The 133538-nt window shown below is 41.1% G+C and overlaps 2 protein-coding genes across 3 annotated transcripts; one reads left to right on the top strand and one right to left on the bottom strand.

The window, feature by feature from the left end:
• The first annotated feature begins 12684 nt into the window (after positions 1 to 12684).
• capn7 (calpain 7) lies at positions 12685 to 51418 on the top strand. Its single transcript, XM_048550879.2, has 21 exons — positions 12685 to 12901; positions 14078 to 14186; positions 14411 to 14574; positions 14711 to 14778; positions 22922 to 23125; positions 23580 to 23666; positions 25201 to 25327; positions 26227 to 26312; positions 26949 to 27042; positions 29788 to 29934; positions 31350 to 31456; positions 31552 to 31672; positions 33443 to 33587; positions 34052 to 34151; positions 36001 to 36136; positions 40441 to 40516; positions 42922 to 43067; positions 44587 to 44649; positions 46285 to 46415; positions 48230 to 48313; positions 50727 to 51418. The coding sequence occupies exons 1-21, from the start codon at positions 12800 to 12802 to the stop codon at positions 50869 to 50871; spliced, it is 2442 nt and encodes an 813-aa protein (XP_048406836.1). The 5' UTR covers positions 12685 to 12799; the 3' UTR covers positions 50872 to 51418.
• Positions 49730 to 117405, bottom strand: LOC125461751 (SH3 domain-binding protein 5-like). Of its 2 annotated transcripts, none has more exons than XM_048550892.2 (9): positions 116506 to 117405; positions 95455 to 95517; positions 82929 to 83057; positions 72015 to 72179; positions 67370 to 67500; positions 65093 to 65135; positions 62406 to 62625; positions 55444 to 55695; positions 49730 to 54192 (listed from the first exon to the last, which is right to left on the bottom strand). In XM_048550892.2, the coding sequence occupies exons 1-9, from the start codon at positions 116575 to 116577 to the stop codon at positions 54017 to 54019; spliced, it is 1251 nt and encodes a 416-aa protein (XP_048406849.1). In that variant the 5' UTR covers positions 116578 to 117405; the 3' UTR covers positions 49730 to 54016. The 2 variants fall into 2 exon arrangements, with proteins under 2 accessions (XP_048406849.1, XP_048406858.1); XM_048550901.2 differs by having other exon boundaries at positions 49730 to 54189.
• Positions 117406 to 133538: the final 16133 nt, after the last annotated feature.

Genomic DNA, 133538 nt, shown 5'->3' with positions numbered 1-133538 from the left:
TAAACGAGTTAAAATTTTGATATTAAGTGTCAGATGGCCAAGAAATTCTTTGCATCCATTCACATGCCAAGAACACTCATTAACATCCTGTCAGTGCAATTATGTTCACAGGCAACATGGAAAATCAATAAATATGTGCACTCACAAAGCTATCTATCTATGGATGGGATGTGTACCTGATTGGGTAGATGTCTTGCCCAAATTTCCATTGAGTAGAAATTTCATAAACAACTTGGCTCCTTCATAACCAAATTAATTCTGCTGTGCAAATGCTTGCAGTGCTGAAGACTGCCTGGGTCAGTATTCCTGCCCATGCCAGGCAAAGCAACTATATACGCTGATGCCAGCAAACCTGACCAGGGCTTAACTAAAAAAGGGGTCCCCTCAAAAGGTTCAGGAAAAGATGAGTTGGGTAGACAGATATGGTAAGGAATGAATTTTGAAGGACATGGTAGTTAGGGAAACTCAAAGAATGTTGGGGAATAGAGGGAGGAAACTTGGATGCAAACAAGAGAGTCACAGTGATAAGGGCAAGTTGGGAAAGGAAGGGTGAAAACTGCATAGTTAGGGTGGTGAACACAACGGGGTGATTAGGTGCACTGGGGAAGGACAAGGAGCAGGTGAATTGAATAAGGCACGGTGTCAGTATAGGGCTGGGTTTGGGGATCTGGGTGGGAGCAGGATTGGGGGAAGAGCAAGCATTTTAAGGATTATCGCAAAATTATTCTTGTCATTGGGTGATTGAAGGAGGACAGAGGGGTTACCAGATGCAAGAAGAAAGGCTTCTATAGTGATGGAAGGAAAAGTGTACTGCAAGGCGGAGGTTAGAGGTTAAATAAATCCAGTGGAAACTTTACAACTACCATCTGTCTCATTAATCATCCCACAAAAGAGGACCTCACAAAGGATTTACAGTTCAGATGGGCTGCACAGTTGGGCAAATAGGCATTTCCTGCACATGACAAACACCCAACTGAGAGAATTGAAACAGAAGCTGAAGTTTCTGTTATGCTTGCGGTCAGTTAACACCTTAGCACAGGAGGGAGATATGCATGACAGAATAGATGAATAAGCCTACCAACTACTGACACCAACATCCCAACCACATCCTGTGACTCATTTAACTCTGAGAAGGTAACCTAAGACTCATCAACAATGGTAATGTTGGCGGGGGGAAGGGAGGTATTTATTCCACATGCAACCTTGCACAGGGCATGCTTTTAAAAGTTATGAACATTGGCGTGAAACCATTATGCAGGCTGTAAAGCCCAAGGTTGTAAGCCTGGACTGTAGGGCATAATGAAAGAACCAAGAGCCGGATTGGAAAGCAATGTAAAGCTTAAGGCAACAGCGATCATACATATGGCATAATGAAGGAAGAGGAAGCACATCATTGGTCATGAAGGAAACACTTTACCACGTAGAGGTGGCTGTGGAGCAGATTGTCGCCCAATGTTTAACGTCCTAACAAAGTCCTAAGCAATAGCTTGATTGGGTCAAGGTCTCAAATGGGTAAACAAAATCTCATTTTTGAAATGTCTTCACAGGTCAGCATTTCCATGCCAGATGTTTGACCAATTTACCCCAGCATCTGTACTAGCATTGCTAAGGTTTAGAAGGTGGAGGAGCATGAGAAGCAGGAATGCCCAGCACCAACAGAACCAGAGATTCAGGAATCAGGGGCTTACAGCTGTGAATGAACATGCAGGGGCTGAAGAGAGGAACCAGGATCTTCAGTGTTGCAGAGCAGAGAATCAACCGAGGTGATACCGAAGGCATTAGAGCTACGCACAGATGAGTGAAATGTATTACTAGTACGTGTTTGGACATGAGCAGAGATTCCATCACCGACATCAGTCATGTCCTGCATGCAGCTTTGGGCACTGTGGCTGTGCTATTGAAGATCACAGCACGCCAGCTCCCTTCAAACTTCAACTGAAGACATTAATAGTATCTTCTAATTGGCAGCTCACAAGGACCTTCAGCAGTTCGCCATGCACCCAGAGAGTCAAGGCATCCGAGTCATCGGATTTGTTGCCTATTTCTGGGTATCCTCAGGTGCAGGTGGCCATTTACTGCACCAATGTGATATTCAGAGATTCCTAGTATCATCCAGCCAAATTCCTGAACAGAAAGAAGTTTCACGCCTTCAGTATCCATTTCATTTAAGTGGATAAATGTGTGGATTTATCCCAGAGCTGGGCCATCTTTGGAAATGTGCAAAGTCTTTAACAGGAACTGCCAAGCTGTGTTTTCTATAAATTCCATAATATTGTCTCTCACTAAAGCCTTTTTATTACTACCTAGTTTTACATGAAAACATACAAACAAGAAACATACAAACCAGGCCACTTGTCTCTTCAAGCCAGCAAGAATCATGGCTGTTCTGGTATTTTAAACTTCAACTCAACATTCCTAAACATCCCTGATAATCTTTCATCTCCTTAGTAATCAATAATGGATCAACCTCTGTTTCAAACATATTTAAACATACTGAGTGAAAACATGTTTCCTTATTTCTACCTTGAATGGTGATCCTTTATTTTTAAACTATGGCCCCTAGATCTAGATTCTCCCATGAAAGGAAACATCCTTTGCATATCCATCCAGTCGGATCTCCATCCAGTCAAGTCCACTCAAGATCTTACAGGTTTCAATCAGGCCACCTCTGACTCTTCTGAACTCCAAAGGACACAGGCTTAGCCTGTTGAGATTTCCTCATAAGGCACTCCACTCATTCCAGGTATTAGTTCAGCAAACAGTTTCTGAACTGCTTCCAATGCATTAATATCCTTCTGAATCCTGTATTACTGAAATGTAAGTTCCCCACTCTTTCATTCAATCCCCCTCCCGACAGAACATAACATTCTATGAACTTTTCTGATTTATGACTCTACCTGCACACTATCCTTTTGCAATTCATGCACTTGGACATCCAAATCTTTCTGCACTCTCAGAGTTCTGCAACCTCTCACTATTTGGAAAAGTTGCTTCATTTTAATTTTTTCTGCCAAAATGGATAATTTCACATTGTACTCCAGTTGCCAGATTTTTGCCCACTCACTTGACCTATCTCCATCCCCTTGTAGTGTCCTATGTCTTCTTCACAACTCACTTTCCTACTTATCTTCTTGTCATCAGCAAATTTAGCTTTGGTCCCTTTATGCAAATCATTTATATAAATTGTAGAGTTGAGGCCCCACGACTAATCTCTGTGACAAACCACTCATGACATCCTGCCAAACTGAAAAAGATCAAATTATTCCTTTTCTCTGCTCCATGTTAGCCACCCAATCGCCTACCCATGCCAATATTTGATCCATTATTCCATTTCAGTTTGCAATCACCATAGATGTAGCAACTTATCAAACGCCTTTTGGAAATCTAGTACATCTCACTGGTTCCTCTTTATCTATAGCACAAGTTACTTTTTCAGAGAGTTCCAATAAATTAGTTAAATGTGTTTTTTTTCCTTTCGAAAAGGAACATGTTGGCTCTGCTGATTCCCTCAAGTAAATTAGAATTCAGCTGACCTGGACCTTCAATCTATTTACCCATCTTTGCTCCATTTTGCTTAATAGCATTATCCAAGAAGTCACCCCTTTCGATTTTGAAACGTTCAATTCACTCAGCTTCCACAGGCTTCTGAGAAAGAGAGCTCCAACATAGTTGCCTGAGACGGTTAAGAAAATTATGACAAACTCCAAGTTCATGTGGCTGTTAAAAATATGAAGAGTGTAAATTATCAAATATCTTTCGGCATATACCTACTTACTAGAATTGTTGATTATAGATCGTATTTGCTTGGTGCACATAGTGAGAATTTGACAAAGGCATTATTGTAAATAAAGATGTAAGAGTTAGATTTGTCACTGATGAGATGAATTTGATGCTCTTCTTTAAAAAAAAACCAACACAGTCACAGTGTCTAAATGACTTCCCGCTATGTCGTATTTTTCAATAATTCAACAGATAGTCCTCATAATTTGAAAGTGACATTTTCAAAAAATGCAACACAAAAGTAAATAATCAAAAATAAAGTTTTGTAAAGTTAGTGAGCAGTATTCCAGTAGTTGGAACCGTGACTCTTCTTATTAATAAATCACTTTAGTCTCGACATTCCACCACTGCAATCAAACTTAATACGTTGCAGAATACTCAGAAGAGAGTTAAGTCTATTTCCCAACCAGACAAGAATGGAGAAGCATTTGGAATGTAAAGAAATGAATGTAAAAATAATCATTCATCCTTAGTATTCTTTCCATTGTGTCTAATTGTATTTTATATTTGGACTAATACCACTGTTGTTTTATTTGTTACTTCCTTTGGTTTATTATAAACAGTTAGAGCTTTTCCTTGCTTTCTGTTCTGAATTTACCTTTCATTACTTTATAGTCATATCCTCTGGCCTTTTCCTCTCTCACTTTGAAGTTTTAATCTAGATTTTGCTTTCTTTCCTTCTATCATTCCTTGCACATGCTATTCCGCACACACACATGTCCTAGTTTTCCTTTGAACAAGTGGTTTCATAGATTACTAACATATTTCCAATATTCTTATCTTTCTCATATCCTCCTTATATCACGCAACTGGGTAAACACATTACATTATTACCAACTGGACCTCTTGACGTAAATTGTAAATAGCGAGTTTTGAGAAGATTTGTAGCTCAGGTTGAGGTTCTGGATGTGAGTTTGCTCGCTGAGCTGGAAGGTTAGTTTTCAGACGTTTCGTCACCATTTTAGGTAACATCATCAGTGAGCCTCCGATGAAGCGCTGGTGTTGTGTCCCGCTTTCCATTTATCTGTTTAGGTTTCCTTGGGTTGGTGATGTCAATAACACATTGATGTGGAGCCAATCTACCATCCTCTGAGAAAAAGAACAGGAAATGACATCACCAACCCAAGGAAACCTAACTAGATAAATAGAAAGCGGGACATAACACCTGCGCTTCATCGGAGGCTCATTGATATGTTACCTATAATGGTGACGAAACGTCTGAAAACTGAACATTGTGCAATCATCAGTGAACTCCCCACTTCGGACCTTATGATGGAGGGACAGTCACTGATAAAGCAGCTGAAGATAGTTGGGCCTATGTCATTGTCCTGAGGAACACCTGCCAGAGGTGTCCTGGAGCTGAGGTGACTGACCTCCAACAACCATCTTCCCATGCATCAGATATGAGTCTAACCACTGGAGTGTTTGCTCCCTGGTACCCATTGAATCCAGTTTTGCTAGGGCTCCTTGATGTCACACTCGGCCGAAAGCAGCCTCAATTTCAAGCCTTGTCACTCTCACCTCACCTCTGGAATTTAACTCTTTTGTCCATGCTTGAATCAAGGCTGTAATGACGTCAGGAGCTAAGTGGTCCTGGTGGAACCCAAACTGGGCGTCACTGAGCAGGTGCTGCTTGATTGCACTGTTACTGACACCTTCCATTACTTTTCTGATGATCGAGATGGGGCAGCAATTGGCTGGGTTGGATTTGTCCTGCTTTTTGTGGACAGGACATACTGGGGCAATTTTCCACATTGTTGGGCAGATACCTATGTTGTAACTCTATCAGAACAGCTGGCTACGGGAGCGGCAAGTTCTGGAGCACAAGTCTTCAGGACTATTGATGGAATGTTGTCAGGGCCCATAGTCTTTGCCGTATCCAGTACCTCCAACCGTTTCTTGATTTTGCATGGCATGAATTGAATTGGCTGAAGACTGGTATCTGTAATGCTGGGTACCACTGGAGGGGCGGAGATGGATCATGTACTCAGCACTTCTGGCTGAAGATTGCTGTGAAAGTTTCAGCCTAATCTTTTGCACTGAGGTGCTGGGCTCTTCCATCATTTGTGGAGCCTCACCTTCCAGTGAGTTCTTTAATTGTCCACCACTATTCACAACTGGATGTGGCAGGACTGCAGAGCATAGATCTGATCTGTTGGTTGTGGGATTGTTTAGCTCTGACTATCATTTTCTGTTTACGCTGTTTGGTGTAAAAGTAGTCCTGTTTGGTGGCTTCACCAGGTCAATACTCCCATCTTCAGGCATGCCTGGCGGTGGTGCTGTATTGTCTATTGAACCAGGGTTGATCCCCTGAATTGACGGCAATAGTTGAGTGGGGGAGATGCCGGACCAAGAGGTTATTGATCATGCTGGAGTATAATTCTGCTGCTATTGATGGCCCACAGTGCCTCATGGATGTCCAGTCTTGAATTGCTAGATCTGTACGAAATCTTTCTCATTCAGCACAGTGATAGTGCCACACAACACGATGGAGGTTATTCTCAATCTGAATGCGTGACTTTGTCTCCAATATGCAGTGGTTTCTCTCACCGATACTGTCATGGACAGATGCATGTGCAGCTGGCAGATTGGTAAGGATGAGTTTTTCCTTCTTGTTGGTTCCCTCACCACCTGTTGCAGATCCAGTCTAGTAGCTATGTCCTTTGAGTGAGAAAAGCACAACATCTTAGAATCCGTAGCAGGAAGATATATATCCTTATCTTCTCATTGACTTAATTACAATGTCTAACTTACACAATAGCTTGTGCCTGATTGCTGATTGTGCAGTAAACTATATCTTATTTAAGAAAACACTCGCGAATTGTTAAGATTTTCTCGTGGTTCTCATCTCTCACTGTAAACCAAGTAGATCAGAAGATCGGGTCAAGGATATTCGATAGTGACAAAATAACTCAGTAAAAGTGGTAGATACAGTTTCTCAATAATACAAGGTATCAACAGTAACGTGGGAATTCTGGTGGACTCAATAGCAAAGAATTTCAATGGACTTAGGAACATTGACAGCTTTAAATACTTTGCACCTACCAAAGAGACTGCAGCTGCAGCTGAATAATTAAACAAACAGCAGACAAACACATGGAAAGATTGACAAGGGAAAACAAGAGACATTTAATGGCAAAGCTTTCACTTCAGACTTTGCAAAACAAATGCAGAAGCAAGTATGGGCTAGACTTTAGTCAGACCCGACAGATACAGATTCCATTGGGAAGCAAGAACCTGTATAAGCAGTTCAGAGGTTCAGCTCTAAAATAGAAGATGGGACAACAGGTTTTCTTGATGGGCCAAGAAAAAGTATCATAGTCCTTTAGACCACAATCAGCGTTGGAAAGGCACTGACAGATTGATACAGCTAATGTGGCCAATCTTCAACTGCTAGGTTTCCCCCGACAGTTAGTCTGTAGATGTTAATCCTCAATACAGCTAAATTCTGAGGCAGACAGACCTAATAAAAACAATTAAATCTAGATGTGAGATTTTGTAGGCTTTTTACCATTTTAAATTGCACTGCCCATCCAGGAAGCTTATGGTTACCCTCAAGGATTTTCAACATTTGCTGTTGTCTTAGCTCCTCTAAACCTATTGGCCTATGCTTCCTGGTTTATTTACTATGTTTCCTTGGTTTCTAATCTGAGCTGAGATGTAATTGTCCCCAGATATTTGGATACACAACCGACGATACACAGCTGCACTTTCCCATGCAAGTAATGGTATTAGTTGCCATTAATCAAAAAAAAATTACGCTTGATTAATAAACTGAAGACAAGCTGTTGGGGCAACGGCAGACAGCACACTGAGGACTGCCAAGCACACTGTACACATTGTATTCGCTTCCAACCACATTTATTGGGTCAACGCACCATTGCTTGACAACCCAGTCAAAGCTGTATGAAAACAACGCAATTTGTGTGTATAACATGCTGACAAATGTTTTATTATTTTGTCTAGTCAATGGAGCCTCATTAGAATGACTCTGACAAACAGAGGTGCTGAGGGGTGAGTTGCCACAGCAGTTGCTGAAATCCCTTTGGTTGCCATTATTCTTCTATAACATGCCATACTTCTCCAGTAGAGTCAGAGCTTTTTCTCTAGCAGAGGAGCAGGCAGTTTTGGATGTCCGCCAGAAAGTGGCACTTTCTACGCTGTGTTGTTCTGCTGGTTTCTCATTCTTTCAAAGTGTTCTCCTTGTTGCTGGAGAGTCAATGCCCTTTTTGAGTTCAAGTAACAAGATCTCTTCATAAAGTTCATTTATCACAGGTTACAGCAGGAAATCTTCAAGTCTAGACAAAGATACTCACATGAGTATAACCCAAAGTGATGTTCAATCCTTCAGGCCATTTTCTCATTCCTGTCAATGAGTGTTTCCCTATCTGCAAATATCAAAGAAGCAATTGTGGTAATGAGCTGTAGTCAACCTATTCATTGAAAACTGTTGACGTGGCATTTGTTGCCTCAATTTATCAGGTCCCCACAACCCTCATCCTTATCCATTCCAACCCATCTCCCCCGAACTGACTGTTCTGACACCGGGGTCCTAGGTCCAATCTTAACTTTCTCGGCAGGCTTGATCACTGAGTCAGGGTTGAATCTGAGAGCACCGAGTGCAGACAATTCTGAGGGAGATGGTTACAAATGGATAATGGAGGCTGTGAAACTGATGCAACCATTGTCACCCCAACATTATTCAATGAACGGGTCAAGTTCAGGCAAACGTCCAAAGTCGGGGATGCATCCAGGTGGAGGAAGAGTGTTGGAGGTGGGTGAAGGGGGTCTGTGGGACAGGGAGAGAGCTCTTGTCCAAAGAAATGGGCACAGATGTGAAGCCAATGGAAGAAGAGTTCAACAGCATGTTGTGCCAAAGATTTATTGAGGTGGGGATGCAGAGGGATAAAACTAAGACCTTTGCTGAAAACAACACATTTGGCACCTGTGAGCAGAATGCCTGAAAGTGAAAGGAAAAGTTTCTTGTTAGAACACTGAATGAGCCACAGAATGAAGTGGAACTGGGGAATGGGCAGGTCTGAGCTAGCGTGAGGTGGTGCTGATGGAGGAAAAAAAAGAAAGAATGCATATGGAGACACATGGCACTGAGAATCAATCTTCCACTCTTTGGCCCTCACCCTCATATCTTCCCTCTCACAACAGTGGTAAGATCTCCCTCATCCTCACCTACCATCCCATCAGCATCCACATCCAAAGGATCATTAGCTGCCATTTCTGCCACCTCCAGTGGAAGCCACTATCAGACACATATTCCTCTACCCTCCCTTGTCAGCCTTCTGTAGAGACTATACCTTCCGGAATGGTTCCACTCCCAGCATCTCCCCCCATCCCCACTGCACCCTCTTTTGCAACCACAAAAGGTGTAATACTGGCCTATTTACTTGCTCCTTCGTCACTATCGAAGGGTCCAGACACACCTTCCAGATGAAGCAGTGCTTTACTTGCACTCCACTCAATTTAGTCTCTTGTATTCGCTGCCCACAACATGGTCTCTGTACACTGGCCAAATGAAACGCTGACTGGGTGACCACTTTGCAGAACACCTGTGTTCTGTCTGCAGAAGTGACTCTGAGCTTCCAGTTGCCTGCCATTTCAACACACTACCATGTTCCCTGGCTAATATCTTTGTCTCAGGCTTGCTAGCCTTCTAAGCCTCCAAGATATCTACACTATTGTATTTTAGGCATTCCTGTTTTCCATTACTCAGGTTTTAAGAGACCAAGACACCGACGTGTGGAATTCGCTCCCAAAACCTATCTGCCACTCAACCTCTCACTCCTTCTTTCATTCACTACTGAAACTTAACCACTTTGACCCAGGCATTTGGCCATCTGACCTAACATGCCTCTATATAAATCAGTGCCAGGTAAGTTTAATAATACTTCTGATTAACATCTTGATTTTGTTTTACTGCATATAGCTGCAATATAAACATATGTTGTTGGCAAGAAAGGGACTAGAGTTGGAATTTAGTGGCTAAAGAAAGGTGGAGCCAGGCAGTAAAACTTTCTGCAAAACTATGAGTTGCAGAAACAAGTTCAGTGGGAGAAGCACTGAAAGAGGAGCAATCAATGAAAGGATAGGTGAAACCTGGAGATCTTACTGTTGAAGAATGGGTCAGTTTGCTTAGTTTATTCAACTGTTAGTTTGCAATACAGAGAGATGCCAACAGCATGGGTTCAATTCCCATCCCAGCTCAGGTTATCATGAAGGATTCACCTTCTCAACCTGTCCCCTCATCTGAGGTATAATGACTCTCATGTTAAATGTCTCCCTCTCCCTCTAACGAGAGTCTGGCTCTAGTAAGAGAGCAACCCTGTGGTCCATGAGGATTGTGTGCTTTTACCTTGGAAATAGGAAGCAGAATCCAAAGATTCTCAACTGTGAAAACAAGGGGAAGACAGGTGGAAGATTCTTGAACTGTGAGTTATTAAACTGCAACACCTTTCACCACTCGTAGCTAATGCGGTACATAAGAAACAAAAGAAATTGGAGTTCAGCATGTGTTCCATTAGGGCAGGGATTTCAGAATAAATATAAGCAGTTTATTGTTAGACAGAGGGAATTAGGGCTTACACATATTACAAATAGCCTATTGCCAGATTATGGTATTACTGTTGTACATGAGAAGCCTGCATTACAACTGGTTTCAGTCAGTTAACATAAATTAGTCTTGGAGTTAAACATCAGCACATTTCTGGTTTGCCACCCTCACTTGTTTCCATTCTTTTCTGATGACTAGCATATTGCTACTCACAATTACTTAAGCAACAGCTGCTTCAACAAAAGCGCAGCATGGGACCCAACTGCTGTAAGGTAAATACAATAACATCCAAAGAAGTCAATCGTGTGACAAGGTATCACAATCATGCACCACTTGGTCAAAACGTCATAAGAATCAGGATCCAGGAATGACTCATGCCAGAATGCATAGCAGTTGAATGGACAGACAGGCGGTGCTTTCGTTTAAAATCTTACAGAATGGATGGGAGGGCCTTTGTGGGACAGTGATTGTATGCATAGACTTGTGTCCCAGCATCTGAGCCAGAAAACCTGAGAACATAATCATTCCTTTCCTAGGGGTGTGTCATGATATATCTGAACGGATTGTTTTAAACATATCCAAACACTTGGTGGCACCTCGGACTGCGCAGCAATCAGTACTGCACCTGGCTCTGGCACCAACCTCATCCAGGGTCATAGAGTTGTACAGTGCAGAAACAATACTTTTCGGTCCAACTCGTCCATGCTGACCAGATGTCCTAAATAAATCTTGGCCCATTTGTCAGTATTTGGCCCATATCTAAACCCTTCCTTCTCATGTACCCATCCAGATGTTTTTTAAATGTTGTGACTGTACCAGCCTCCACCACTTATTTTAGCATTTCATTCCATACTTGCCTCACCCTCTGTGTAAAAAGACTATCCCTCAGGTCCCTTTTAAATCTTTCCCCTCTCACTTTAAACCTATGCTGTCTAGTTTTGGACTTGCCCACCCTGGGGGGGACACCTTGCATTACATGATTTCTCTGATGTTTAGCCACAAATCCTTTTATTTTGGACAGCTCCATTTCGGCTTTTTCTGATCAGCTAGTTCAGACCTTCACTTCACACCTCTGGAGCAAGTTGGGTTTGAACCTCCTGACCCAGTGGTTGGGGCAGCACGACTGCACCACAAGATCCCCTACTAAGGTGAGATAACAAAGTGTGGAGCTGGATGAACACAGCAGGCCAAGCAGCATCTTAGGAACACAGAAACTGACATTTCGGGCCTAGGCCCTTCATCAGAAAAGAGGGATGGGGAGAGGGTTCTGAAATAAATAGGGAGGGGGGAGGCAGATTGAAAATGGAGAGAGGAGAAGGTAGGTGGAGAGTATAGGAGGGAAGGGAGGAAGGGGATACGTCAGTCGAGGAAGGATGGACAGGTCAAGAGGGCGGGATGAGGTTAGTAGGTAGGAAATGGAGGTCCGGCCTCAGGTGGGAGGAGGGGATAGGTGAGAGGAAGAAATGGCTAGGGAGGCAGGGACGAGCTGGGCTGGTTTGAGATGCAGTGACCAACACCTTCAACCCCAACCTCAAGTTCACCTGGACCATTTCCAACACATCCCTCACCTTCCTGGACCTCTCTGTCCCCATCACAGGCAACCACCTAGAAACAGATGTCCATTTCAAGCCCACCGACTCCCACAGCTACCTAGAATACACCTCCTCCCATCCACTTTCCTGCAAAAATTCCATCCCCTATTCCCAATTTTTTCACCTCTGCCACATCTGCTCTCAGGATGAGGCACTCCACAAAACCAGCCCAGCTCGTCCCCGTCTGCCTAATCTGTTCTTCCTCTCACCTACACCCTCCTACTAACCTCATTCCGCCCCCTTGACCTGTCCATCCTCCCTGGGCTGACCTATCCCCTCCCTACCTCCCCACCTATACTCTCTCCACCTATCTTCTGTTCTCTCCATCTTCGGTCCGCCTCCCCCTCTCTCCCTATTTATTCCAGTTCCCTCTCCCCATCCCCCTTTTCTGATGAAGGGTCTAGGCCCGAAACGTCAGCTTTTGTGCTCCTGAGATGCTGCTGGGCCTGCTGTGTTCATCCAGCTCCACACTTTGTTAGGCATCCCTATCTTGGATTCTCCAGCGTCCGTAGTTCCCATTATCTCTGATCACAAGTTCAACCCCCTACTAATGTGAACCTAGTTGCATTTCACGCCCTAATTTCGGTTTCATTTCGTCGACTGTTCCTTTCATTTAAAATAGTAAATATTTTTCATTCCTAATACGGGGGTAGCCTGGACACATTCCATCAGCCAATGGGGAAAGAGTCTCCGCCCAACTCCTCCCCGTCAGCGGTCAACCGGAACTGGAAGTAGTTGCAGTGACCCCCAGCGGACCGGGGGCGGGTGCTGATGGAGGTTTAGTGTCTGTTTCTCTCACCGTGCTCCCCGGGTTAAAGGGGGTGGCCGAACGACCACCACCACCACCATCGTCGTCGTCACCATGGACCCCAGTGCCTTGGAGCAGGACGCCGTCAAGTTTGCCCAGGTGGCGGTGAGGAACGATCAGAGCGGCCGCTTCAACGAGGCTGTCTTTTACTACAAGGTGATCCTGTGGGTGTGGGATGTCTGTCATCCTTGGGGGGGGGGGGGGTGCGGAAGAGTGTGGGGACGCCTGCCATCGTGGGGGGCGCGGAAGATTGTGGGGATGTCTTGTCACCTCCCCTCATGGGAGGCAAGGGGGTGCCGGGGGGCTTTCTGCTACTTCCCCTCAGTGGAAGGAGGGGATGTCTGTTGCTGCCCTTTTGATGCAAATTTGCTGTTTGACAAAAGGGAAGAGGTTGTAGTGATCATTTTCTGAAATAATTTTATTGCCAGCCTAACTTTTCTGATTGTTTGTACCAGTAGTCAGAAGCTTTATCCCCTTGTAACTAATTTGACAATTGCCTGATGCCAGAAACCAACAATGGTCGTAACAGCTCTGTCACTGATACACATGATATGTTGATACAGATTCCATTTCTACTTTCATGGAAGTAACCTTTTTAGTCTTGACACAGGTACCATTTTAACCTTTGAGTCTGAAATAAGGATTCAAATTCTGTCCAAAGACTTTAAATATACAATTGGATACTACAACATAATGCTGATAAACTAGGGTCATTCGTCTTGAGATACAACCTCACATTTCCAATTTGTGAGTTGGGAAATTTCAATTCAGTCCACAAAATCCATGCCAACCATCCCCTGCGCCGTCAGCATTGACCAAAGATTTTGGACTACCACTGATGTTTGACTTGAAGAATGGGAGCTTGGGAATCTTGGAGCAAGTAGCATACTTCTTGACTCCTAAAAGCTTTTCCTGCCATCTTTTTAGACCAGGATTTGTTACCTATCCCAACTTGCCTTTGAGGTGTGTAGCTTACTTGGCGATTGTAGAGGATTTTTAAGAGTCAACCACATTGATCTGGGTCTGTATTTGTGGCAGTATTCAAGGACAAACAGAAAAGAACACCCAGACTCCCTGCCGGATGTTTAACATGCGTCTACCTTAGCTAACACAATGTATCTTTTCATTACCTTATTCTTTTGTGGGAATAGGTTGTGTAAACAATCACTGCTGCATTTCCTATTAAGGCAAAAGCCTTCGAAAGTACTTTGGGGAATCCCATGGCTGTGGGTGGCATTTTAGAAATACAGTCATTGTTTTAATTCTCTTTGGAAGTTTGCATTGAGAAAGATTCAATTTCTGTGTCTACTAAAACCAGTATGTATTTTGTAGGAAGCTGCTCAAGCATTAATATGCGCTGGCATGGCTGGCTCAAAGTTGGATGGTATTCAGGAGAAAATAACTGAGTACATGGACCGTGTGCAGGCTCTTTACTCTGCAGGTAGGTACAACTTGCATTAAAAGTATGAATGACTGATTACACTTATACCTGTTATATTATGGTATGGCTGACCAAAATAAGTAGAGTCATGCACTATGGAGCTCGATGTGTTTTGGCATTGGTTTTTAACCGCAGGTTTTTGCAATGAGGTTTTGAAGGTGTATGTATTCTAAAATTGGCAAAAAAAAATGCTCAGAACTCTAAACGTTTCCATGTTTGCAAAGTTCAAGCACAGGCCCACAAAGGACACCCTCTGAAATCAAAGCAGCAGATGGATCTGGAACGTGCACACTTCCTGGTCACACAAGCATTTGATGAAGATGAGAAGGGCAATGCTGACGAGGCTGTGGAACTGTACACTGAGGCTGTTGAATTATGCCTGAACACAGTGAGTAAACTATAGAATCATAGACCAAATTGGAACATGAAAGCCCATGTTAAGTTGTGTATGTATGTGACCAAATGTACTTAAAGGATCAAATGTAGTAAAGAGTTAAGCATATATACTGTATCTTTCATCCTAGGCTAATGAGACCTCTGATCAAACACTGCAGGGTAAATTGAAACAATTAGCTCGACAAGCACTTGACAGGTGAGTCACTTTTTGCTCTCTGGCAACTTTTATATGTGTTGGAACAATTCCACTTCAGGCATCTGTGTGAGCTTTGCATACAGTGCCTTAAAGAACACTGAGAGTAGCTGCTGTATAAAATCCTCTTTGATTGTAATACTGCACCTTAATCTCAAGCTGTGTATTTTTTTTTAAAAATCACTATTCTGACTGAATGAGATATTGTCTAATAAAGTATAGCTCCAATTACAGCTGCTGTTTTGCCAGGGACTGGTTTAGACACCTTGGTTTATTTGAGCTAGGACTATACTTTTAGGAATACGAACCATATTGATACTTTAGTTTTGTTCTTTTCTTGAAATAAACTCTGAAGTAAAAGTACATTGCTCTGATCTACTGAGTCCAAGTAGTCCTCCTCTTAACCTTGGCAAAGATCCTTGCTTCTCCTCTTCAATGCATACAGTTATGACCATATTCAGTCTGAAGAACCTCAACTGTGTTTGTTTATCATACTTTGTATGAAAATGTCTTTTGATTATCGGAGATAGTGACTTGAAGTCAGTCGTTGCTTCAACCTATAAGAATAATGCACTTAGATTAAAATAGGGGAGAAATAGCTTCTTGGAATGTTGTCGTATAGGGATTGTGTTTCTTTTGAAGAGACTAATCCTGTTAAGCTGTAATGTTTCATTTTAGTTTTAAGAACTTCTGCCAGAATAATTTGTTTGATTTCTAACTGCTTCATTGCAAATCAAAATTCTCATTATTTTAAAAACAATTTGTGAAAGAAGTTTAAAGGTTTCTGTAAGGGCAAGCTCTAGGTGAGGCCTGTTTTCTTTCTTGCGAGGTGATGTTATCTGAACATTACAGTAAAAATGTTTTACAGCTGTAAGGATGTAGTGCTGTTTGGCAGTGCAAGTCCTTACACAGTAGGTAGGGAAAGCAACATAGTTTTCGAGAATATTTGTAGCTTGGGTTGCGGTGAGGTTGTAGACAAGCTCGCCGAGCTGGTGGGTTTGGTTGCAAATGTTTCATCACCCTGCTAGGTAACATCATCGGTGTTCTATCCCACGTGTTATTTATATGCCTCAGTTTATTGGGGTGTTTGGTACCACTTATGGTTCTGGTTCTCAGTGGTTTAAATTAGACCCTGTGTACAATGTGTTTGTTGAAAGAGTTCCGGATAGAATACCAGGCCTCCAGGAATTCCCTGGCGTGCCTCTGTTTGGCCTGTGCAGTTATGGATGTGTTGTCCTAGTCGAATTTGTGTCCCTCTTTGTGTGTAGTGAGACTTCTGGGCCTTATTGCAATATCAGTAATGCAAAGGTTAGAACGTGCAGTATTCCCAACTGTACAACCAAACTTTGGGTACGATTATGTAGATGACACCTTCATGATTATCAAATGCACAAAACTAGAAGAAACCTGCCAACACAAACAACATTCTCACCGGGATAAAATTCACAAAAGAAGAAGAGAACAACAACCGACTGCTCTTCTTGGACATAGTCATAGAACACAAACAATGGGGAACTCCAGACTAGTGTGTAAAGAAATACCACACATATGAACCAGATACTCCAACACACTAGGAACCACCCCCAGTGCCCAGAAATGGACCTGCATCAGGACACTGTTTAAATGAGCCACAACAACATTGCAGCAACCTGAAACTACACAAAGCAAAACAGGAGCACCTGTATATGGTCTTCAAAAGGAATGGATACCCAAAAAGCACAATCTGCCGTTACTTCTGAGACAGATCACAACAGGAAGACACAACCTGACCAGACTCATCACCCTACCATACATCAAGGACTACTCGGACCCCAACATATCAGGGTAGTCCACAAATCATCATCCACCCTATGACAGTTATTGACGAATGTAGAGGACCCCATACCGAAAGCCACACCAGAAGATGACTGACAATAAGGTTAGACGAACACTTACTAGCTACCAAGATACATGACCAATTCTCACTTGTCTCACTACACACGGACAGTGAGGGACACAAATTCGAGTGGGACAACACCTCCATAATCACACAAGCCAAACAGAGGCATGCCAGGGAATTCCTGGAGGCCTGGTATTCTAACCAGAAAGCTGACAAACTCATTGAATTAGACCCTGCATACATACCACTGAAAAACAACTGTAATTGGTACCAATCACCCCAACAAACTGATGCATATAAATAACAAGCGGGACAGAACTCGAATGCTTTACCAGAGCACACTGATATTACATAGCAGGATGACGGTGTCTGCAATCAAACACACTGGCTTGGCAAGTGTGTCTATAACCTGAAAGAAACATAGTTTGGCTGAATGGAATGTTGTACCATCTCCATTGTTTAAATATTTAGAATGTCTTGAAATGAAAAACTTGCATTTATGTAGCATCTGTCATGGCCACAATCCCATTTGTGCTTTACAGTTTTTGAAATATAGTGACTGTTAGCATCAGCAGCTCATTTGCATGCTGGAAGCTCTAACAAGTAAATGATCTGTTTTTTTGATGTTGATTGTTTAACCCTACTCACTCTATACTTGAACACCAATACTTTCAAAGCATTCACAAAAGTTTTAGATTTAATCCAGTTACTCAAATTCTCCAATTTGCCCACCTGACTAACTTGTGTTAACACAGTACACTGACCAAGTTTCTGTACTTAACGAGACACTACTGTTTTTTACAAGTAAGTCAGTTCTAACCACTGGCAAGCAAAAAATGCCTAGTCAACTGATAGTTCTTAACTTAATCTGTCTTCCTCCTTTAAACCCCAATACACATGCACATAGACTTGGCCAAACAATAAAAATGTTATGGATGGGAAGAAGGTATTGGAGACCAGTCAGAGTTGTACATCATAGAAACTGACCCTTCGGTCCAACTTGTCCATGCCGATCAGATTAACGTAGTCCCATTTGCCAACATTTGGCCTATATCCCTCTAAACTTTTCCCATTCATATGCCCATCCACATGCTTTTCACATGTTGTCATTGTACCAGCCTCCACTACTTCCTCAGGCAACTCCATACCATACACACACCACCCTTTTGTGAAAAAGTTGCACTCCAGTCCCTTTTAAGATGAGAGGGGAAAGGTTTAAATCTATGTCTCCACTCTGCCCTCAGCAATCCTCTTAGTTATTTCAAACAAATTCCTTCAAGTTAATGAGACACTATTTCCCACGCACAAAGCCATGTTGACTGTCCCTAATCCGTCCTAGCCTTTCCAAATACATGTAAATCTGTCCCTCAGAATTCCTTCTGACAACATGCCATCACTGATGTCAGGCTCACTGCTCTATAATCCCCTGGCTTTTCTCTACCACCTATTTATTTTGCCACATTCTCTATCTTCTGTATTCTTCTCCACAGTAAACACTGCAAAACACTTGTTTAGTATCTTTCCCCATTCTCTGCAGTTCCACACGTAGGGGACCTTGCTGATCTTTAAAGGGCCCTATTCTCTCCCTAGTTACCTTTTTGTCCCTAATGTGTTTGTAGAATCCGTTTGGATTCTCCTCAACCTTATTTGCCAAAGCTATCTCCTGTCCCCTTTTTGCCCTCTTGATTTTCCTCTCAAGTATAGTCCTCCCGACTTTGTGTACTTTTCTAGAGATCCACTTGATTTTTGCTATCCATACCTGACACATACTTCCTCCTTATGCTTGACCAAAACCACAATTTTTCTAGTCATCCAGCATTCGCTACACCTTCCAGCGTTGCCCTTCACCCTAACAGTCTCTGGACTCTTGTTATCTCATATTTGAAGGCTTCCCATTTTCCAGCCATTTGACTGCACTACAAAAGCACTTTATTGTTGCTAAGTGTCTTGGGGCATGCTAAGATCACGAAAGCTGTTTCAGAATTGCAAGCCTTCCATCTTTCTCTTCTTTTCTCTTTCGTCATGAGATATTCATTTTCAACATGCTACGTTAAATCATAATGGTTGAATAAAATGCCAATCCTTTGAAAATCAGACTTAGAAAATCTAGGTTTGAAAATACCTAGTGATTCTTGAACCTGCACAACATTCAGCAACTCCATTCCACCTCCCCACCAACCCTGTCTCCCACCACCATTAAAAATTCTTACCTAATACTGTCAAAATTGGCCTCCCTCCAATTTAGAACTTTAACTTTTGGATCCAGTCTATCCTTTTCTATCATATTTTAAAACTAATAGGATTATGGTCACGTCACGGGTCCCTAAAATGCTCCCGCACTGACACTTCCGTTATGTGCTGTGCCTTATTTCCCATGAACAGGTCAAGTTTTACACCTTCTTAAGTAGATACATCCACACACTGCATTTGAAAAGTGTCTTGTACACGCTTAACAAATTCCTCTTCATCCAAGCTCTTCATACTATGGCAGTCCCATCTTTGTTTGGAAAATTTAAAATTCCCTACCATAAAACCACCCTATTGTTCTTCAGATAACTGAGATCTCCTTACAAATTTGTTTTGCAGTTTTCTGCTGACAACGGTGGGGGGGGAGCTGTATTGTGCAATCCCAATAAAATGATCATCCCTTTCTTATTTCTCAGTTCCACCCAAATAACTTTCCTGGACATATTCCCAGGAATATTCTCCCTATGTACAGCTGTAATGTTATCCCTAATGAAAAACACCACTCCCGCCTCCCTTTCTATCCTTCCTATAGCATCTATACACTCCAGCAATCCAAAACTGGAATCCTTCTTTCGCTGCACCAGATTCTCAGTCAAGCATACATCTGCTCTATTCTCCTATTCTGTGCACCCCCTCCAATTTATCCTTGGTTCAGGCACCAGAGCCAGGGCACCATTCTGATGTCTTGCTGTTAGCTTCAGAAACATCTGTCTGTGCCTCTTGACTGGAGAGTTCCCTATCACAATCAATCACTTGGAACCTGGCAAGCCCTTTGTTATATTAGAGCCAGTTTCAGTACCAGAAATCTGGCTGTCAGTGTTACAATCCCTTGAGAGTCCATCACCCCCTACACTTTGCAAAACAGCGTACTTGTTTGAGATGGGGATTGCCACACAAGACTCCTGCACTACCTGCCTCTTTCCTGGAGATAACCTATCTACCTGACTGTATCAAGATGCAGAGCTGGATGAACACAGCAGGCCAAGCAGCATCAGAGGAGCAGGAAGGCTGACGTCCCGGGCCTAGACCCTAGGCCATTTTTGAAGTTCCATTTCTGAAGACGGGTCTAGGCCCGAAACGTCAGCTTTCCTGCTCCTCTGATGCTGCTTGGCCTGCTGTGTTCATCCAGCTCTACACCTTGTTAACTGAGATTCTCCAGCATTTGCAGTTCCTACTATACCTGACTGTACCTTCAGTTTATCTCCCTTCCTGTAACCGCCATCCATCACACCCCCAACTCCTGTAAATTCCTCACTGCCTCTAACTGTCACTCCAACTGATCCATAGGATTTGCAGACAATCATCAGTAACAATGGACATTCTCCCTAATCTCCTACATGTGACAATAAGAACACACTACTCTACTAAAGACCATCTTTACACCTTAACAATCTGCAGATCCAGAAAATAAGTCGTACTGCCCTAAAAACATTGTTCCAGGACAAATTAGTACCTATGTTTTTATATTTTTAAGCTTTAATCAAGAGAGAGATCTCAATAAAAATTTACAAACAAAATAAACCTACTATGCTCATTGTAGGCTTACAAAAAACCGTAAGGTTGCGCTTAAGAACTAGCTGCTTAGTTGTTCCCCTGCTATGACCTCCGCAATACAGGTTCTTCCAAGGTCACTTATGTAATTCGCTGGCTGTTAATCTTTCTTAGACAACCTCTGATGTCCAGAGATGCTTGAAACCAAATAGCAAAGGCAGTTATTTTGGGTGAACATGGCTCAATAGCACCAGTCCACAGAATTCAATGAGATCTCCTTTGTCGTCTTGAATTCTTCAGATGTGATGTTCTTCTTTTCAAGTCCTTTGAGTTATTTACTGCAGACAAGACATTTGACACACTAATTGCATGGTTTCTGTCACTGATTAGAGGCAATGATTTATTGATGAATAGTGAAAGAAAATAGCCAGCTATTTTTCAATTCTTTGCTACCTGTCTGCAAGGGAAGAGAGTTTTCTTTTAAAGAATTGAAAACTTTCTACTCTCTTTTGTTAACAAACAGGCTCAGTTGTTGCCATGCTAATGACTCCTGACACACACTGTGGTCCTGATATTTAAAAAAAAGACTAATCAATATGCTTTATCTGGGCAAAACTGTTGTGAACACACATCCTTAATTCCAGCTTTACTAGTGAGGCATAATAATTGGTTGGAGTAAGAGGAAATTTATGGTACAGAAAGAGGTCATTTAGCTAACTGTGTGCGCGTGTGCATGCCAGCTGAGAAACAAGCTACCCAGCTGACTGATTTTGCAGAATTGGTCCATAGCCCTGTAGGTTATGGCACATAATGTGCATATCTGGATACCTTTTTAAAAGTGTTGAGAATTTCCACCTCTGCAGCCCTGCCAGGCAGTGAGTCCCAGATCCCTGAGTTTTTAAAAAAAAACTCCTCATCCGTGGAAAGACTGGAGGGAAGATAACTTTGAATCGATATCTCCACTTCACCGGCTCTCATCTTTCTTATCTATCCAGGCCCCTTACAATTTTGTGCATTTCAGTTAAGTCAACCTTTAGTCTTTTGTGTACCAAGGATAACAACCTCAACATATCCAGTCTTTCCCATATGGTTATATTTTTCCAGTCCTGATAAAATCCTTGTAAATCTCCTCTGTGCCTTCTTTAGTACACTTGCATACTTTCTTTTAAGGTGACCAGAATGGCACGATACTCAAGTTGTGGCCAAAAAACTAGCTAACACGACCTCCTGGCTGTTGTATTTTACACTCCGCTATTTGAGGAAAGAATTCCATATGCCACCTTATCACTGTCCTACTTTCGGAGATCTGTGGTTGTTTTATGCCAAGGTTCCTCACTTCCTCTATACGTCTCGATTATTGTCATTTATTATGTATCTCCTTGCTCTGTTGAGTGCCCTGCCCTGCCAGGTGCATCACTTCTCCCATCTCCAGGTTGACTTCCATTTGCCCCTTTTCCCACCTTACTGCAGCCTACTGATATCCTCTTCACTATTGACCAAATGGGCAGTTTTTGTGCAATCTGAAAACTTCTCATTTAAGTTCCAATCATTGATAAAAACCTAGTTTTAAACTCTGTAATTACTCACTCAGGATATAATCTTCCGATCAGCAAACATTGCCAATGATCCTTTGTTTCCTGCCACTGCAGTTACTTTGTATTCAAGTTGCTACATTCTCCAGAATCGTAAAGACTATTTAAAAAATCACTGCCATGTGGAACCTCGTCAAATTCCTTGCTAAAGTCCATGTAGACCAGTTCAACTGCACTGTCCTTGTCAATCCTCCTTGTTCCCTCCTCCAAAAGATTCAAACAAGTTCATCAGACATGAACTTGGCCCAAAAATTCTGTGCTGGCTGTCTTGATTAATTTGTACCTTTCTAAGTGATGGTTTATCATGTCTTTCAGATTGATTTCAATAATTTGTCCATTACTGGCCTGAAATGATTTGGCCTATCCTTCATTCCCCTTTGAAACAAAAGTACAACATATTGGCCAGGACCGCGAAATCTTTTTTCTTATTGAGGGTGCAGCTGGGGTTCACAGTTACATGTCCATTCTAGAAGACAGCACCTCTGCCTGTTTACTGCTCCAGCAATACTGGATTGAGGTGTCAGCCTAGATTCGTGGAATGAACCTTGAACTCAAACAAGACTTCTGCGCTATGAGGCGCTGCTGGAGTATTTATTCATGTTGGGGATATAAACATTGTTTGCTCTTATGTCACAGGTAATTTGGACTGGGAAGTAATTGTGATGAGTTGTCTTATGAATAGCTGCAGTCATGTGGTCAAGGTTCCCTGTCAGACCTGCTAATGTGGGAGGTCTAGGATTTTAATCCAGTAATCTTAAAGGAACAACAATATATTTCTAAATTGTGTTATGTGAGAGTTGAAGAGAAAATTGAAGATGCTGTTCCTATTAACTTGTGTCCTTGTGCTAAGAGGTGGGCAACACAAGTTTGGGAGTTGCTTAAGCTTTATTTTTGTAACCTTGCCTTCTGTTTTTTTTTAATTTCATTTCCCATCTAGAGCTGAAGCATTAAAAGACTCTGCACCCAAAATTCCTGCAGAAAAGAAGCACAGTGTGGGGAAGCCAAGTCAGCCAGTTCGAGCCTTCCACCCGCTGGGATCAGATTTTACACTGAATGATAAACCACTTATATCTAGAGTGCAGGGCAGTGAACAGTCATCCCATGGCCAGCTTTACTCACCAGAGGAAATTGAGGTGCTACGGTGAGAACATCTTAAAGTCATCTGTGTACAGTACTGACCTCAGGCAGTATTTTCTGATTCAAATGAAAGTGCATTCATTCTATATAGCATTCTTTATGGCCTCAAGGCATCCCAAAACATGTAAGAAGAATGTTTAAAAGTGTAATCACTTTTGTAGCACTGGAATCACACAACCGATTTGTGCATAACACAGCCCCATATAATTGGTCTTACTTTAAGTCTTCATACTTTCAATGGGTACAGGCACTCGCAATTTTAAATTTCTTGACTGATGCTGTGCAATCAAATGGAGTCATTCTTTTTAGAGTGCGTCAGTCTTCAAGTTTTTTGTTGCAGTAAATTATTTTTTGATGTACTTGTTAGTGTAGCTTTAGGAGAAATGATAATGTTTGAACCTATGTATTATTTAAACATTACCCTTTTTGGTTTTGTTTACCAATTGATTTTCTTTCAGAAAAACTTCTAAGATCAATGGAATTGAATATGTGCCTTTCATGACTGTGGATCTCAAAGAGCGATTTGCATTTCCGATGCCCTTTTCGTAAGTTTATATTTCTGATGTAAAACTTACTTTTGGAAATCCAAGAGCTCTGAATTTTGCAACATTCGGTATATTTAAGTGAATTTTTTTTTAAGTCTTTGCAGTGTGTCATTACAAACTTGGGATGAAGAATGCTGTTTTTATACTTAGTCTGCCCATATGTGATGCCATGTGTAAATGAACCTAGAAAGGCTAATTCCGTTTATTATTATTAGTGAAAATCATGAGACACTTCAACTTTGACATGAAGATTCAACATTGAAAGTTTGGAATCCTCTAAAGATAAAATGAGGAAACTAGTGTATTAATTTACAAATCCAATCATGTAACTGAAGATTTCCTTTGTTTAAGTAAATAATTCTTTAGATGGACTCTAGCTGATGAATGCCAAAAATTTACAATACAGAACTCATCATTTTTGTTTCAATCGCTGCTTCCCTGTAAAAACAGGTTGGAAACCTGGGCTATTGAAAGCCGTTGAGTATTTACTTAGTTTTTTTTCCTGCTGCAGGCAATATGCGTTCTTTCTTAGCAGAAACAATATGCTATAACCTACATGAAAGAAGGAGAGAAAGTAACATTCACTTGGCACTTTTGCAACCAGAGGACCTATTAAATGTTTTTGCAATGTCATCGCTATTGTAAGAAACATTGCAATCAATATGCACACAACAAGATCCTAACCACAGCAGTGAGAATAATAGACAGATAATTTGTTGATGTTGGCTAAGGGAAAAATACTCTTGCAGTTCTTCAATATCTCGTATCGAATCTGTGCTGTCTGATGTTATAGTATTTCTTCAGTATTGTCTTGGAATGTCTGTTTTTAAGGATAATGCAAAATTTCTGAAATCAGCTTGAATTTACAATCTTTACTTAGGCAGGGGTGCTACCATTGTCTCAAGGCTGAATTTTATGGAACTTCTGTGCTTCAAAACAATTTATTATTTGGCTTGCCATGAGTAATATCATGGGAGATTTATATTTATAGAAAATGAGGGAGTGTTTATTCTGTCTCCTCGCAGGTATTAAACACCAGACTTTGTCCTACTGCAAAACAACGGGTTTTATTTTGTAAAGCGATTACTGTCAGTTTGGCAGTCTGAAACCAAGATTTTCCAAACTGTTCACTTTTATCAAGATATTACATTTTTTGACCTGAAGTTCTTTATATTTAGCACCTGTTGTCACCAGATGCTTTCAGTAAGTTATGATGTAAACAGGCCCAGGCCCCGTCAAGGCTTGCGCTCAGTTTAGGAAGTTTACATTCACCTTTGCATGTGCTCTGGTCTCTGGCTAGTCCGTGTTTTAACCTTCTTTGAAATTTTTGATTTCCTCCCATAAGTCGATCCACCATGTTCACATTGAGTCTTTGTCTGCTGAGTCTTAGCTTGACATCAACTTTGTCTGAGCCGTTGTCTTAAATTCCACCCTCAACTTCTGTCCCCAAAAATGACCACCTTTTCAGCCCATTGACTAGCCAGAGAGATCTGCTGGCTTTTTAAAGTCCTCTCCTCTTCTTTTTTTCCCCCAGGGATAAAGCAGGCAAGCTGGTATTATCACCAAAGCAGAAAGCGTTGTTTTCCCGGTGGGTACGACCAGATGACTTCTGCAACAACCCTACAATGATCTATACTGTATCTAGCTTTAGTATAAAACAGGTCAGTATTTTTAAAGGTCAGCTTTGTCTGTTCACTTTTTTAGTTGTTTAAATGTCAATATTAGATTTTGAAAGGGTGTTGTCACCAATTCCACTTAGTCTGATTTCTAACAAATGAATTCCTTCACTAAAAGGGTGGTGAATCCGTGGAAGTCTACCACAGAGGGCTGTGGAGGTTGTCATTGGGTGTATTCAAGACTGAGAATGATAGATTTTTAGATCATAACATTATCAAAGAATGTGGGCGAAAATGGCATTGAAGTAGAAGATCAGCAATGATCTTGTTGAATGATGGAGCAGCCTTGAGGAGCCAAATGTCCTATTTTTGGTGTTACTAACTGAGAAAATCTATCAATGTTGGAAATTCTCTTCTACCTGAGAAAGTTGTGGATGCTGGGCATTTATAGTTTCTAGTTATAGTATAGTTTCTAGTTAAAGTTGCAAACTATAAGCGACAGATGTTTGGCAAATGAACACCTTTTGAGATACCAAACTGAAGCAGGGAAATGAATTTCAGATCGAGATCAGCTGTGGCCTAATCTAATGACACAGCAGACTAGGATGATCTGCTTTGTTTTTATGCTCAGAAAGTCAAAAGTTTTTGAAAATGCCAGTGTAGTTTTGCTTGCTTGCCTTTATGAATGATGTGAGACAGGTTCTCCAGTTGCCCTGTCTTTGTAGTTTTTGTAATAGTTCTGTAATAGTAAATATAAAAATTCAAATTCTGCAGCATGAAACAGCTGCCTTCTGAATGTGGTGCATTGGAAAGCATAATCCACAACTGAGGATTGATCATTCTTGGTTTTGTAATGCGTTCAATGATGGCGCTGCTGGCTGACTGTTTATCAACTCAAAGAATGTAAAAAGATATTGATTAATCTTTAAAACACTCATTTTCAGACTGTGGTATCAGACTGTTCCTTTGTGGCCTCTCTAGCCATCGGAGCTGCATATGAAAGACGTTACAATAAAAAATTGATCACAAGGTATTCAAGTATTTTCTTGCATGATTATATTTTAAAGAAGTGCTTTTAACAGATTTATAGTAATTGGTCACATGTCCAAATTTGTCCTTCTACATCTCAATGTCTTAACATTCCAATGGACAACGTCTGTGCTAATGGGCATTCATGGTGCATGTTGCTGCAAGCATGCAGATAGAAAAGCAGAGATATTTTGAATGTCTTACCCACCATACAGCACCAGTTGTAAATGATGGATCACAGTGGAAGACGCAGCAATTTATAGAATATTAGTGACGTACAGCAGCCAATAGTGCACATTTGTACCTGTACAGTGCAGATTTGTACCTGTTGTTCTGCATTTACTTAGTCCCACGTTTCAGTACTAGAATTGAATAGGGGTGTTGAGTAGAAGTTGGACATATCCTTGATGGAAGCAAAATTCAGGGAATGATTCCAAACTGCTCCCAAATTCCCATTAATAGTTAGTTGCAGAATTAGATTAGGAGATACCTAGGAGACAGTTAGTTACCCTCCTACAGGGATTGTACCTGGTGCCAAAAGACCTTACACAAAGAAAAGATAATGGTGTTGAACACATGCTACCTTAAAAGTTGTACACTCAGCATCTGTGTTTGATTTTTTTATTTTGATTTGCAGCATTATTTATCCTCAGAATAGAAAGGGTGAGCCAGAGTATAATCCCTGTGGGAAATACATGGTGAAACTACACATCAATGGTGTTCCCAGAAAGGTAAGCCTTTCTCCACACTCTTGACTGTTAAACCAAGTCACAAGGAATTGTTTCTCGTTTTCTTTCCCTCACTTTCTTGCATTTGGAATGGATCAACTCTGGATTTGCTTGCACCTTTCTGATTGTTGTACAACACTCTAATCCTTTTTCGTAAAGCTAGACTCACATTGACTCAAAATCATTAGTTAATGATCAGGAGTCAGAAGCCAAGTTTCTAATCTCCGGTCTCATGTCCCACATTCTAATTGCTGGGCAAAGTCATCTACAGCTAAATAACTCAACACATAGTCAGTGATCAAGCCTGAGACCTTTTTCTGTCTGACTTAATTCTCCAGTTTAACGAGGCAATTAGATACTTTGTATATGTGTAGTGGCAATAGACGAAAGTCACCTTGCAAATTTTATGATTGAAGTTGGAGTTTTTTTATTAGCCTGTGTGGTTCCATGATCTCTCTTGTGCAACACTGATTTTCACATGTGTTACTCAGATACTAAGTTGGCCAATTGTTTACTTAATCTATATTAGATTCCTAATAAAAAGATCCATCATTCAGGTTTCTCTAATAAACAACAAAATTATTGATTGTTAAAATGAAATTTTCTAGATTGCTTTTAGTCTGGTATCCTCGTACACAAGTTGTCACTGTTCAAAATAAGCAGTAACTTCAGGAGATGTCACAAACTTTTTTAACAGCCTGGCATGAAGAAAAACTGATTTAGTTATCTTTGGCTGTCATGGGATCCTCATGAGGGTCCTTCACAAAGTTAGTAAAAGCAGTTTTTGTAACCTCTGCCCCAGCTGAACTCACTTCAAGCAACCATAGACTTAAACATGTGGCTTCCAGAAAACAACTTCAAGCTTTTCAATAAATGTCTTCACAATTTGTCTTCCATGACCAACTTAAATGAAATCTGGTCTAGGCATCTATTTACTGCTTCAAATGAGAACATTTTCACAATCCTTAAGACATGATTCCTTAAATACCAACAAATGTAAGTGCTTTTGCAACAAAATTATAGTTTTTAGCAGTTGTGCAAATCAGTTTAAAATTCATTAAAGATTTAAAATCAAATTTAATTAATTTATCAATGATCCACTATTAAAAGACAGTGTGTAAAGAATTTTTAACAGTTTGATTTATTCTTGGCATGTGGACATCACTGGCTAGCTCTGTATTTATTACCCAGACCTAATTGCCCTGGAGAAGTTGGTGCTGACCATTGAATTTCACGGTGCTGTTAAGAAAGGAGTTCTAAGTTTTTGATCCAATTTGACAAATATAACTATTGTTCCTAGTTAATTAGAACAGTTATTCTCTTTTTCTAATTTTACATTTTTTGAGGGGGAGGGGTTCACCCTAATTTTGTTTTCTGTGCATCCATGTTTTTGATTTGATTTTTTTTCTTTCGTCTTTCACATTCCATCATTCACAGCCCTGTAAACGTGCGTTTCTTAGCATAATATTGCATGTTTTGAGAAACTTTCACAGAAAAGAGTGTGGAATCAGCTGGAACCCTTGAGCAATGCACACTTTTCCATGCTAGTGTTTATGCTCTATATTTCTTTTAATTTAATCCTATTGGGATGCTATTCTATTCACCTTTCCCTCAGTATTTGTCCAATGCTCCTTTTGAATGCATTTATGCTTTTCACTTCAAAGTTCACAATGGTCAGTAAGAATCGCCACATTCTGACCACTCCGTAGTCAAAGCGGTTTCTCCTGACATCCCTATTGGATTTATCAGTAATGGTCTTATGTTTATATCCCTAGCTTATAATTCCTACATGAGTGGATACATCTTACCTATGCTTACCCTATTGAATTTCTTCATAATTTTAAAGAACTGTATGAACCACCTTGCAATTTTTCATCTGGAAAAGAAAAGAGCTCAGCCTTTTCAGTCTTGCCCAATAGCTGCATCCTTGTAAGTGATTCCTTCTGCCCAATGTTGGTAGGATATAAATTACGATAATGATACCATATTGTCAATTTCTAACGTAAATGCAAATTTCTAATTCCTTCCCAGTCCATTGTAGATTACTGTTACACAGTTTGCAATCTCACTAGTGGATTTATGGTTGAAGAAATTTGTTACACCGCCACTGCCGATGTTGGTGAATGCTCCCTAAATGCTGGAGAACTTGTGCTATCTTATCTTGATCATGTATTGGCCGTTGTCTCCCTGGATTACATAGATATTTAAACAAACCAGGAGGGGTTCATTGTTACCAGTCCCGACATGCAGTGCTAATCAGAAATGCAGGAACCAGTCTGCAGCAATATGATGCTGTCAATCTTATAGCCTAGTACATAGCTCTACTACACGTCTTTGCAAGTAGATTTACCAACTATATCTTGTGCACCTGGGTTCAGTTTCTAATGGTGGGGTTAAAATTATGTCAGAGATAATAGCGACTGCAGATGCTGGAGAATCCGAGATAACAAGGTGTGGAGCTGGATGAACACAGCAGGCCAAGCTGGAAAGCTGACGTTTCGAGAAGTTTCTAGGCCCAAAACATCAGCTTTCCTGCTCCTAAAATGCTGCTTGGCCTGCTTTGTTCATCTAGTTCCATACCTTGTTGTCTTTAAGTTTCTAATTGATCTGTTTTGCTGGCAAACTGTCTTTCACATGTTTACAGCCATTCACTGCCTGGTAATTGTCTGTGTTTGGGATGATTTGGCCTGCCATAAACCTTGTACTGAAGACCAGTTGTTTCTGTTTTTCAATTTTGCTTCTGAATAGGTGGTCATTGATGACTATTTGCCTGTGGATTACAATGGTGACCTGCTGTGTTCGTACTCCAATAACAAAAATGAGCTTTGGGTTTCTTTGATCGAAAAGGCCTACATGAAGGTTATGGGAGGATATGATTTTCCAGGCTCCAATTCTGTAAGTATGAAATCTTCTAGTAATACTGGTGCTGTGAGAGCCAGTGGTATCTTGATGATGCTGTGAAATTGCTTTGTTATAGACAAACTAATTTCAAACATATCTGCAACTGCATTGAGAAAATAAATTAAATACATTTTTCTGGGATAACTTGCTCGATTTATAGCTGCTGTCAGCTCACTCCATTTCTGTTTTGCTTATTAAGTGATGTGAAGTGCTAGTAATTTGCTTTGTAGAAAAATTCCATTGCATGGTGCCTCCATGATTTCAAAAGTTTTTAAAGCACAGGCACTGTTGTACTGTAGGAAACACAACTTCCTGCATATGTTAAAACTTAGCAGTTGCCGTTTCCACTAAAGGGACTTGAACTCAGACTTTAATGGTGTCAATGAATGGAGCTGCGAATGTGTTAAATGTGGGATTAGTCAGTAACTTTGTTCACACTTGGGCTGTGCAACAGGGGCTTTTTTTAGCTGACAGTCAGTGGAAATGGCGAGTACAAAATACCTGCACAATTTGCATGATGTTATGAAAAGTGTGTGTCAGTTTGGGAGTTGTCTAGAAAGACTGCACAAAGAGCAGAAGAAATGATGACGTCGAACTGAGGAAAAAATTAGAGAGTAATGGCATGAAGAGAGTGTAAAAGCCATAGAAAGAGAGAAGAAATAAATAATAATGACAAATAATTGGATAGTGGGAGTTGAACAGATGTACATTATTAGAAGTGAGAAAAATAGTTTGTTTTATCCAGGACTGAAGGTATATTCTTGAATCAGTGACAGTAGCAAGATGATAGAGATAAAGTAGTAATTTTAACTTTTCTGTGTTATCTATCTGTTGATACTAAAAAGCTGTAATTCGATAAATAATCAAATTATCTAGTCTTTATCTATTGATATTGTTAAACAGTGACTAAACCTGCTTATTATTTCACTTAAAATTGATGGGTATAAATCTGCTTTGCGCTGCCTGTTTGATCTCAATCTCAAATAACTAGTTTTCTCTAGTTTGCTAGAAGAATTCATTGGAGGTACCTTGACTGTGCAATCCAGAATTCTTGAACCTGTAAGCAACTTGTTCCACAATCCTTCCATTGATGGAAGTTGTTTGAAGCAGAACCCCATGATCTATTCTAATAAGTTTGGCAAGAGCCTTGACTGCAATGTGAACGATGACTTTAAGCCAAATGCTTGAGCCTCTATTTTTAAATTGGTTTTGATGTTCTCAAACAACATTATATTTTATTTCATGTTCCAGAGTTGTGCAGTTTAAGAGATCAGATTAAAGCATAATTGTGTTTGGAATTATATGGCCTGACCAATAGCAGCAGGTTTGAAATCCTTAGTGTGTTTGACTGTTTCAGCTTTGGCCTTGACCCTAATCTGTAAAATTGTGCATTTTGCTAAATGCTGCAGAACATCGATCTCCATGCTTTAACTGGCTGGATACCTGAGCGAATTGCGATGCATTCAGACAATCAGAAGTTTGATTATGAGGGCACTTTCAAAATGCTATATCAAAGGTAACCTAAGATAATATCCAAGTCTCACTAAAAGTTTTTGAAGAGTTTCAGTCAGCACATTGAAGATTGTGTTTTTCTGTGTCCAAATCCAACAGATTTCACAAGGGAGATGTTCTGATTACTACAGCAACTGGCATTATGAGTGAGGAAGAAGGAGAGCGATGGGGACTGGTACCAACACACGCATATGCTGTTCTTGACATTCGGGAGTACAAGGTAACAAAATATTCCCCGGGACAGGCTATTTCCTGTTATGATAAAGTCTCTGTTGATGGACCTGTAGCAGACATGGTAACTGATTTAACATGTTATCAGTATCACTACTGAACTTGATGAAGAGTTTAAAAAGCATTTCTTAACCTCTTCTAACTTGGCACATGTTGAGGTTGCAGAAGTGAATCCATTCGTGCTGTCGGAGTTTCTGCTGCTTTTCAACTACATTGTTGCTGAAGACACTGAACGTATTGCTAAATTAGTATGTAAATTAGTTGCCCAAGGTTAAATCTGATGGTGGCAATTTCATACCTGTACTGACTACAGGACTAACTCTATTCATTGAAAATAACAACTTAATTTTATGGTTTCATGCATTGAATTATTAATGAACTGGTATAGCTGCGCTTGGGTTTACTGAAGTATACCAAGTCTGATAACTCTGTGAAATCAACAGTAAAATTGTTGACATCTCTTATTGGTTAACACTTGCCTTTAAGGAGATATTTTAAATGTTGCACAGAAATGAAAGTATTTCGTTCATGGTTTAATGGTGAAGTAAAGCATTGTTGTTTAGTGCCCATTAGATGGTGGAGATGTGTACCTTAGATAATGACAGGAGTGGCCAAAGGAAATGATTCTGGTGAGTGGTATTGGATTCTGCTGCTATAGTAGTCTGATAGAAGAGACTCATGTCTTTAGGTTTTTCCACTTCCATTACTGTAACTGAATGCACATGTGGGTTGGCTTCAATCTCACGTTGTTTTCATAATTAATGTAACATCTGATCTTAATATGTATATTTCTTCTTCAATTATCATCTGGTATTTAAGAATGTTTCCTCATAACTTGATTCTATAATAAAACTAATCATAGGAATTAATAATGTAAACTTGCCACAATACTCTTTCCTTTCTCCCCCAACTTGAAGAGTCTGTTTTTCCAACTGTGGCAGGAATGGCAAGTTTAGGAAGGTGAGTTCCCACCCAGCTATGCTGATAGCAATTTATGATGGAAATATCAAATTAAAGAATATCTTGAATTTATATGGTGCCTGTTATGAGCTCAACTCATCCAGAAGCACTGTACAGCCAATGAAATGCTTTGTGAACAACAGCTGCAATTGTTATTTAGGAAATGCAGCAACCAATTGTGTACAACTGTAAGGCTCTGCCAAGCAGCAGAGCGATAGTTACTAGTTTATTTTGTTTGCTGATGGTGGCACAGTGTTCAACATGGGCACTTCTGTGTCCACCTGTGAGAACAGAAGGGGCCATGGTTTACCATTTAAAAGACAGCACTATTCTGTGTGGTACTCCGTCAGTTCTGTACCGGACTGTGATCGTAGATTCTTGTGCTAAACTTTCTAGGATTGAATTATGTCTGCATTATCTCTTCTGCTTCTAACCCTGTTTAGTCTGAAGATTACATTTGATCTTGATTCTTGTTATGCAGCGTCATAAGGAAACCATGTAGCTATTCTCAGTTTCTATTAAGTTTGCATTTCCAGAAATAAACTTCGAAAAATGTCCATGGGAAGTACCAAACATTGGATGATATATTCTCATCTCAAGCTGAGACCTGTAGACAAAGACTAAGCTGCTGAAGTATTGAAAACACTTCTCGAAAATGAATTAGTTTATTCTTTACATTGTTTCTTCTGTAGCCATTTCTAAGTTTGTTACGCACGTTCATTAGGAAAGTGACATGTACTAAGTGTTGTTCAGAATTTGTACATTGCTTAAGTGATTAGATTGCTTTGCTTTATTTTAGGGTTCTAAATTTCTTCAGCTCAAAAATCCCTGGAGCCATTTACGATGGAAAGGCCGATATAGTGATAAAGATGAGAAAAGCTGGACCCTAGCTCTCCAGAAATATTTGAACTTTGATCCTAAAACAGCACAGAAATTTGACAATGGTACTTCAATCTCCTGTGGTATTGGGAGTATGGCACTGTTGATACGATGGTTTTCCCTTGTTTCTAGTATTAACACAACAGTTTTATTTCTTTATTGTTTATGGGACTCTCCTTATGTCTTACATAGTGCAGATTTTCTTTTGTAGCATTTGAACATTAAGGGTTTCCTGAACGGAAGCTAAAGAAGAAAATCGTAGCAGGACTGCATGTTCTTAAAGAAGCTCGTCCAATTTTCTGCCCATTTATATCAGTGGATAGAAATCTTTAAACAGAATTTATCTGATCCTTCTTGCCTTCCTTTCCTCCTTCTGGAACCCAATACTCAGATAATCTGTCATAAGTAATGATACTAAGTCCAAGAATCTGAAGCATTACAAGTTGCCAACACTGCAGTTTGTTATTTTGTTCAATATGTCAAATTGAAAGTGGCGATGACATTCTTTATGCATTCTTGCACGTTACAGGAATATTTTGGATCAACTGGGAGGACCTTTGCCAACATTATGACGTTATTTACCTAAGCTGGAATCCTGCACTGTTCAAAGAGTCAACCTATATTCACAGGTTAGTCAACAAGGATGCCTTGCAAAGCTTAATGTTTTTTGTATCTGAGGGTAGTGCCTGACCTTCTACGCATGAAGTTGCGCATTGATAGCAAGTACAGTGTTAAATTAAAGTCCTGCCTGCCACTTGAGATTGGCATCAAAAATCTCATGCTGTGGTTTACAGCAGGTCTAGGAATTCTTTCAGCTACCTGGCTAACATTCAGCACAACTCCACCAAATCCAGTGGCCATTTCCCCTCCTTTGCGAATTTTGAAATGTTGCACCTTTTAAGTTTTTGGATACTCCTACCAATGAAGAGAGTAGTAGTGCCTAAAAAATAATTTTGAAGTGCTTTAAGAATTTTTAAAGTTTGGTATGAGAATGTGGGTGGTTCTGGCAAGGCCAGCAAATTTTCACGAGTCTCCAGTTGTGCTGAAAAGGTGGAGAGCCTTCTCAAACTGTTACAGAACAAGGTAGTCATTCTGTGTAACAATCGGATATAATTGAGTGTTTTGCTAGACTATTTCAGGCAGTTACAATGGACTTGAAATGTTAAATTTACTTCCTTCTCCATAGATGCTGCTAGACCTGCTGAGTTTCACCAGCACTTTGTATTTTTTGTTTTAGCTCTCCAGCATCTGCAAGTATTTTGGTTTTAACATTTGTCGTGATTGTTTGAATAGAGCAATCTAAAGTAGTCTCCACCTAAACAATTTGTTTCCCTTTGCTGAGATTCTTCTTGAGAATCTGGCAAATGAATTCCTCCATGACCTTGCGAGACATTTTCTATTGGCAATATTAGTTAATAGTGTGGTGATCTTATTATATTAAAGATCCATCAATCATGTTTTGTGACTAGCATGGACCAATCTGATCCAAAGAATCTTATTTTATTGTCTATTTCTAGTTTTAACTTTTGCAAAAAAAATACTTTATTTCTTTTTTAAATTCTGTACCTGACACAAATTACCTCTCTCTCCGAGCTGACCAGGATCACCCCTTCAGATCACCGCCTCAGATCTCTGCCTTTCAAGTGTACTTTTGAAGTTCTGGCCGTCTTGGCTAACATACTGGTCCATCTGCTTCCTATCAACTACTCCATTTTGCTTGCCTCATTTTTCTGTTTTCATCCAACTGTTCCTCTGCCTAGCTTGCACCCTGCATTACAATGAACAAAGCTATGAAAAGATCAGCTGTTGTTTATGTAATAACCCATAAGTAACTTGCATTTCAACATTGTCCGCCATTTATCACTGGTAGGTTTAAAACGGCTGCCTAATTCTTTTTTTTTCACATTATATCATGATAGTATTGTCTTGATAGCTGAGGCAATGTGAAAGGTATTAGGGATGTGTCAGCTTTGTATGCCATTGCATTAAGATTTGCTGACATTTCTGCAGTGGTGAATTCTTCATCTTCACTGGTCTGGTAATGTGAGACCAGGTTTTCCCAGGTTTTTTTCTTAATTTATTGGGTTATATGCATCACTAATGAAGTCAGCACTTATTGCCCATACCTACCTGCTCCAGAGGAGGAGTGGTAGGATACTACTTTGAGTTGCTGAGTGTATCTTGAGCATGATACAAACTGCAGCCTTGATGCGATTGTGGTGTGAATGTTTTAAGTCTCAAATGAAGAATGAGACTCAATTTAAATCGTTGGAACAGGTGTATGAGCAGGTTTGCAACTTGTTTGCAGCCCTGCCTGAGAATTTTCTCCGGCTAAAGTATTATATATCACATAGAAAAGAACTGGAAGTTGAGCAAATCCACTTGACTGCAAAATCTATGGATGTTGTGAACCCGTAAGACTTTGTTTACGTTACGAGCACGACTCAGAAAAGGGTATTTTTATTCTTATTCCCCCAGTACTTGGGATGCAAAGCAAGGCCCTGTGAAGGATGCGTACAGCCTGGCTAACAATCCGCAATACAAATTGGAGGTGCAGTGTCCACAAGGTGGTGCTGCAGTTTGGGTTCTACTGACTAGACACATTATTGATAAGGTAAGTAGGCAGTAGAGAATGATGAGACATTTGATTACCTGCCTTAGTTTAGTTAAATCCTAATATGGCATCTTAATCCAAATGCTAATTGGAACATCTGAAAGGCATTCCTATCTGTTCTGACTGTAAGTTCTTTATACATTGTATGTATTGCTTTACTGCCACGTTAGAATGTTATTTGCAAAGCTTTATATAAAATTTCAGAATGGTTAGAGCAGGGATTAAGGCTGTTCAGCCCATCAAGTCTGTGCTGATGAAATAATGATTTAATCTGATGGAAGGTTTATAGTGTTTTACACTTTTTGGTCTTTCCATCTCTGTGTGCAGTTTCAGTAGTTTTTCTTGGTTGCTTTGAATCATTTCAGTGCCTTGTGAATATAATTCTTAGTTGTTGTTTGAGAGCTCAGTGTGTAAGTTAGTTGTGATTTAATGAGGTTCCGGAGTTGGCAAGCTGTTTTCTTATCCATTTTAATTTACTTTGTCTTTAAACTGTTCCCTTATGGAAGTTAAATGTTTTGGATTAGTTTGTGTATTTGAAGGTTGAAGAAGGCCACTATGACTTTTGTAAAGTGGACAACTTTCACACACGGAACGTGAGCATCAACAGTTAGTCCACCATTTATTGCCCATTTTTAATTGCATTGGAGGTGACAGTGGTGGACTATTTTTTTTGAATTGCTGCAGTCTGCATAGTTTAGATACTCCCACTATGTTAGGTTGGGAGTTCTAGCATTCTGATCCAGCAGTGATAAGGAAGGATATGTTTCAGAATTGAATGGCGTTACACTTGGATAGGAACTTGCAGGTGGTGATGCTGTCATGTCCCCGCTGCTGTATCTTTCTAGGTGGGGAAAAGAAATTCCACATTTTGGAGAGTGCTGTTCAAGAAGCTTTGGCAAGTTGTGGCACATGTTATTAGTGATGTGTTCTGCATTTTGTAGATGGTCCACATGCAGTTGTGAAATGGGAAGTGGTGATCCTTTGCAACCCCTGCCCTCTTACCACCTCCCACCAGCAGAGGCAGTGGCAGAGTGGTACTATCCCTAGACTAATAAGTCAGAATCCCAGAGCAATACTGTGGGAACTTGGTTTTCTAATCCCACTGCAGTAGATATTAAATTCAAATAGCACTGAAATGTTAGCCTAATGGCAACAATGAAATTGCTGTTGATTGTTGTAAAAACCATCTGGTTCACTGATGTTCTTTAGGAAAGGAAGTCTTTTGTTACCTGGTTTGACATACAAGCTCCAGACCCACACCACTGATTTACTCTTAATCCTCCTCTTGGGCAATTATGGTCTATCAATGCAGACCCAGCCAGTGATGCACACATCCTGCAAACTAAGGAAAAACATAACTGCATGTTGATGATGGGATATTCCAAGATGATAATGCTGTTATGTGTCAAAGAAAGGTGCTTAGATTCTTCTGTCTGGAACCTCTGTGTCACAATAATTGTGTGCCACTTTTCAGCCCCCAAACCTGAATATTATTCAGGCCTTATTGAATATAAGTGTGAACTGCTTTATCCAGGAAATTGCAAATCAATCTGAATATGAACAATTGTCGATGGACATCTCCAGTTTTGATCCATTTACGATTGAAGAATAGTCAGTGTTTGAAGCAGGTGAAAATGGTTGGATGTATGATATTGCCTTGAGGAGCTGAGTCTAGGATGATTGAATTTTCAACAATACAGCTAAATTATTTTGTGCTTTGTATGATTATAAACGTAGGAGAGTTTTCTTCCTGATTTCCAATTGATTTCAAGTTTAGTAAGGCGCCTTGATGCTATATTCAATCAAATGCAACCTACTGTCAAGGGTAATGATACACAACTCAATTTGAATTTCAGCTCTGTTGTCCATGTTTACACCGTGGATGTTTTGAGGTCTGAAATGAAGTCTTCAATGGAACCTAAACTGAGCATTGCTGGCCAGGTTATTGCTGAGCAATCTTTTTTTAAAAAACCTATTTTCCTAATCCATCTCTTCACTGATGTTATTACACGCCCCCTGGAGCAGATGGGACTTGAGCCCAGGCCTTCTGGTCTACGGGTAGACAGATTACCACTGTGCCACAAGATGGATTGATAACTCCATTGACAACACCTTCCATCACTTTCTCGATAATTAAGTTTAGCCTGTGCGACAGTAATTGAGTGGATTGGGTTTGGTCTGCCAAGGACAAGAAAACTCAGCAATTTTTCACTTTGTCAAGTAGATGGCAGTGTTGCAGCTATGCTGGAACAACTTGGCGAAGACCATAGCTAGTGCTGAAGCTTAAGATGTCATCACTATAGCTGGAATTGCTGGGGCCATTAACCTTTGCTATATATTGCACAAAGCATTTCACAATATAATATGGAATTAATTGAATTAACTAGAGTCTAGCTTTTGTGATGACAAGGACATTAAAGAAGGCTGATACAGATCATCAAATTATCACTTCTGGTTTAAGGTTGTTGCAAATGCTTCAGTCTTATCCTGCACAGATGTGCAGGACCTCCCCATCATTGATGGGATGTTTATGTAGCCTTCTCCACCCATTGTTTGTTTAATCGTCTAATGTTTGTGACTGGATGTTACAGAACTGCAAAGCTTTGATTCATCAGTTGGTTTTAGGGCTATAATTGATGTAGCTTGCTTCTTTCAGCATTTATCTTGCATGTAAATCTGTGGTGTAGCTTCGCTGAGTTGATACCTCATTTTTGAATTATGCTTTACTTCTGTTTTTCGATGTTCTTATTCAGCCAGGATTGATACCCTGGTTAGACAGCATTGTTAGAACTGGACGAGAGGACACAGGTCGTGATGGAATATGATTCTGATGCTGATGGCCCGCAGTGTAACATGTTTGTCCAGTTTTGCCTTGTTGCTTCTGTTCTGAATCCATCCCATCTAATACAATGGTAGTGCTATGCAAAACAGACATTCATTTCAGCAGAGAAGGGGGGCCATTTCAGACTATGAACTTCTGTCACCTTTTAATGCAATCCACTTAATCTCATTCTTCTGCTCTGTTTGGTAGCCCTACAAGTTTAGGTTTTTCAAGTACCCATCCAGTTTACTTTTGCGGTCATTCATCGTCGCTTCACCTACTGTTTTTGGCAGTGAGTTGCAAATAAACTAAGAGCAGAGTAGACCATTTGACACCTTGGGTCTGCTCTGCCACTCAAAAAAATGACATTCTTTGAATTGCATGCTGAATTTTCCCCTCTTCCCCTCCAGCATTTATTACCTAAAACTTTAAACTCATGTTCTTTTGTCCTGTCTCATCAGCTAATGAGAAAAACTTTTGTTTGATTATCCTACCTAAACCTATCATAATCCTGTACACCTCAATCTCCAATCACCCCTCGTGTTGCTAGGCAAACAACACCAGCTTCTCCAGCATTAACTTTGTACCTTAAATCCCTTATGTCTTGAGCCCCTCTGGTAAATTCCCTCAGCTTCCTCTTAGAAAACACTTGCATCCTTCCCAAAATGTTTTCTTAGAGAAGTTTGTGAGAGGAGATGGTTGTGTTAAATTCTGTGGCATGCAAAATGTTTTTTGTCTCACTTGACCATTGATCTGATGTTACGGAACTTTGCTTTTGGGCTCAAAAGCTTGCGTGTCATACGTATCATTGTCATTTTCCCAGTTCATGGTTGAGGTCACCTTTTGAAATGTGGTTTCTCCCAAGTCGTGGTCTGAGGCAGCAAAGCTCCTTCACCGGTGTGGTTTTAAATGCTGTGGAGGAAAAGCGATCTTTTTAACGAAAGGTGCAGAATCCTATGAAAGGAGCAGAATCCTTCAGCCTTTCCCTAAGGCTCAATCCCGCCAACTCTGGCAACATCCTTAAATCTTCTCTGCACCCTTTCAAGTTTCACAGCCTTGAAATTCTCTGCCAAAACACTGAGGACGCCAACACATCGAATTCTTTTAAGGACAAGTTAGGCATAGCCTTAAGGCTAAAGCAGTCAAAGGGTATGGGGCAAAAGTGGGACAAGATACTAAGCTGAATTATAAAGAAGATCATATTGAATCGTGGAGCAGGATTGTTTGAAATAGTTTTTGGGATCATGAAATGCTTTACAAGAAGTGATGAGGGAGGCAGAATTGACTGTAGATTTTTAAAAGTCGAGTGAACTTGTACTGAATTTCTTTTAAAGGGTGTAGGAAAGGGTAGGGACATGGGACTAAGCAGATAGCTCCCGGAGATGTGGCACGTGGGCTTTTTTCTATGCTGTAAGGTTTACAAGAATTATGTGTAATCTGTTCATTCTCTAATCTGACTAGTAAATTTGTATTCTCATTCCAGGATGATTTTGCTCACAATAGAGAATTCATAACATTGGTAGTTTATCAGACTGGAGGAAAGAAGGTTTACTATCCAAGTAAGTAGGATATTTATCAAAATGTCAGAATTAGTAAGACTTTAGAGAAGCTCTGGGAAGATTAAAGTGGAACGATTGCATTAAAACTGAAGAATAATGGTGGTTTAGAGCCATGTTATTGCACGTAGGTCATAAATCCTGACAAAAAGTAACATAGCGCGTCCAAGAATAAGGAACGTAAAAGTAATTGAAAGCCAAAGCAAAATAAAAATTAAGGTCCAGCAAGGCAAACTGTCCAAGTAATTTGTGCAGAAGTGGAGCAGTGCAGCACATGATGAACAAGGAAAACTGAGAATAACAGATGCTAAAGTGTGATGGTTTGTTTTAGCTTTCACTTGAAATATAGAATATAGGGCGTGCACACAGAATCAAAAAGCTTCAAGCAGATCTTTTAGAATGACGTCTTCATTCCATGTATCCATGGAAATGTGAATTTAGAATTTTTAAATAAACTATAAAGATGATGGTTCTTTTAACTTTTTTAACTCTTATTTTGATTAGTAATTTCATTGAGATCTGGGAGTAGAAATGGAGGATGATAGAGGCTGAATAGGTAAGTATGTTCAAGGCTGGGATGGACAGTTTTAATCTGTAATGGAATAAAGGATTATGGGAAAGAGGTAGGAAAGTGGCATTGAAGATTATCATGTCAGCCATGATATCACTGAATGGTGGAGCAGATACCGTGGACTGAATGGCCTACTTGTGCTACTATTGTCTTATCATCTTATGGACTTAAAGTTGTTTCACTTTTGTAGATACATTTGACAGGATGCCTGTATAGATCTAGGTTCCACAAACAGCCAGATTAGCATATTTTAAATCTCTACTGCAGCAACCTGCATTTATGTAATACTTTGAGAGATTATACTATGTTAAAGGTATTTCGTAGGAGCATTACTAAACAGTATTTAACAGAAGCAAAGAAGATACAAGGTGATTAAAATCTTGTTCAAAGAGGTAGATTTTAAAGAACGTGTAAAAGAAGATAAAGAAGCAAATCATCTTTAGGGAGGAAATTCTGAGATGTGGCGCCTAAGCAGCTGAAAGCATGACTGCCAATAGTGGAGCGAAGGAAATCCACGATACACAAGATTAGAACTGCAGGAAAACATATTTATCTAATTGTTGTAGAACTGGAGGAAGTTGCAGAGATATACAGGGGTATAAACATGAGTGAGAATTTTGAAATGGCAGCACTGTGGTTCAGAACCCAGTGTATTTTAACAGACAGAGGTTATGGGTGAATGGAACTTGTGCAGCAAAGTTTTGGATGAGTTCAAGTCTTTACAAGGTAAGTAACCAGTCAGGAGAGCATTGGAATACTCAAGTCTATAGAAAGCAAAAGCAGGTTGGAGACAAGCTGCTGCAGTGGAGGGGATATGTGGATTGGCAGCTGTTTCGGAGCAATTGTAAACTTAAGATAATGAGCAGGAAGAGAGATTGAATCAATGACTAGGAAATGGAAGTCTGGACACAACCCAAAAATCTCCACCTCCAGCATTATGTCTCTTTACCATGTTATCTAACAAGCAATTCAGATATAATTAAAATGCTCTCACTTAGTTATTGTAGTTTCCAGAATGCTGCCTGCACCGTGTTTACTAGTGGTCAGTTCAGGATTTGGTAAAATTGGTAGATTTTCATCTACGCAAGACATTTCTTTAGTGTATGTAGACAGGTTGTGCAAGTAAATCTGTAATTCATCAATGATTTTGGAAGGGTTGCAGTCAAAAGATTGTGCAGAGCAGCTTAATTTACAATACTTAGGTCAATTTTTTTTCTCAACGTTGTGCTGTTGATTTTAAAAATCACTTTTAAAGCCACCTCCATGGAGCTGGGAAGAAAATCCCAATGAAATGATTAATAATAGCTCAGAACTACCTGAGAGCCATGCTAGAAATCCAACACTAACAGGACAAGTGCATGTTTGAACAAAAATGCTGGTGTGCGCGAAATTCTCTGTAAATTAATCATTAAAATAAATCTGCATCACAGAGCTTTAAGATTCTGGGCTCACACCAGAAGTGCAGAGAGATAGCGAAAGCTGCCTCCTTATTTTCACCTACTTTTCTGGTTGCACATTTAACTTTGTTGTTTTTCGTTCTAACTCCCAAAATCATCTTCAAGGTGACCACCCCAAAGATGCATATTTCCATTAATAATGTCTTATTTTTAGAGGCAAATTGTCACTTGTTGCAAGCTTGGAGAGTGTAGAGTACTGTATGACTTGCTTTCCCAATGCTTGTACTACATGAAGATTGGTACAGTGTTGTAATTTAATTAATTTAAGTTTAAACTATAATTGCAGTTAGATATCAGGTAATCCTGATTGTTGTATTGCATACATTGAATTTTTAATTTAGTTTGAGAAAATTGCTTTTATATGTCGCATTCAATTACAGGTGATCCTCCACCTTTTATTGATGGAATACGAATAAACAGCCCTCATTATCTTACAAAGATCAAGTTGACAACACCAGGGACAAACACATTTACTTTAGTGGTGTCTCAGTATGAGAAGCAGAACACCATCCATTACACACTGAGGGTATGTAGGTATTGCACCCACCTGTTTTTCTCACTGTTGTTAGAAACTGAACGTTAAATTTCACTTCGATTTGATACTCTGCCTGATGTGTCCAGATTTATTCTTACCTTGCAGTGTACTTCAAAGCTGTTTGTTGTGTGAAGTTTTTTTTTACCCCAGGGTCCTTGGAAGATACGATGTATTAAACAATGCAACTTCTTCTACCTACCTGCCAAACAAGTTTTTATTTTAACCCTGACCATTTAAATGGCCTGCTATAGGCTCTGATGAATGACTTGAGTCAGAAATAGAGGAATATGAATGGATCAGTGGAAGCAGATGGGTGTAATAAGTTTTTGGAAAATAATGAGAGAATTACTTACAACTGGAAGAAGCAGGCAGGGCTGGAGCAGCAGTGTTCGAGAAACCAAGAAAAGAATACTTGCACATGTTTTGTACCATTCACAATCTCAAGATATCCCAACGATTTTGCCACCAGCTGAGTAGAGGTGCAGTCACTGTTGCAGTGCACCAGTCACTGCATCTGAATAGCATATACAATGAAATAGTGACCAGATAATATTTTAGTGAATTTGATGAGAGAATATTTTTCTCTGGACTAAAGGGAAACCTGTCCTGCTTTTCTGCAAACTGTTAAGAACGGCTACATTCCACCTGTGGCACAGTGTGTCCCTGCGTCTGAACCAGCAGTCCTGGGTTCATGCCCCACCTGCAAGAGAGGTGTGATATAGCCATCTCTAAATAGGCTGATTAGAAAATATCGAGAATTGTTGTAGGGTAGTGCTGGTGTTCCTCCCTCTGAGACAGTGTATCCAGGTTCAGTTCCCACCTGTGCAAAGGTCTGTCATCACTTGCCCAAACACGTTGATTAAAAGTTGTTTTAACCTTTAAAGAAACCTATGTTTTTTAATACTGTCAGACAGGGCTTTGGTTAAATGTCTCATCTGAAAGTCAGCAGCTTGGACTGTGCAACTTGCCGTGAAATGTCATTCAGCGAATGCATGGTCAGTTCTCTGAAGTGGTGCCTGAACCCACAACCTTTTCAGTGAGTGGAAACTGCTATCAACCCAGTTACAACTGATAATGCCAGGATAGAGCAGTTGGAGTTTGGAACAACAGCCAGTCGACAATCCCTATTTTGCAAGTATAATGAAAGGAAAGAACTAAGCTTGAGTGAATCACTTGTTTGAGGAGTAGGTTGGATAGGCCATTCCTACTCACTGTTAGGATTTTCGTATCACAATTGTGAGATGACTGGATCTTACAGAGGGATCAGTGCTTTTTAGAGAGTAGGAAAAAAATGGTAACTTTTTGAAAAAGTGTGACTAACAGTGGAAAAATTTACTGTTGAATAGTTTCCTCCTAAACTATGATTCACACATCATTTATGTGGTATTATCTCATTTAACTGGGTGGTAACTTTCTTTTTCTCAATGTCAATCTACTGGCAAAACTTGCTAGATTTTACATGAAAGACAGAATATGTTTTTTCTTATCGTAGTTTTTTTTCTTTTAACAGGTATACTCCATGTGCAAGTATTCATTTTCAAAGATCCCATTTCCATACACTCATTACAAGAGGGTGAGTGTTTCTGTCAACCAGTTGTCACATTTTTTAAAATGTATGTATTTATATAATGATTTCTGGAATTATTAGTAAAGCTTAAATATTTTGGAAGTACAGTTGATGTTTCCAGTGATGTAAGATAGGTGTCAAAAAGTTGCAGTAAATTTACAGTCCACTAAAGGAGGCGTAAGGCATGGCAATAAGAGTCATCAGTCTAACTGTAAGTCACTGATCTGATTAGCCTGTCACTCCATTTCTTGTGCTCGTGAACGTCCTATTAGTTCAAGGGAAAGCTGAGCATTTCGGTATGTCTCCTTAAACAGAGACTGTTTTCCCATCAGCTGCCTTATTCTGTTAGATGACCTTTCCTTCAGAGTTGATGAGTAACCACCACACAGTAAAGCCAGTCAGAACAGTTCTAGATTCTTGGAAGAGAAGACAGTATTTATCATAACTAAGAGAAGGATACTTTTGTGAAAATACTTGAATTCCACAACACAGAATCTTGCCACGTAGAAACAGGCCCACCAGTCCACTGGACCTGTGCAGCTCTGAGGGAACTTTCTAACTCATCCTGACTCCACCTTTTTAAAATATTAGCATTTCAGTAACATTTGGGAAAGGAAGACAGATTGATGTTTTGGGTGTGATGCTTTCTTCAAACTCATCTACTTTCATTAAGCCTGTGTTGAGCCGTCTTGGTCTCTATAGCATCTTGAGCCTTGAAGTGCTGTGGGGGAGTTTGCTAGCCTCGTTGCATTTTCCCAATTATTACAGTGGAAATTACCCAGTGTGCTTGGAAGGAATAATGTGCGAGAAGTCATTGTACAGGCTAGTTGCCATTAAATTTCATGAGGTAAATATTTTCTTCAAACTCTAAAATTATCAACCCACCTATTTTGCGTAATCCAAGTATGTTGACAGCACAACAGACATATCAGGAATTTTATTCTTTATAATTAACAGAAGTCATCTTGAATCTATCAAGTATCACTTCAATCACAGAAAATTGAATGTTGTGCTTAATTATCAAGAGGTTGACTTTATTTTATTGCGATACAGGCTTTGGGAAGTCTGTGAGAGGTGTTTAAAATTGTGAAAGAGTAGGAGAATGTAAATCAATACAAGCAGGTTCCTTCCTGTAAAAGATCATAGATATACAATGTAGAGCAAAGTGCAGGATAAATTTCTTATGAGAAATTAAGGCTCTATAATTAGCTTTTTGCATCAAGTACAAACCTATGTCCGCATTCGGAGTTCAATTGGACAGGTGGATGATGTGAAGGGAGGTGGGCAGGTTAGGGAAAAGGGTAAGTGAATGTGATTAAGACAGTTGGGTTAGATACAAATTACTGAATGTATTTAATTACTGGTGCGTTTCCAAGTTTTTGTAATCCAAGCTGGAGCATTTCAAACTGCTTGTAAATAGCTGCTGTAAATAATTCCAAATCTTGTTTTTGTCTGTTCACCTCGTCCTGCAGTTTCAAAACACGTCCTTGATTCAGCAGAACAACCAGGGATGAAAGGGTTTTTTTTTTAATTTGTTTTCATGACATGTCTGTAAGAGTTGCAAATACTTTGTTGAAATGCCTCTTCGGAAAGTTCTATGATTGCAGCCATAATGTTTTTCGATGTGTATGCTTGTGCCAGGTAAATGGTCAGTGGAAGGGTCCGAGTGCAGGAGGATGTGGAAATTACAGAGACAGCTACAAGAAGAATCCAGTGTACCAAATCAGTGTAGAGAAAATTGGACCATTGCTGATTGAGCTACGTGGCCCGAGGTCAGTAAAGAGTAAAAATAAACTTGGCTTCAAATTGTATTTGGTTTCTTTGTTTATTTTTGATTGCAGTAAGAGCTGCTCATTTTGCTAAAATTTTAAAAAAACTGCTTTTATTTTCAAAGTTAATAATATCAAACACTAATATATGCCATATTAAAATTACAGCCCAGAAACGGCCTGTTTAGAGATCTGTGCAAGTGTTTATGCTCCATGTAATCCTTTTTACCGTCCTAGTTTATGTAATTCTGTTCCTCGTGTGTTGATCAAGCTTTGTCTTAAATGCATCTATACTATTGACCTTAACCATCTCACGTGATAATGGATTTCACATTCTGGCTAACCTTTTTCCACCAGAATGTCTTATTGAATTTATTGGTGACTTTCATTTATTGGCAAGACAGGGAGTCACTGACAATCATTTATTTGTAATGCCTAGTTTTAGATTCCATCTGCAAGTGAAATCATCATCTAATCCTCATCAAACCCTTTCATCATTGCAAGGATCTCTAAGTTGTTTCTCCACTTTCTCTTTTCTCCAAGAGAAAAGATTCTCATTCTGTTAAGTCTTTGAAATGGTTTGTTATCCACATGTAAATATGGAGATTACCTCAGTATCCCTGTTGCTTTTCAGTAAAAAAAAACTTGCTATAATGAAGCATGTTCTCATGCTGTCATTTCAAAACACATCCTGGATGCACTTAATAAATCTTGCTACTTCAGAACAGAAAACATAGGCTTATGTGTGATTTGTTTTCTTCAGACTGTTGTCTTTCTGCTCTCCGTAAATCTCTCTGTCAAAATGACAGTGCTTCTAATTTCAAGATGTGATTAAGTATAAATAATTTCGGGAAATGAGCATGTCTGTCAGCTGCATAGGTGTCTAAACCTGGTATGCTGAATAGCTAAATACCATGTACGTGATTTCACATTGTAGAAACTTCAAAGTTAAATGTTACATGTTAATGAAGATGGCCATTTGGTCCATCTGAATTAATCCACAAAGACCTGACAGTAACAACCCCCACCACCTCCATTCTCCTACATAAGAATTTCTGGTTAATATTAAAATTGCTGTTAATTAATTTGGTCCTTTGTCCTCTTCAAAAGTAGAACGTTATCCTGGCTTAACCTTTTTCTTGACCTGACATGTCTTGTATTCCTCCATGTTACAATGTTATATACTGGTCAACATTTAGTCCTTTCTACCCATGTTTGTGGAAACCCCTCCTTCCGAGTCCAAAGCAGTAATGGCAGGATGGGAAGATTACTGCTGTGGGAAGTTAACTGAGTAATGACATCTTCAAAACAGTAAAAAGTCTAACAGTGCTTTACAAAAATCTTATCCTAATACTTGGTGCCAAGATACATGAGATATTACCACAGATGACATAAAGCTTTATAAAAGTAGATTTAAGGATCATTTTGAAAGGAGGCAGAGGGTTTTAAGAAAGAAATTGCAGAGCTTGGAACTTCGCCAGCTAAAAACACAGCCAGTAGTGCCATAAATAAAGTGACGGATACACAAAAAAAAACTCGGAAACAGTTCTTGGAGAATTTTGTAGGACTTCAGAAGCTTACGGTGATAGGAAGAAGTGAAGCAATGGGTATTTAAAACAGAAGTTAGAGGCTTTTGTAAATCCAAGTGTTACTGGAGCAGGTGTCAGTGTAGTCCAGTGAGCATGGGTGTTGGATGAATAAGATTTGGTGTGAGATAGGTACAAGCTCTAATCGGGCATTGCCATATCAACCACATGAATTTATAAATGATTGAGCATGAACACTTTGTTAGTTACCTACTATTCATCTCTTCACAGGCAATACAGTGTTGGATTTGAAATGGTGACGGTCTCAACAGTGGGAGACACTGAATTCCATAAAAAACCCAGTGGAGATTACAGGTACTTGTTCACTTGTGTGATCCTGTCAATGGAATTTGTTCTCATTGTCTTAGTTGCTACTTCCTGAAATATTTGGGAGTAAAATGAAATTAATTCCAAAGACGACTCAAAGTTAATTTTGTCCTCCATAGATGCTGCCAAACCTGACTTTCTCCAGCAGTTTCTTTTTTCTTGTTTAAATTCTCAGGGCAGCTGCATTCAGTTTTCCCACCTTGCCTGTTATCCATGTCCATCCATCCTTACGAAGAGCTAAGTTCGACCAAGGTCATGTACCCAGCTGGTACCCTCTGCCTTTCCAAGGCCAATTCCCTCCAGGTTCCCTGTCTACTGCTCTGTTCCTTCCCTTTTAGGTTTCCCTCATTTTTTCACTATGCTGTCTCCAACTTAATGTTCACCTCCCTCCAGGCTGAGACTTTTCTTCGTTCACCAGGAGCAACATTTGTCCTTCTCATACTTTGTAATCTTGTATAACATAATTGCTTTCAGTCATTTTCAAGATCTTTAAACTAGAAAAATGTTGAGCTGATTTTTGATGTGTGGGGGATCTGGGTGTTGCAGTGCATGAATCACAAAGTTAGTATACAGGTACAGCAGGAATCATGAAAGCTAATAAAGTTTTTTGGGAGGGAAATTGAATGTAAAAGTATGGTGATTATGTTGCAATCATACTGGGCATTAGTGAGATTTTTGATGTCACTTTTATGTATTTGTGGATATTTCCTAATTGCTCTGTTTGCCTCTGGAGCAAGTGGGACATGAACCTGAGCCTCCAGCCCAGAGGCAAGGACATACCCATTGCAACAGAAGTCCTTTCCAGCCGTTTGTATCTCATTATTGAACAAGGAACTCGCTAAGCCTGCTCTGCTGTTCAATAAGGTCAACTCCGCATTCCTACATATCCCTACCAAGCTTTCATCCTCTTGCTAATCAAGACTCTGCCTTACAAATATTTAAAGATTCTACATCCACTACATTTTGATGAATTCTAAAGACACATGACATTCAGAGAAAAACTGTTTCCCTCTCTCTCTCTAATGGGAGACCCTCATTTTTAAATGATAATCCCTAGTTCTCGATACTCCCAGAAGAGGAAGCATCCTTTTGACAACGAGTTAGTTGAGTTCCCTCAGGATCTTGTGTTTCAATTAAGTGCCTCTGACTCTTCTACGCTCCATAGGATAGAGGCCTAGCCTTTCCCCTTAAGGCAATCCACTAATTCCAAATATTAGTCTCCTAGGTCTTTCCTGAACTGCTTCCAACACCAACTCTTAAGTATGGTGGCTAGTACTATAAACAGCGTTTTATATGTCATCTCACTAATGCCCAGTATGATTGCAACATAATCACCATACTTTTACATTCAATTTCCCTCCCAAAAAACTTTATTAGCTTTCATGATTCCTGCTGTACCTGTATACTAACTTTGTGATTCATGCACTGCAACACCCAGATCCCTCTGCACCTCGGCTATGTAACTTCTCACTTACATAATATGCACTTTTATTCATTCTGCCAAAAATAGGCAATTTCATATTTTCTCCCATTGTACTTCATTTACCAAGTCTTTGCCCACTTACGTAATTTATCTAGATACTCTTGTAGGCTCCTTGTGTCGTCTTCATAACTCACTTTCCTACCCTTTTTTTTGTTGAAGTGTCAGCCACTCCAAGGTTGTGGCTTCAACTCCACTCCAGAGATTTGAGCCTATGCTCCACCCTTGCACTCCTGCTGCAAAGTTGAGGGAGTAGCATCAATGAAGTCAGGTTGTCCTGGGCTACTTTCCTAGATGATTGCATTATTTTATGAGCACAGTTCTTCTTGGTATCCTTGGCAATCTTTATCCCTCTATCAATATTCCACAGAAGGGTTAACTGGTTAATATCTCTTTGCATGTAGCAAAGATCCACATCCAGAAATGTTAGCTGCCATGGTTTCTACATTAAGGTAGTACAGTACAATTTCATTAATTGTAAATTGTATTGGAATGCTGTGGAAGGTGCTAGATATATCAGGTCTGTCTTTTATTTCATGGATAACAGTTTTTCGGTCCTTCAGCTTCTCCTGTTTTACCTGGGGTAGCCACCATGCTGTTTCATCACCCTCTGTCCCATCCTCTCAATCACCTTTCAGTCTTCCCAATCCTGGTACCTTCAACTATCTTAACACTGCATCTTTTCATTGGGTCTTGCCGCCTTGTTCTTCTTCCTAGTAGTTCTATGTTTGTCACTTGTCCCACCACATTTCCTCCCTCTCTTTACAGCAGATGCTCATGTGTTTAACTCATGAGGTATTTTCTGTGCTCCTATGATTCTCACTGACTGCCTGATGTGTTAGATTTCAGATTTGTACAGTAAACCACAAATCTAATCAGATATACTTATTTGACGATGACCATGTGTATTTCTTCCTGCAGATGTGGATTCTGTTACTTGGAAGTTGAGCGAGTCCCTACAGGAGTTTACAATGTCATCCCAACGACCTTCCTGCCTGCTCAGGAAGGCCCTTTTTTCTTAGACTTCCATAGTATCATTCCACTCAAGATTTCACAGTTACAGTGAAATGAAGACTGTAATGAGCACTTTTACTCTTGAATCATGGACATGCCTAAAAAAAAAGCTTTTTTAGAAAAAGTGACATCTTCTCAGGCACTAATGGAATGTATTCATACATCTTTGAGAGAGTCTAAATGGAGATGGTTATAGCTGGGGAAGGTTCCTGTACTTCCAAAGTCGTTCAAGTCTCATACTTTTTGGGGGAAAAATGAAGGAATTATGTTTTTATGATCAATGTACATATTTTTACTGTAGAATATAACTGGGAGTCTTTTGCAATTTAATTTGCAGCTGTTTATTCCCAGGATTGCAATCAGTTAATCAGAATAGATTTTAAGTACTCAGTTGAAAACTCTGTTGCCAGCTCTTTACAGGATGATGCAAGTACAGAAACTGATCTCTTAACCTACCTGAAAAGCAGCTGTTGATGTTTACTGGACTGGCTCTGCAACTTAGGGACATGTGCAATGTATATTGTAAAGAACAGTAAATATTTGTAATCATACAAATCAATCTTTTTATAAAAAGTGGATGCTGGTCTGGTGATTCTAAAGTCAGCTGTATCTATTTCTATTGCAGATTATATTTTTTAATCATCTTTTGGTATTTAGCATGTATAAAAGTTCAGGTCATGCTTCCACACACTGGTTGTGGGAAAATTGAATTTTCATTACAAAAGATACTAAACTTTTACTTCATGACTGGAAACATAGGAACTTCTCTATTCAAGGCTGTATATAAATCTTGAATTATGAAAAAGTCAGCTTCTGTCATTCGTGTTCTGTTGTGCAGAATTTATTTTGTTCAGCGTTTTTACGTAGCCAGGTCAGTCAGATTATCTTGTGCTTTGCACTTAGCCCTAGTTATTTCCATAGTTCAACTGCAGATGCTCTTATCTGGACAGATCATAGTAACATTTTTGTACCAAAGGAAAAGAAGTCACCTTTCAAATCACAAACACACAAATGTTTTAATAAAGGAAATATAGCCAATTTTCACACTGGAAAATTCCACACTTGGAATAAATATTGGCCAGGGCTCTGGAGAAAATTCCTCCCCACTTCTGGGTGACTCCCGTAGAATCTTTTGGGCTTTTAAGAGAGCAGGGACAGTTATTGTTTCACATGTCAGTTTGATACTGAGTGACTGCTCTTTAAGATTGTGAGCTCAAATCCACAGTATGGAAGTTGAACACGATCTTCTGACTGAAAACAGCACTATGTGCAGCTGTTTAAGTCTACCTATTAAATAACCCACCATGTTGTAAACAATCAAATGTTTATAATTATTCACTATTGCATTGCTACCCATCTGGTTAATATATTAAGTGAAACAGCATGATCTGAAAGAGATTAAATCACTTGAACAAAATGTTTAGTTTACCAAATGCAGAATAAAAGATTAACTTTCTTCATCTTAAACTGCTCTATTCTTTAAATTCAGTTTAAGTTTTGGACTGTGAGAGGAAGAAAAGTTGAACTGTGGCTAGAAGAGCTAGAAATCAAACAGTCTTCAGTCAGCAAAATAAAACAAATGTTACTTCAATCATGACCAAAGGGAATGCTTTTCAAAAATCCAAACTTGGCCCCCTTAACAACTCAACCCAAACCTTTTTTATCCTGAAATCTAAAAGGATTTTACCATTTTACTCCAAAAAGGGAACATCCCCTTATTCCTGATGCTTACACTAAAATATTCTTTACATTCCTAATAGTTTTATTTACTGGTGAAAAACATACAGTATTTTTGAGATACAAAATTTAATGTCTTAGGTCAATGACCTTGCATCATTGCCTTGAAACATTTCCTGCTTCTCTCTCCCCAGATGCTGAGTATTTCCAGCATCTCCAGTATTTTCATAATGTGTTCATTTTACAACAGACTTGAGTGATCAGTACTACTCTTCCATTCCCACCCATCGCTTTGTACACACAAGGTATGGAAACAGTCAGTCGTGAGCTGTAAATGTATTCATAATGTTGATGTGTTCATAACATTCATATAAGCCAGGTTAATGAAAGTCTATAAAAGTAGTTAAATGCATCATAGACAGTTCTTAATATTACAATACAAACAAAATTATACAAAATGTAACACTGAAAACTGTCTAAAGACTACAATATTTATGACTGATAATGCTTAAAACATAAAGGCATGCAATTTTGCCATTAGTCACTCGTTGTACACCTTTCAGATGAGAACCAGGTTTGGCAGACTGGATTAGATGTTTGCTGTGTTAAAATACAGAAAGATATGAACTGGATTCCATTGCATTGCAGTTCCAGGATGTTGCTCACCTAGTCCGGCAACAAAATAATGAACAGCAGCAAAACCGGTCGATGCATGTAGTGCATTTGAGTTGGCACTAATGGCCAGCCATATAATAAGAACCAAACGTGGCAAGACAGTAGAAAAATTCTACAACATCCCATTCCCTTCGAAAGACTAGCTGATTCCCTACAGTTTCCGTCAGCATAGTCAAAAGAATCTCAATTCCACCTTGTCAGTCTGGCCCCTCTTTCCAACTGTGTTTAACTATTAATAAACAACAGTGCAGGAAGTGAAACACTGGCGGCAGTTTCCTTCTCTTGGGTTAGTCCTCCTGAATAACAATACAAAGTTCCTCGAGGTCAGTTTTCAACAGGACACAACAACTAAGACTGTCACAAAGTAAGATCTAATCTTCGACGCAGCAAGCGTATCCTGACACAAGGATACAGCTAGCATCAACACGAAGAGGAACACAATGAAGTGGTGCAGATGAATGCAGCACATGATGCAAGTGGATCAAAGCAGGACTTTCTGCTGGTCTGAGCTCCACCTCTGCCTTATACAAGCAGGTCATCAGCTGGGGAACAAAGCAGACAAGAATCTTACTTCACATCCAGTTCAACAGCACAAAAGTGGATACTGCTTCTTTGCCTCCAGTCTGAAATCAGACTGCTAACTACATACTTTGCAGATAAGCTATTAATTTTCAACTCAGAACTACTCCTGTAGTTTTCTTTTTCCAATTATAAACATCAGCCACTCTTAAAAAAAAACTTTCAGTGCAGTAGTTAGACAGCTATTTAAAAGGCCAAGACAGTGCGAGCAAGTGAGTCTGTGACACTACGTTTCCTGGCACATTTAGGATGTCGCTTCATGATATTTAACAGGTCGGTGACTGAGCCAATCCACAGACTTCTAGTTCTGACATTCTCTTCTCCTTTGGTTCTGTACACTTGACTGAAATTTGAGTTACTCTGATCTCCAGTGTTGCTTCATCAATAGATTGTTGGTTCACCAGTTTGTCCTCATTTTCAACATCCTCAGCTCGGTCTCCTGCTAACAACAAAATTAAATTCATTAATGTTGATTGCTTACTGGCTACTTAGGGGAGCATCATATGGCCTACAATCCCATTGAGAGTTCCCTGGATGGAAAAGCAACACTTTCTACCAGAAAGGAACAGAACCTTTCTTGGATTCACTTGACATACACACTCCTCTCTGGGATATAATGAATATTGGTAAATTTGCCTTTTTTCTTGACTTCTGCACAATGATATTCTGACATGATTCCTGGAGCTCAAGAACTTTAGCTGGGAACCACATCCATCAGGACTTCGCTCCATTTACCCCTACCCTTAAAACTACAACATTTGTGGGAGGGCAAGTAAAGATAGTTTTTAGCCTGCCACCAACTTCCTCGTTTTCAATAGGAATTCCCTGAAATTCTTTAAGTTCTTGGTAGGCTTCCGCAGGACCTGCACTAGACAATGTCAGCTGTGAAATGGGTGATTTATTTTGGAGTCCCTTCTTGGGTCAGTGCTGTGTCACAGACTGGGCATATTGATTTCGGACAGGTGGAACAAAGGTCCCCTTCAAGGGGCAACACACCCACCCTCTACTATGCACATGACTCTGGTACTGCAAATTAGGGTGCAGTCTGCAACAAGGGGCACAAACACAGAGGTTTCATTCCACTACATTCACATGGCACAGCAGAACCACAGGAATTAGTTGCACAGGCTTCACCGGAGGCTCATTGATGTTACCTAGAATGGTGACGAAACATCTGAAAACTAACCTTACAGCTCAATGAGCAAACTCACATCCAGAAATGCAACCTGAGCTACAAATCTTCTCAAAACTCGCTTGCACAGTCTCCTGTAAACTGGCCATTGTAGAGTCGTACAACATAGAAACAAACCCTTTGGCCCAACTTGTCCATGCCAACTTAGTTTCCTGAATCAAACTAATCCCACTTGCCTGCATTTGACCCATATCCCTCTAAATCCTCCCTACTCATGTACCTGTCCAAATGTCTTGTTTTAACTGTACCTGCATCTATAATTTCCTCTGGTAGCTAATTCCACATATGAACCATCCTGTGTGAGAAAAAGTTGCTCTTCAGGTCCCTTTTAAATCTTCCTCCCCTCACATTAAAATTATGCCCTTTAGTTTTGAACTTACTAATCCTAGGGAAAAGGCCGACCTTATATTTAATACAAGAGCTTTTGGATTGAAAGAGCAGCTCGTTAAATTTTATCTGCAAAATTTTTTCCTTCCACAATTACCCTGAAACATTACTGACCTTTTTCAGTTTCACATTCAGGAGAAGAGGCTCCACTGCACTCACTGCGAGGTCCCAGAATGGGTGAACCCATGCCACAATCAGACACAGGACTCAACAGTTCCAAGCTGGGCGGACGGTTTACTGGAGGGAAAGGAATTGTGGGATCCAAGGGGCTGGTTGGACAAGAGCTCAAACTGGACTCTGACTGGCTCTCTGAATCTTCAGAGACAGGGCTGCCGCAGTTATCATCTTCAAAAATTTCCGATGTCACTGCAAATGAAAAAGAGATGTCAACAAACAATAATCAACTGGAATTCAGAAGAAATCCACCATTCAGCTGCACTCAGCCTTATTGGATTGGGCTACTGAAATTATCCAACAAATTTGAAGAGAGGGATTCCTAATTTAAATCAAAAATATTGCCTCTAATATCATCAAATGCATAATACATAAAGATGTCTGCTGTCTACATTAACGCTTCTGTTCGCGGAATGTTAGTACTTTAGAATGCGCTTTTAGTAATAATTTCAAATGGCAACCGAGAATACCAATTTAACGTGGAAATCCATTCCAATAGTGCTCATATGCAGCAACATTAGAAGCACAGAAATTTCCACTAAAAACTGGACATTTAACGGGTTGCAGCAGTAACAACGGAGAAACAGCTCTAAACTAATCTGCTTTCCAGTTTTGGCCTGTAACCCTGCAAGTACGCAGCCAAGTTAATGAGGGCTTCTGTCTCCACTACTCACCAAAGAGTTCTAGATCCTTGCTGGAAAATCTTCAATGATTTCTTATCTCCTCACTTGCCCTTCAACAAATTACTTTATGTCTAGGCCACAAATTGACTTCTCTACTAAAGGAATTATCCACTTTGATAGGACCTGCATAATTTTGCTCACCTAAATCAGTGCTCAGCCTCCCGGGTTCCAGAGAAAACAATCCCAACTGGTATGACCTCTCTTTCTTAGCTCAAATTCCATTCCTGACAGCATCATCAATTTCCTCAACATCCTTTCTAGTACTATTACATCTTTTCTGCAATTCGGTTATTGGAACTGCGTGCAGTATGCAGATATGAAAATCATCCAGGTCCCTCTGTTCCTCTACATCTCTCCCAATCAGCCTTGATTTAACTGTCCTCCCAAAGGCCATTCTTTTCAGTTTCCTGGATTGAATTTCATCTGCCACTTTTCCACTCGCCTAATCAGTTCATTGACATTATCTTCCAGTTTACAGGTTTCTTCCTGACTATCGATCACATAACCCTTATTTGTATCATCTGCAAACTTCTGAAGCACAGCTTTGAAGCCTAAATTGTTGATATAAACAGGAAAAGCAAGGTACCTACTATTCCTGCTTTGAGGGACCCCAGTAGAAACATCCTTCCAGTCACACAAAAATGTTGACCATAACCTTCTGCTTCCTGGCCCTAAGCCAAGTTTGGATTCAATTTGCCAATTCTCCTTGGAGTTTCGTTTTGCTGAATAGTCTCTGTGATACTGACTAAAGTCTTGTTAAAATTCTTTATTATTACAATCGAATAAGTGACACAGTGAAATTCCCTCCTACCTCTCAGCACGTGAATTTCTTTTTCGGTTCTTTACTTCAAACCATTGGTGATCCTTCACACATATCATCCTGCCCCAAATCTTTTAACAAGTACTGTGACCACTCCCTCCCCTTTTAAAATCTCATTACCACACCCAAGAATTGGGAATAATGAACTGTCATTCTTTCTGTTTAAGTAATAGCTATGAACTGACATTTCTAAATGTTGGTGTATGCCCTTCAGTTCAACTGTTTTATTCACTAGATGCCTTGCATGGCCAAACTCCATACTTGTCTATTTTTCAGCCTTTGGTTCCCACATTTCATTACAACTCTTTTGCCTTCTCTTTCCACCTTTGCTTCTCTCTCTACAAAAACTACGCCATGGCTCCCACTTCTTCATCAACATTTAAATTCTTCCCTGCAGGACCATCAAGTCTCCCAATGAAGATGCTGGTCTCAGTCCTGTTGAGTTAGACCTATTCAGCTTGTATGGGTCCTACCTCCCTCTCACAACACGCTCTAAATCTTTCCAAGGCCATTTCAATCAATCAATCAATCAATCAGTCATTCAGCCACACTATCCTCCAGCTTCTGTACTCTCTAATGGGCATCACTAGAAACAAAACGTAGATGACTATTTTTGAAATCTTGCTCATTTCTTTTTTCCCCCCAGGAATATGTGCCCTCAGCAATGTTTAGAATTGAGTATTTGTCAGCAAGCGAAGACCACATAGGAGAGACCTGCATCATTGCTTGGTCCTCCTTATTTGTCTGATAGTCAACCATTCACTCTTTGGCTGTATGTGCTTACAACATGAGGTTGCCATCATTTGAAAGGTGCTCTGCACATAGTATTCATCCTCATGAAAAGTTGGAGCAGAAGCTCCTTCAGCTGGAAATACTTCCTAAACATGATTTTGAAGAGATGAGAGTATAAGCCTAGATCCTTTTGAGATGTGAATGAGAATTATTTTGCATATTGATCAACAGAAAGGAGGAACTGAAAGGACCAAGAACAGAATATAAAAGGACTGATATATCTCACATTAGAATCGTGAGGCAAAGCTGTCATAGTCTTACCAGTCTGCTCTCTCAGACAACTGGTGGTGGTTTCACCTGGAGGGTTAACATGCCTCAGGTGAAGGAAGAAGTGGAGAAGGACAATCTGTTTTGGTAACTACAGCCAGTGTGGGAATTGAACCCATACCACCAGTGGCACTCTGCATTGTAAATCTGCCACCACGCCAACTGAGCTAATCAACCCCCTGTCTCCCTTTAAGGAGACTGAATGGAAAATGGTTACAACCACGAGGAGGTGAGGCAATTTGTAAACAGCTTTCCCAGGTCACCATGCCTCATAATCATGCAGCATTACTGATTCATGGAGTGACACTGTCTTACATAATCCAGGAAAAACCTGGCAACATACATAAATATACTGAGGTATATGGCAGTTCCAGATGAAATACATTAATGATGGTCCTGTCAACTGGCTCAAGATTTAAGAAAGTTTCCATGACATATTGTGCATGGAAAGCAGTCTCACAAACACTCCCAGAGTTCTCAAATACTGCAAAGCTTCCTGTTCATTTAAAATAGGCTGATGAACCATCTCTGATCAGGCTATTGTTTTGCCTATTGTAACTCAGAAAGAAGGCTTTGAAAGAACATCACAAGGGTGAAGTTTATTACATTTATCAGCTATTCAAGAAATAATGTCAACAAGATAAATTATGAATAACCTTTAAACAAAAATAACTTCAACCTTAACTTACCAAGGATCCATTTTGGAGAAAGAATAATTGATTTGTTTTAATAATACACTGAATAAGAAAAATCAGTTTGATCACCTACAAAATTAACAATATTGTCCTTCCCAAATCATATAACAAACTCAAAGCATGAGCAAAGAATTTTATAATTAAGTTGAAATATATATTCAAACATGATCTCTTCATTCCTGCTATTTGATTTTATCTAAAACCATGTTACATCCTTCCCATCTACTGCTGTAGCAACTGAACTTACTAGTTCTCACTTGGCTACTAAAGACAGTGCAGTAAATATAGATCTTCCAGTACAGGATTGGAACCAAAATCTCCTACCATGCTGGTCGACTAGAATACTTAAGTGATGAATGAATATGGCACTCCGAATCCTCAGTGTTCAGGAGATACAGGCAGGAACCAATGGAATTGCAATACCTTCCTTGCGTTAATATGTCAATCACGAAGTTTTGTAGTGGGACATGGAACTAATTTGCAGCATCAGTCATCTATCCCCAACATATCCTCTGAACAATTTACAATCTACATTTCAGGTCGAAGAACGTCCATAAGATTTCATGAGCCAGTTGCACTGAAACCCAAAACATTAAACTCAGTTTCCCTCCACAGATGCTAAGCAACAAATTTTTCGGCTAGTGGCAGCTATGATTTTTTCTCCTTCAAAATAATATTGGTTGAGGGATAAATGTCATTCAGAATGCAGAACTACCCTGATCATCCTCGGATAATACTAAGATCTGTTATGTCCATCTGAAAGGGCTGGCGAGGCCCAGATGCATTGCCTCTTCTGAAAGACATCATTGCAACACTCCCTCAAAACTGCGTCAGCAAATGAGGAGCTCTAGTCTCAAAGAATCTTGAACCCACAACCTTCTGATTCAGAGGCAAGCGTATAACCACTGAGCCCAAACTGACAAAGTGCTGCTTAATATTTGAAACAAAGATTAATTTACTACCCTTTCAGATAACTAGGTACATTGTTTTCCTGCGCATAGCCTCGTACAATATAGCATGGTAAGAATTTGTTTTTGTTGAAGTACTTTCTGTAAGATGTGTAAATAAACCTTGCAATTTACAAGGGAATAACGAAGTGCAATTTGATTTTGAAAAATGAGAAACAAAAGCGTGGATAGAGATGATTTCTGAGGCTGTGTTCAGAAAGCTTGTGCCACAGAAGCTAATTCAAAGTAAGCCACAATACTCTGCATTTATCTGAAGTCACGTGAATGAAGTCACAAGTGATTGTCCACGTTTGAACACTATGATTGAAGACACATTGTTATTCTTTCAAATTTAAAGTAATCATTGTATCCCAGTAGTCAGCCCTCATTATATTTCCTGTGGTTTAATGCTTATTCTATTGATCCCAATGGAATGATTTCCTACAGTAAGGACTCTACATAAAAACAAGCTGTTGCACTTATTTTCCAGAACAAGATTATTCGTGCTGTTACAAATGTATCAAACAAATAGTGACTTGAATATTTAAATGTTGTGACTCATGTTCCGCATCATGGCATTATTTACTGCTGTTTCCAGTGCGTAAAGACATATGAGGAAAGACTGCAGCGACTGGGCTTATACTCGCCGAGAATACGGGGGGGCATTTCATAGAAACATATAAAATGCTGATGGTACAGGACAGGCTAGACGTGGGAAGAATGGTATCAATGTTGGGAAAGTCCAGAACAAGAAGTCCCAGTCAAAGAATGAGGGTTAGGCCATTCAGGACTGAGGTGAGGAAGAATTTCTTTGTGGACCTGTGGAATCCTCTCTCACAGGAAGCTATTGGGGCCAGTTCATTAGAAAATATTCAAGAGGGAGCTGGACGTGGCCCTAACAGCTAAAGGGATCATGGTGTATGGGGAAGACGGCATGAATGGGATACTGAGAATGCGTGATCAACCACTGAATGGTGTGGCCATTTAGCCCTTAAAAGGGCTAAATGGCCTACTCCTGCATGTACTTTCTATAATGACCAATTAGTGTCATGTGTGCATGCGCAACTTTAATAGAATCTGTTGGGCAGCCCCTTAAAAAGTGTTAATAATTAGTGGGTGTTTGCTACATTGGCTTCATTTTTTTTGAAAAATCCAATTCTCCCTCTGCATATACCGTTATGTAAAAGATCTCCTAATATCAGAATACTTTGGAGTTGCCCATTTTCACATTAAAGTTAAAACTGAACCACTACAATCATCAGGCAAACAATTAAAATCAACTTTGAGAAACTTTCCTGAAAAGTTCAACACCAAGTGTAGAATGCTAATTTTAGAAACCAATGTGGTCTCAGAGGTGCTATCATTTTTCTTCTCAGGAGTATTGAAGATTCCTATTTCTATAGCAACTTTCACACCCTTCAGACATCTCAAAATGCTTCAAAGCTAGACAAGTACTTTACAATGATGAAATAACAAGGTGTAGGAACTGGATGAACACAGCGGACCAAGCATCCTCATAGTAGCAGGAAGGCTGACCTTTCGGGGTTCAATGTGGCTACTGGTAAATGTTGGCAGTCAATTTAAGTACAGCAAGATGCTGCAGTTGTCAATAACTTAAATAACCAGCTAATCTGATTCAGAGATGTCAGATGAGGGATGAATGTAGTCAGGACACTTCACAGCACATCACAGGATATTTTATGTTTATTCTGTGGAGGAGCCGCCTCAGGTAACCGTTCCATCCAGGAGACAGCACCTCTGACAGCCTGACGCCCCCTCAGAACTGCACTGAAGGTGTCAGCCTAGATTATCTGCTTATTTCTGGAGTAGGGTTTCAACAAAACAGATAAAGTGCTCGAGCTGATCTACGAACAACACTTCAGAATGTCATAGCTTCAAATCAAAAGTTCCCTTTACATGCGTCACCTCAACAGAATGGGTTCTTGAACTGGTGCAGCACTGTTACACGAGAATGACGGGATTACTGATGCTCGTCATCAAGGAGAATCATAAGGAGCTCAGGAATACTTTTATGCCTACAGGTCAATTTTGTATGTTGGTAGCAGTTGTGGTTTTCTGCAACCTCTAACAACAGGAAAACCTCTGTAGTTCAATAATTAACCAAATTGACTAAATGTGGCAGAGAATTGGGAAAGTGCTGACTGCCTTGAAAGAAAACCACAAAACGCACACAATCTACTCTTTAATCTTTTGAGGAAAGGACACGGCAAATTAAGTTGAGTAAGCATTGTGTGTATTTTAGGAGCAAATTACTACAGATGCTGTAATCTGTACCAATTCAATAGTCACGGGTGGGGGGAGAATGTATGAACATGGAACAGTACAGGCCCTTTGGCCCACGATGTTTTGCTGAACTTTTACTCTAAACCCAAGGTCTATCTAACATCCACTGCTACCTTAGACTATCATCCATATACACTATGCATTTGAACTGATGAGTCAAAAGAGAAATGATGCTGCAGCTCTTAGTCTAATGTTAACAAGTATTACTAGCAAAAGGATAATGGTCAAGAGAAACCAAAACAAAAAAAAAGAGATGAGTTAGAAATTCACATTTGGTAATGTGTAATGTTGTGCTTGGATGAGGGAAAAGATACAGAGTAAACGTTACAAGTCACAAATAAAATGCCTCCAAATAACTATCAACTCAATGGTAAAAAACACAAGGAAAACTCACCGGACAGTTCGTCAGGCTCAGTCTTTAAACTGGACAGATCTTCTAAAGAGTTTTCATTCCCTTCAGCACCAACTCCTCTTCCCCTGGGTCCCATCATATTGGAGCGTCTTCTTTCATGAATCTCATCAGAGATCATCTCTAGATTCTTCAGAGCAGCTTTGTACTGGCCTTTAGCTGCTGACAGTTTGGCTTGAAGCTCATCCACATTTTTCTTCAGTTGCTGTCAAATCAAAAGGCAGAGAATGTTAAAGGCCAATCACGTTTTCCAAACTGCATACAATCTGACAAAGCTTTAGGTAAATCTTGTGCGAGTATCAGATCCTGATCATCCAATAGTAACTGAGATGAGCTCAATTTCTGTCAGTAATTCCCATTCCCTTAGATTATGTTTTGGAGCCAAAAGGAAAATGTATTCCAAAGTGTGAATTAAGATGATTAAATTACATTTAATGTACAGTACAGTCAACCAAACTGATCTGTTTATTCTCATGAACCTTCTACTCCAGTTGACTCTTCCCACTGACCTGGTATCCTTCAATTCTTTGCGCCCTCAAGTATGTATCAAATATATCAACATCATCTGCTTCAGTCACTCCATGTGGCGGTGACATCCACATTCACATCACTGTGCACTCAGGAAGGAATGCTAACATTTGACAGTTCTGTACATTTGAATCAGGAGGAGGACTGGGCCATTCTGTTCCTCAAGCCTGGTCCACCATTCAATAAAACAGCAATTGATCAGATTGTGGATGTTCCTATCTACCGCTGACCTTTGACTCATTCCCAGGTCAAGCATCTACCTACCTCTGCCTTAAAAACACTCAATGCCTCTGGCAATTAGGGGGAAAAGAGGCATTGCAATGACTTAGGGTACTCCAAGAAATCAATTCATTGCATCTCCATCTTCAATAGAAAACTATTTTTAAGCACTGTCCCTTGGTTCAAGTCTCTTCAACAAGGAGAAACATTCCTTCAGCATCCACTCTTGTCAAGCTCCAATACAATGCACCTCTTCCAGACTTCATGGTACACAGGCTCAGTTTATACAATTTCTCCTCAGAAAATAACCATTCCCATCCCATCCCAGATATCAGACAAGGCAACATTCTTTGCAGATACAATGATTTTATGGAGGAAGGGAGCTTCCCGAACATATATGCTATTTTACCACAGTATGGCTGACCTGTACCTCAGCTTCACTTTCCTGCTTTTGTTCCATATCCCTTGATAGCCTCAGCAAAGAAAACTCCTTTTATCTCAGGCCTCAGTTCCAGCACTTGCAGGCCTTTTGTTTTAACAAAAACATTCCCAATTTTCACTCACTGTGGTGAAATAGAAATTGTAAATAAAACAAATCAATTTATCATGAATAGTTGAGCTGTTGTTTAATGAGGAACAATAACGCAGAATGAAGGACAATCTATTTCAAGATATCAACGTTAAGTCAGTGCTAAAAATCACAGATGAGGTTAATATATTCAAATTGGGAAACTTAGAATCCCTACAGTGTGGAGGCAGGCTATTTGGCCCATCGAGTCCACACTGACCCTTCAAAGAGCAGCCTACCCAGACCCACACCCCTACCCTATTGCTGTAACCCTGCATTTCCAATGACTAATCCAGCTAGCCTGCACATCCCTGAACACTAGGAGCAATCTAATATGGCCTAGCCACCTAACTTGCACATCTTTGGAGCGTAGCGGAACCCCACACAGACATAGGGAGAATGTGCAAATTCCACAGAGATAATCGTCCAACAGTGGAATCAAACCCAGGACCCTAAGTGCTGTGAGGCAGCAGTGAGCCACCGTGCTACCCCTTAATTTTCCCCTTTCTATCGACTCTTTCCCTTTCCATGCTGCTGTATTGCAGCTTGCGGAGATCCAATTCTCATAGTTGCCTTTGGATGGAAGCTGCATCTTCATCTATTACTGATTTTGAGGAGACAGAGTGAACTACTAATCAGAATCCATGAGAACTGCAGAGATCATAGTGAGTCAACAAAGTGTAAAATGCTGAGCGATACTCCCTACCTCTTGAAGCCAAATACACCCAATTACAGTGGCCTGAACATAGTGTGAAATATAAGCACAGGATCAATACTCACGAGCATCTAAGCTCTCATTTTCTTATCACTACCTGGCTTATTTCTCACCCAGTGAAACTGGAGGGGATAAATAACTCCATAAACCAATGACTGGTTTAATAAATGATTGCGTTTTCATTAGCTTTGGGCTGGACTGGTGTTATCCGTTATCATAGCCACTGGTCACCTTAAGCTTGTTGACAATACAAATGTCACCAAACGCATTTCTGATGAGTAAAAATGGCTTTCGGCATGTGAACCCCACATTCATACTTGTATAGTTGTCATGTGACCTTTGCCCCTTTTGGTGCATTTATTGGTTAAACTATAAAGATGAAAATCAAAGTACGCGAGCTAGTTTTTGATCATTACCACTATTTCCTTAGTTACGGAATGCAGTTACATGTTTGCTAAGTAAATTTACATCGGAAACAGATTTACCTCTATTGCCACGGGCAAAGCGCTTGATAAAAATTTGTAGCTGTGTCACCTCAGTAAGGCTGATGTTTGCTCAACAATCCATACTTAAAATCCTCCACATTCCTTGTACTACAAATAATCAAAGCCACCTAAACTAGAGTTTGAAGAAAATGCTTACCTCCAGCTGCAGGTAGTACTTTCCTTTGAGTTCAAAATATGGTCTGCACAAGACAGAAAATACACAGATTATAAAAGGAGTTTACATCATAACTTTGTATTAATTGTGATTAATATATCACAGTCAGGATGAGATGTTACAGTTTTATAAGACTTTGGTTAAGCCACACTTAAGAATAATGCGTTCAACTCTGACCGCTGCATTGCAGGAAGAATATGCAGAGGGTTTGGAGAGGGTGCAGAACAGGTTTACTAGATGCTGCCTGGATTAGAGAGTATGAGCAATAAAGAGAGACTAGAAAAACTCAGGTCATTTTCTCTGAAGTGGCAGAGGCTGGGGAGAGACTTTTTTAAATTCATTCACGGGATGAGGGCATTGCTGGCTCGGCAGCATTTATTGCCCATCCCTAATTGCCCAGAGGGCAGTTCAGAGTCAACCACATTGCTGTGGGTCTGGAGTCACATGTAGGCCAGACCATGTAAGGATGGCTGTTTCCTTCCCTAAAGGGAATCAGTGAACCAGATGGGGTTCTCCAACAATCAACAATGGATTCACTGTCATTGTTAGACTCTTAATTCCAGGTACTTATTGAATTCAAATTCCATCTGCCATGGCAGGATTCGAAGCCCAGTCCCCAGAACATCTTGTAGATCTCTGGATTAAAAGTCCAGCGATAATACCACTAGGCCATCACCTTGATAGAAGTCTATAACATTATGAGTCGCATAGATAGGGCTGACAGTCAGAATTCTTTTCCCAGAGTTAAGATGTCTAATACAGGATAAGCATTTAGGGCGAGAGGGGGAAGTTCAAAGGAGATGTGAGGGGTGAGGTTTTTACATAGACAGTGAGTGTTAGTTATCTAGAACTTGCTGCCAGAGATGGTGGTGAAGGCAGATGCGATAGGGAAGTTTAAGGGGCATTTAGATGAGCACATGATTATGCAAGAAATGGAGGGATATGGACCAGGGCAGGCAGAGAAATTAGTTTAATTCAGCGTTCTGTTTGGCACAACATGGGCCAAGGGACCTGTTCCTGTGTTGTACTGTTCTACGTTCTTTGTTCTAATTGCTGTACATATTTTCAGTTCAGAGTCTTTTGGTAATACAGAGCTTGGGAATTACTGAAAAAGGATGCATTTTGTCAAAGCTTTTTGACTTGCACTCATCAGAACAACTTGCAGGAATACTAATACAAAGCAAAATTAACAACAAAGCAGAAAATTCAGAATTGTTAGAAAGGCTTGTGTGTGCTGAAAGCTATATGTCTTCATACACAGCTTGATGTTTTCAGGCAGAAGGAGCATGTACACACAATGCTCCTGTTTCGACACAGCAAACTAGATGACCGCCATTCTCTATTCTCTCTCTCAGAGCAACATGTTGACCAATGAGTCAACCTGCCTGACTCAGTCTCAGCTTGAATCATACGAGGAACAGAAGCTGGAAGTTTACTGGATCTGAAGCTACTGGAAGAACAACAGGTCTCACAGTATCATATTCCAAAACAAAAACATAACCAGCAAAGGACTTGGAAGAGTGTCAGTGAAGTAATCAGATCTAGGGACCAAGAGCTCCTCGATGGCAAATTGAAACTTTACCTCAAAGAGTAGTTGAAGCCAGGGGAAGTTCTCTAGCAAACTGAGGCAGACTTATAGATGCTCCCTACAAAAATAAATAACTTGAAGATTGACATAAGGGAAATCTTTGGGAAAAGGGGACGTAAAGTTAAATGCTTAATGTAGACAGTTAGAAACCAGCTTACTGAGTTAAAATTGATTGTCTAATTATTATACATAACAGGACTTGGTTTATTAAAAAGTGACATCTGTGATTTGTTTTTTGATTAAGAGGAGTCATTTGGGTTTCTTTTTAAACGATAATAAACCTATCCAGGTCTTAACACTATACACGGGTCGAGAGCATTGATTGGGTTGTTACTTAAACAGATATAAAAGAGATACTAAGTGACAGCGTAGTGTGTTTTAGTTAGACAGAATATTCTTGTAATGTTACACGCTGTGAAAAAATCTAAACTGAGTAAAGATCGGCTTTAGCTTGATCCTTCACCAACTAGCTTTCAGGAAAATAAGGTGTTAGATTACAATCAAAACCAAAGACCTTTTCCTTCTCATCACAGCCAGGGAAATAACTTCCACTGATACAGCACTTTTCCCAACCTTAGACCATCCCAAAGTGGGTATGGAGGACAGCATGAAGGATGGGGAGCAGAGTGCCAGGCACACAATTTGGGTGGGGGAAAAAAGAAATCACTCACTTGGATTTATTAATGGCTCTTTTCAGCTTCTTCTCCAATTGTTTCATCCTGCTCATTGCTGCATTGTATTTCATAGCTGTGTCTCTGTGTAACAGCTCACTCCTCGTCTTGGTTTGCTCTGCTTCCATGACCTGCGTCAGAGAAGAATCAGAGGCATGAGCTCTAGTCAAGATGCCAGACATGTGGTGAGGACTTTTTAAAGCCAAAAATCACTTTAAAAAAGATTCAGATCACAAGTTTCAGCACTGGGAGGTCTGCCTGACCGCAGTATACTATTCGTGGTTTGTTTCAAATTTGTTCAGCTATAACTACAGAAACTGCAAAGCTTTTATTGTCCAACTGTTCATCATATTTCTGCCACCTTACCCATGTTACTTTTGCAGATTTAATGATGGAATTATTCTAAGCAGCAGGGAGACTTGTTGTGAATCGGGAATCCCTTTGATTCAGTAGTGGGCTTTGCCGTGATTCTTCAACTCAGCTCCAGCATTAGCATCCTGTTTCCAGGCAGGGAAGTTGGACAGGTGGCCAAATCCATCAAAGCAAGGATGGAGTTACAGGAACCCTGGAAGGGATCAGGCTGCTGAACTGTATATCAGATTCCTGATACTTCAAAAGGAATGCAGAGGGCAGGGGAAGTCTGGCAAACTCGCCTCAGATATAATGCCTCTCAAATTGATCAAATATTCCAGAGGTGGAGAAAAGCAAGTGATGTAATATGTTCAGGTCTCAAAGTCTCACCTTCTCTGCATTTTCCTGCATCACTATCCTCGGAATAACACACACTGCTGCTCCACTCAATCTTCTCCCTCTCCGGGCACTTCAGACCCAAAACTGAAATCCAACTTTCCCCATCCCCACTGCCATCATAGTTCATGCCATGCGCTTTAGTCACTCTTCATTATTGATGCTCTTCTCTCCTCAAACCCACAACTCTATTTAGGTTGCTTGCAGAGAGCACAGGATTGTGGGAAGGGGCAGAGAACCAAGGGCAGGGAACTCTAGCAATAGCCAAATTGAAGGTCACTGGCAGTATGTGCCCGTATCCACCTTAACGACCCGGAGGGTAGGGTACCAGGAAGCTCTTCCTTGGTTTGGGGTTCTGCTTCATTGGAGTTCGATCTGTGTATCCATCCCTCTGCACTGAGATGCAGCACAGGAATGAGAAAGCAGCTGCTGCTCTTGGTATTGCTCCCAGCTGTTTCACTTGTTCTCAGGTGCCAGGTAGAGCAGGTCCCCATGCTATGGTGAGTGCAAGTCAAAGTCACTGAAGTTCAGGACTGGTGAAGTGACTCGGAAGCAGTTGAAAACCACCTCAAGTCATGAAAACAAAATTTTAGCAGAAATACTGCAAAAACTAGCCTCTTGCCAGGCCATGGCCGCAGCTCATTAGTTTCACTATTTGAAGGCTTCCCAGTTTGTCAGTTTCACTCAAGAAAGATGCCCAGTCTGCACTCTGTCTCATGCATTCTGGCAAGTTCCTTACAGTGTGGGAAACCCTGTTGCTTCTTAAGATATTTTCACACAAGTATTTCCAACTCCATAATGCTTCCAAGCACTCATACAAACCTACGCTGGTTAAATACAAACAAAGAAACCTACAGCACAGGAACAGGCCCTTCGGCCCTCCAAGCCTACTTAAAAAGTAGTCAGATTCCCAACCCAATACTATTTTGAGGTTTTAACAAGCCTCCCACAACCACATTTTCCCTTGGCCATTAAAATTCAGCTCTTAAACTGGATTTTAAAAACAGATACAGGCATCAAGAGTCATTATTTCTTTTAACTGGTTTACATTTTCATGTCATACCGATCCACAAATACTTTTACCATTTAATTTTAGAAGATCAGATAAGGAATTTGACTCAAGGTAGCTTCATCAATACGAGGCATTGCTTGGGACTGCACCTGGTCACAAGTACAATACTTTTCCAATTAATTTTGTGACTAAATTTCTAAAGAAACAAATTAATCCACCATTCTCCAATATGTCATCTTCCATTAAAACAAAAAAAACTTTATTGAAAACAATAATACTTTGTATCGGAATTCATCAGTAATAATGATGAGACAGAACTAAAAGTGCGTCATTCAAGATGTGCAACTGGTTTCTGGTTTTCTGTTCTACATTGGCAGGAAATGCTTTGAACTATTTAAAATACAGTCACAACACTGAATATACTTTTAACGCTAATGCTCAGAGCTTTGATAGTTTATCACTTGGCACAAGAAGTCAAATGTCTACAAGTGACAACTTTAATGTGGAAGAGGCCAACACGAAAGGCATGTAAATCCTCCCCATGTTAACTGCAGTTGGAATAACTGCAAACTGGGGTTATAGTCAGGAACACCTCACCACACCACCAAGAGAACATTACTATTTTATTCCAAAAAAAAAGAGACAAAATTACATCAGGGCAGATGCCACACAGGCAGAACCCCAGCTCTTTGCCTCAGTTTGTTGAGGAAATTCGTGCAGGCGACAGTAACAGATTTACCAAATGGAAATTCCAGATGAGCAACCCACAGGAAGCAAAAAAAACGTAACTTCCCATCAACAGCTGCAGTCAATGACTGCTTTTCAGTTGAACCTGCGGTACCGAATGAGGAAGTACAGCAGCAAGAGACAGAAAGGAACCCCGACAAAACAGCAGCTTGTTCTCCTTGGCTCAGTGAAGGGTTATGAGGAAATTTAACAGACGTGCGCTCATGTATTAAGGGCTCTGATGGAGAAAAATCAAGAGAAACAGCTTCTAGTGGCAGAAGAGTCATTAGTCAGAGGAGGATGACATGAGATCATTAGCAAAGCAAAGCAGAGCACACTTTTGTTTTTTAAATTGTTTCTCCCTGATGGATGGTAGAAGCATATTAAATAGCAACTTTCAAAGGGGAATTGGATGTGTACTGGAAAAGGAAAGGTTTGCAGACCTGTTGAAGGAGCAGGGGAGCAAATCTGATGGTCCTTCAGGAGAGAAGCTACAAAGCATGGTAGGCTGCGGCAGTCTCCCTCTCTACTGTTTAGATTCCATGAGAATTGAACTTGAGCAGCAATCCTGGATTTGGATTGTGTGGTCTGACTGTCATCTGAACCACTAACCTTTGGGTGTTTCAACAGAGGTTGACCTTAGACTGAGGAGCAGTAATTCTGGATTAAACCCAGGAAAGAATTGTTTTATTTCACAAAGCCAATGACAGTGACAAGCAGCTTAGAGGATCTTCAAAGTGCACTTCTTGGAAGTATCTAAACTATTGTAAAAGGTCACTTGGCCCATCTAGATTATCACAGCTCAGAGATATTCAGCTTTAGCCTGCCAGCTACAGCACCTGAAATGCATACTCAAGGGAGTTGCTGTAGGAGTAAGAAGTCTATCTTAAATCACTCTTGCAAGCAATGAGCTCCAAACCCTCAACATACTTTAGACGAACTAACTACTCCTCAACTCCACTCAATCAATCCATTACTTTAACGCAATGTCCCTTAGTTATTAACCTCTCTTCTCATGGTAGTAATCCGTTCAATTGACTCTATCTAGGCCCTTTGTAGATTTTTATATACTTCGATTAAATCTCCCCTCTGCCTCCTGTTTTCCAAAGAAAATATTCCACCGATCCAATCTTTTCCATCATTCTCGATTTGTGGTAACTACCGCATAAATATCTTCTGTATCTTCTCTATTGCAACCACATCCCTTCTGCAATGCAATAGTTAAAAATGTGCAATGTATTTCAGATGTTGTCTGACTACTGTCCTATACAGTATTAGAATCAGAGTTGTACAGCATGGAAACAGACCCTTCAATTCAACCTGTCCATGCCGACCAGATATCCTAAACTGATCTATTCCCATTTGCCAGCAATTGGCCCATATCCCTCCAAACCCATTCTGTTTATGTAGCCATCCAGATGCCTTTTAAATGCTGTAACTGTACCCACCTCCACCAGCTCCTCTGACAACTCATTCCATACATGCACCTTCCTCTGAGTGAAAACGTTGCCCCTTGCTTCTAAATCTATCCCCACCCGCCTTAAACTTATGTGCTGTAATTTTGGACTCCTTCCCACCCCCCTCCCTGGGAAAAAGATCTTGGCAATTCATTCTATCCACAACCCTCATAATTGTATAGACTTCTACAAAGTCAACCCTTGGCCTTAAATGTTCCAGGGATAATAGCCCCAGCCTTTTCAGCCTCTCCCTACAGGTCAAACCCTCCAATCCCAGCAACAGCCTTGCAAATTTTTTCTGAACCCTTTCAAGTTTCACACTGTCTTTCCTATAGCTCTCCCATATGCATCCTCTTTGACCGAGCTAAGAAATATTCCATATCCCTCCTTGACCAGCTGATCTACTGGTCTTGCTACTTTTAACAACTTATGGAGAGATGCTCCATGGTTCAATATGAAGGCCTGGAATGACGCGAGGCTCAAATATTAATGAATGGCAGGAAGTGAGATTTGAGAGGGTGGGGAGCAAAGGTGAACAAACATTCCAAGCAGGATCATTTTTATTTCTGAGCATTTTAATGAATAAGTACGTTCATCAGAATCCAGGATCTCCAAAAAAACTCTCCTGCAGATTGGCTTCAGGAACAGGGACATAGGATTTGTTACCTGCAGACTCAGACATATGGATTAGAATTTGACTTACCCGCTGTGTAGCGTGATTAAGCATCTCTTGCCAGGCTGAATCAAACTGACGTTCCTCATCTTCTAGGAGCCTCTGTTCAGCCAGAGCAATAGTCTCTTTGGCCGCTCGCAACACCTCAGTAGCTCTTTGAAAATCTTGGGTCGCCTTCTGGGCCTCCAGCTGTGCCTGAGAAACAAAATAAAGAGGAATCTTTGTTCAAATGCACGTCCCTCAGAGATGCAAGAGGATCAGTACCAGCTGGTTACACTGTTCTGCAAAGTGCAGTATAGGAGGACACTGGGAAGCACAAAGTGAGAGAGACTTGGCACCTGAAATTCTGCTGTCACCCACCATTCCTGAAATCTTTAAGCTTTCTCGTCTACTGCCTCCAAGCCAGAGAGATCACGTGCTTGCTGCTGACTCCCTCAGCCACTTATATTCTTATATAGTACACGCTTCAAGTGTGTATATCAAGAAGTTGCACTGCAGAAATTCACCACAGATCCTCAAACAGCGCCTTCCAAACCCACAACCACTTGCATCTGGAAGAACAAGGGCAGCAGATATATGGGAACGCCACCACCTCCAAGCCACTCACCATCCTGACTTGGAAATACATCACCGTGCCTTCACTGTCGCTGGGTCAAAATCCTGGAATTCTCTCCCTAATGGCATTGTGGGTCAATCTACAGCAGTTGGACTACAGCAGTTCAAAGCAGCAGCTCACCACCACCTTCAAGGGCAACTAGGGACAGGCAAATAATGCTGGCTCAGCCAGCAACACCCACATTTCACAAATTAATAGAGCAAAAAAATTCATGCCAATTTGAATTCCAAGCTTTTTTCTTTTTTTTTGGGTGAGAGGAGTTGCAGCCCTCCCATTCCTCCTTTCCAGTCCTGGGTTTGCTACAGTTGAATCCAACTCTGGCAAATGTAGTGTTAACCTGCAGCAGCTTATAATCGACTCTTGGGCAGCTGTAGAACGTACTGTTTGCATAACTGTAGCCATTCACACTCCGAGTCCGACCTCCTGGTACTTCAAAATAATGTTGGTTCAAAGCGTCAATAACTGTAGCAAGCAAAATATCTATGAAATCATTCTGGAGAATGGATTCTTTTTATGATACAGGACAATATGAAAGGCCAGGATTTCCTGACACTCATTTTGTACAATACACACTTATCTGTCCTAGTCCAGACCCCTCCATATCAATGCAATGGCCAAGAAAGCACAACAGTGACTACTTCCTCAGGCAGGTAAAGAAATCTGGCATATCCACAAGGGTTCTTACCAATTTTGAAAGTTGCACCACAGAAAGTATCCAATCTGGATGCACGACAGCATGGTCTGGCAACTGCTGTTCCCAAAACCACAAAAGAGAGTCGCGAACACACCCCAGTCCATCATGCAAACCAACCTTCCATCCATTGACTCCATCTATACTTCCCACTGCCTTGGGAAAGCAGCCAACATAATCAAAGACCCCTCACACCTCAGTTATATTCTCTTCCACCCATTTTCAGGCAGAAGATATAAAAGTTTGAATACACGTACAAATATATTCAAGTTCTTCCCCACGGTGATCAGACTTTTGAACAGACCTCTTGTGAGATTGAGAGACTAGCTAAGAGGAAAAAGGAAGCATAAATCAGGTCCAGGTGACTGAAGACAGACGAAGCTTTGGAAGAATATCGGGAATGTAGAATGAATCTGAAATGAGGAATTAAGAGGGCTAAAAGGGGATATCTTCAGCAAAGATGGTTAAGGAAAATCCCAAAGCCTTCTATTCATATATAAAGAGCAACAGGGTAACTAGAGAAAGGATTGGCCCACTTACGGACAAAGAAGGAGAGTTATGTGAGACAACAAAGTGTGGAGCTAGATGAACACAGCAGGCCAAGCAGCATCTTAGGAGCACAAAAGCTGATGTTTCGGGCCTAGACCCTTCATCAGAAAAGCTTTCTGATGAAGGGTCGAGGCCTGAAACATCAGCTTTTGTGCTCCTAAGATGCTGCTTGGCCTGCTGTGTTCATCCAGCTTCACGCTTTGTTATCTCGGATTCTCCAGCATCTGCAGTTCCCATTATCTCTGAAGGAGAGTTATGTGTTGAGTCAGAGAAAATGGGTGACATTCTTAACAAGTACTTTGCATCAGTATTCACCAAAGAGAGGGGCATGATGGACGTTGAGGCTAGGGATAGATGTTTGATTACTCTAGGTCAAGTTGGCATAAGTAGGGAGGAAGTGTTGGGTATCCTAAAAGGCATTAAGGTGGGCAAGTCCCCAGGTCTGGATGGGATCTATCCCAGGTTACTGAGGGAAACGAGAGAGGAAATAGCTGGGGCCTTAACAGATATCTTTGCAGCATCTTTTAAACATGGGTGAGGTCCCAGAGGACTGGAGAATTGCTAATGTTGTCCCATTGTTTAAAGGAGGCTAGCAGGGACAATCGAGGTAATTATCAACCGGTGAGCCCGGCTTCAATGGTAGGGAAGCTGCTGGAGAAGATACTGAGGGATAGGATCTATTCCCATTTGAAAGAAAATGGGCTTATCAGTGATAGAGATCATGGTTTTGTGCAGGGAAGGTCATGTCTTACCAACTTAAATCGAATTCTTTGAAAACATGACAAAGTTGATTGATGAGGGATTCGCTGTAGATGTCATACACATGGACTTCAGTAAGGCGTTTGATAAGGTTCCCCATGGCAGGCTGACGGACAAAGTGAAGTTACACAGTGTCCGGGGTGTGCTAGCTAGATGGATAAAAAAACTGGCTAGGCAACAGGAGACAGACAGTAGTAGTGGAAGAGGGTTTCTCAAATTGGAGACGTGTGACCAGTAGTGTTCCACAGGGATCTGTGCTGGGACCACTGTTGTTTGTGATATATGTAAATGATCTGGAGAAAAGTATAGGTGGTCTGATTAGCAAGTTTTCCAATGACACGGAGATTGGTAGAGTAGCAGGTAGTGAAGGGGACTGTCAGAGGATGCAGCAGAATATGGATAGATTGGAGAGTTGGGCAGATAAATGGCAGATGGAGTTCAATCTGGGCAAAAGCAAGGTGATGCACTTTGGAAGATCTAATTCCAGAGTGAACTATACAGTAAATGGAAAAGTCCTGGGGAAAATTGATGTACAGAGAGATCTGGGTGTTTAGGTCCATTGTTCCCTGAAGGTGGCAACGCAGGTCAATAGAGTGGTCAAGAAGGCATACGGCATGCTTTCATTCATCTGAAAGGGTATTGAGTACAAGAGTTGGCAGGCCACGTTGCGGTTGTATGACACTTTGGTTCGGCCACATTTAGAGTACTGTGTGCAGTTCTGGTCACCACATTACCAAAAGGATGTGGATGCTTTGGAGAGGGTGCAGAGGAGGTTCACCAGGATGTTGCCTGATATAGAGGGCGCTAGCTATGAAGAAAGGTTGAGTAGATTAGGATTATTTTCATTAGAAAGACAGAGATTGATGAGGGACCCGATTGAGGTCTACAAAATCATGAGGGGTATAGACAGGGCAGATAGCAAGAAGCTTCCTCTCGCCTCCCCCGCCAAGAGTGGGGGTCTCAATTACTAGGGGTCATGAGTTCAAAGTGAGAAGAGGAAAGTTTATGGGAGATATGCGTGGAAAGTTCTTTACGCAGAGGGTGGTGGGTGCCTGGAATGCGTTGCCAGCAGAGGTGGTGGACGCAGACACAATAGTGTCTTTTAAGATGTATCTGGTACATGGATGGGCAGGGAGCAAAGGGATACAGACCCTTAGAAAACAGGTTTAGACAGAGGATCTCGATGGCGCAGGCCTGGAGGGCTTAAGGGCCTGTTCCTGTGCTGTTATGTTCTTTGTTCTCTCAAATGTTAATTCTGATCTCTCTCTCTGCACCTTCTCTGCGGCTGGAACACTGCGTTCTACATTCTGTCTGCTACCCTAGTGCACTTTGTATGGCATGATCTGCCTGTATAGCTTGCAAAACAACATTTTTCACTGTATCTGTGTACATTTTTCTTTATTCATTCAGGATAAGGGCATTGCTGGCGAGGCAGCATCTATTGCCCATCCCTAATTACCCAGAGGGCAGTTAAGATTCAACCACATGGCTGTGGGTCTGGAGTTACCTGTAGGACACACCAGGTAAGGATGACAGTTTATTTTCCTTAAGGACATTAGTGAACCAGATGGGCTTTTCCAACAATCACAATGGATTAACGGTCATCATTAGATTCTTAATTCCAGATATTTATTGAATTCAAATTCCACCAACTGCCATGGCAGGATTCAAACCCAGGTCCCCAGAATGTCAACTGGGTCTCTGGATTAACAGTCCAGCAATAATACCACTAGGCAATTGCCTCCCCTGACACAATGAAAAATGAATCAAATGAAAATCAATCATCTAGCAGATCCAACAGTACAGTACAGTAAAATAATGTTCTCTGACCTTTGCTCCCATTTCTTCTTGGGTTCAGCACATTTGGATACAACTTGAGCTCTCTTCTGTGTATCGATTAAACTGACATAGAAATGACCAGAAGCCTGAAGTGATTGTTCCCTGGTCCCCACAAGTCAGCACAGACATGACAGATTTTAACAGCAACTCATATTCCGCTTGGGAACAGCAACTCATATTCCGCTTGGGAACCCTGCAGCCCAATGGTATCAATGTGGACGTCACAAGCTTCAAAATCTCCGCTCCCCCCACTGCATCCCAAAACCAGCCCAGCTCGTCCCCTCCCCCAACTGCATCCCAAAACCAGCCCAGCTCGTCCCCGCCTCCCTACCCTGTTCTTCCTCTCACCTATCACCTCCTCCCACCTCAAGCCGCACCTCCATTTCCCACCTACTAACCTCATCCCGCCTCCTTGACCTGTCCGTCCTCCCCGGACTGACCTATCTCCTCCCCACCTATACTCTCCTATCCACCTATCTTCTTCTCTATCCATCTTCGGTCTGCCTCCCCCTCTCTGCCTATTTATTTCAGAACCCTCTCCCCATCCCCCTCTCTGATGAAGGGTCTAGGCCCAAAACGTCAGCTTTTGTGCTCCTGAGATGCTGCTTGGCCTGCTGTGTCCATCCAGCTTCACAATTTGTTATCTCGAATTCTCCAACATCTGCAGTTCCCTTTATCTCTGATCACTGATTTTAATGAACGGCTTTACTGATAAAACTCAGCTTGTGACTCCAGGGTCACAAAGCAACCCTCTGAGTGGACTAGCAAGTAGCCTGCACTATTAAACAGGCTCTGTTGACTGTGGGAATATTGAATCCTGCAAAAGGACCCAAAACACTTTTAAAAAGGCTTGGCAAATAAGAGCTGTAAGCAGTAATATAATATTCTAATGCAGCTCAGTAGGAAACGCAAACAGACTACAACATGGTTGTTTGCATCTGTTCTTATTTCACCACGTATTATTTTCTGAAGTGCAGAAAATAACGAGTTGGGTGAAGTAATTACATGAGCGTAAGGAATGACAAGAAACACAGTCTTAGAGCTCAACTACTCTATTCTGGAATATATCTTCAACATGAGCAAACCCATACTGATTCCCAAAACTGAGTTTTTAAAAGTATTCCCAGTAAAAATACCATTGTAAAATAATCTAACAAATTAACAGAGGCAAACAAGGAAGAGGTTTAATTAGCAATCAAAAAAAAGTGATAACCACACGCACGCACGCGCACACACACACACGCGCACACACAGGGAATCCCACGTGTAAAAGGCCAGGCCTATTTTTAAATAAAACACCTGAAATTCAGAAGGAATTTCATCAGATTCTTCTCAAACAGAACAAGAAGCGAAGGCCTTCAGAAACACGCAAAAATGAGCACAAAGACAGAAGTGGCTTATTCTAAAGTAGGCCCGTAACATAGCAACCACTTCCTATCTAAAACCTGGGCTTTCAGCTTAAAGCCACCAGATGCACTACATTTAACTCAAATGCCCCAGCGACATTAGATTCATGTTGTACAAACAAGCAAATTTAATAAAATGCTCTGAAAAATAAGAGGGATTTTGAAAGAGCAGAGAGAGAGAAACTGGTTCTACTCAATAGGAACTGTAGAAACTGAATGCGATTTTAAGCACTCGAAACAATCCTGCAGATCTTAGAAGCAAACACAAATGATGCACAGCATAAAAAAATTGTTACTGTATTAGGGTGGAGGATCCAAGGAGAAAACATATAGAACTAGCGAAGGAAGTTAGCTCCTTATTTAGGGAGAACTGCTTTATTTTGGATTATTTTTATTTTTATTTATATTACATATGCCAAGTCACTGCTGACTGATGCAGACTGTGAAATACAATGGGCAATTTTAATGTATTTCATAATTGCCACAGTAACCCATTTACTCTAACTACTGGGCTTCAATTTAGTTAACTTTATTTTTTCATCCTCTCCCTGTTCTATTTCTCAGACGAGATGCCCATCCTGAATGAAGATCATCCTAAACAGGAATTCTCTTCCACAAATCCTCGGACCAACACATCAAAGCGCTGAGGCCCTCAACATTCCTTGATTCACAGATCTTGCTGTAATACTTGTTGCAAATTTAGAAAAGTGCAGCTTAACCATGCAGGCGAAATCTTAAGCACGAAACAAAAGATGGTTGAGTGGCTGGAGTGTTAACACTTCAAAAAAATCTGAAATCCAATCCACCCACTCTACTTTTAATGGAGATTGAGAGAGAGCAGGCAACAAATCACACAAGGGAGGTAGGATGATCACTTAAGTGCACTATTGAAGCAACAAGCATTCTCCCAGGTTAAACCCTGATCGCCTCACTGCTAAAGTGAGACAAGGACATCTTCCTGGGAAGTGAAATATTTTTACGACACAGTTTGTGGCCTAAGAGGAACAGGAATGCTTTCATTCAGGCCACCAAGTTTCTGTTGGGAATAGATCTCACTCACACCCCTCTCAACACACCCAGCCACTTGTAAACCTACCCAAATCAATGTAAGGCCGCAAACATATCAAGTTCACATCCATCTGTCTAAACGTACACTGCAGTTACTAGTCTGAGCCCATTAGCTCTTGAATCAATTCCAGCCAGAGGATTTGGTTCATGCCCAGTTGCAATGCAGACTGTGTTAGTCAGCAGTGTCTTGGCATATGTAATATAAATAAAAATAAATACTGCCACTAAATGTGCACCCACCTTTGTGTCACTAATCACTTCATGTAATTACGGAGAACAGAGTAACTCCAATTATCTCCCTGATCAAGCTTCAAAAGTCAAAATAAAACAAAAGTGGAATTTGAACAGGGCTGGAGACCGGCAGATGAATGAGATGGGGGACAAGTGCTGAATGTATATCTCTGCTGAGGCTTCTACAATACAAGGGCCAGGCAAGTAAGTTTTTAACGTCCGGGCCTCGTCTGCACAGGCAGCAAGAAGCAGTCAGTTAGGCAGCTAGTGGCTACAGGGTTCAGCAACCAAGGGAGGCAGAGTGTGGAAGGAAGCCCATGTAAGCAAGGCCCCAACTTTCCTTCTGGTGCTGTTATCTCCTAAGAATCACAGAATCCCTACAGTGTGGAAACAGGCCCTTTGGCCCAACCAGTCCATACTGAACCTCACAGCATCCTAGCCAGACCCATCCCCCTGTAACCCAGCTAATCTACACCTCCCTGAACACTATGAGCAATTGAGCACGGCCAATCCAACTAGCCTGCATATCTTTAGATTGTGGGAGGAAACCGGAGCATACGGAGGAAACCCACGCAGACAGGGGGAGAATGTGCAAACTCCAACAAACAGTTGCCAGAGGCTGGAATCGAACCTGGGTCCCTGGCACTGTGAGGCAGCAGTGCTAACCACCATGCCACCCAAAAGAAAGTGGCTTGAATTGTAGAAGGTGGGATACTGACAGGATGTCAGTGATTGAGTAGGGAATCCGAGGAGAAGACCACACAGCCCCTTGAACCTGACAGCCATTCAATACGAACGTGGTTGATCTGCTTTGACTTAACTTCACCAACCCACCCACCCACATGAGCAAACAGGCTCCCTGTTTAATGGCTCATTCAAAAGTTAGCATCTCCATCACTCAAAACTGTGCCTCAGAGGCGAGAGAACAACTGACTGAGCCACAGTTGATTCTGGTAACAGTATTCGGTCAATTTAACAGCCTATAAAGAACTTAGGAACAGGAGTGGGCCATTCATTCCAATGAGCTCATGGGTTTGGAAGATGCTGTATAAACTGCTTGATTGAGGCACACAGAGCACCTCGTAGATGATACATGCAGCTGCCACTGTATGTCAGCAGTGGAGCAAGTCAATGTTTGAAAGTGATGGGTATGGGAACCAATCAAGTAACCTGTTTTGTCCTGGATGGTGTCACACTTCTCAATTGTTATTGGAAGTGTACCTATCCAGGCAAATGGAGAATATTCCATCAGCTTCTTGATTTGTGCATTTTGATGTTGCACTTTGGAGAGATAGGGCGCAAGTCCCACAAAAATTCCCAGCCCTTCACCTGCTGATTTCTTTCAATTGAGTACTTGGCAACTAACATATCTAAAAGATGGCAGACGTGCAAGAAACTCAGAGCGAATATGGTCTCATAGTCAAGTTTGGATCACCAGGTTTTGGGCGGTGGTAGGGGAGAGAGACGTCAGTTGAGAGGGATGTTGAAAGAGGGATTTCCCAGATGAATGTGACCAAACTGGCCGGGTTTGAGGAATTCTGACTTGGTTGTGCACCTCTGCCAGGGGATCACATGTTTCAGATAGGATGAAGTGGGTAAATATTGTAACACAAGGAATCACAATTGTGTTGGGCACACTAATTGGACGAGAAAATCTTGATTTGACACTGATTGAGTGGGTGTAGACAGAAGTGGACAATCTGCACAAACACATAACTTGACCTTACTTTAGAAACCAAAATGTCACATTTCTTGCCTTTTAAAAGGGAGTTTATGGTTTCACATAATCAGCCACTGAAATAACTGTTGGTTATCGTTTGAGGTATCATTTGTTCACTTGTTAAATCAGATACTTATTCCACCAGATATTAGAATTTGGTCAAGAAAACTATTTGCGTTAAAACAAATTCTGCTCTATTATCCTGAAGATTTTTTTTAAACTGATGATATGCTGAATTTGTATTAAAAAAAAACTTTTCATTGCCAACAGAATTAGAATAACAAACAAACATTATCACCTTGTATCCCTGTAGGATACCAAATGAAAGAGCTTACAGAGTGAGGCAGAAAATCTGACATTAAATCAGGTCACAGCACCCCCATTTCAAATACTTCATTCTTTAAATCAAAAAAAGGGTAACAAAAAAAGAGAAAAAATAGGTCACTATTTTAATTAAACATTCCAGGTAAAAAATCTACCACATTGAATCCCATTTCAATTAGTCACTCAATTTTATTCCTTTCTTGTAACAGCAATTTAATATCAAGAAAATGTTTCTTTGAGCCAATTCCATTTACTTGCGAGTTAAGTTGCTAGAACCTTATAGATTAAAAATGTGTAGGGGGTGCGAAGTTCATTCATTACTCAAGTAAAAAGACTTGCATGTACACAGTACTTTTCTTGACCATTAGAGATTATGAAGTGTTTAACGGCCAAAGGTATGACAAATATAGTCACGGTTGTAAGGTGGAAAATGTCACAGCCAAATTGCACACAGAAACTTATATATATCAATACAATAGATTTCACAATGTCATTGAGGGATAAACATTGACCAAGACACTAGCGATAATCCCCTCCGCAAAAGCCTCAGCAACTTTCAAATTCACAAGTAGAGGAATGAAGTCCCCACTAGGAAATTATTTATGAAACATGGCACCTCTGACAGTACAGTACACCTCATTACTGCAGCTAAAACGTCAGCCCTAGAGTGGGATTAGTCAATCAAGTCTTCAAGTAAACCATATATATATATCTCAACTCAATATGCTAGCTGATCACACATGGCATTGCAAACATGGATTATAACCAAGATAAAAGAAAAATCATATTTACAAAGCGCCTTTAATGAAAATAGAATGTCCCAAAGCATTTACAATTAATGCAATGAGTGAATGCATTAGTAAAATATATAAACTTGCAGTTTGTAGGGCCCCTATACAACTGACTGTTAAGCATCTGAACCGATGGCTTTTGAAAAGAATTCTGCAGGAACTCTGAAAATTCGCAATAGCAACCCTTGGTGCTGATTTTTGACATTAGGTGAGGAATGGGTGCTGGAACCTACTGACCAAATTAAAAAAAAGTGAAAAGTAACTGCAAAAGTAACTCAAGACACCTACTCGTGCTGTTGGACATATCTGAAAACCAAATCAGGAGTTAAATAACAATCTTAAGATATTCAAGACTGTGAGAAACCATTCACCTTGGTTATGAATTTATCTAACAGGAGATCAGAATTTCAAACAGAAAACGTCGATTTGCAAGATTTGTATTTTGAAAGAAATTGCACTTGTATAGCTCTTTTCACAATCTCAAAATTCACAAGTGCTTTATGGCTGAGTAAGAACTTTTCAAAGGAAGCTCGGATTGTAATGTAGGAAACATTGTGTCAGTTTGTGCACAGCAAGGTCTCGCAAGCAGAAAAATTATGATGATCAAATAATTAGGTTCAAGATGTTGGGTGCGGGATAAGTATTGGCCTGGATACAAGGAAAATTGCTGTTCTTTTTCAAACTGTTGATTCACAGGTTATCGAATGTGATTTTATGTCAAATGAGCTAGGTTTGGGAGGCTGAGTTGGGGTAGGGCAATTGAAAATGAGACTAACTGGATTACTGAAATGGTCTACAAAGAATCAGGGCAGTATTCACCTAATGGGCCAAATGGCTTACCTCTGCATCATAAAAACTTTAAGTAATCCATTGGCTAGACATGGTGAAATAGTACTGTCCAAAAAATATCCTTTTGAATAGGAAAGATTATACAAAGTTTATCTACTTACCAGTCGTGTAACTCGCCTGGCTTCCCAATAAGGCTTGGAATCATCCACAGCTTTTCCCACCTTCTTCCCAGCTTCATCAAGCTTAACGGTAGCTTCGACTAAAACCGTTCGAAATTTCTGCCGAGCTTCCTGCAGGACAAGTAACAGATTTGGTCATACACGAATAAAAATGCAACAGTAAAGTTTTTTTTTTAGAAAAAGAAAAAAGTAAGATAGACAGTTGAGTCTCCAATAAACTGACTCAAGGCTAAGGGTGCAGTTCTAATTCCTACTTCACTCTGCACAAAACGGCAACAATTAGAGGGGGATCTATCAATCACATGATTCATCATGATATCTCTGTGAATTACAAGCATGGTCAATAAGAGGAACTGTTCCATTGTATGAGCCATTGGAGCTCATCTTATCCTTATCAGAGACAACCGACATTAAGAAGACAAGCATTCATAAGTCAAAATTAACACCAATCTGTCTTAACGGCCTCACTGGAGTGATCAGAGATAATGGGAACTGCAGATGCTGGAGATTCCAAGATAATAAAATGTGAGGCTGGATGAACACAGCAGGCCAAGCAGCATCTCAGGAGCATAAAAGCTGACGTTTCGGGCCTAGACCCTTCATCAGAGAGGGGGATGGGGGGAGGGAACTGGAATAAATAGGGAGAGAGGGGGAGGCGGACCGAAGATGGAGAGTAAAGAAGATAGGTGGAGAGGGTGTAGGTGGGGAGGTAGGGAGGGGATAGGTCAGTCCAGGGAAGACGGACAGGTCAAGGAGGTGGGATGAGGTTAGTAGGTAGCTGGGGGTGCGGCTTGGGGTGGGAGGAAGGGATGGGTGAGAGGAAGAACCGGTTAGGGAGGCAGAGACAGGTTGGACTGGTTTTGGGATGCAGTGGGTGGGGGGGGGGAAGAGCTGGGCTGGTTGTGTGGTGCAGTGGGGGGAGGGGATGAACTGGGCTGGTTTAGGGATGCAGTGGGGGAAGGGGAGATTTTGAAACTGGTGAAGTCCACATTGTCTCTGCACATCCCAGATGTCCAAGTTCTTTAAGGACCGCAACTTTCCCCCCACGGTGATTGAGAACACCCTTGACCGCGTCTCCCGCATCTCCCGCGACACATCCCTCACACCCCGCCCCCGCCACAACCGCCCCAAGAGGATCCCCCTCGTTCTCACACACCACCCTACCAACCTCCGGATACAACGCATTATCCTTCGACACTTCCGCCATCTACAATCCGACCCCACCACCCAAGACATTTTTCCATCCCCTCCCCTGTCTGCTTTCCGGAGAGACCACTCTCTCCGTGACTCTCTTGTTCGCTCCACACTGCCCTCCAACCCCCACCACACCCGGCACCTTCCCCTGCAACCGCAGGAAATGCTACACTTGTCCCCACACCTCCTCCCTCACCCCCATCCCAGGCCCCAAGATGACATTCCACATTAAGCAGAGGTTCACCTGCACATCTGCCAATGTGGTATACTGCATCCACTGTACCCGGTGCGGCTTCCTCTACATTGGGGAAACCAAGCGGAGGCTTGGGGACCGCTTTGCAGAACACCTCCGCTCAGTTCGCAACAAACAACTGCACCTCCCAGTCGCAAACCATTTCCACTCCCCCTCCCATTCTCTTGATGACATGTCCATCATGGGCCTCCTGCACTGCCACAATGATGCCACCCGAAGGTTGCAGGAACAGCAATTCATATTCCGCCTGGGAACCCTGCAGCCATATGGTATCAATGTGGACTTCACCAGTTTCAAAATCTCCCCTTCCCCCACTGCATCCCTAAACCAGCCCAGTTCATCCCCTCCCCCCACTGCACCACACAACCAGCCCAGCTCTTCCCCCCCCCACCCACTGCATCCCAAAACCAGTCCAACCTGTCTCTGCCTCCCTAACCGGTTCTTCCTCTCACCCATCCCTTCCTCCCACCCCAAGCCGCACCCCCAGCTACCTACTAACCTCATCCCACCTCCTTGACCTGTCCGTCTTCCCTGGACTGACCTATCCCCTCCCTACCTCCCCACCTACACCCTCTCCACCTATCTTCTTTACTCTCCATCTTCGGTCCGCCTCCCCCTCTCTCCCTATTTATTCCAGTTCCCTCCCCCCATCCCCCTCTCTGATGAAGGGTCTAGGCCCGAAACGTCAGCTTTTGTGCTCCTGAGATGCTGCTTGGCCTGCTGTGTTCATCCAGCCTCACATTTTATTATCCTGGAGTGATCAGAGTTTGGAATTCTCTACCACAAATCACTGAACTGTTGCTTGAAAAGGCGGAAGATGGAAAGAAAGATACAAAACCTGAAGGAAAGAAATTAAAAGAACAGATTTGCATTTTTATAGTGCTACTCAGGATCTAACGATGGTCCCAATGTGTTTTTCAGGCAGTTAATTACTTTTTGACTTGTGACAACTCTTGCAATGTGAGAAACATGACCATCAATTGGCATGCATTAACGTTCCTAGAGCATTCATGAAATAATGGCCAGGGACATCACTATTATGATGGTGACTGAGGGATAAATATTGGCAAGTACTCAAGGGAAATCTCCTCCACTTTTCACTGAAATAAGATGACTAGTTTTCACATCCAACTGAGGGGGCAGAGAGGAGCATGGTCATATCCAGAAGTCAACATCCTCTTTCAGTACTGTACTGAAATGGCAGTCTGGCTTGAGTATTCAGTGGCCTGCAATGAGTCTTCAATATTCACAAAGATGAGAGTGACCAACTGAGCCAGGAGGGATGATTAAATAGAGAGAGAGCGAGAGGGAGAGCGAGAGGGAGAGCGAGAGGGAGAGCGAGAGGGAGAGCGAGAGGGAGAGCGAGAGGGAGAGCGAGAGGGAGAGCGAGAGGGAGAGCGAGAGGGAGAGCGAGAGGGAGAGCGAGAGGGAGAGCGAGAGGGAGAGCGAGAGGGAGAGCGAGAGGGAGAGCGAGAGGGAGAGCGAGAGGGAGAGCGAGAGGGAGAGCGAGAGGGAGAGCGAGAGGGAGAGCGAGAGGGAGAGCGAGAGGGAGAGCGAGAGGGAGAGCGAGAGGGAGAGCGAGAGGGAGAGCGAGAGGGAGAGCGAGAGGGAGAGCGAGAGGGAGAGCGAGAGCGAGAGCGAGAGGGAGAGCGAGAGGGAGAGCGAGAGGGAGAGGGAGAGGGAGAGGGAGAGGGAGAGGGAGAGAGAGAGGGAGAGAGAGAGGGAGAGAGAGAGAATTAATTCATCACAATAGACAGCAAGAACTGCTGATGCTGGAGTCCGATAACACAGAGTGGGGCTGGTGGAACACAGCAGGCCAGGCAGCATGAGAGGAGCAGGAAAGCTGATGTTTCGGGTCTGAACCCCTCTTCAGAAAACTTTTTCCTCGAATTATCTCTAATTAAAATACTTCCCAGTTCCTGTGGGGAACCCACTAATACTTATTTGCCAACAGAAAATCAAATCGATTTCAAAACCTTTGGTGAAAATTAAAGTGTAGTCACTATTGTCTGAAGAGCAAAGAAAGGGTTCAACTAAGAATGCCCCTCTGACAAGTGCATTGCTGTCCATTGATAAACCATTGCATTCACAAAGCATCCAGCTGTAAAGTAACTCAACAACGAAACTACTGTTATCAGTCATTTAACTCCCAGAAGTATCCAGTGCTGATTGGGGCCAGATGATTGTTCATCTTGTTCCTGGAATTAAATGACCAAAGCATACACGATGCATCAGCATTTAACGTTCCCTCAGAACAAAAATAAGATTCACACGATTTAATTATTCGTGTTCTGGCTAGTCTAGCACACGAAAGCTGGATCTATTCAAATTTTAACAGCCAGCAGGCCCTGAGGGGAAATCTGAACAAGACATCCACTTTACAGTGAACAAAATTACATGTTTTTATAACAAGACATCTGCTAATGCTATAAGGATTACACTTTGTCATTTTATATATTACAGCTACTGGAACACAATGCCTGAATTAGACAGTACAGGGTATTATAAGATTTGCAGCATTGCTTGTCAATTGCATTTCACAATAACGCTAACACTTCCTTAAAAACCACAAATAATATCCTTGAATTAATCACACTTGAATTTCAGTGGATCAGCCATTCCAGACAGATAATGGAAACAGATTGCTTGAATGCATTCAAACACAGTCAGGATTGAGTTTTTCAGAACAGAATATTTTGAGATACAGTAAAGTAATTGGACATTGGAAGGAACAAATGTGTTTGGATAACAAGGTGTGGAGCTGGATGAACACAGCAGGCCAAGTAGCATCTCAGGAGCACAAAAGCTGACGTTTCGGGCCTAGGCCCTTCATCAGAGAGGGGGATGGGGAGAGGGTTCTGAAATAAATAGGGAGAGAGGGGGAGGCAGACCGAAGATGGATAGAGGAGAAGATAGGTGGTGAGGAGAGTACAGGTGGGGAGGTCGGATTAGGTCAAGGAGGCGGGATGAGGTTAGTAGGTGTGAAATGGAGGTGTGGCTTGAAGTGGGAGGAGGGGATAGGTGAGAGGAAGAACAGGTTAGGGAGGCAGGGACGAGCTGGGCTGGTTTTGGGATGCAGTGGGGGGAGGGGAGATTTTAAAGCTTGTGAAGTCCACATTGATACCATTGGGCTGCAGGGTTCCCAAGCAGAATATGAGTTGCTGTTCCTGCAAACTTTGGGTGGCATCATTATGGCACTGCAGGAGGTCCATGATGGGCATGTCATCTAAGGAATGGGAGGGGAAGTTAAAACCATTTTAACTCGGCCTGCTGAGTTCGTCTAGCTTCACACTGTTACCTGTGGTCCCACTGCATTTCAGTTTACCGTAATATGTCACATGCAATTCAAAAGCTTGTGTATATAAACATCCACTTACTTAAAAGACAAACTATCGAACTGACACAGAATATAAACCAACATGCAAATTTATGCAACACTGAGCAAGTAAGAAGGTAATATCACAGTGACTATCAGATTTTGACTACACAAAGAAGTGCTCTGTGATTAGCCTTCAAGAATAGCCCAGCTCTAAATCGCACCACAACACTGAATAAATAAGGTGAATAAACAGCATTCAGTACAAAGTAGATTGCAAACCTTACCAATCTCCTTGATGTATTAAAATATGTTTTTCCTGCATGACCTCTCAAGGTGAGGGTGATTTCTGGTTTAGTTGGTCTCTTCTTGCACAGCACATTAATTTGGTGTATGCCAAGTTCCTTTTATATTTATTAGTGTTATTCACTTCAATTGCTCCATGGGGCTGCAGCTTCCATGTTTTTAGCACTCCAGAGAAAACCAGGCTACTGCTGACCAAACTCTGGTTAGTAGAAGATAAAACACCCTCAGGTTTAAGAATAACTAACTATCCTCTTCATTTATTTTTGATTATAAAAGGAGTTGCACCTTTTATATCCATAGAATCCTTACAGTGTGGAAACAGGCCCTTTGGACTGATAGAGACAAGTTTATATTTATAAATGATCAAAACACTTGTTCCTTCAATGGTTGCAAGTTACAAACAACGCAATGTATATGGGGCAAAAATGTGTGCCACAGAAATGCGCCATTTGCTCCAAATGATCATGCTGTTACCATCCCAGTTACGTTATTACTAGAGAAGTCAGATCTCAGAATTAAATCTGGCTTGAGTGATCATATTTTATTTGTGGTTAATATAAGGTGGTGGTTTTCCACTGAAATCATAAGCGTGCCGGCCTGCAGATTTGATTTTAACAATAAAGCAAAAATAAAGCTAAACAAAACCGTCCAAAAGAGGTCAAACACCCAGGAAAACAAAATCCAATCTATTCCCCAACACTGCCGCTTTTCAATGCAGCAAAATCCAGAAAAATCTTTCCTCCCTACCAAATATTTGGTTAATTTATTTGCTTCTTTTCAGTTCTGGTTCTATGAGCTATTTCTCTTGATCACTTCCCCCTGCAATCTGAGGGAGCTTATTCCATTGACTGCCCTGGACCAATTCCTTTTTCTAGAAGAAACTACACTTGCAGCCAACTTCAGTCAGGTCTCTTCTGAATCAAAAGCACTCCAATCTCTGGGTTTTTCTCAGCTAAAAACAATCATTGATTACCCGAAATCCAAAAGCAAGCTAAATGTTTTTTTCAAAGCCTTCTCTCTCCTCTTGGCAAACCTCACAATATAAATTAATTAATCTCCAAGAGGCCTTCAGTCATCTGCTCTTTAGTTTACAAACTAGACGTGCACTAGTTTAAAATTCATAGTTCTAAAAAGACTGACTTTGTTCATTATTAAACTACTTCACATAAGTAGACCAAACCCATATGCTACAGTTTAAAATCTAAACTCTAACAAAATACTATTTTATTTATTTGTACAAAATAGCATACATCACAAAACCAATGGATATGGTCCTCAATTTGTCACTCTACTTCACCTAACCCTATCAGCATAACATATTACTTCCTCCATCATGCATTTATCTAGCTTCCAACTGAATCAACACTATTTTGCTCAACTACTCAATATGTAACAAGTTATACATTCTAACTATTTGCTGGATAATGAGGTTTCTCCCGAATTATCTTTTAGATTTTTGGGTGGCAAAGTAGCTAGCACCACTTCCTCACAGCGCAAGGGACCAGGGCTCAACTCCATCCTTGGCTGGCTGTCTGTGTGCATTTCCTCCAGGTGCTCCAGTTTCCTCCCATAGCCCAAAGCTGTGCAGGTTAGGTGAATTGGCCATGCAGAGTTCCCCATAGTGTTTGGGCTGGGTGGATTAGCACGGGAAGTGCAGGATTACAGGGCTACAGTAGGGGCAAGTATCTGGATGGGATGCTCTGTCAGATCAGTATGGATCCGATGGGCCAAAGTGCCTGCTTCCACCCTGTAGGGAAACTATGATTCTAGATTTAGTGATGGCCGTCATGTGATCATAGTCCCTCGTTTTGGATTCCACCATGAGTCAATATGTTCTCGACATCTCCCCATCAAACACCTTCGTAATTTCAAAGATGTTTATTATATCAGCTCAGCCTTCTCAATTCAGCAGAAAGGCTGCCTTTGCACGTCATTCTTGATATTTATATCTTTCTGATCTTGTAACTGGTCTCCATGTGCATTATCAGACCATGAACAAATAGCGTAGTTACTTAACGGTGAACAGGTAAACAAGCAGCATTCAATGTACGCTGGAAATTAACAAGAACTGGAAACCCCACTATTCTCGTTGAAGTACCAAAATAGCAGAAACACCCTTCCTGTGCAACCTCTCCACATATCGAACATCTATCACACACAGTCACTTAGTACACATACATCACAATGGTGCTACTACACCAGATTTAGCTCATCAACCAGCTGAATTTCAAGCTTTTATTAGTATACTGAGTCTTAGAAGTATCAAACAAACCAAAAATCAGAAAAACCTAGCAACAGGGCTAGCCATAAAAAGGAATGTTGAAAATGTATTGACCCTATCCTATCATGGACTGGTGTGCAAGATATCAACATTGAAGCACTAAACTCAGAAATCACCTCTTCAAAACCTAGGGTCATCAAGCATGGAAACAGACCCTTTGGTCCAACTACTGCATGCCGACCATATTCCCAAACTAAACTAGTCCCAACTACCAGCGCTTGGTTCATATGCCTCCAAAGAAACTTTCCTATTCATGAGCTTATCCAAATGTCTTTTCAATACTGTAACTGTACCCGCATCCACCACATTCTCTGGCAGTTCATTCCACACACAAAACACACGGGTGTAAAAAAAATTGTCCTTGTGTCCTTTTTAAATCTTTCTCCTGTCAACTTAAAAAAAAATGCTCCCTAGATTTGAACTTCCCCACCTGCTGGAAATCTCCAAAAACTAAATTCTGTGAAGGAGGTCAAGCATCTAGTTTGTGTCTGCAACCAATGTGCTGAACCACCTCAACTTAGACAACTGCTTCACTTTGACACAGCACCGAGTATAAGTGCAGTGTACTGTCACCACTGATTTTCAAATACATGGGCAATTTGAGAGATATGGATAGTATATTTAAAAAGGCTATTCAAAATTGTAAGGGATTCAAAGAAAACTAGACAATTGTAGATGATTATGAAAATATTGCAGAGATTTTTAAAAGTTTTTAAAAACAAAAAAGTAGCTGCATCTGTAATCAGTGAAAGAAACTGGGAAGTACATTTACACTAACTTCACAACCTTGAAGCTCTGTAAAGTACAAAGTCCATATTGTCTCAGATTCCAAGGACTTGCGTAGTCAATTTTTGAAGAACATACACAGTGGCTACAAATGTTCTTTTGAACTCAACTTGGTGTACTTGCACACACTTATTTTATTAACCATGCGCTGTATTTATTTACAATGCCTTATGGGACTTTCCATTTTTATGAGGAACTGAAACATTTAGAGATTGGTCATTTTCAGGCTTCCTTTCAAGTCCAGCCAACTATTCAATTTGACACTTTAACTAGCTACAGGCACTGTCAATGAAAATACAAATTATTACTTAGGAACAGGAGACCAACATTCAGTCCCTAAAACTGCTTGGAACCTCGAGAAGCCACTGTCAAGCGAGCTAAAAACGGGACTGTCTGGTATAAAACCAAACAAACAAAAAAAACAAAAAAGGACTCTCTTAAATGCACCTCAACTCCACTTACCCAGCTTTGCTCCATATCCTGAAGACTACTGCCCAACAGAAAAACTAAATTCCACACATCAGTCCTGCAAGCTCCAATAGAACGAGCATCCACTTTGTACTTTGGGAAAGAAACTACCAAATTTCTACTATCTTTCATGTAAACCAAGTGCACCCCGAGTTGCCTTCAAAAATAGTCCAGTTCTAATGCCTTCACAGCAGCTGGGGTTTAACTGTACTGTTAATAAATCAGGAACATGCGCCTCGTCTCAGTAATGGAGACATGAAACTACGCTGATTATTATCGAAAACTCATCTGGTTCACTAATGTGCTTTAAGAAAGATAATTTGCCACCTTTACCCGACCAAACCCACCTAGACTCCAGACAAATAGTAGGGCAGTTGATTTCTTAACAGCCCTCTGAAATGGTCTAACTTTCAGTGCAAACTAAATTGGGGTTTGGCAGCCAGCAACATCCAAATTATACAAAGAATGAAAACACAAATGTCCTTAAATGTCCTAATCAGACAATTTATAAACATCCATCCCATGAATTTTCTTTTGTGCATTGAACACTTAAATTTGAAGAGTAATCTAGCTCAAGGCAATCCAAGTCAAAATTTACAGAACATATCCTTGTTACGTAACCCTTTAAAAGCTTATAACATTTTGGTAAAACAGCTGCACACCCTCCAACGCCAATATATCCATCCTAAAGTTAAGGCATAATACAACACTGGTGTGCTTTTGATGAGCTGTTTCTGATCAAGAAAATATTCCCCGCACCCTCCTCCAGCCTGTTTGGTGGAGGCGTCCATTTAACTGCAAAGATTGTAATTATAAAAATTATTTCCAAATCAATAGCACAGGAGAGAACTTCGCACAGAGGCCTAACTCTTTCCAAAAGAAATTCTAGAGTAGACCACATCACAGAACATGGAGGAAAGAAACCAAAAAAGTTAACTGTAGCTGATCTTCACAAAGCAGGCTGTTTTAGCCGAGTTGGCTGGACTGCTGGTTTGTGATGTGTAGTGACATCGACAGTGTGGGTTCAATTCCCACACCAGCTGAGGTTACCATGAAATAGTCTTCTCTCACCGGAGACGAGGTAACCCGGAGGTTAAATCACCAGTCAGTCATCGCTCTTTGATGAGAGAGTAGTTCCATGATCTGGTAAAACTTGGGCAACTTTACTGATGTTTTAAAATGCAAATCATCTGAAGGTGCTCCTGCGTCCAGTAATCAGAGACCAACAATTCTAATCAGCTAAAGCTCCCAGGAACCATTACTGGAAGGAAAAGGGCATTGGGATATAAACCAATGATTAGCGCAGTATTTAGCAAGAAAGCAGAACTTTGAGAAATCATTAAGCTCAGGCTTAACAGAGGATACAAAACGATTTTCAAGTGGAACAAGGTAAAAACAATAGGGAATGAAAGGAACAGATGGCACAAGTACGTATGCAGCTGGATGCAAGTAGCACTGAGACAAATTACCAGGTTGTCTGCCTTGTTGATACTTGAAGGTGTACAGGTTGACACAGGCCCAAGAGACAAATCCACCTTTCTCTTTAATAAGCAACCAAACAGAAGCTGGAACCTGGCTTTGACACATCAGTTGAAACATGACATTTAAGACAATGCAGTACTCCTGTCAATGGTGCTACTGAATGTCGGCCTAAATTATATGGTCACATGCAGGAATGTTTCTTGTACCCACAAATGAGACTCTGAAGGCCAAGACCATGTCATTTTTAAAAGAGATAATGGGAACTGCAAATGCTAGAGAATCTGAGATAACAAAAAGTGTGAAGCTGGATGAACACAGCAGGCCAAGCAGCATCTCAGGAGCACAAAAATTGACGTTTCAGGCCTAGACTCTTCATCAGAAAAGAGAGAGCGTTCTGAAATAAATAGGGAGAGAGGGGGAGGCGGATCGAAGATGGATAGCAGAGAAGATAGGTGGAGAGGAGACAGGCAGGTTAAAGGGGCAGGGATGAAGCCAGTAGAGGTGAGTGTAGGTGGGGAGTTAGGGAGGGGATAGGTCAGACGGGGAGGAAGGACAGGTCAAGGCGGTGGGATAAGGTTAGTAGGTAGGAAATGGAGGTGCGGCTCGAGGTAGGAGGTGTTCTTCCTCTCACCTATCCCATTCCAAAACCAGCCCAGCTCATCCCCACCTCCCTAGCCTTTTCTTCCTCTCACCTATCCCACACCTCCTCCCTCACCCACATCCCAGGCCCCAAGGTGACTTTCCACATCAGATGTTCACCTGCACATCTACCAATGTGGTATACGGCATCCGCTATACCCCGTTGTGGCTTCCTCTACATCGGGGAAACCAAGCGGAAGCTTGGGGACCCCTATGCAGAACACCTACGCTCGGTTCACAATAAACAACTGCACCTCCCAGTCACAAACCATTTCAACTCCCCCTCCCATTCCTTAGACGACATGTCCATCCTGGGCCTCCTGCAGTGCTACAATGATGCCACCCGAAGGTTGCAGGAACAGCAACTCATATTCCGCTTGGGAACCCTGCAGCCCAATGGTATCAATGTGGGCTTCACAAGCTTCAAAATCTCCACTCCCCCCACTGCATCCCAAAACCAGCCCAGCTCGTCCCCACCTCCCGAACCTGTTCTTCCTCTCACCTATCCCCTCCTTCCACCTCAAGCTGCACCCCCATTTCCTAACTACTAACCTCATCCCGCCCCCTTGACCTGTCCATCTTCCCAAGACCAACATATCCCTTCCCTACCTCCCCACCTATACTCACTTCTGCAGACTCCATCCCCGCCCCTTTAACTTGTCTGTCTCCTCTCCACCTATCGTCTCTTGTATCCATCTTTGATCCGTCTCCCCCCCTCTATTTATTTCAGGACCCTCTCCCCCTCCCCCTTTTCTGAAGAAGGGCCTAGGCCTAAAACATCAGCTTTTGTGCTCCTGAGATGATGCTTGGCCTGCTGTGTTCATCCAGCTCCACACTTTGTTATCTCAGTCATTTTTAAAAATCTTGCTTCAGGTCTTCCTCTAGATTCCTAGGCAGAAGTGATGTGCTTGATAATAACAATCCCCATCAGCAGCTTAAATTTTAGTTTAATTGTTGTTTTGACTGCCCATCACCAACTTTTAGGAAGCATGTAGTTAAATACATTAAATTTATGACCATCTGTGCTTCTGAATCAAGCAGTACATTTCCTTAATAACTTTTATTATTAGACTTCAAACTGTCTTGTCCTAATTAGATACTGTTCCCATGAAAATCACAAAGAGCTTCCCAAAATAACTCTTGCAAACAGAGGACAATTTCTCTTTAATTCCTATAATTTACAAAAGATGCAAGGGGTTAGCCTTGTCGGAGTGGTAAAACACTTGTTTTTGAGATACAATATGGGTCCAGCACATAATGCACACTGACACTCCAAACCAGCAAAACAGAGGGCTAGTAGGAACTGCTGATGCTGGATAATCTGAGATAACAAGGTGTAAAGCTGGATGAACGCAGCAGGCCAAGCAGCAAGGCTGACGTTTCAGGCCTAGACCCTTCTTCAGAAATGGCATCTGAAGAAGGGTCCAGGCCTGAAACATCAGCCTTCCTGTTCCTCTGATGCTGCTCAGCCTGCTGTGTTCATCCAGCTCTACACCTTGTTATCTTACGTCAAATTATAACCTTTTATGTTTCGAGGTTTGAAATTTTTAAGAAATTCCCCGCTCAAGAGAATAAATCCTTTGAAAGCTGGTCTGGTTAACAAAGTAAAATGTTACACACTTAAACTAAAGCCACAATATAAATTGAAGGGTAGAAGGTACAAGAGAGAAACAAAAGAATACACAGTTGCAGTTTTCAAGAGAATTCCACTGAATGAATATAGATATATAATATATTTTGTATTTTATCACACATCGTGTCAATATATAGATAACAATTTTACCTCCAGTTCAGTTTCCTGCCGATTAATAGCATCTGTTGACTGATTCAGTTTTTCAAGTTCCCCCTAGAACACAATGATGGAAATGGATTAGGGTTAGAAACTGACAAAGTAAAAAAAAAAGTCTAACTACATTGCACCTTCCACCATGCCCCCCAACTCCTGACTAACATTGCCTGTAAGGCTCTAGTTTTACGGAGATCTGATGAGATTCAGGACTCAACACAGCAGAATGAAGAGCACAATAACTTGATGGTTACGTTCCACGGAAATGAAGCCACTGCCAAATAAGATTAATTTGAGAACTTAATCCGAAACAAAGGCCTATCACACTGTGGGTATGGTGCAAACTGAGAAGTCAGGTCTTCCAGATAGGTTTCCAGGAGACCTCAATAAAAGATTAAAATCCAGACCATTGGATTTCAGCAAGGGCCAAGTTCATGGTCAGAAACGTAAATGCTACCATCGATAACCACCAATCAATTAAATGTCGCCACTTCCAGTCAAAGCACATTATGCTGGGAACTTCGGTCATATTGAGACGGCATGCAGAGGTAGAGGGAACAGCAAAGTGTCTCAGTCACAGCTCACACACTTGAGCCAGGATATATCTAAAGCCAGTCTAAAAATCAAATGCACATAGGTATGGAAATTATAGTTAATATATTTGATTAGGCAGGTTGAGTGTTATATTTAGTCAGAGGGCAAGACAAACAGCACAAGGAAGTCAAGAACAACAAGGCTGAAGATATAAGCTCCAAATCACACAGTAAAAACAAACAAAGATTCACAACCTGCTTGGATCACTGAAATAGCTACAACATCTACTCAGATGGTACGACGGTATAAAAAGCCCTAAATCGCATTCTTGTACCACAGATCTGATGCGAAACAGACTAGTTGTTATTCCAATAATGGTACTCCACCATTACCAAAGCAAGTAGTAAACGGATTAATGTAATCCATGTCACCTAACATTGAAATAAAACAATTTATTCCCATCAGAAGACTTTAAGATACAGTTAAACTGGGTCATCTTTTACAGCGGAGATCAGAAAGCATACATCTGTCAATGGGAATGTGCGAAGAGGACATAAAATGTACTGAGCAAGGAGGACAAAATTACCAAATGAGTTACAAGCATGCTTTTAAATATCATAAGTCAGCGGATAATACAAAAGCACATTTTTTTGAGATTTCCTGTGACTGAAAATTCGTTTCCAGCAACTGAATAGCCTATAAATAACCTTACATACGTAAAAAGATATGCCAACATCTACCAGAGAAATTACTGAAGACACATGCAAGTCTGTGATGCTCAGTCATGTATTCAATTATGTCACGGATGACTAGTCTAAAGAATAATTCACACAGAAATAAACTGAGTGCAGATTAAGGCTCTCTTCTATGGAGTTTGAGAGACATTATTTTGCAAAGGTTTAGAGGAATTATTGGAGAAACAACATCAAAAGCACACGTGGATAGTCTATATGAAAGTAACGGCTAGAAGCTAGTTTTCATTTCAAAGGATAGACAGATATATTAAAGAGTTGGTTAAGAAAAAGTTGAAAAGCATGTCTCAGGATGAGAAATTAAATCTCCAGAAAGGTCCTTTCATTCTGGGATCAAACACCAGAACTGTGGAAATGGGTACATGTCAATTTCCTTGAAGTGGATGGGAAAAAGGAGGTCGTTTTGGTTCCTAGCTATAACAAGTGGATAATTTTTGACTTTACGTCCAATGTTACAAATGAAATAAACTACTTGAGAGGTTATTTTACAGTGAATGGGCTGACAGAGATGATGGTGTCAGGTAATGACCCACACAGATAATGCCATAAAATGGGAAAGACTTCTGAGTAAGAATGGAGTCCAACAAAATATAGTCTCAGCAATGAATAATGCTGCAGGAAAAGGTGTACAGATTGTGAAGAGGTCTTTACAGAAGTGTTTACAAGGTTAAAAAGTTAGGTAGCAATGTTATTGTTTCTCTTCAACACATGAAAAAGTGTTGTTCTTTTATAGAATAACGACAGACTACAACAAGTTGCTCAGCTCATGAAGTTAGCGTTTCAACAGCTCCTAGGGCAGGGTTTAATGTGTTCAACTCAAATGTCACAAGCAAAGTAAGACAGAAGCAAGATCATGTGAAAACACTTCATGATACTGTATGAAATTAGAGCTGAATGCTGGTCAGAGGTTCATGGTGAAGGTAAAGATGTAAAGGAGAAAAATATGGTTAGAGCCCTTAAGAGACTGGGTATACTTGCATATCTTACAAGAATGAGAAAGAGACTTTACCATTACCATGTAGATCATTGGCTTCAAAAACAAAATCTAACAAAATGGAGTGCATGACAAAACCTCTAGTGATTCAACCCCTCCTACAGGCCAAGGTGCAAGTCACAAAAAAAACTGAAAGTTTTCCAGTGTCACAGAATCCACTGGGATTGAGTACATCACCCATTACCACGGATCAATCCAATGGATGTCCATGGCATATCCTTTGGGAATGTGGATGAGAAAAGATAGATCATTTAAAGCACAACTTATGTGTCTAAGTACTTCTTTTTATTAAACAAATACCAAATGTTAGGGGAAAAATTAATTCTCTCAGAACTAATCAGTGACTACCATAAAGGAAGAACCATAAAGGAAGAACAATTATGCAATGTCACCTACAGCGTTTACCACTGGTTTAGTCATATTGTGTTCTGAGAATATGTGACCACTTAACATTTTAAATTTTAATACACAAGTTAAATGGGGAGGGAGTGTAGCACATTGTAAGACTGCAGCATTTAGCTATATTGCTGTCTGTGTTAGGGGTGTGAGTAACATTAGTTCAATAATGGCAGCCTGCTGGTCAGCATGCATTAATCTTAATGCAACACCAAGGCTAAACTGAATTTCTCCTCCTTTTGAACATTTTGAATTAATGCGCAACTGTACCTCAAATAATTTGTGAAAAAAAATTGCATGGCAAAGTTTGGCACTGATTAACCCACAGAGAATGATGTAATGTTTACTCATTCTTTAACATAGAACATTAAAAAAAGCAAGGAATGGGAAGAGATTATTGGGCATAAAACCGATCTATGTCCAAAGAATGAAACAGGCTCACAGGAAATCAGCAATCACTCTATGGTGCATGCAGTACAACCCTGACAGAAACTTTCAGCTTTGGCAGGGATGGGAAAAGCATGGAGGGTTGGAGTAATCAGTAACCAAACCACCACATATTTTACATTCCTCTGCAACTATTAGCTTAGAAAGTCTGCCCACATCTGTTTGGTGTGAAGTGGGAAATATCGAATGTTGGTCCTTTGAGGGAAACATAAAAAAATCAAGAGAGGTGACGAAGGGCACCTGCCTATTGTAACTTTGAACTGCAAGTATATTTTGCTACGGAGCATTACTGTTCAGCTGCTTTCTGTCCCATCTTTTACAGTGAGGAGATAGCGACAGCTTCATGATTTTAATTTATTAATAGGCTGCGGGCATTGCTAGCAAAGCCAGAATTCTTTGTCCATCCACAATTGCCCTCGAGAGCACTGCAGTAAACTGCCTTCTTGGAGAATTGCTATCTCTGTAATGTAGATACTGTGAGAGTGCTGCAAAGGATTGCCAGGATTTCTAGCCCAGTGACAGAGAAGGAATGGCCTATGGTTCCGACTCCATATGTTGTGGCTTGGAAGAGAAAATGCAGGTTTCCGTGTTCCTGTGTAACTGCCGCTCTTGTCTTTCTGGCTAGCAGGTTTTATGGGTTTAGAATATGCTGGCATAAGGATCATGGGGCGTTACTGCAGTAATTTGTGGAAATGAATAGTTCCAGTGGAATTCAAATTAAGCATCAATAAACAATTTGTTGTTGAGTCAGTGCCACTGATAGCACCATTGACATCTTCCATCACTTTGGTAATGATAATGAACAGCAGATTAATGGGATGTTAACTGGTCAGTTTGGATTTGTCCTTTTTGCAAATTGGACATACCCGAACAATTTTCTGCAATAGTGGACAGATAACAGTACTGAAAGTGAACTGTAAGTAAGTGTTTGAGATTGAGGTGTGGCTACCTCGGGACCACAAAATCTTCAGCATCAGGATGTTATTAAGCTCTTTAATATGGCAGCTATTTCTCAGTCACATGACCTAAATTAAGTTGCCTGAAGGCAGGAATTGACCAAGGTGAATAACCAAGCAGAACAACAGACTGAAGATGATTGCAAAGTCTGGAGCTGGATGAACACAGCAGGCCGAGCAGCATCTCAGGAGCACAAAAGCTAACGTTTCGGGCCTAGACCCTTCATCAGAAAAGTGGGATGGGGAGAGGGTTCTGAAATAAATAGGGAGCGGGGGGAGGCGGATTGAAGATGGATAGAGGAGAAGATGGGTGGAGAGGAGAGTACAGGTGGGGAGGTAGAGAGGGGATAGGTCAGTCCAGGGAGGACAGACAGGTCAAGGAGGCGGGATGAGATTAGTAGGTACGAAATGGAGGTGCGGCTTGAGGAGGGAGGAGGGGATAGGTGAGAGGAAGACAGGTTATGGAGGCGGGGACAAGCTGGGCTAGTTTTGGAATGTAGTGAGAGGAGGGGAGATTTTGAAGCTTGTGAAACACTGGCCCCAAACCCCACCTCTTCCTCCATTACATTGATGACTGTATCGGCGCCACCTCGTGCTCCCAAGAGGAGCTCGAACAGTTCATCCACATCACCAACACCTTCCACCCCAACCTCAAGTTCACCTGGACCATCTCCAACACATCCCTCACCTTCCTGGACCCCTCTGTCTCCATCTCAGGTAACCAGCTAGAAACTGATGTCCATTTCAAGCCCACCAACTCCCGCAGCTACCCAGAATACACCTCCTCCCAACCACCTTCCTGCAAAAATTCTATCCCCTATTCCAAATTCCTTCGCCTCCACTGCATCTGCTCCCAGGATGAGGCATTTCACTCCCATACATCCCAGATGTCCTCATTCTTCAAGGATCGCAACTCCCCACAGCACCTCCCACCCCGTCCCCGCAGTGGTCGGGAATGCCCTCGGCCGTGTCTCCCACATTTCCTGCAACTCATCCCCCACAATAACCGCCAAAAAAGAATCCCCTTCGTCCTCACAAACCACCCCACCAACCTCCGGATACAACGCATCATCCTCCGACACTTGCGCCATCTACAATCCGACCCCAAAGACATTTCTCCATCCCCACCCTTATGTGCATTTCGGAGAGACCACTCTCTCCGTGACGCCCTTGTTCACTCCACACTGCCCTCCAACCCCACCACACCCGGCACTTTCCCCTGCAACCACAGGAAGTGCTACACTTGCCCCCACACCTCCTCCCTCACCCCCATCCCAGGCCCCAAGGTGACTTTCCACATCAAGCAGATGTTCACCTGCAGATCTGCCAATGTGGTATAGAGCAACCGCTGTACCTGGTGTGGCTTCCTCTACATTGGGGAAATCAAGCGGAGGCTTGGGGACCGCTTTGCAGAACACCTCCGCTCGGTTCGCGATAAACAACTGCGCCTCCCAGTTGCAAACCATTTTAACTCCCCCCTCCCATTCCTTGGACGACATGTCCATCCTGGGCCTCCTGCAGTGCCATAATGATGCCACCCGTAGGTTGCAGGAACAGCAACTCATATTCTGCTTGGGAACCCTGCAGCTCAATGGTATCAATGTGGATTTCACAAGCTTCAAAATCTCCCCTCCCCCCCACTGCATCCCAAAACCAGCCCAGCTCGTCCCCACCTCCCTACCCTGTTCTTCCTCTCACCTATCCCCTCCTCTCATCTCAAGCCGCAACTCCATTTCCTACCTTCTAAACTCATCCCACCCCCTTGACCTGTCCACCCTCCCGGACTGACCTATCGCCTCCCTACCTACACTCTCCTCTATCCATCTTCGATCCACCACCCCCTCTCTCCTTATTTGAGAGCCCTCTCCCCATCCCCCTTTTCTGAAGAAGCGTCAAGGTCCGAAACGTCAGATGCTGCTTGGGCTGCTGTGTTCATCCAGCTTCACACTTTGTTATCTCGGATTCTCCAGCATCTGCAGTTCCCATTATCTCAGTAACATCAGGCTCCCTGGTCTACAGTTCCCTGGCTTTTCCTTAACACCATGCTTAAAGAATACACTTGAAATTTTGATTGCACTACTTTGTTTCTGACCTAAGTTGCAAGTCAACCCAGAGGGCTGGAAGTTTCAAATTTGTTGAATCAAAAAGGAAGCAGTATGTCTCATGGTCACAGCTACCATCTGTCAGTGGTTGATAACAACACTACAGTCTGTTGAACTTTGTATGTTTTCAAATTATCATGTAGGCTCCATTAGTTAGAGGGAGATGGAGGGAGAGAGTTTGTGGCTGGAAAACCTGGAAATGTTAGGAATAAGGAAGCTTCTTTAAAAAATAAAAATTCCTTCCATCAGCAAATCAGATTAAGGTTGGGAAAGATCTGGGTGGAGTGTATTTGTGGATGACTCCGGATTCCATGGGAGGGAAAGGCTAGGGCAAATTAGGGGAGGTTAGATGAGTGTAGGAGGTAACAAAGACATAAGGGAGGGAGGGGGGAGGTCATCTGATCAGTGGTGCTAAGGTTTGCTGTGGGTAGCAATCCTCCTCCTCTCACCCCATCAGACACTGTTTCAAAATACTTAGGACCGCTGGATTTACCAGGTCTCACCTCCCTTCAGCTTCTGCATTTCCAGGGCCAGGCATCCAAACATGCAGTGATTAACTTCCAAAGGCAATTTAACACAAGTCTTGACCCACTTTTGGCCACTATGGGGAAGTCAGTTACAAAAATGTCTTCTAGATAAACTGCAATGGGACAGATGACAAGAACTGTCACATCGCAGAACTGTTCCCCATCCTGGCAAAGTTATAACTGACTTTGCAATATCACACGGTAACAAACAGAAGACAGTTTTCACTTGATCTCCTTTCAAGATTTTGTCAATAATTCAAATACACATTTAAGAATGTTGAGACATTTTCTAAATCAGTGCATGCTGTAAACAGTGTACTAACTCATTTGGTTCAAATCCAAAGAATATCCCAGAATCACAGAACAGTTCCAGCACAGAAAGCATCCACGAATGTCACGGTGTCTGTTCCAGCTCTCCATAAGGGCACAGGATCTAATCCCACCATCTCTTCTCGAAGGAGAATAATCAATTTACCAATGTCACTGCAGTCCCGGTTTCCTGGAATCACGTGCATAAATCTTTTCTGGACCTTCTCTACAGATAGCATTGGATGATTATTTTGACAGAAATAGCGCTAAAGTTCATAAGCAAAAAGCACGAGATTGGCACTAGTTAATGATGCGCATTTGAAGAGCTGGTGCAGCCACGATGGGCCAAAAGTCCTCCTTCTACACCATGACTGTTCTGTGATTCTGTGCCACATCCTTTTTAAAGTACAATGGCCAATCCTACAGACTGAAAAACTGAATACCCAAAGGATTGCAGCAAACAGAGTTAATTCTGGGTGCCTGTGCGATTTTCTTTTCACGTCTTCCTCGGACAAAATCCTGTCCCTTCTACCAAAGGCATTACAGTCAGATTTGTCGTAATTAATTAAACACAAATTTAAAATAATTTAAACCAGCTTAGCTCAAAATCTTTGCACTTTAATATGTATTTGAACTACTTAAATAAACTGGTAAATCCCACCCATGCAATTCGTCAGTTAACATTTCCTCAGTTTCAGAAACAGGTCAGTAAGTGTGTAACGGTTTTATCTCCTTTTAGAATGATACAGCATTTATTTTAGAAACAGCTAATCAAATGCAGAACATGTCTAGATCTATACTAGACTGAAATGCAAGATAAGTCTCTAATATGCTTCACATTGTGCAACGATGTGAGATGTTCTGGCTGCACAATTGCAGGGGAGGATTCGTGTTTTTACTGTACAATGTAACTGAACAAAAAAAAGGGAGCAAATTAAACTTTGCACTAAAAGTCAACAGACTGCCCTTCACTCACCACGCAGTAAGCTATTAACATTTTGTAAGTGTGATACCCAGATAAATAGCATATCACAATTCTGCAGCAATCACCAAACTGCAGCCCCAACCATGAGGTAATGAGGGAAAGACCTGATGTCTTTCCTAAATTAGAAACATGGGGTTTTTTTGAAGACTCAGTGGGGAAATCGACATTCAACAACAGCAACAAACAAAAACACCCAAAAAATGTGTCAGTCGTCTTACAATTATTAGATGTTAAATAACATTGTGGGTATATACTGTCATTCCTTGATAATACTCGTGATTATTTTCCTCACCCTAAGCTTTCTTTTACCCCAAACGCTCAAAGCAGCAAGGGTGTGGTGACATCGCTGACTGAAAACTCCTATAGGGCCAGGTTTTGCTACAAGCTTCACATAAAAATCAGATGATAGTTAGTTATTGGTCCTGCCTGATCAAGCTGGATGGTTTATTGTTACACAGCATCTGTACCTTCTTCTCACTGGGTTCTTTCCAGTTTTCGCATAACAAAGTGCAACGGGATAGACTGTAATCTTAGCACCAGAAACAGAATTTAGGTGGAGGACACACAAATGTTCACACTGCCAGCTAGCACACAAGCCATATTGCTCAGAGACAGGAACAACAGAGGGGCTGCTCACCCATTAGCAGCAGGTAGCTAGTTAACGTCAATTAATTGGTCATTTACAGAGGCTGCCTGGAATTTTCCGGTCAGCATGCAGGTTTCCCATGGTCATGGGAACTGGTTCAGCTGCTCAGAGACCAGGAGAGCAGCCAAGACAGGCTTCAAGGCCTACCTGTCTGGCATCCCTGTGGAAGAATGACCCCTCCTTCCTATTGACTAGCTTAGATTTGGCTACAACATTGTCCTAACCCAAAAGTGAAACTTGTCTTTCAGAATTCCCAAAGTAGATTAATAAGGAATTGCATTGATACTGAAATTTCAGGATATTCTAAAATGCTTCATAGGCAATTAAATGGTATTGGAGGGAGATCACAGTTTTAAATCAGCTAAGTTTAGCAGGCATTTTTGCAAACAGCCAGACGCCACAAACAATACAACAATAAACGATCAGAAAATCTGTTTTTACAGCAGTCGAAGGAGACATTAGCTGGGACTCCAAGGAATTCCCGCGCCTTTCTTCAAAAAGTGACATTGAATCCTTTACATCCATCCCACCCAAGAAGCTAGACAAGTCTAGGTTTAACAGAGCAGGGCAGCACTGAAGTCTCAGTCAAGATTTTATAACTAAGTCTTGGCAGTTGAGCTTGATGATTGCTAATTTGCAATGTTGAAATAGATGCAATAGCATTGCAAGAAAAGTTAAATGAAGGGTGCAACATGAGTCCCTAAAAACCACTGGCCAAAATCCAGAAGGTGCAGGCATTACAGGAGCACTGCTTGAGAAAAGCAAAACCAAGCATAAGACTGCAATAAGGTGAAAGGAAATATCTCACAAAAATCAGATCATTATGGTCAGCTAGTTTGTGCAGCGTTTACCCCACATAAGGTTCCTCTCATTCTACCAAGCACAGTCATAAAGTCAATGTCATACAGCGCCAAAACACCTCCATGCCAACCAGAATCCCAAACGCAACTAGTATCACCTACCCTATGCTTGACTCACATCCCTCCAAAACACTTCTTACTTATGTAAATATCTAAATGTCTTTTAAATGTTGTAAGCATATACACGTCCACCACTTCCTCTGGAATTTCATTCCACAATTGAGCCAATTTCTGTGTAAATGAGTTGCTCTTCATGTCTTTCTCCCCTTAGCTTAAAAATATGTTTTGAAATCCCAAGAGGAAAAGACCCCTGCCATTCAGTTGTGCTATATTCCCCATGATTTTATAAACCTCTGTAAAGGTCAACTTCTGGCACTCCCTGAAAGAAGTCCAAGCCTGCCCAGCCTCTCCTTATAACTCAAATCCTCTACTCCTGGCAACATATTGGTGAATTTCTTCTCAAATCTCACCAGCTTATGATATTCTTCCTATAACACGGCAACCAGAACTGGAGTGTTCTAGAAGAGACCTCACTAATTCTTGCAGAAGCTCAACATAATGTCCCAACTCCCATACTCAAAAGATCTCAGCAATGAAGGCAAGTATGCTGAACATCCTCTTAACGACCCTATCTTTATGCGGTGCAAACTTCAAGGAATTATGTACTGAACCCCTAGATCTCTGTCCTAAAACACCATCCTGAACCCTATTTTTAACTGTATAAGTCCTGCCTTTATCTTAGCTTTTCCGAATGTTTCTTGATCTCCCTTTTCTCTCATGTCCTCATCTAGTAAAAGCATGCAAGCTATTTACCACAACATCCTGTGGTAGTGAGTTCCACATTCTATTCAATCCAAGTAGCAACATTTGAATTTATTGGTTAGCTAGCTTGTATTTCTCACCTCAGATTTTGGATTCTCCCACAAAAGGAGAATACTCGCTCAACATCTACTCTGTCCAACCCATTCATAATTTTAAAGATCTCCATCGCTTTCCACTCAGTCCCTTTTCCAAAGAATGAGCCTCAACCCTGTTCAATCTTTCCTATTAGTTGTCATCTCTTAGTTCTGATAGCTGGCTTGCAGATTTTTCCCCCCACACTTTATCCACTGCTCACAGTACGAGAGAGAATCTCTAAGCCACAGTTGGTTCACATCAAGAATCCACACAGAGAGCCTTCTGTTCCTGATTATGATGGATGAGAAAAAAGTTAGACAGAAAATATCATGCTCAATGATGTTCATTGATGACAATGAGCAGGCATGAAGACACCATGGCCAAGTATCTAGAGAAACGCACTGAAGAAAAATTATGAAGATCAATAGATCAAAAACCCAACATGTAAGCCATATTTTGAGTCCAGGAGGAGCTGAGCAAAAGGTGTAAAATTGGAGAAAGTGAGAAGCCTAGTAAAGCTGGAGTCAACAGTTGCAGAACACATAGATTGATGGAAATGGAATTAAGTATGGAATTAGCTCTGGTTGGAGTAACTGGGAGAATTGCAATGTTGTGTTAGGTGGTAGAAAAGCACTGCAGTAGGGTGTTGTGATGTAGTGGAAGTGTCCCTACCTCTGAACCAGAAGCCTGGTATCAAGGCCTGCTCTAGAGGTGTGTCATAAAATCACCAAACAGATTGATTAAAAATATCAACAATAAGGAACTAGCACATTTGTGGCAAAGTGGAGATGTCCCTGCCTTTAGGCCAAAAGTTTTGGGTTCAAGTCCCACCAATGTCTGAAGTATGTCAAATAGGTTGATTAAAAAAAAAATACGCATAGGAACTCCTGTAGCAATGACATGAGACTGACAAATTTTTTTAAAAAAATACCCCTGTAGGGGTCTTGTGCTGCAGTCATAGTGTCCCCCCTCGGCGCAGGTTGATTAGAAAATACATTTTTAAAAAAAACTCCCTATCACCCTCACACATTTAGAGGAAGGTACAGGGTGGGGTGCATTATTGCCCCTTCAATTCATTTTGATTTATCCCCTCCCTCATCCCCTACACTTCCCCTTTTGTTACTACAGCATTGCGCTTGTAATTTATTAATTGCTTTGTTCATCAAACAGGTAACCTTGTAGTGGGCTAGTTAAAAAAATGCTGACTACATATACAAAAGGAGACCCTATTTCTGAGCTCCAAAGCCCAAATCAAATCTCGCCTGATCCTAAGGTGTGTCATATACAAATGAACAGTTGATTTAAAGTATTTAGAAAAAAAAGGTAAAATAAAACCTGAGAACTACACAGACTAAACAAAATTAACCGCAAATTTAGAAAAGATATTGTGTGAGAAGATTGTAAGAGAAACAATAGAAAAGAACCTTGAGACAAAAGTTGCTATTTTAAAAAAAAAATCGCCATGGATCTGAAGGCCAAATGATGCCTAATTAAGCGAACAAAATTATCTGCTGAAATAAAAAGGAAGGAGTCAACTGAGGTAGTTTCTGCCTTTTTGACGGGCCTTTTGATAAGGTATAACATAGCAGGCTCATGACTAACATTGCTTTTCTAAATCAATATATTCCAATATCAGCAACCTACTATCTAGGAGTAGAAGAAAAGTGCAATTATTCAGTTCATAAGAACTTTATAGAAAGTGGTGTTTTGGCCTCAAATGCATGTAAATAGGATCGAGTCAAACTCCAATGTTTGTATGTTTCTTTGATGTGATAGTGTACAGAACGGAACTGTGTTTGTGATTAAGCTATTATTTACAAATAAAGTATATTTTTGAAATAAAAAAGTGATGATGGCATAGGTTGTCCGTAATTTACATTAATGATGTGGTTTAATGACAAAGTATCTCTTAAACTTTGTAAATACCTTGGAACTGTCTCGCCACTTTCACTGTCATTGGCTCAAAAGTTTGAAGTTCCTTTGAAGAATACTATCCCTACACCTCAAAGACTGTAGTGGTTTAAGAAGCCACTTCACCACCACTTTTGCCAGGGGAATTAGGAGTGGGCAACAAGTGTTGATCTTGTCAGCAACACCCACATTCCGTGAGCAAATATTTTAAAACAGTATCTAATTTAGAGATAGTAGGAACTGAGATGCTGGGGAATCTGAGATGACAAGGTGTGGAGCTGGATGAACACTGCAGACCAAGTAGCATCAGAGGAGCAGGAAAGCTGACATTTCGGGCCTAGACCTTCAAGCCCCCACCACTTGCCATCAAGTCACTTCCTAACCCACTGTGTTCAGTTGAATTGCTCCATCTGTTCTCTCATGTTGTCTTTATTCTCTCCAATTTGTTTTAAATCTGCTGCTGTGCTACACAGTAAGGCAGTCAATTTGCTAAACTGTCACTTACATCAAGATAAGGAAAGGTTATTTGTTGTATGCAACGCTATAGCTGAAATGTTATTCCAATCTGCACTTGTGATGCTGTAGCAGATTAAATTTAACCCAAGTTATCTCTGTTTTGTTTGAGCTCTGACCACAAGTTTTACAGCTCTAAACACTGACTGATGACTGGCAAGTAACAGAATTGGCCCTTTTCAACAGGCAAGTTGGGCTATTTGTTGGATGAGGATGTTCATTTTTTTTTAAAAACAAGTTGTAACGGTCTTCCCTTTGCATAAAGATTTCACTAAAGTTAAAGTTGTCCTACTGCTTCAAAATACTGTGGAGGCTAAACAGCTAGGTGTTTTAAATAAATTGATATTAGTTGTGATTTATCGAAAACAAATTTAATAACACAATTTTTTGGGTGAGTGCCATTGTTTGCATCTCCTGTAGTACTGTTAAACAATATACTGGCAGTACGTCATGCTTTCTGTGACCATGCAGGAGTGACATTCCAATCAGGAGTCTTATCATACGAACATCCCAGTAGGTTATGAACACAATAGGCTCTAACCAGCAGAATGGACCATCATCATGTGGGCAAAATTGTTGATTAGATTATGTGCTACATTTTAACTTATAGCAAGTACACTAGGATCATTTCAGTATTATCTACTCAAAACTGTCACAGCTGATTACCTCAATTAAATAGCTATGATGTCTCCAAGATGGCCACTTTTTTATGCATTGCAATTTCTGGCAATAATCTATACCTGGGAGTGAATGATACTGAGATTTAATTGAGGGTTTCAGGTTATTTATTAGATTTGAAGAGATAGATGTTAAAAGATCCACACAAGATGAAATGCACCCAGCTAGACATTCGAGGTCATTTGTTTGTGGTTTATTGACTAACTTAGACCTTTGCTGGAGTGAAATACAGTAGATGCCGGCAATCTGAAGCAAAAATTGAGAATGCTGGAATTTCAGCAGGTCAAAGGTGGACGATGATGGGACAGTGTAGGGGAGGGGCTTAGATTAGTTCACAGGTCGGCACAACATCAAGGGCCGAAGGGCCTGTTCTGCGCTGTATTGTTCCATATTCCATGTTCCATGTTCCAAAGAGTGTGCATAGAGGAACGAACAGAGCTAACTTTTTCAGGTAGCGACCTGTCAGCAAATGTTAACACTGCTTCTTGGCATAGCTGTAGTGTGATGTCCAAATCTGGTGCCAATTTTATGATGATTGCAGGATTATAGAGACAAAGTTTTGATTCAGCAGAATGATCCCAGGACTGAAAGGGTTAAATTATGAGGCCATATTGCATAGGGCAGTGTGGTATTCTCTTCCCTACTGAAAATTATGGGATGGTCTAACTGAGGTCTGAAGATGGTGAAAGAGTGTCATAGGATACTATTGTATTCCACATGAGCTCTGCCCAAAGGCAAGATTTTCTAGGCAGTTTGGTCAGTGGTGGTTTGCCATTGTTTAGCATGTTCAGGAGTAGGGTGAGAGGCACAGACATCAGCCAGTTGGGAAATAATAAATAAAAAACAGGTTGTTGCCTGAACGATACACTGGCCATCTAACAACCAACTTAACTGGCCCCTTCACTGCTAAAGAGAAACTACTTCCTCTGGTGGGGAGTCCAAACCAGGCAAGGGACTGTTGAAGCTGGAGTTTCAGGGACAATGTCAGAATGCATTCCTTCACTCAAAAATGGCTGAAATTTGGAACACTCTTGCCAAAAAAGCTGTTATGGCTCAGTCAATTGAGAATTTCAAAATGGAGATTCATCACTTTTTGCTCAGCAAACATTTTAAAGATGTTACAGAAAGCTGGTGGCATTATTTTCCAGATGGGTCTGGCTACATGACCAACTGTCTGATGATCTACTACACTATCCAGTTTTAGCAGAAAGCAGTTAGCCTTTTAAAAATCAACCCTGTCTGTTCCATTTTGCTGATTTTAAATATCAAAAGGTAAAGAACCTTACTGCTCAATTCCATTTAGTCCAGTTTCTCACTGAACAATTCTAGCAATTCAGAAAATTCTCTCCCATTCCAAACAGCTGTGGATGCAGGGGGTCAACCGAAGATTACACAAACAAGATACATAGATTTTTCTTAGGATGTGTTAAGGATTGCAGAACTAAGGCGGACTTAGACAGTCAGGATGCAGGTCACACATGATCTAAACGAATGGCAAAACAGAAGGGAGCTGATTAATTTACTCCTGTTCATACATGTACATGAGAAAAAGGTGGGGCTGGAATTGTTAGTGTATAGCTCAAAAGAGCTGTAAGTAAAAGAACAATAAAACAAATAGCTTCCGTGCTGTATGGTTCTCGAAATTCCCCATTTATTGCAAATGTTAACTTAACTCTAATCAAAAACAAAAATCCCCAACCTGGTTCCTCATATAGGTGCACCTTACAGAAATTCAGACATATAAAAAAAAAATCAGTATTAACTCCATAATGCTGAGGAAGAAATCAATATTTTAAAACTACTACAATGATACTGAGAAAGTGTTTATCAAAATTTGATACAAGGATTTTAAATATGAAAATGAAAAAACTGTAGACAGGGTTTAAAGTATTTACAGCATAGGAAGATAACAGGACGTTGGATGTCCCAAAGAAACTAATTGCAAATCTGCTAATTTTTTTTTTAGAAAATCAAATTAGTGCAAATGAAACAAAAGTAGTGACAAAAGAGAAATAAATCTCCAGGACTGCACAGTTCTTATCCTAGGCATTTAAAAGAAGGAGGTGGAAACATTGCAGATGCCCTAATTATGATGTTGTTTCAAAGTTAGAGTAAATCAGGAACTATTCCTAAATTGGAAAATTGTGCTTGTTATTCTACTCCACGAGAAACATAGAATTATAGATGAGCTAGCCTAAAATTTGTTGCCATAAAATTACTACAGACTATAATTAGCACCATGACAATATTCAGATTTTAAAAATGAGCACCAATAACATCATGGACAGATACAAACAAACAAAAAATCACAAAGCACAGTGAAATACTGGACTTGATATCTAGAGAATTATATTTAAAAAAATGAGAATCATGCTACCACATATGTAAAACCCTGATTAGACCACAGTTGGACTATACCACACCTAAGATAGCATATTCTGGATGTGGGGATTTATTAGAACGTCATTGGGATTTCAGAAATTGAATAAGGAAAAAGATTACACAAATCCTGGTTACATTTCTTGCAATTTAGAAAGTTATAAGAGAGTCATTTGAGCAAAAGTTTTCAAATTATTAAAATTGGAACAAATAAAGGTGGGCAGGGAGAAACAACTATCACTGGTTGAGGAAATCCAGAAGTAGGTGATGTAGCCTATGATTTTGAGCCAGGTCTTTCAGGAGTGAAGTTAGAAAAGCAAAGCTGACACAGGCTGAAAACTCTTCCGCAAATAGTGACTAATACCAAATCAATTGTTAATTTTAAATCTCAGGTTAATAGATTTCTGTTAACTAAACACATTAAGGGATATGGAGAAATTGCAGGTCTATGGAAGTAGGTCATAAAACAGTCATGATTTAACTGAATGGTGGATCCAGATCAAAGGCCCTTCTGGCCTATTCCTTATGTTCCTAACCAGAATTTTAAAAAAGTTGTAGCTTACAGTAATTCCAGCTCAAAAAAAAATTCCAAAACATCTGTACAAGAAGGTAACATATTCCATAATTGAAAAGCACTTAATGGGGTCAAGAAACTGTCAAAGCTCCATTTACGATTTTTGAAACTGTGCCATCATACTCTGAAAAGAAAATATTCACTAATTGTAGGCATTTGAAGGGCTCAATTTTTTTTTAGAAAGGCACAAACTTTCATTTTCACTTTTCATAAAACAAACGTTGTAAACTTATTTTAATTAACACTTTAAGTACAAGCGAGTTTTGAGAAGATTTGTAGCTCAGGTTGAGGTTCTGGATGTGAGTTTGCTCGCTGAGATGGAAGGTTCGTTTTCACTAACCTGAAAACTAACCTTCCAGCTCAGCAAGCAAACTCACATCCAGAACTTTAAGTACAATGGAGAATATTTTCTAACAGCTGTAATGACATAGCTGTCTACCTGAGTATTAGCAGGCTCATACAGCAAACAGTCTCAATGCTTATGCAGCTGTGGATGTCAGGGTTTTTTTAAATTTATGCATTTATTTATTTTAAAATCCACATTATTTAATTTAGGCATCAACCCTGGCTGACTTGTATGTTGTAGAGCTGGATGAACACAGCAGCCAAGCAGCAGAGGAGCAGGAAGGCTGAAGAAGGGTCTCGGCCAGAAACGTCAGCCTTCCTGATCCTCTGATGCTGCTTGGCCTGCTGTGTTCATCCAACTCTACACCTTGTTATCTCAGATTCTCCAGCATTTTCAGTGCCTCCAATCTCTGACCTAATAGTATCATTGCTTTGAGATAGAAGGTTGAATGCAAATCCTATTCTTGAATAAAATCTAAGCTGTCAATCCAATGAAAGTGATTGCACAATGTTCAACACCATTCACAACTACTCAGATATTGAAGCATCCATATCCATCTGCAACAAAATCTGGACAATATCCAGGCTTGGATTAACAAGTCGCAAGTAACAGTGATGCCACACAAATTTCAAGCAAGACAACCTAACCATCATCCCTTGAAATTCAATGGTGTTACCATCATGAATTCTCCACTATCAACATCCTTGGGGTTACTACTGACCAGAAACTCAACTGGACTCACTACATAAACAAAGTGGTTACAAGAGCAGGTCAGAGGCTAGGAATATTATGGCAATTAACTCAACACCTGACTCCCCAGAGCCTATTCACCATCTGTAAAAGGCATAAAAGAGGAATGTGATGGAATACACTACACGTGCCTGGGTGAGTGCAGCTCCAACAACACAAGAAGCTTGACACCATGCAGGACAAAGCAGCCCACTTGAGTGGCACCGCATCCTCAAGCATCCATTCCCTCTACCACTGATGTATATTAGCAGTAGTGTGTACTATCCACGAGATGCAATACAGAAATTCACCATAGGTCCTCAGACAGCACATTCCAAACCCATGACTACTTCCATGGAAGGACAAGGGGAGGAGATACATGGGAATACCACCGCCTTCAAGTTCCCTCTAAGTCATTCACCTTCCCTACTTGGAAATATATCACCATTTCTTCATTGCCACTGGGTCAAAGTCTTGGAATTCCCTCCTAAGGGCATTATGGGTCAACCTACAGCATGTGGATTGCAGTTGTTCAATAAGGCAGCTCAGCACCACCTTCTCATGGGAAATAAGGAATGGGCAATATATGCTGTCCAAATCAATGGCACCACATTCCATGAGTGAATAATAAATTCTAATAAAGTGCCCTACAGTCAGAGGTGCCGTCATTCGGATGACAAGTTAAACTGAATGTGCGTCCTTTCAGATAGATGTGCAACAGATCCTAGGTCACAATTTTGAAGAGTTTGCACTGGCTGGCACCCTGACCAATATTCATCTCTCAACTCATCACTATAACTGATGCTTTGGCAACCTACCGGTTTACAAGATGGTGGATCATGTTCAACTATCACCTCATGGATCAGGATCCCCACTTTGGCAAGGCATTTCCACCTGTATTTGCTGTGGATGAAGACAGGGGACCGAGAAGATGCAAGATTTGTCAGCATCTATTTTCCTTGGGCCCATATCTTGGCCAGCTGAGTTTCTGCTTCATAGCACTTCTTCTAAAGTCTCTCCAGTCAGCCACCAGAGGCCTCAGCCATCAGGACCTTCTCCTAGTTGTCAGTGTAAATGTTTGCCATTATTACATTTTGCCTGAGGTATCCTGAGTTGTAGATATCCAGCAAGGTGTAACCCAATGGCTAGTTAATCAAACAGGAAATCTTCAGATAAGCAGCCATCATCCACCCAATGGATGTGGCCAAGCCAGTACAGACATCAGTATTAATAATGAGCAAGTAATGATGGAATTAGTACACTCCAACACCTAAAATTTGATAAGATCATCCTGCCAAGAGATATGCAGGACACACGAGTGCATTGAGAATGCAGACTTGGGTAGACTTGCAGTTTTGTTTTCTCAGTCAGCTTGTTATTTTTGTTTCACACTCTCTCTGGCATCCTGGCCGATAAATATTCCTCAAGTAACATCACAAACTGATTAACTAATGGTTATGTAATTGACATCTGCACCTCGTTATAAGCAAATTTCCTACAAATAAAACAATTAATATACCTCAAAACCTTTGTCCTAAGGTTCCCATTGGACCTGCATTTACACAGAACCCGTCTTTCATCGAATATGAAGATGTCAACAGGAATTCCTGGTGATAATGTCATTGATTAATGTGCTCCTATAGTAACTGGTAATTTAAACTGAAGCAAGAAGGTCCAACAATTTATGGTTACAGACTACAAAACATGACGGACAGTGAGGGCGGAGAGGAGAGAGGCAAATTAATTATGCTGAAAACATAAAGCACTGTACTTTTGAAGGAACAGCAATGGGGAAAACTGGTTTAAATACGAAGTGATTTTCATGGTGTGCAGCTGCAGAAAACATTACTCAAGACAGTATAGAATAATGCCATAAGACAAAGCAAATCCTCAGAGACAAATGATGAATTAGTGCTTGGTCTAGGCCCGAAACGTCAGCTTTTGTGCTCCTGAGATGCTGCTGGGCCTGCTGTGTTCATCCAGCCTCACATTTTAATTATCTTAATTAGTGCTTGAGTTCAGTTTGGCTTAGGTTGGAATGCGTTGGGTGGCTCACAATAGTTTGGGTTGTTAATAGATGGGGGAAAAATTCACCGTATATTACAGAGTCTGAGAAGTTAGACCATTTTCAATTCATTTGCAGGACATGGACAAGCAAAGCTGGCATTTAAGGTGATGTAATTGAGCTTGTTAGGCTACCTTAGTAAAAACACTAAAAGGAATGCATGCTGGTGTGGCATTGGATCATAGGGAAAACAAGGTAAAGAACAGTGAGTCTCCTTCACTAAAGGAAACAGACGAATTACATGGGGTTTTTAAGGCAATCCGATAGCTTGACAGTTGCACTCACTAATATCAACTTCTCAATTTCAGATTTATGAAATTAGGACAATATCAAGCTCCAAGTGGAGAACACTGAGTAAAGGCACCAGGAAAACTTCAAAACACCAAAATCAGACTACAGTCAATAAAAGACAGTAGGCCTCTCTTAAAAGTAAAAAAGCATGTCGTTTACAAAGAAAAAAGATTTTTGAACAATACAATTGGGCAATTTGAGTTCAGGAAGCAATTAGCGACAGCCTTGCCCATGCAATTAGTGGGAAGCTTAACCAGAGAGTTACTGTCCTCCACAAACAGCCCAGCACATAAAATTTTATATCATGGCGTTGCAACACCCAATTTCTTTGCTGCAGCATGGTTTGGTAGAACAATCAAGTCAAATTTGATAAGGGAAGAGCTAATGGAAAATGTCCATTTAAAAAGAAATTCAAATATAAATGGCTGATGAGGAAAACAGGCTATTCTCACACACCTCAAACAATTTAGACAGACAGATACACAAAGAGGGAGAAGACCTACAGAATGCAACAAAGAGGACCAGGCTGTTTTAAAACTGCAGTTAGCAATGTCACAGCCAAGTACAAGCATTAGATTTTTTAAAAATCAGATTACGTGAATAAGATAGAAGTGAAATATTATTTTAACCAATAACATATCCAAAATTAAAGCTTATCTCCCTGAGAACACAAAAAAAGCTCAACTCCATGAAAATGGTTAAAGTTTTACTTCTGATCCCAGATCATTATAAAAGGAGTTATCAGTACAGTATACATTATAGAGGGCACTGAAACAGCATACATTTTACCAAGGTATTAGTACAATATACATATACCATGCTGTTAGTACTGCATATACAATAATGGGGTTTTAGTATTGTACGCATTATACTGGAGACTGCAAACGGATTCCTGACTGTAGACTATAAACTCAGAAGGTCTCCTACAATTCACACATAATCATGAAGCTTTACTGCATAACTGCAAAAAAATGCGAACTGTAACTTGTTGTGGGAACCATATTCTCTGGTTCCCATCTCTCAGCAAGTTGCCATTTACATATTTTTTGCAGTTATGCGGTGAAGCTTCACAAAATAACCCATCCACCGGACTGCAACGTTAGTACAAGCCACAAAACCGACCAATTCCAAAGGAACGTTTTGGCAAAAATGTTTACCTGAATCCTTGGGTCGACTTCTTCCTCCTCTGGCACTTCTAACTTCTCATTCTTCTTCGACAACCCGTCCATTTTGCGACTAAATTATTTATATCTTACAGCATTCAGTCTCTTTTATTTTGGGAGAATGTAAAAAAATGCAAGCTAGGACCGAAATTCGAAAAGGAGAGAGAGAAACACTCAGGGAAGTGAAACAGAATTGGCTTCACTATCGATTAAGACGTTGTCGGAGTCAACACTGCTGTATCCTGCAGAAACATCTGGAATTCATTCTTCCACTAAAACAGGCTCCAACGAACGAGGCAGCAAAACTTGGACGCGTAAAAAGCTGCAATAATTCAACATTTTTGAAGTGTCCGGAGGAAATATACGCCGCCCTCTCGGATGCAGACTCTTGTCGTTCAGAGCCCTGGTAGGAGGAAAATCATTCTAAATATATCCACAGACAGGATGAAAGGAGGTTGGCGTTGTCATACAATAGCGACGTTAGCACAGCTCGTTCAAACGGAGTCAGAGAGGCTACATTCTCCAGGATTCCTCAGTGCGCTGCTACTCCGCCCCTTCCTCTTACTCTGGGCTTGTTGGCGATTGCTTTGTTCTAATGAGATACAGGCGTAATAAAGGCTGAAAATTTACCTCCGCACCCCCCCAACCTTCACTTACCCGCAGGGGAGGATGCAGTTACCAATCTAAGACCAGCGGTTATTTCCAGCAATTTCTCTTTCTCCCTCTAAAGAATTAATTTCTTTCAATTATTGCTTTTATTTTCATGTCCTTTATTGGCTCTGGAAATAACGGGCTGGGATTGCATCACGGATGATGGCTACCCCTGTGCTGATTCGGAGATAATTTACAGAATATCTCACTGACACACAGCATCTTGCAGAGCTCACTCACTGCCCAGTCTGGGTAATACTGGGTCACTAAGTTGTAGCGCCCAGTTCAGGCTGGAGGACACAACCCGCGCTGGCACTATTGATGGAGTGTGGCATATTTTGCACGACGCGTTAAAAGGCCCTGTTCTGCCCTCTCGTGTGAAGATTGTGTGGCATGAGTTTAGAGAGATAAGGCGTGTTCTCCCTTTTGTCCTGGCTAACGTTTGTTCCTCTCACACATTACAAAAACATGCAACCTGCTTATTATCTCATCCCATATCAAAAATATTTCATTAGGTGTAAACTATTTGAGATCATGAAAGTTGCCGTATGAATGCAAACCTGTCTTTTGGATCCGCACCCTCTCGGATCCGCTACAAACCAAGCATTTTGATGTTACATTGAGTTCCATATTGAAGGCAACAATTCGTATAATTCTAGTTTGGAATGAAACACCGTGTTGATGTGGAAAGGTATGATTAGCATTCATAGTATCAGTTCCTCCCTCAAATTAACTTCACTAATGAAAATAGAGGATTATTTTGAAATTGTTACAATGACAGACAAAAATGCAGTGCGAATGCACACAACAGAATATCCAAGAAAGGGAGCTCAGACAGCAAAACCCGCTCAAAGTCTGCTGCTGTGGTAATAACGTTCAATTCATTTTCTGTTCTTCCATAGTAATATGGTTTGTACTGAAATAAGATTATTGTATGCTGGGAGCTAAATTCCTAGAGGAAACGTCTGTTTTTTTTTGTTCGTTTGTTTTAAACCTTTGTAAAAATCATCTGTTATGCTTATCAGTATTCAAAAAATGAAGGAAGCTGAGATATTATTTGTTTGGGAAATATTACTATTAATCAATACAAGATAGTGAAAGTCTGAAAATGAGCAATTAAAAAGCAATGTAAAACCTTGGTTAAATCTTTTTCTCACTTAATTCAACAACCCACAAACATTTTTATAGTCCATTTAACAACCAGAATACCTTAAAGCTTCAAAGTAGTGTTATAGGACAACATGTTACACTGTGTCACATAAGGAAGTATGTTTCCACACTGTAGGGATTCTATGAAATCTGGTGATGAACGGTTTGCTCAAAGAACTCAAGAGTCGTAGAGTCCAGCAGCATGGAAATAGACCCTTCAGTCCAACCAATCCATGCCTAACATAATCCAAGTCTAAATGTGTCCCACCTACATGATCCTGGCAAATATCTCTCCAAATCTTCCCTATACATGTACTTATCCAAATGTCTTTTAAACATTGTAATTGTACCCACATTCACCACTTCCTCAGGAAGTTTATTCCACATGCAAACCACCCTGTGTAAAAAAATTTCCTCGTCTTTTTTTAAATCTCTCTCTTCTCACCTTAAAATAACATACTCTAGTCTTGAAATCCCCATCTGAGGTAAAAGACAGCTACCATTAATTCTATCTATTCCTCTCATTATTTTATAAACTTTTACCAAGTTGCCACTTAACCTCCTACACTCCAGAGAAGAAGGTCCTAGCCTATCTAGCCTTTCTTTATAACTCAAACCTTCCATACCCAGCAATGTCCTGGTAAATCTCAGAGGAAGGGTCACTGAACCCACAATGTTCACTCAACCCACAACGTTCACTCTGATTTCTCCCCACAAGTGCTGCCAGACCTAATGAGCTTACAACAATTTCTGTCTTTGTTTCTGACTTACAGCATCCGCAGTTCTTTTCATTTATAACTAGGTTCTATGGATTGTTTTAAAGACGGAGAGGGAAAGAATAAAGAGTCTGAGAAATGAACTGACTCATCTTAGTTCTTCAGTTAATTTGTATTAGTCTGTCATCCTCTTGGAAAATTGCCTAAGTGAGAGAAATAGGTGGATTTTATTAATAATTTAATTCAAGGAACAATATAGCTTTCTGAATTTCAAACAAAAACAGAGATTCAGTAACAGAAAGTTACCAGGTCAATTTAGCTATGCAACCTGACTTCAACAGGAGTCTAGATTGGGGAGTCAATCATTTATTTAATCCATGGGAAGTGTTGAGGCAACTCGCTAGTCCACAATAAAGAGAAGTCCTCGAATCTTAGTGCTGTGAGTTGTTCAGAAACCAAAATGAATGAATCTAGTGGCGAATGATGGGGTGATGATGAAGTCAGGGCAGTCATGTGATTGAGCATTATAGAGGTAGAACAGCAGCAGATGAAACAATTCAACATAAGGTTTACAATGGGTAAGAATATCAGTAACTTTGAAGAGAGAGGAACACTCTCCGATTAAAGCAAAACAATAGCACCCATTTATCAATAAAATCCTGGCTGTTGTTCATGTGTTGCTGGGTGTTGAGATGGACTGCTTTACTGTCCATGGAATTGCAAATCAAAGCAAACATTCCAAAAGTATCAAAAAACAGCTCTACTTTTATAACCATCTTGTGGTCCCTATTGAGCAGAAATTGACTTAAACCCACCATATAATGCCATTATATGACAGGGCTTTTGTGGCACAGTTGTTGTGTCACTATTTCTGAGTTAGGAGGCCAAGTTTCAAGTTCCACTTGTTCAGGAGGTGTCTAATAATATTTCTGAACAGGTTGAATAGAAAATACCTGTAAATGCCATGGCAAAAACGCTAGTGGTGCAACAGTAGTGTCCCTGTCTCTAGACCAGAAGGCCTGCATTCAGGTTCCACCTGCTCCAGGATGTGTCACAAGATACCCAAACAGGTTGAATAGAAGTAACTATAAATACAATGGCAACTTAAACAGAAATTCTGTGATGAGTAGTTCATCTCCTGACTGCCAAAAACCTCACCTCAAGGCACACCAAAGAAACATGAAGCAAAGTTTTCCAGTTGCCCAGAGAGATGCAACTCCAACATCTATGTACTCATCGAACTGTCATATTCCACATAGATTCTGAGAATACGCAACAATTTGTTTATTCATATAAACATAAATATGTGATGCCATTTTGCCCTTTGTGCAAAAAAATTCTATCCTCTCTGAATGGAAAATTAACTAGTCTGTGAACAGAAAAGAAAATAATACAAGTTCAGCAGATGAAGCAGAATTTCCAAGTTGCATTTAATAAAAATTCCAAAAATGGAGGCCTGTCTTGCAAGGCCAGAGTTTATTAGTTATTGCTAATCGCACATGAAAACGTTACCCATGAGTATTCCTGAAGTGTGGTGACAGTACTTCCATATGTATTGTTAAGTAGTACAATCAAAGCATCATAAAATGGTTACAGTACAGATTGAGGACATTCAGCCTCTCAGGCCAGATGCCAGCTTTCTGCAAGAACAATTTAGCCCTATTTCCACACTCTTTCCCGATAAATCCTGTAAATCTTTCCCTTCAGATGCTTATCTGACCACCTTTTGAAATCAGAATTGAATTGGCTTCTGCCATCCTGTCAGTCAGTAAATTCCAGACTGTTGGCACTCACTGTGTTAAGAAACATACTCCTCATGTTGGCCTTTCAATCTATATTCTTAAATCTATATTCTGTAATTCTTCAACCTTCCACTAATGGAAATATTTTCTTTGTCTGTATTGATCTACTCCATCTGGATCCCCTTTGATTTTGAACTCTATTATTAAATGTCCAACACTTGCTTCCCTAATAGGAAGAGCTGAAGAAGCTCAGTAGGTCTGGCTGCATTTGTGGAGAGAGATCTGCTGAATTTTGCTTTTATCCCAACTCCTCAAATTACACAAAAGTCTCTTGTCCTGGAACCCCATGATTCTCCCTACATTCTTCACATCCTCCTAATGTTTGTTGTCAGAATTAACATCACATCTCAGTTCAGGCTGAACAAACGTTAAAGGTTCAACATAGCACCCAGAACTGTGACAATAAAGGAGCAGTGATATATATCCGAGTTTGGTTATGTGATTAAGAAGGGAACCTTGAAGTGACGGTGAGGCGATGTCATTCTCCTAGGTGGTTGAAATTGTAGATTTTAGAAGAGCTGTTGAAAATACTTTGGCAAGTTGCTGCAGTGCAGCTTGTACAGTCACTGAAGTTAGATTTGATCTCTACTGGATACTGCATACTGTGTTCAGCAGCAGCAAAGAGGACAAGTTTTTTTCAGACTTCGAGTATTTGTATGAGTGAATCAGAGGTGAAACTGAACTTGTGTTGGATATAGCTGGTTTTAGGGTGCTTCGGTCAGCTGTATATAGTAATTAATACGACTCTTTAAGTGTCAGTCAGTGGCTCAATGGAAGCACGCTCAGATCATGGCGGGGGGTGAGGGCATGATGATGTAGTATTGATGTCACTGGACTAAAATTCCCAAGGTCCAGGTCAGTGGTCTGGCTGCATGAGCTCAAATCATACCGTTGCAGTCATAAAGTCACACAGCATGGAAACAGACTCTTTAGTCCAGCTCACCCATCCGACTGGACATCCCAATCTGACCTAGTCCAATTTGCCATCATTTGGCTCATATCTCTCTAAACCCAGTTGTGACATATAAATTCAATTAATAAACCTGGAACATAAAGGTAGTCTCACTAGTCTCACCATGAAGCATTCAACAATTACCATAAAAGCTATCTGATTTACTAACATTCTTTAGAGAAGGAAATCTGTCATCCTTACCTGGTCTGGCTTAGGTGTGACTCTAGATGCACAGCAATGTGGTGAACTCCGAAGCAAATCGCTCAATTCAAGGCCAGTGAGGGATTGGCAACAAATGTAGAAGGGTCCCAACCTGAAACGTCACCATTCCAGCTCCTCTGATGCTGCCTGGCCCACTGTGTCCCTTCAGCTCCACACTGTGTTATTCCTGACTCCAGCGTCGGCAGTTCTTACTATCTCCGGGCAACAGATGCTTGTCTTGTGAGCAATGCTTACGTATTATGAAAGAAGGGGAAAGCATTTACATGTGAAATACTTTCGATTGCTGAACATACTGAAACAGAAGAACAATTAGAATGTTTTGAGTTATGCAAAATTCATGTTTGTAACACTTTTTTTAGGTAACGACTTGTATTGATGGGCTGATTCCACACTTCTACATCACAAACTGAGTCTCAATGTTCTCTTTCATAACTGGGTCAAACAGACGCTAAGTAAGTCTCCAGTGGGAGGGAGAGAAAGAAATGTAATCAGCAGATCGATCAGTTTGTTATGTACTTACAAACCTCCAGAGCAGCATTGGCAACTGATTGGGACAGAATGTCTGCCTGCCTCAGGGATTTCTAAATCAGGAGAGTGAACCTTTCTACTTAGACAGTCATGTGGAAATATGCACAAACAGGTGTCAGCAAAGCAGCACCTAGAATTCCCACAACACTCTCATGATTGAATCCACCTTTCAGGGATTTCATTCCTTCCATTATACAGTACATTGTAGCATGTTGCACTTATTTTAAAAAGCGAAGAATTAAGATGAGAGGGGAAAGATTTGAAAGGGACCTAAGAGGCAACTTTGTCTCACGGAGGGTGGTGAATGTTTGGAATGAACTGCCAGAAGAAGTGGTGGAATCTGGTACATTTACACAATTTAAAAAGCATGTGGATGGGTATATTGGAGGGATGTGAGCCAAATGCTGGCAAAAGGGATTAGCTCAATTTAGGATATCTGATCAGCATGGATGAGGTGGATTGAAGGGTCTGCTTCTATGCTGTACATTTCTATGTCTCTATGACTTTAACCAGCTTAATTTTTGTAATGCCTTACAGTGTTTGAAGTACATTTTAAACTGTAATCATTGCTGTAGTGTGGCAGCTAACATAGCAAGATTTCACAAAAATTAGTGCAGTGGATCATTTATTTCCAGTTGAGGGATAAATATTAGCCAGAACACTTGGGAGAACTTATTCTTTTTCCCTTGAACAGTGCCCTTTGATTTTTTAAGTCCAAGGGTAGATTGAGCCCCAGTCTAACACTTAAATCAGTTAGAAACTGGGTACATCCGAGCACTCCCAATTCAGTCTTGTGACATACTTAAATCTCAGGAGTGGGATTTGAACCCACAAACATCTGACACAGAAATAGGAATGCTACCACTGAGCTATGACTGACACTTAAAGATAGAATTGAAAAATGCATAGATTAATGTTAACCACTGCAAACAGAGCAGGACTATGAAAAAGTCTCATGCAGCATTTTGTTACTTTTCATTGTGCCTATGTGAAACACCTTAGGACTTTTTATTAAGTTATTATGCTGTAAAGACAAATTGGTGCGCCTGGATTCCTAAAGACATTTGACAAAGTTCCACATAAAACAACATTCATTAAACTTGTAGTTGTGAGAACTTAGGTTGCATCTTGAGAATTAATAAGAGACTGAAAGTAAGGTACAAAACAAGCAGTATGTATTTGAGGTTTTTAATGAGTGAAGGGTAGATCACAGGTGGTGGGAGGTAAGTGTAAAAGTTTTGGGTTTGGTACCCTGTCTCTATATTCATTAAAGGCAAAAAATGATTCATTAACCGTTCACAGTTAGTATTTTACCACCTAACTGACCTCAAGGTGTAGGCAATTTTTAGGTTTGGCTTAGCATGCTGTCTGTGAGAGGCTCTTGTAATACAGTGGTAGTGACCCCATCTCAAATTTAGATGGCCTATGTTGTCTGAACAGTTAATGTTTAAAAAAAAAATCGATGGAACTGTCTTTATAATGTGTTTGTGGTCAAGTGATAGTTCCGCACCTCTGGACCTGGAGGCCTGGAATCATCCCACCTGCTCCAGAGGTGTGTAATGATATCTTTGAACAGGCTGATTAGAAAATATCTGAAAAATTTCTTTATATCAATCAGTGCAGATCATGGCATATCAAAGGAAGTGGACATCAAAGCCATAAACTAATGTCTGTTTATTTACTTAAGGATCCAAATATGTAACTTGTTTAATAAAGAATGTTAAAATGAAGGTTTTAATGGCACCTACAGTAACTCAGTCTAACTATTTTACAGTTAAAACTGGCAGGACTAGGATCTGAGATTAATGAAAACTCATGAAATTAATTTAGGATTAGACTCCACAATATCAATCAAATTAACAATCTTGGAATTTGAATAGATTATGTTATATGTTCTCACAGATCTCAATGTAGAACTTTATTCTTATGGATTAACACAGCTACACTGAATATCTTGTTTCTCTAAAGTGCTGATGTTAGATCCTGAGCTATCAAAGTGATGTATTTCCAGCTTTAGAGGTGGCATTTGTTTCCCCAAGATTCTCTGCTCCAAATTTGATTTCCTTTCTGAGGCGATGGTATTAGGTTTTTGATTAGATTAGATTCCCTACAGTGTGGAAATGGGCCCTTTGGCCCAACAAGTCCACACTGCCCTTTGGAGCATCCCATCCAGACCCATCCCCCTATAACACATACGCCCTGTACACTACGGGCAATTTAGCATGGCCGAACCACCTAGCCTGCACATCTTTGGACTGTGGGAGGAAACCAGAGCACCCAGAGGAAACCCACGCAGACACGGTGGGAATGTGCAAATTCCACACAGACAGTCGCCTAAGGCTGGAATCGAAGCTGGCATTGTGAGGCCGCAGTGCTAACCACTGAGCCACCGTGCCCCCCCATGGTGGACAACTAAATGTCACTTCCTACTTTAGACAATGAATTACACTTAAAAATTACTTTATTAGCTGTAAGGCACTTTGGACATCTTGAAGTCATGAAAGATACCATTTAAATGTAAGTCTTTTTTTTCCAGGATCTTAGTGACACTGACATGTTTCATTTACACATAATATCTGCTTGTTACAATATGAGCAATTTTAATTTCTGAGATATCCCCCTCTATTTGTTGCATAAAACATGTACAGTTTTGTTCTCCTTACTTGAGAAAGTATATATGGCACTGGATGGTTTGCAGAGGAGGTTCACTATGTTGATCCCAGAGTTAAGAGGGTTGGCTTACGAGGAAATGCTGAATAGACTAGGACTATACTCATTGGAAGTTAGAAGAATGAAGGGGGATCCTATAGAAACATATAAAATTATGGACTGCATAGATGAGATAGAAGCAGGGAGGTTGTTTCCACCAGCAGATGAAATCAGAATTAGGGGGCATAGCCTCAAAATAACTGGGAACAGATTTAGGACTGAATTGAGGATGAACTTCTTCACCCAAAGGGTTGTGAATCAGTGGAATTCCCTGCCCAGTCAAGCAGTTGAAGCTACTTCATTGAATGTTCTTATAGAGTCATAGATAAATACAGCATGGAAACAGACCCTTTGATTCAACTCATTCATGCCAACCAGATATCTTAAATTAATCTAGTCCCATTTGCCAGCTTTTGGCTCATATCTCTCTAAACCCTTCCTAATCCTATATCCATCCAGATGGCTTTTAAATGTTGTAATTGTACCAGACATCACCACTTCCTCTGGCAACTCATTCCATACATGTACAACCCTCTGCATGAAAAAGCTGCCCCTTAGGCCCCTTTTAGATTGTTCCTGTCTCGCCTTAAAACTACGTCCTTTAGCTTTAGACTCTGCTACCCTGGGAAAAAGACCTTGGCTATTCATCCTATTTATGCCCATCATGATTTTATAAACATCCATAAGGTCAACCCTCAGCTTCTTTTAAGGTGAAGATAGATAGATTTTTGAACAGTAACGAAATTAAAGGTTGTGGTTATTGGGTGGTTAAGTGAAGCTAAGTGCATGAAAAGATCAGCCATGATCTTATTGAATGGTGGAGCAGGATCACGGGGCCAAATGGCCTACTCCTGTTCCTATTTCTTACTTTCGTACGATCTGTTCCATCAGAAGATGAGAATTAATTTTCAAATCAGCACGGCTTTTGACTTCAGAAGAACTGTTAATGAGAATGTTTCTATGTACATTCTGCCCTTGTTCTCCCAGCTGGAAGACACTTGGTTTGGAAGATGCTGTCAAAAGAACCTTAACAGTTCATTGCAAGGTGGTTTTCGGACGAAATACACTACAGACATGAAATGCTGTTAATAGTGGGGATAAATATTTAAGGTGGGGGATAAGATGCCTTCAAGTGGTCTACTTTTCTCCTGGATGGTGTTGAACTTACTGAATAATGTTAGAGCTTCAGCCATCCATGCAAGTGGAAAGCATTTCCTTGAACTCCTAAACTCTGGAGAGTCAGGAAGCAAATACTGCTGTTTCTGACCTGGTCTTTTAAATGCAATAATTATGTGAACGGTCCAAGTTAAGTTTCCAGACCATGGTGACCCAAGGATGTTGATGATGGGGTGATCAATAATGTACAAATAAGGAGCAGAATGGAAATTATGTTTATGCAGGAAGGTTCTATGCCAATCTCAGAGCTGAGCAGTGAATGACAACAGAGGTATTGGGAAGCAGGACAACCAGAAGTAGTTTTGCATCTCCCAATGTAGAGTGATATTGTTGCCAGTGGCATAAAGTAAAATACATGCTAAAAGAGAGAAAAGAAGAAGGACTGCCAGAAAAATGACAGCGATGATAATTGCGTGCAATCTTAATATTAGGGATTGGAGTTGCAGCTTGCTTTTGATGGCCAGATTGTGTCTTTATTAATAAGGATCTTATGGGTTTCTGGACTGCATCCTACATTAGTCCAGGGGGGACTTCCAGTGGGAGGCAGGGTCACTTTTGGTTCTGCTCCTGGCATGGTCTCCTATTCTCTTCATTGAGCCAAGGTGACTTGATGTTAATGGTTGAGGGATTTGCCAGACCATTCAATTACATTATATGGTCTACGGCACGTAATGACTGTCCACTTTCAAGCCAGTAGACCTGTATTGAATTAATCCCTATTAGTACAGAGTAATGCTATTTAATACAATGGAAGGAGTCCCCAGTATGAAAAGAATATTTCAATAAGGCCTCTGTGTTAGTCACTCCTACTAAAACTGTCATGGGAAAAGGTATTAGTGACAGGTAGGTTGGTGAAGATATCATTATGCAGGCTTTTTCTGGCAGGTTAGTTATCTCATCTCCTTTTGCAAACTCTGTTTGACAAATAAAGTCAACAATTACAATCACTTTTTCTACAGGAAGGACATTGAAAGATTTACAAGGATGTTACCAACACTAGACGGGTTTGAGTTATGAGGAGAAGCTGGGATCTGAATCCTGGAGCATACGAGGTTGTGGGGTGAACTTATAGAGCTTGATAAAATCATGAGGGACATATTATCTTCTGCAGGAGAGCTGACCACGAGACTTTGGCCATATTGTGAGTATACCTCTTGTGACCACCAAGTCCTGGAATGGGATTCAAACCCAGAACTAATGGCTCAAAAATGGGTACACTACCCAATGTGCTACAAGATCACCTGGTAGTCCAGATATATTTCATAAATAAATTATATTTAAGTTCCCAGCTGCCATTGTAGTACATGAAATCAGGTCCCCAAATTATCATGTTGAACTTTCAGAATATTAATCCAATAATGATACTGTACTAGGAAACTGTTTTAATGAGCAATTCAAAGGATCATTTTGCAATGATGATATAATATTTCAAAGTAAAAGAACTGGAAAGAGAGCTCATGGAGGAGAAACTTTTGAGTTATAGTCAATCCATCGTTGTTTATATTCTTAGACTGTTAATAGAAGGTTATTATTAAAGTATACAGACTACCGAAAGGCCATTCAAGCAATCTGACACTATCACCTCAACTAGAAGTTGAAACAATAAGAGTGGCATTTTTTGCAGTGTTAGATACGTTCAGTCTAAATTAAACTACTTTCCTGTGCATTGTAATATCGGTCTGTTTGATTTAGGTTTGCCTGCTAGCAAAGAAATAACTTGTGGAAATAAAAACATAGTCCATTCCTTGTTGAGTTGCATCGTTAAAGAGTTCCGAGAAATTGGATTAGTACAATGTACCTTTGTTATATGAGGTCATTATTCTCTCCATTCTTAATAATTTTAATGCAGTTTCATAATATTTGGAATAGCTGGCCCAAAAAGGTATTCAACATTTTAAGTCTCAGCTGTGCCTAATAACTTCATGACTTCCCAGGCCGTAGATACTTTCTAATCATTGCTCAGCGATGTTATAACACTCCTCTAGAGGAGCAGTGAGTTTATCTTAGACTCGTGGCCCCGATATAGAGACACTGCCACTGTGCCACAAGAGCCCACTCTGTCAAGGCAATGGATATCTTCCTAAATCAACCAGTTTAGGGATGTTATGATGCACCTCTGAAGCACGTGGGTCTTGAACCTGGGCATATTGGTTCAGGGGTACAAACACTTCCCATTATGCCACAAGCATGGTAAAACCTGTTCAGGAACATATCCAGGACAGTTGGTGTTTGAACGCAGACCTTCTGGCCCAGAGCTAGCTGGGACACACAACTGAACCACAAAAGCCCACTCTTCCAAGGCTGTGACTAACCAGGTAAACTTTATGTCAACAATTAAAGGTAAGTTTGCAAACAAGGTTTACAGTGTCTGCCTTGTTCAGTATGGCTATGAACAGCTTTCACCTTCAAAGTTTTGTATCCCTCAATACTCTTAGATGATACTGCCAAAAGGAGTCAATAAAATTGTTAGAATGACTAGAACATGCCTTGGTTTAATAACGAATTATTAAAAATACTTGGATTGCCATTACATCTTTCATCTAGACACTAAGTAACCTCCTCACAAGTAAGTGATGCAAAAGTAGGAGCAGAAGAAAATTCATCAGAAAATTGAGTCCGTGTCCCTCATCATTAATCTCATGCAGTAGAATAAACAGATGGTATGGAGAAACGTTTGAGTGGCCAATTTTTAGATGTTGGGACTTGATCCTAAAAGGTCTCCTAGCTTCATTCACATGGATTGTCTTTTCAAGAACCACACCAGCACCCTCTCAAACAAGAATACAGAACAGGAATGGACCATTCAATCTCCAGGCTTCAAACAACAATCTCAGTGTTGAAAGACTGATTGACTCACTGTTGCCTGCTGTGAGTTCCAGCTTCCCACAACATTTTGCAGAAGGAATTGATTCCTGATTTCATCAACAAATATGTTCTCATTCCAATTTTAAGATTATGATTCCTTCTAGCACCAAAATAACAATGAGGTTCCTATAGCAAATGTCAGTTAGCACTTACCTGCATGATTGTTATCCTGATCAATCATAACATGTTAATCAGTAAAACACTTAAATGAGCAGAGAAAATTGGTTTAATCAGCTAAATATGCATGATATGTTGACTGAAGTTGATTAATTCACAACTGTTTTGAAGAGGATTGTGATATTTTGATACAAAACTGCAATAGTTGGTCTCACTCTTATGCTGCTGATATCAGTGTGAGCAGAGAAAGAAAATTTAGTCTGGTTAAACCAGAGTTCATGCAATGTCAGGCCTGGCAGCATCTATGGAGAGAAGGCAAAGTTAACATTTCAGGTCCAGTGACCCTTCTTCAGAACCGGACCTAAAATGCAAACTCTGCTTTCTCTCCACCCACAAAATTTCTCCAGCATTTTCTGTTTTTGTGTGTTTCAGATTGCAGAACCGTCCAATGTCAAAACATCTTAGCTCCCAATCTAATACTTTTCATTACATAGTAATGTGGAGGATAACACAGACATTGATTATTTGCATTAAACAACTTGCTTCTACTTAATAAATTCTATCCGCTAGACTAAAGTTTCATATGTCAATTTAAGTAAATGGGCGTATTTCATGTCCAGAAATTGTCTTTCTTTTCTGGCCGTAATAAATGCAAACTAGAAAAGTTAGCATGATAGTAGTTCAAGAGGTCACAATTTTGAATCTCTGGAGTCAGCATGCAGTTTAAAACAATTCAGTAATGTTGTTGAATCTTAAATGTTTATAATACTCCTATTTCTGGTAGGAGGGCATAATTGCAGTGTGACAAGTTAATGTGGGCATTTCCATTATAATTGGGATATAGAAGTTGACAATGTAAATATGAAAATAAAGGAATAATTATATAATTTTGACATGAGGATTGAACTACATTAATAATCCCCCAATTCTTTAATCTCATTCAGTGTTGATTTTCCACAAGTAATTATCTGGGAAGCCAACTGGTTACAGTAATCAATGAGGATCTTTTTTCCTCAAAAAAATCAGCAATAAACAAAAAGAAAATTTGTTACATCTCACTCCACACACACCACCAACAACGCTGCTGCTGCCGCCAACAACGCTCCCCCGAACGCCGACGGAACCCCGCCCACGGCCGACAACCTCATCGCTCCGCCCACAACCTCCACAGACAGCAACCGCAGAGGAGACAGCCACACTGAGCCCTGCCGAATCTTCACAATCCCCCCCAGACCTCCCACTGACTGAGGACGAACGGTCAATCCTTACTAAGGGGCTCACCTTTGTCGCCCTACAACCACACATCAACGAATACCAGGACAACAAAATGTGAGGCTGGATGAACACAGCAGGCCCAGCAGCATCTCAGGGGCACAAAAGCTGACGTTTCGGGCCTAGACCCTTCATCAGAGAGGGGGAATGGGGTGAGGGTTCTGGAATAAATAAGGAGAGAGGGGGAGGCGGACCGAAGATGGAGAGAAAAGAAGATAGGTGGAGAGAGTATAGGTGGGGAGGTAGGGAGGGGATAGGTCAGTCCAGGGAAGACGGACAGGTCAAGGAGGTGGGATGAGGTTAGTAGGTAGCTGGGGGTGCGGCTTGGGATGGGTGAGAGGAAGAACAGGTTAGGGAGGCAGAGACAAGTTGGACTGATTTTGGGATGCAGTGGGTGAAGGGGAAGAGCTGGGCTGGTTGTGTGGTGCAGTGGGGCGAGGGGACGAACTGGGCTGGTTTAGGGATGCAGTTGGGGAAGGGAAGATTTTGACACTGGTGAAGTCCACATTGATACCATTAGGCTGCAGGGTTCCCAAGCGGAATATGAGTTGCTGTTCCTGCAACCTTTGGGTGGCATCATTGTGGCACTGCAGGAGGCCCATGATGGACATGTCATCTAAAGAATGGGAGGGGGACTGGAAATGGTTTGCGACTGGGAGGTGCAGTAGTTTGTTGCGAAGTGAGCGGAGGTGTTCTGCAAAGCGGTCTCCAAGCCTCCGCTTGGTTTCCCCAATGTAGAGGAAGCCACACCGGGTACAGTGGATGCAGTATACCACATTAGCAGATATGCAGGTGAACCTCTGCTTAATGTGGAATGTCATCTTGGGGCCTGGGATGGGGGTGAGGGGGGAGGTGTGGGGACAAGTGTAGCATTTCCTGCGGTTGCAGGGGAAGGTGCCGGGTGTGGTGGGGTTGGAGGGCAGTGTGGAGCGAACAAGGGAGTCACGGAGAGAGTGGTCTCTCCAAAAAGCAGACAGGGGTGGGGATGGAAAAATGTCTTGGGTGGTGGGGTCAGATTGTAGATGGCGGAAGTGTCGGAGGATGATACGTTGTATCCGGAGGTTGGTGGGGTGGTGTGTGAGAACGAGGGGGATCCTCTTTGTGCGGTTGTGACAGGGGCGGGGTGTGAGGGACATGTTGCGGGAAATGCGGGAGACACGGTCGAGGGCGTGGAGAGACCACTCTCTCCGTGACTCCCTTGTTCGCTCCACACTGCCCTCCAACCCCACCACACCCGGCACCTTCCCCTGCAACCGCAGGAAATGCTACACTTGCCCCCACACCTCCCCCCTCACCCCCATCCCAGGCCCCAAGATGACATTCCACATTAAGCAGAGGTTCACCTGCACATCTGCCAATGTGGTATACTGCATCCACTGTAACCCGGTGTGGCTTCCTCTACATTGGGGAAACCAAGCGGAGGCTTGGAGACCGCTTTGCAGAACACCTCCGCTCAGTTCGCAACAAACTACTGCACCTCCCAGTCGCAAACCATTTCCAGTCCCCCTCCCATTCTTTAGATGACATGTCCATCATGGGCCTCCTGCAGTGCCACAATGATGCCACCCGAAGGTTGCAGGAACAGCAACTCATATTCCGCCTGGGAACCCTGCAGCCTAATGGTATCAATGTGGACTTCACCAGTTTCAAAATCTCCCCTTCCCCAACTGCATCCCTAAACCAGCCCAGTTCGTCCCCTCACCACACAACCAGCCCAGCTCTTCCCCTCCACCCACTGCACCCCAAAACCAGTCCAACCTGTCTCTGCCTCCTTAACCTGTTCTTCCTCTCACCCATCCCTTCCTTCCACCCCAAGCCGCACCCCCATGTACCTACTAACCTCATCCCACCTCCTTGACCTGTCCGTCTTCCCTGGACTGACCTATCCCCTCCCTACCTCCCCACCTATACTCTCTGCACCTATCTTCTTTTCTGTCCATCTTCGGTCCGCCTCCCCCTCTCTCCCTATTTATTCCAGAACCCTCACCCCATCCCCCTCTCTGATGAAGGGTCTAGGCCCGAAACGTCAGCTTTTGTGCTCCTGAGATGCTGCTTGGCCTGCTGTGTTCATCCAGCCTCACATTTTGTTGTCTTGGATTCTCCAGCATCTGCAGTTCCCATTATCTCTGATCCCATCAACGAATACCAGTCATGTTTGGACATACAGCAGTTTTTCCGCTGCCTTCGCCTCCACGCTTACCTCTTCAACCAGGAACCGAACCCTCCCTCCACTGACCCCTTCACCCGCTTCCAACACAAGTCCTCCTCCTGGACACCATCCCCAGGCCCCTACCCTCCCTCGACCTCTTCATCTCCAACTGCCTTCGAGACATTAACCGCCTCAACCTCTCCACCCCTCTCACCCACTCCAACCTCTCCCCCACAGAACGGGCAGCCCTCCGCTCCAACCCCAACCTCACCATCAAACCCGCAGACAAGGGTGACGCAGTGGTAGTATGGCGCACTGACCTCTACATCGCCGAGGCCAAACGCCAACTCTCCGACACCTCCTCCTACCGCCCCCTTGATCATGACCCCACCCCCGAGCACCAAACCATCATCTCCAACACCATTCATGACCTCATCACCTCAGGGGACCTCCCACCCACAGCCTCCAACCTCATTATTCCCCAACCCCGCACGGCCCGTTTCTATCTCCACCCCAAAATCCACAAACCTGCCTGCCCTGGTCGACCCATTGTCTCAGCCTGTTCCTGCCCCACCGAACTCATCTCCACCTATCTGGACTCCATTTTCTCCCCTTTGGTCCAGGAACTCCCTACCTACGTCCGTGACACCACCCACGCCCTCCACCTCCTCCAGAACTTCCAATTCCCTGGCCCCTAACACCTCATTTTCACCATGGAC

The sequence above is a fragment of the Stegostoma tigrinum genome, chromosome 2 (genome assembly GCF_030684315.1).
Source record: "Stegostoma tigrinum isolate sSteTig4 chromosome 2, sSteTig4.hap1, whole genome shotgun sequence".
Classification (NCBI taxonomy): Eukaryota; Metazoa; Chordata; class Chondrichthyes; order Orectolobiformes; family Stegostomatidae; genus Stegostoma; species Stegostoma tigrinum.
Note: the sequence above shows the minus strand (reverse complement) of the source record. Positions and strands in the feature narration are given on the sequence as shown.

Coding starts and splice junctions, on each gene's coding strand:
- LOC125461751 (XM_048550892.2), bottom strand. CDS start 116,577: ATGGACGGGTTGTCGAAGAAGAATGAGAAGTTAGAAGTGCCAGAGGAG. Junction 95,518..116,505: donor AAGTCGACCCAAGGATTCAG/GTAAACATTTTT, acceptor ATTGTGTTCTAG/GGGGAACTTGAAAAACTGAA. Junction 54,193..55,443: donor TGAATGTGAAACTGAAAAAG/GTCAGTAATGTT, acceptor TTTTGTTGTTAG/CAGGAGACCGAGCTGAGGAT.
- capn7 (XM_048550879.2), top strand. CDS start 12,800: ATGGACCCCAGTGCCTTGGAGCAGGACGCCGTCAAGTTTGCCCAGGTG. Junction 14,575..14,710: donor TTGAATTATGCCTGAACACA/GTGAGTAAACTA, acceptor CTTTCATCCTAG/GCTAATGAGACCTCTGATCA. Junction 33,588..34,051: donor AGCACAGAAATTTGACAATG/GTACTTCAATCT, acceptor TGCACGTTACAG/GAATATTTTGGATCAACTGG.